The 144,179-nt window shown below is 36.5% G+C and overlaps 1 protein-coding gene across 7 annotated transcripts; it reads left to right on the top strand.

The window, feature by feature from the left end:
- The first annotated feature begins 25,771 nt into the window (after window positions 1–25,771).
- On the top strand, window positions 25,772–95,911 carry TMEM161B (transmembrane protein 161B). 7 transcript variants are annotated; one of them, XM_060091801.1, is made up of 12 exons: window positions 25,772–25,884; window positions 47,738–47,841; window positions 59,505–59,588; window positions 61,704–61,801; window positions 65,292–65,448; window positions 84,514–84,665; window positions 85,124–85,184; window positions 85,676–85,816; window positions 88,536–88,649; window positions 92,368–92,542; window positions 93,539–93,635; window positions 94,813–95,911. In XM_060091801.1, exons 1-12 carry the CDS (start codon window positions 25,882–25,884, stop codon window positions 95,088–95,090), a joined length of 1,464 nt encoding a protein of 487 aa, XP_059947784.1. In that variant the 5' UTR covers window positions 25,772–25,881; the 3' UTR covers window positions 95,091–95,911. The 7 variants fall into 7 exon arrangements, with proteins under 7 accessions (XP_059947784.1, XP_059947785.1, XP_059947787.1 ...); XM_060091802.1 differs by lacking the exon at window positions 85,676–85,816; XM_060091803.1 differs by lacking the exons at window positions 25,772–25,884; window positions 61,704–61,801 and adding an exon at window positions 56,746–56,811 and having other exon boundaries at window positions 47,753–47,841.
- Window positions 95,912–144,179: the final 48,268 nt, after the last annotated feature.

Below are 144,179 nucleotides of genomic sequence, written 5' to 3'. Positions count from 1 at the left end.
GCTATCACAGATAAAGCTGATTTGAACATTTATGTACAGATTTTTGAGTGAATGTAAGTTTTCATTTCTCTAGAGTAAATATCCAGTAGATGGATATCTGGGTTTTACGATACGTATATATTTAACTTTATAAAAAACTACCAACTGTTTTCTAGAGTGGCTGTCCCATTTTACATTTTCCTCAGCAAAGTATGAGAGATACAGCTGCTCCATATCTTGTCAGCACTTGGTATTATCAGTATTTTTTTATTTTAGCCATTCTAATAGGTGTGTAGTGGTATTTCATTGTGGTGTTAATTTGCATTTTCCTAATGGCCAATGACGTTGAACTATAACAAAGTCTTACATCGAGTTTTGCATTTTTACAAATACTTTTTTAAACATCTAAATTAATTCTCACAAGTATAGTGTGATGTATTTCAAGTGATAAGAGGCTGATATCAAGTAAATATGGAAAAATCAGCCAAATATAATTACACCAATGCAGAATCAAAACAATTTAAAACTCAAAAGAAACATGGAGGTAATTTAGTCAAACTTCCCCATTTTACAGAGAACTGTGTCCCAGAAAGGTTAAATGACTTCTCACACAGCTGGAATCATACCAAAAGTCATACTTCTGATGCTTGAATCTCTTCTATAATGTCCAGTTCAAGTAGGTGACAATTTATGCTTGAATTCTTCAAGTGACTGGAAATTCACTCATTCTTTGCCCCATTCCATTAGAAAGTATTTCCTGACATTGAGCTGAAATGGCCTATAAACAAATAAACAAGTCTGTAAATGTTTTGACATTGAACTGAAATGGCTTACTATAGCTCTGGCCAGTGGGTCTAGTTTCATCCTCTGAGACTTTCCTGAGCAAGTATGGACCCTTTTCCATGTGACAGTACTTCAGATACTTGAAGACAGCCATCATGCTCTCACACATATACTCCAGGCCAAACATTCACATTTTCCTCCAATCATTCTTAGATGAGCTTGTTTACCATACTTCTTGCTTGTATGTAAACTGGTCCTAGGTTTCTTATGGTGAAAAATACTGAACAAAATATTTTTTGTAACACAACCAGAATTATATACATTCTCCAGTTATATGAATTCACTACAGGAAATAATAAAATTTTCTTTTCCCTTAGTGTATTTCCTTACATCGTTAGACAATATTCATAAGTGTATTTAAAAAATTTTATGCTGAATACTTTTATTTTTAAATTGCGTTTCTTTTTTGGATGTATTGCATGCAAATGGCACAAAACTCAAAACATTTAAGGTTTACAGTGAAAAGTCATGATCCCTAGACTTCTAGTTGAATAATAATATAATATATATAATGCAATGTAATATAATATTGCAGATACCCTCTTTTTAAGCACATAATTCTGATTATACATTCCATCATATGGTTGTACATTTTAAAAAATTATTCATCTTAATTTTTTATTAGTATTATTAAAAATGCTGTTATGGACTGCCTTATGTATATTTTATGTATATATTTTAGATTATTTCTTAAAGTAGACTCGTAGAAGGAAATAGCTGCATTGCATAGTATGACTTGTCTTACTATAACTTTCCACAGTTACCATTTAATACACATAAAATGTTTATTAATATACACCGGCAGTTTATGCATCCATTTCACCACACCTCTGCAAGCATGGAATACTATTATTTATTGATTTTTTTTCAAATTTGTTCTCCTGATTTGCTTATAATTGAGAATGAATTTTTAAATATGTTTTTATATCTCTATTGGTTATTTGTATTTTCTCCTTAGGGTGTTTAAGTCCTTGTTAATTTTTAGAAGATCGATTTGTATGAGCTAGAATATCAGCCCACTCTCATATTCTTTTTTTTTTTTTTACATCTTTATTGGAGTATAATTGCTTTACAATCGTGTGTTAGTTTCTGCTTTATAACAAAGTGAATCAGTTATACATACACATATGTTCCCATATCTCCTCCCTCTTGCATCTCCCTCCCTCCCACCCTCCCTATCCCACCCCTCCAGGTGGTCACAAAGCACCGAGCTGATCTCCCTATGCTATGCGGCTGCTTCCCACTAGCTATCTATTTTACGTTTGGTAGTGTATATATGTCCATGCCACTCTCTCACTTTGTCACAGCTTACCCTTCCCCCTCCCCATATCATATTCTTAACAGATATTATTTTGTTGAGCTTATTAAACTCTTAAAGGCGTTTTACATATGCTAATGCCAGTCCATCCCAAACAATTAAAGGTAGTAATTAAAAATTTTTTTTGCTAAATATAAGGCCTTACAATGAACATTTATATTGTGATATATCTTATCTCTTTACAAGTTTCACCTACCATATTTTAAACTAGTGCAATTCAAGGACAATACCTTAATCATCTTTCTAAAACTTAACATAGACATTTACAGAGAATAGATATTCCCTAAATTTATGATATATAAATGAGTGAATAAACTTAAAAATCCCTATTAGTTTGTTGGATTCTGCTTGTATGGTTACAGATTCCCCCAATTTTTTGAATTCTAATTATGGCTATCTAGAATTTAGCCCAGAGTCAACATTAAGCTGTTCTAAGGTTTGTTAAACCCCCTACCCTTTCCAACTTTGAATCAGGTAAAAATTTGGTAAATATGGGTTTTCTCAAGTCAGTGAAATACAGTGTTGACCCATATAGGGACCGTTGTTCTACCCTGAAAACCTCTGGAGAGGCTGACAGCCCTCCAGGAGTCAGTACCCGTTGGGTATTAAGTCATTGCCTGAGGTACTATCATCTAGTCTTTTTTTCTCCCCAATTTACTTGTAAGTAAATGATGAAAAATGTCAATAACGCCTGTTGGGCACAGATAAATATTGTCTACTGCATTTTATTGGCATACTGGTCTAGTATCCCTGTCAGGAAGAAAATAAAATTAGACAAATTCTGGTTGGTAAACCCATATTGTATTTGATTGATTACTGCTTTCTCTTATCGTTGCTCCCAGAGCATCCTTTTAATAATTCCTTTTAGATTCTTGCCTAAGATCAAAGTAGTCCTGGTGGAGGGTTAGAGGTGTTAGGGTCTCTCAATTGAATGATTAAAGTCCCAATCAAGTAAAGATTGAAGGGAGGGTTTCCAAATGATATGGATTTCCATTCTATATCACTGGAACCCTTTCAGTTGTCCATGATCTTTTTTCTGTTTCTGAGTGTTTGAGACTGTCAGGGACTAATGAAAAAGTACCTTTTCCTATGGGTAGTTTGGATAGGATTGCAAAAAGTATTGGCATACGGACAGCTGTTACTCCTGCTACAGATCAAGGGAGTGGGGAGTGAAAAGCATTTGTCAATCAAACAGAAAGTCTTTTTTTTTTTTTTTTTTTTTGCTGTCCTCGGGCCTCTCACCGCTGTGGCCTCTCCCGTTGCGGAGCACAGGCTCCAGATGTGCAGGCTCAGCGTCCATGGCTCATGGGCCTAGCCGCTCCGCGGCCGTGGGATCTTCCCGGACCGGGGCACGAACCCGTGTCCCCTGCATCGGCAGGCGGACTCTCAACCACTGCGCCACCAGGGAAGCCCAGAAACTCTTTTTGATGATATGAAATACTCTTTGGAGGAACTCTGAATATTAGATTGGCTGCCACATGGCTTTCTGGTTCTGGCAATGTATGGTAACCCTGTCAGGTGTCTTCTAAACTCTAACAATCTCTGTCAAAACAAAGACTGTGGAGTCTGTAATTTGCTAACTCCACCCTGGTTCACATATTTCTTCCAAGGAGTCCCTCAGACCTTCTTCACCTTCCACCATCCATTTCACAATCCACCATTCCCTCCAACCCAGGGAAGTCTAATCTTGAGATTCTCTTTAAAATCTGTGTATTAACTTCATAGGGTTGCTGTAACAAATTACCACAAACTGGTGGCTTAAAACAACAGAAATGTATTCTCTTACAGTTCTGAGTCCAGAAGTCTGAAATTAAGGCATCAGCAGGGCCGCAGTTTTGGAGGACCTAGGGGAGAATCTGATTTTTGTTTCCCCCAGCGTCTGGTAGAGCTGGTCAGTATTCCTTCACTTGTGGCTGTATTACTCCAATCTTAGCCTCGTTGTCACACTGCCTCCTCTTCTCTGTCTTCTCTTCAGTCTGTCACATAAAGATACTTGTCATTGGATTTATGGCCGAGCAGACAATCCAGGGTGGTTGATCTCTTCATCTCCAGATCCTTAACTTAATTACATCTGCAAAGACCCTTTTTCCAAGTAAGGTAACATTCACACATTCCAGGGATTGAGACATAGACATATCTTTTTGGGTGCTACTATTCAACCCACTACATTTTGCTTAAGGATACCATTTTTTCCTTCTTCTTTTAAGCTTTACCTCTTCAAGCTTTGAGGAAATTCAAGAAACCTCTTCTTTCTTCATCACCTTAGCTTTCAAGACTGCGTCTTCACATTGAGCACTTTGGAAAATTCAATCTACTCCTTTGTTTCAGTTGCTTTTTTTTTTTTTTCTGGAATTTCCCCTTCCCGGGGCAAATGAATATTACACCAGTGGAAGGAAACATCCCAAATAATTCCAGGTTTTAGATTTCCACTTTTCACCTTGAAGGCAGACATTTGCCCATGTTTAGTGTTCTAGCACCTATTCTGTTTCCCATAATTCCTCAAAGATGGGAACAGCTGTTCTCAGGTCTCATTTGTACTCCCTGTCCCTCCACCCCCAAAAGCCTGTGATATAAGCCATTCATATCAGATGATGGATTCTAAATTGTAACTGTTAGGTACTTCTTAGAATTCCTTCTATTTGGGAAGAGTATTGCTCCTTGTCACTATTTATACTACTCTTTTGAGTAATATTAGTAAGTTCCTATTTACTGAGTCACTACTATGAGCCTGGCTCAGTGTTTTGAATGTATTACTTCCATTACTCAGAACAATCCTATGAGAAAGATATACTTATCTCCATTTTACAGATGGGGAAAAGGAGACCCAGGGTAATATAACTCTTAAGTGTTGAAACAGAGAATTAAATCCAAGTTTGCCTGACCCCACAAATACACATAGTTATTTCTACTATGTCAAGCTGCTTCTCAAGTTTCCTTTGTAGAGAATGAAGAAAATAATATTTAGGGACTCTGTTTTCTCTCTCAGATCTAACCTTATACCAGCAGCTGTAAGTGGGCTGTTCCCTTCCTTGATCATCTGCCTTTGAAGAGAATTTTAAAAAGCCTGTTCTTTGTCCTCTCTTAGCATTTTTTACATGTCTCACCTCATTTGGGAGCTTCAGATTTCTTGACTATGCTTTAAGGCCCATGTTACCTTCTTATAATTATCCTTGGTATGTGGTTGTTTTCTCTCAAGGTTTCTGTCACTTCCAATTAGCCAAGCAATTCCTCCTTGTTGGTTAGAATTAGGTTCCCTAGTTGCTCTGCTGGGACATCAAATCATGAGAAAGGCAAATCAAAAACTTGTCAGATGTTTTGCTTTTAGCCCAATGAAACTTTTAGGAGGTGTCCAGCTATTTGAATTTTCTTTTTTGATTGTTGCATTGCTACATGTATTGACAAATAGTATACTGTAGAGTATTGTGGTATCAATAATGAATTCTTTTTTGAATAATTGCATGTGACAGTACATGTTTGGAACCAGTTTTAAACCTCTTAAATAAAACACTCTAAAGCAATTCCAAGCTTCCCATTGTCTATGTGTACACCTAGTCATTCTAACACATTCCTGTTTCTCATCCCTCACTCAAGTTTATCACATGGAGAAATATTTTTTATTTCTAGTAAACTAGTTTGTGTATCTCATGTTGAGCATAATCCCAAACCAGAAAGTGGAAGATAGGCTGGGGAATATGACCTCTCTGAAGTAAAACATATGTTAGGAAGTCTATGAATTAAGGTCACAAAACAGAGGGCTGTGAATTTCTATGAAAAAAATATTATAACCTAATTTTTGCTAACATCTAAGCAAAATTTAGCATTTCTTTCAATTGTGAACATAGGCAACAAACCAGTATTACTGAAGTACCGCTGACTTTTTCACCAATAAAAATCACAAATATTTTCCCATCACATTACTATAGTTGTAGAAATCTCAAGATATAATTAGTGTTCACTACTTTAAAATTATAGATATTATTCGACCCTCTGCTAGATTTTGTTTTTCAACGCATTAATAAAGAAGCACATGTACAGCACACTTTTGTTGAATAACTTGATTACTGTATTTTAGTATAATTGGCTTCATTCATGATCCTATGCATATTTTATGCATTTAAAAACATGATTCTAAAAAGGGCTTTATAGGCTTCACCAGACTGTCAAAGGGATCTGTAGCACAAAAAATGATTAAGAATATCTATTATGGATTCTGGCATTGCGTTAAGAGCATGTAGTCTGGCGTCACATTGCTTAGGTTCAAATTCTTCTCTGTCATGGTATGACTTTGGCTAAGTTACACATACATTTTGTGCCTCAGATTCTTCATGTATAAAATGGAGATAATATTATAATACCTACCCAAAAATCTTGCTATGAAGATGAAGTAATATCTGTAAATGGCTTAACACAATGCCAGGCATATAGTATGTTATTTATCTCCACATATACCCAGATGATAAGGGTTTCATTCAAATCCTATTTACATTTATTCTACGTAGATTTTCTTTTTTTTAACCATGTTGTCACTGTCTAAAATTTAAAATTATATTATAAAATATTGGCTATTTTCAAATGGATATTTGTAAAATACATGTGTGATATAAGGAAGAATTATACAGTGAAGATCCATAGGCCTTCCATCCAGTTAAAGGGAAAAAAGATACTTTAAAAAGGATGAACATATAATTTACTATCCAAACTAGGACACTTTTGAGAGTGAAAGAGAGTGCTATTAGTTATTACACCAGGAATATAGGCAAACCAGGACTGTTCTGACTAAATTAACATGTATAATCACACTACTTTTATGTTTCTTGTGTTCCCCTGCCTTAGTCCATTCCCTTCTTTCTGCAGCTAGAGAAGATCACTATCTTGATTTTGTGGTTGTCATCCTGTTGCTTTATAGATTTACTTCTTATGTTTGGTCTCTTAAATAAAATATTGTTTACTTTTAATGGTTCTTTAATTTATAGAAGTGAAATCCTACCGTACTATTCTTTTGTGAATTGCTTTTCTGCTCAGTGTTATTAGAGATTCATCCATATCCATGGATTTGTGATTCATTTTTCCCACTGTTGTATTCTACTGTATGAGTATACGTAATATATTTAACCACTCTACTGTTGATAGACAGTTGGATTGTTTCCAATTTTTACTGTTATGAATAATACTATTAGGAATTTTCTTGCTCATATATCCTGATACACATTTCTCCTGGGCCATAAGAGACATGCAACTTCAATTTTACTAGATAATGCCAAATTGTTTTCCAAATGGATATATCAGTTTATACTCCAACCAGTAACGTACAAGTGTTCTGGTGATATTGTCAGACAAAAATTTTTGCTTATGTGGTGGGTGTGAAATGATATTCAGCATGTGGTTGAGCATCTCTTCGGGTTTCCTCCTTTATGAATTACCTATTTATAGTGTGGTAGTTAAGAGCATTATCTGTTTTTAAATATATTTAAATTGTAGTAATTATTTACACAATTATTATTACAAGTATTAATCCCTTTGCCAATAATATGGGTTGTAAAGATGTCCCAGTTTGTATCTTGTCTTCTACTCTCCTTATGATGTCTTCTTTTTTTTTTTTTTTTTACTTTTTATTATGGAAAATTTTAAACATACATTAAAGTATAAAAATATGCAGAATAGAATAAAGAGCTCTGATTTACCTATCACCCAGCTTCAGGATTATCAACTCATAACCAATTCAGCTTCATTTATACTACCACTCACTTTCTCCATCTCTTAGTATTTTAAAGTATATCCCAGACATTATATCATTACATCTCTAAATATTTCAATATGCATCTCTAAAAGATAGGGATCTTTAAAAATTACTATTATAAACACACAAAAAAATTTACAATACTTCCCCAATATCATCAAATATTCAATAAGCATCCAAATTTCCAATTATCTTAAGTGTGTGTGTGTGTTTTAAAGTTTGTTTGAATCATGATCCAGATAAAGTCTTGTGGTAGCAGGCCTCCAAAATGGTACCCAATGATTCCTACTCCCTGGTATTTACACGCTTGTGTAATCTCCTATGTGTGATCAACCTGTGCATCACATATCTGTGTAATGGTATGTCACCTTTTTTTTAAATGGTTTTTTGATTTTCACATCGTTGATAACAAATCATATCAAGCATTTTTTTAAACTTTTAATTTTATATTGGAGTATAGCTGACTAACAATGTAGTGATAGTTTCAGGTGCACAGCAAAGTGACTCAACCATATGTATACATGCACCCATTCTCCCCCAGACCCCCCTCCCATCCAGGCTGCCACATAACATTGAGCAGAGTTCCCTGTGCTTTACAGAAGATCCTTGTTGGTTATCCTTTAAATTTATTTTCTTTATTTTTTTTTGAAATTTTGAATTTTATTTATTTTTTTATACAGCAGTTTCTTAATAGTTATCCATTTTATACATATTAGTGTATACATGTCAATCCCATCTCCCAATTCATCACACCACCATCCCCACACCCCCGTGGCTTTCCCCGCTTGGTGTCCATATGTTTGTTCTCTACATCTGTGTCTCAACTTTTGCCCTGCAAACTGGTTCATCTGTAACATTTTTCTAGGTTCCACATACCTGTGTTAATATACGATATTTGTTTTTCTCTTTCTGACTTACTTCACTCTGTATGACAGTCTCTAGATCCATCCACGTCTCTACAAATGACCCAATTTCATTCCTTTTTATGGCTGAGTAATATTCCGTTGTATATATGTACCACAACTTCTTTATCCATTCGTCTGTTGATGGGCATTTAGGTTGCTTCCATGTCCTGGCTATTGTAAATAGTGCTGCAATGAACATTGCGGAGCATGTGTTTTTTTGAATTATGCTTTTCTCTGGGTATATGCCCAGTAGTGGGATTGCTGGGTCATAAGGTAATTCTATTTTTAGTTTTTTAAGGAACCTCCATACTGTTCTCCATAGTGGCTGCATCAATTTACATTCCCACCAACAGTGCAAGAGGGTTCCCTTTTCTCCACACCCTCTCCAGCATTTGTTGTTTGTAGACTATCTGATGATACCCATTCTAACTGGTGTGAGGTGATACCTCATTGTAGTTCTGATTTGCATTTCTCTAATAATTAGTTATGTTGAGCAGCTTTTCATGTGCTTCTTGCCCATCTGTATATCTTCTTTGGAGAAATGTCTATTAGGTCTTCTGCCCATTTTTGGATTGGGTTGTTTGTTTTTTTAGTATTGAGCTGCATGAGCTGTTTACATATTTTTCAGATTAATCCTTTGTCCACTGATTTGTTTGCAAATATTTTCTCGCATTCTGAGGGTTGTCTTTTCGTCTTGTTTGTAGTTTACTTTGCTGTGCAAAAGCTTTTAAGTTTCATTAGGTCCCATTTGTTTATTTTTGTTTTTATTTCCATTTCTCTAGGAGGTAGATCAAAAAAGATCTTGCTCTGATTTATGTCAGAGAGTTCTTCCTGTGTTTTCCTCTAAGAGTTTTATAGTGTCCGGTCTTACATTTAGGTCTCTAATCCATTTTGAGTTTATTTTTGTCTATGGTGTTAGGGAGTGTTCTAATTTCATTCTTTTACATGTAGCTGTACAGTTTTCCCAGCACCACTTATTGAAGAGACTGTCTTTTCTCCATTGTATATCCTTGACTCCTTTGTCATAGATTAGTTGACCATATGTGTGTGGGTTTATCTCTGGGCTTTCTATCCTGTTCCATTGATCTATATTTCTGTTTTTGTGCCAGTACAATATTGTCTTGACTACTGTAGCTTTGTAGTATAGTCTGAAGTCCGGGAACCTGATTCCTCCAGCTCCGTTTTTTTCCCTCAAGACTGCTTTGGCTATTCGGGGTCTTTTGTGTCTCCATACAAATTTTAAGATATTTTGTTCTAGTTCTGTAAAAAATGCCATTGGTAATTTGATAGGCATTGCATTGAATCTGTAGAGTGCTTTGGGTAGTATAATCATTTTCACAATATTGATTCTTCCAATCCAAGAACATAGTATATCTCTCCATCTGTTTGTATCATCTTTAATTTCTTTCATCAGTGTTTTAGAGTTTTCTGCATACAGGTCTTTTGTCTCCCTAGGTAGAGTTATTCCTAGGTATTTTATTCTTTTTGTTGCAATGGTAAATGGGAGTGTTTCCTTAATTTCTCTTTCAGATTTTTCATCATTAGTGTATAGGAATGGAAGAGATTTCTGTGCATTAACTTTGTATCATGCAACTTTACCCCATTCATTGATTAGCTCTAGTAGTTTTCTGGTGGCATCTTTAGGATTCTCTATGTATAGTATCATGTCATCTGCAAACAGTGACAGTTTTACTTCTTTTCCAATTTGTATTCCTTTTATTTCTTTTTCTTCTCAGATTGCCGTGGCTAGGACTTCCAAAACTATGTTCAATAATAGTGGTGAGAATGGACATTCTTGTCTTGTTCCTGATCTCAGAGGAAATGCTTTCAGTTTTTCACCATTGAGAATGATGTATGCTGTGGGTTTGTCATATATGGCCTTTAGGTAGGTTCCCTCTATGCCCACTTTCTGTAGAGTTTTTATCATAAATGGGTGTTGAATTTTGTCAAAAGCTTTTTCTGCCTCTATTGAGATGATCATATGGTTTTTATTCTTCAATTTGTTAATATGGTGTATCACATTGATTGATATGCGTATACTGAAGAATCCTTGCATCCCTGGGATAAATCCCACTTGATCATGGTGTATGATACTTTTAATGTGTTGTTGGATTCTGTTTGCTAGCATTTTGTTGAGGAATTTTTTTTTTTTTTTTTTTTTTTTGCGGTATGCGTGCTTCTCACTGTTATGGCCTCTCCCATTGCGGAGCACAGGCTCCGGACACGCAGGCTCAGCGGCCATGGCTCACGGGCCTAGCTGCTCCGCAGCATGTGGGATCTTCCCGGACCGGGGCGCAAACCCGTGTCCCCTGTATCAGCAGGTATACTTTCAACCACTGCGCCACCAGGGAAGCCCTTGTTGAGGATTTTTGCAACTATATTCATGAGTGATACTGGTCTGTAATTTTCTTTTTTTGTGATATCTTTGTCTGGTTTTGGTATCAGGGTGATGGTGGCCTCATAGAATGAGTTTGGGAGTGTTCCTTCCTCTGCAATTTTTTGGAAGAGTTTGAGAAGATGGGTGTTAGCTCTTTTCTAAATGTTTGATAGAATTCACCTGTGAAGCCACCTGGTCCTGGACTTTTGTTTGTTGGAAGATTCAAAATCCCAGTTTCAATTTCATTACTTGTGATTGGTCTGTTCTTATTTTCTATTTCTTCCTGGTTCAGTCTTGGTAAGAATTTGTCATTTTCTTCCAGGTTGTCCATTTTATTGGCATAGAGTTGCTTGTAGTAGTCTCTTAGGATGCTTTGTATTTCTGTGGTGTCTGTTGTAACTACTCCTTTTACACTTCTAATTTTAATGATTTGAGTCCTCTCCCTCTTTTCCTTGATGAGTCTGGCTAATGGTTTATCAATATTGTTTACCTTTTCATAGAACCAGCTTTTAGTTTTATTGATCTTTGCAATTGTTTTCTTTGTTTCTATTTCATTTATTTCTGCTCTGATTTTTTTTTTTTTTTTTTTTGCGGTACGCGGGCCTCTCACTGCTGTGGCCTCTCCCATTGCGGAGCACAGGCTCTGGACGCGCAGGCCCAGTGGCCATGGCTCACGGGCCCAGCTGCTCCACGGCATGTGGGATCCCCCCCGGACCGGGACACGAACCCGCGTCCCCTGCATCGGCAGGCGGACTCTCAACCACTGCGCCACCAGGGAAGCCCTGCTCTGATATTTATGATTTCTTTCCTTCTACTAACTTTGGGTTTTGTTTGTTCTTCTTTCTCTAGTTCCTTTAGGTGTAAGGTTAGATTGTTTATTTGAGATTTTTCTTGTTTCTTGAGGTAGCATTGTATTGCTATAAACTTCCCTCTTAGAACTGCTTTTGCTGCATTCCATAGATTTTTGGATTGTTGTGTTTTCATTGTCATTTGTCTCTAGGTATTTTTTGATTTCCTCCTTGATTTCTTCAGTGATCCCTTGGTTATTTAGTAACGTATTGTTTAGCCTCCATGTGTTTGTGTTTTTTACATTTTTCCCTGTAATTGATTTCTAATCTCATAGCATTGTGGTCAGAAAAGATGCTTGATATGATTTCAATTTTCTAGATTCACTGAGGCTTGATTTGTGACCCAAGATGTGATCTATCCTGGAGAGTGTTCCCTGCACACTTGAGAAGAAAGTGTAATCTACTGTTTTTGCATGGAATGTCCTATAAATATCAATTAAATCTATCTGGTCTATTGTGTCATTTAAAGCTTGTGTTTCCTTATTAATTTTCTGTTTGGATGATCTGTCCATTCGTGTAAGTGAGGTGTTAAAGTCCCCCACTATTATTGTGTTACTGTCGATTTCCTCTTTTAGAGCTGTTAGCATTTGCCTTATGTATTGAGGTGCTCCTATGTTGGGTGCATATATATTTATAATTGTTATATCTTATTCTTGGATTGATCCTTTGTTCATTATGTAGTGTCCTTCCTTGTCTCTTGTAACATTCTTTATTTCAAAGTCTATTTTATCTGATATGAGGATTGCTACTCCAGCTTTCTTTTGATTTCCATTTTCATGGTATATCTTTTTCCATCCCCTCACTTGCAGTCTGTATGTGTCCCTAGGTCTGAAGTGGGTCTCTTGTAGACAGCATATATATGGGTCTTGTTGCTGTATCCATTCAGTGAGCCTGTGTCTTTTGGTTGGAGTATTTAATCCATTCACATTTAAGGTAATTATTGATATGTATGTTCTTATTACCATTTTCTTAATTGTTTTGGGTATGTTTTTGTAGGTCCTTTTCTTCTCTTGTGTTTCCCACTTAGAGAAATTCCTTTAGCATCTGTTGTAGTGCTGGTTTGGTGGTGCTGAATTCTTTTAGCTTTTGCTTGTCTGTAAAGCTTTTGATTTCTCCATTGAATCTGAATGAGATCCTTGCCTGGTAGCATAATCTTGGTTGTAGATTCTTCCCTTTCATCACTTTAAATATGTCATGCCACTCCTTTCTGGCTTGTAGCGTTTCTGCTGAGAAATCAGCTGTTAACCTTATGGGAGTTCCCTTTTATGTTATTTGGTGTTTTTCCCTTGCTGCTTTCAATAATTTTTTCTTTACCTTTAATTTTTCCCAATTTGATTACTTGGCGTGCTTCTCCTTGGGTTTATCCTGTATGGGACTCTTTGCTCTTCCTGGAGTTGGGTGGCTATTTCCTTTACCATGTTAGGGAAGTTTTCGAGTATAATCTCTTCAAATATTCTCTCTGGTCCTTTCTCTCTCTCTTCTCCATCTGGGACCCCTATAATGCAAATATTGTTGCGTTTAATGTTGTCCCAGTGGCCTCTTAGGCTGTCTTCATTTCTTTTCTTTTTTCTTTATTCTGTTCCACAGCAGTGAATTCCACCATTCTGTCTTCCGCGTCACTTATCCATTTTTCTGCCTCAGTTATTCTGCTATTGATTCCCTCTAGTGTATTTTTCATTTCAGTTATTTTATTGTTCATCTCTGTTTGTTTTTCTTTAATTTTTCTAGGTCTTTGTTAAATATTTCTTGCATCTTCTCCATCTTTGCCTCCGTTCTTTTTCCGAGGTCCTGGATCATCTTCACTATCATTATTCTGAATTCTTTTTCTGGAAGCTTGCCTATCTCCACTTCATTTAGTTGTTTTTCTGGGGTTTTATCTTGTTCCTTCATCTGGTATATAGCCCTCTGCCTTTCATCTTGTTTATCTTTCTGTGAATGTGGTTTTTGTTCCACAGGCTGCAGGATTGTAGTTCTTCTTGCTTCTGCTGTCTGCCCTGTGGTGGATGAGGCTATCTCTGGTTATCCTTTTTAAATATAGGAGTGTGTACATGTCAATCCCAAACTTCCTAACTATCCCTTCCCTCTACCCTTCGCTCCCAGGTAACCGTAAGTTCATTCTCTAAGTCTGTGAGTCTGTTTCTGTTTTGTAAATAAGTTCATTTGTATTTCTTTTCAGATTCTGCACAGAAGTGATATCACACGATATTTCTCTTTATCTGTCTGACTTTATTCGCTCAGTATGACAATGTCTAGGTCCATCCATGTTGCTGAAAATGGCATTATTTCATTCTTTTTTATGGCTGAGTAATATCCCATTGTATATATATACCACATCTTCTTTGTCCATTCCTCTGTTGATGGACATTTAGGTTGCTTCCATGTCTTGGCTATTGTAAACAGTGCTGCAATGAACACTGGGGGTGTATGTGTCCTCTCGGACCATGCTTTTCTCTGGATATACCTGTGGTCAACCTGTGGGTCACATATCTGTGTAATGTATGTCACTTTTGAGGGTAGATCAAAAAAGACATAAAAGTCGTGGTAGCGTCTGTCTCTTTCTCTTGGATTACTTGCTTAAGGGGGAGGCAGGCAGCTCTCTGGAGAGGCATATGGTGAGAAACTGAGATATTGTGCCAGATAGCTAATGAAGAACTGAGGCATCCTGCCAATGTGAGTAAGCCATCTTGGAAGTGGATCCTCTAGCACTAGTTAAGTCATTAAATTATTGTTGCCCCAGCTGACAGCTTTGACTGTTACTTCACAGGAGACTGTGAGCCAGAACTACTCAGCTAAGCTACTTCTGTATTTCTGACCCTTAGACACTGCATGAGTTAGAAATGTTTGTTGTTTTAAAAATTATGTTTTGGGGGTAGTTAGTTATAAAGCAATATAAAACTAATAAAGATTTTGGCACCTGGAAGTGGGGTGCTGACATAACAAAAACCTAATATTTAAGAGTGGCTGGGACTTCCCTGGTGGTCCCACGGTTAAGACTCTGCGTTTCTATTGTAAGGGGTGCAGGTTCAATCCCTGGTTGGGGGAGCTAAGATCCTGCATGCTGCACAGTGCCGCCAAAAAAAAAAAAAAAAAAAAAAAGTGTAGTGGGCAGAAGCTGGAAGGACTTGGAGGAGAGTTTGTAGATGCATGATAACTTTGAGGAGGCTGCAGATGAGGTCTTACAGATTTAAAGTCTTATTGGAAATTAGAGGAAAGTGGCAATAGTTTAGCAAATTTGTCACCTGCAGTTATGTGCAAAGTAGAGAATATGCCTAATGAACTAACTGGGTGATCTAGTTAAGGCAATGTCCAGCCAGAATAATGTTAAAGATGTCACCTGGTTTCTCAGTGTTGCTTATAGTAAAATGTGAGAGGGAAGAGATAAGTTAAAGAAAGAACTGTTAAACAAAAAGGAGGCAGAGCTTTTGGGATTTGAAGATTCCTAGTCTCTCTAAATTAGTAAATGGCTCAGAACAAGAACAAATACAGGGATTTCACTGGTGGCACAGTGGTTAAGAATCCACCTGCCAATGCAGGGGACAGAGGTTCAAGCCCTGGTCTGGGAAGATCCCACATGCCACGGAGCAAGTAAGCCCATGTGCCATAACTACTGAGCCTGCGCTCTAAAGCCCACGAGCCACAACTACTGAAGCCCACACACCTAAAGCCCGTGTTCCGCAACAAGAGAAGCCACTGAAATGAGAAGCCCGTGCACCACAACAAAGAGCAGCCCCCGCTCACCGCAACTAGAGAAGGCCCGTGCACAGCAACTGACACAATGCAGCCAAAAATGAATAAATAAATTAAAAAAAACAAACAAATGCAAAGCACTAACAGGAAAATATGAAGTTGAGGATGTAGTTTTAAAGCCCTTTAAGACCTCAGAAAGATCTAGCATGGTGCTTCAGAGTATTTTTATTTAGACATAAAGGATGTGCCTGATGAAACTTCTCAAGTGACAGGTTCTAAGAATTTTAAGGGTGTGGTGCATCAAAAGCCCAAGGTAGAGAAGGGTGTATATGGAAGATATTTATGGGTATTGTTTTGTCTAATGGCGTGAACTCAAATAAAATTCAGAGGAGATCCACAAAGTTGATAAAAGAATTATATGAGCAGAATATAATGTTTTAAAAGAGACTTTTAAAAGAGGATTATATTAGTACGTTGTTTGCCCGCCAGAACTGAAAGGGACAGAGTACCAAATCAAGAGGCTTTTGGGGGCTGCCCTGGTGGCGCAGTGGTTGAGAGTCTGCCTGCTAATGCAGGGGACATGGGTTCGAGCCCTGGTCTGGGAGGATCCCACATGCCGTGGAGCAACTAGGCCCGTGAGCCACAACTGCTGAGCCTGCGCATCTGGAGCCTGTGCTCCGCAACAGGAGAGGCCGCGATAGTGAGAGGCCCGCACACCGCGATGAAGAGTGGCCCCTGCTTGCCACAACTAGAGAAAGCCCTCGCACAGAAACGAAGACCCAACACAGCAAAAATAAATAAATAAAATTAATAAACTCCTACCCCCAACATCTTCTTTGGAAAAAAAAAAAAAAGAGGCTTTTGGATATCTAAGCTTCTATAGGCAGAGACAAGTACCTAGGTGTAAATGTGGAAAACAAAGGATGACTCAGTGGGTGGATCCAAGTGACTAAAGTAGAGTTAGGAGACCTGGAGATTTACTCTCAGGCCTTGAATCTTAATGAAGAAACTGCCAACCTGTTCCCAGGTGGATTTCAGAATTTCTGTGAACCTGTGTACCTCATTTCCCTCCTTTTAAACACATATCCATAGTGGTTGCCCTATTTTATATTAAGTGTGTGGAGGCAGATACTGTGTGTCTTTAGTATACAGCTCTTCAGATCAAGAGGAACTCTATTTAAAGACCTGTGCTTAAGGAAGTACACACAGAAGTCCTCATCTACACCTAGAATTGATTTACATTTCTAGACTTTGAGTTAATGCTGTAATGGGATGAAAGTTTGGGGGTGCTCAGGTTGGGGATGGCATACTGGAAGAATGTGACTCTTTGGAGGTCAAATTGTGGTAGCCAGCTTCCTGATATTCATGCTTTTGCATAATTTCCTCCGACACTCTTATCAGGGATGATCTGTGGAATTACGAGAATACAGGACAAGTAATGCATCACTTTGAGTGATTTTAGCTTGTCTCTTTCTTGAATCACTTGCTCTGGGGAAGGCCAGGCGCCATGCTGTGAGGACATGCAGGTAGCCCTGTGAATGAACCATCTTGGAGGTGAATCCTCTCTGACCAGGTCAAGTGTTCAGCAGACTGCAGTCCAGCCAATAGCTTGACTGCAAACTCATGAGACCCTGGGCCATGAGACCTAGCTAAACCACTCCTGGATTCTGACCCTCAGGAACTGTAAGAGATAAGTATTTTTAGTTTTAAGCTGTTAAGTCTTGGGGCAATTTGTTATACAGCAATAAATAACTAATACAAGTTCACACATTGCTTCATACGTCTTTTAGGTGAGTCTCTTTTTAATCTACATTTGTTTCCATCTTCTCTCCCTCCTGCAACATATTTGTTGAAGTTAATTTGTCCCATGATTTCCATAGATGAAAATTTTCTGATTGCACAGCCACTGTGTTTAACACATTCTCTGTATTTCCTAATATCAGGTTCAGTTTTTTTGGCAAAAGTTTTTAATAGGTGATGGTGTGTTTTTCCATTAAGAGGCATATAAAGTTTCCTTATTTGTCACGGTAGCAGCTGTTGATATACAATGAATAAACCTATTTATTCATTAGGAATCTTAAAATTTTCTAATTTTATCATTCATTCATTTATTAATACATTTATATAAAAAACTTCCCCTCATTTACTTACCTGTGGTACAGTTCATATAGGAAAGGCAGGACAAATAATTACCTTTTTAAAAACTGGTTTTCAAAATAATGATTCCAGAACATCCTTCAATGTTGATCAATTAGATGCTTTTTGTTAGTTTTATTATCATTAAGAACTCATGAATATAAGGACATTTGATAATTTCAGATGTTCCAATCCATTGCATTTGGTATGTCCCAGTTTGTGCTCAAGGGGATTTCAGAATTTCTGTGAACCTGTGTGTCCTCACTGATACTCAAAGTGTTCCATCTTTGGCCAGAGGGATGCTTTTCAGCTGGCTCCTGACTCCATTTGACATGATCCTAGTAGCCTATGACAGCTTCCTTGCTAAACTGCACAACAAAATGTTCCAGGCTCATTGTGTACATTTCCTGTACCTAAATGAAATCAACTATTACTCCAAGGGCTTATGATATCTTTTGAACAGAGATTTTAAAAATGTATTTGAATGTAATTTTCTTTTTATAGGTTTTGTATTTACCTACAATAAGAGCATAAAGATATCTCACTATCTTGTCTTCTGAAGTTTTAATAGGTTTTCCTTTCACATTTAAATCTTTAATTCACCTGGAACTGACTTTTCTGTATGGTGTTAAGTAGGGAGGTCCAATTTAATTTTCTTCCATATGGATATCCAGTACCATTTATTGGAATGCTCTTGCTTTTCCCATTGGCCTACAATGTCATCTGTCTTAAATCAATATCCCTTATAAGAGTGCATCCATTTCTAAATCTGTATTTCAGTACAGACGTACTTCATTTTATTGTGCTTCACAGATATTGTGTTTTTTACAAATTGAAAGTTTGTGGCAATGCTGCATTGAGCAAGTCTATCAGCACCATTTTTCCAAAAGCATTTGCTCACTTCATGTTTCTGTGTCACATTTGGTAATTCTCAAAGTATTTCAAACCCTCCACCAGATAAAAGATGACAACTCACTGAAGGCTCAGATGAAGGTTAGCATTTTTTAGCAATAGACTATTTTTAAATTAAGGAGTGTACTTTTTTTTAGACAATGCTATTTCACACTTAATAGAATACAGTACAGTGTAAACATAACTTTTAAATCACTGGTAAACAAAAAAAATTTATGTGACTCATTGTGATATTTGCTTTCTTGCAGTGGTCTGGAACTGAACCTACAATATCTCCAAGGTATGCCTATACTCCTTCTTCTGAGAACTAGAAAAGTTAGACAAAATATAAAACAAACATCTGAAGGCATCAGAGAGAGCCAATGAGGCAGTAGAAAATCCAGAAGAAGAAAAACCCAGAGTTGTTGAACCCAGCATTTACTATAGCTTTTTTCTGGGGTTATCTGCTGATTTCTGAGAAGACAGCTGAGAAGCTGAACAGACCATCTGACTAACTCAGTGAGTCAAAAAGACAAAAACTGGAGTTCAGAGCCTGCCTTTGTTAACTCTACAGGCTTCAAGCTGAGATCTCAAAGGTCTATACCTTAGGAAAAAGTTTGAACTAGAAGTAGACCTTCCAGTCATCTCAGCCACTGACCAGATTAAGATGATTTTGGATTACTAGTGCCCAGAGCCCCTGCCAGGAGACATAAATCCTTTCTATCATCATTTTAGACCTCAAAGTATAATTTCATATACCAGTTCTGGAATTCAATCAAAAATAACATAAGATATAGGGGTAAGACAGGAATAAAGACACAGACCTACTAGAGCATGGACTTGAGGATATGGGGAGGGGGAAGGGTAAGCTGTGACAAAGTGAAAGAGCGGCATGGACATATATACACTACCAAACGTAAGGTAGATAGCTAGTGGGAAGCAGCCGCATAGCACAGGGAGATCAGCTCGGTGCTTTGTGACCGCCTGGAGGGGTGGGATAGGGAGGGTGGGAGGGAGACGCAAAAGGGAGGGAATATGGGAACATATGTATATGTATAACTGATTAAATTTGTAAAATAAAAAAAAAATAAAAAAAAAAAATAAAAAAAAAAAAAATAACATAAGATAAATTAACAAAAATTTTATCAATAAAAATAATATAAACAAAAAATTCATAAAAGTAAATAAGATAATATGATAAACAACAAACACAACAAAGAAACAGGGAAGTTTCAGACAACAGCAGACCCAACAGCTACTAGACACGAGTTTTAAAGTAGTTATGCTTAATATATTTGAGAAGATAAAAGATCAGAATGAGAGAGATAACTGGATAGCTAACTGGAAACTATAAAACAGAACCAAACAGAAATGCTTGAACTGATAACAACCAAAAACATAACTGAAATAAATGCTTCAACAGATAAGTTTCACAGGAGATTAGAGACTATTAAAGAGAAAAGAGTGAACTGAAAGGTAAGAATTATCCAGAATGAACCATACAGAGACAAATAAATGGAACATAAGGGATAAATTGAAATGACTGAATATTCATTTAAGTGGCGTACCAGGAGAGGAGAGGGCAGAGAGTGGGGCAGAAACAATAACTGATAAGAGCTGAGAACTTTCCAAAACAGAGTAAGACATGAGATCCCAGATGCAAGAAGCATTACAAACCTCAAAAAGAAAACAAATTTAAAAAAACCAAAGAAAACAACATTTAGTTACATCATAATAAAACTGCTTCAATTTTACTATGGCCATCTTATAAACAGCCAAAGGAAAAAACAGATTACTTTAAGGGGGCAAAAATAAAACCAACATTTTTTCTCAAAAAAAAATTGGAAGCCAAAAGCAATGGAATGTATCTTCAGAATGATAAAATACAATAGCTGCTAATTTAGCAAAAATGTTCTTTGAAAATGAAGGTAAAATAAGTAGTTTCAAGATACAAAAACTGAATTTGTCACCAGTAGCCATCTACAAAGGAAATACTGGAGTATGTTCTTCAGGAAGAAGAAATAAGATCCAAGATAGAAGCTTAGAAACTCAAGGAATCATAAAGTACAACAGACAAAGTAAATGTTTGAGTAAATATAAACACACATTAATTGTATAAAAATAATAATGTCTTAAGGAATTAGGAAATATATATTAAGTAAACACAATGTATATAACATGCAGTGGGGCAGTAAATTAAGTTGATGTGTTCTCAGGTCTTTACATTGTCCAGGAAGAGTATAATATAAATTTCTAAATAATACATGACTGTCAAGCTTATGGGGTAGAAGAAATGGATTAAAAATAATCAATCTAAAAGAAGGCAAAAAAGGAGAAACTGAACATAGGAGAGATGGGAAAAACAGCAAATACAGTAAGTCCCCTACATATGAACGAGTTCCGTTCTGAGAGCACATTCCTAAGTCCAATTTATTCATTAAGTCCAATAAAGTTAGCCTGGGTGCCCAACAAACACAATCGTCTATACAGTACTGTACTGTAATAATTTATAATACTTTTCACACAAATAATACATAAAAAACAAACACAAAAAATAAAACATTTTTAATCTTACAGTATAGTACCTTGAAAAGTACAGTAGTACAGTACAACAGCGGCATACAGGGGCTGGCATCGAGTGAACAGGCAAGAAGAGTTACTGACTGGAGGGAGAGGAGGTGGGAAATGGTAGAGCTAAAGGATCATTGGCAATAGGAGACAGAGGGCAAGCTGCAATTTCACTCACGCCTGATGTTGATGGCACAGTTCTGGTTCCTTGCTAGATTCAATTCTATCGTTTTTTCTCTTGAAAAAACAATCCAGTGATGTCTGGGTGGCTATATAGTACTGTACAGTAAAGTACACAAAAGCACAACCACTTGTAGAGGATGCACGCACATGACAATGTAAGCCAGACACGTGAACTGCATGTGACTGGACATGTGAATGCATGTTCGCATCTTTGAAAGTTCACAACTTGAAGGTTTGTATGTAGGGGACTTACTGTAATATGATAGATTTATGTCCATGTATATTAGTAATTGTGTTACATGTGAGTCAACTAAACACTTCAATTACAAAAATATCATTAAAGTACAGTTTAAAAATATATTCTTGCATTTAACTCCTCAGGTTAAAATGCTTTTTCCACCACACTTAGAATAAAATCTAAACCCTTTCCTGGCTTTCAATGCAACCATAATTTAGCTCTTTCCTAACCCCAAACTTTCTCTTCTTGTAGTCACTATGCTCCAACAAGGCAGGCCTTTTTTTCGTTCCCAAAATATTCCAAGATAGTTCATGCCTCAGGGTTTTGCATTTTTGTCCCCTCTGCAAGCAATGGTTTCCCCAATTTCTGCAAAGCTGGATTCTCCTGTCAAATAGCAGTTTAAATAAAAACACTCTTTTAGAAGTTTTCCTTAGTGACCTAATCTAAAATATTCATCTATGTTAATTCTCTGCCTAGCACTATTACTAACTTATATTTTTCTTGTTTATTTACTTATGGTCTCTTATCACTAAAATGTAGTAGGGACCACGTCTGCTCTATTTATCACAGTTTCCCCAAGTATAGAACAGTGAGTAGGACAGAGTAGATACTCAATAAATACTTAAAGAATGAATAAAGCTAACTTAGGTTTTAAACTTTTCTAACGGTTTTATTGCTCTCGGTGGTGGCTGTTTAAAGACCTTCCTGATACCAAAAGGTATCAAATGATATCAAGATCTCATTTATGTACTTTAGTAATCCTTGAAAATGTGCACTGTATAATTTGTGTAAAATTTGCAGGAGTTTTTCGACCAGTCAGATATGTAGTACGGTCCTAGATATAACTATAATAACAATAGAGAAAAGTTTCAGAGGGAGGCTACTGAACTATCAAAAAGTTGCAATACACTTCTGAAGAACATGTGTGTTTGTATGTTTTTCCCAAATTAGAAAGGTGAGAGTAATATAGGTCGATGTTACAAAGCATAATTTTTTGGGGGGGAAAAAATCTCCTTTCATCTACTCCTAAGTAAAAAAAAAAAAAAAAATTACTCCCTTACAGAAAGGTTGTTTTAGAGTGGTAATTCCAGTAACAATGATTGATATATTTTTGTTACTTGCTTTTTTACTCTTTGTTCTATACTTAGTTTTTTTCACGTCAAAGCAATCATACTGGTCACACATTTTCCATTAGAAAGACCAGTTTAATGGCTTTTAAAAAATACCTAGTTAATATTCCACTAAGTATACATGATAGAATTTGACCAATCTCTAATTGTTAAAGATTTTTCCTAATTTTTTATGATGATAAGTATTCCTACGGCTAACATTTTTGTCCATAAATCATTTTAAGGGCAGTTTAACTGAAGTGATTTTTGTCCACAACATTCCTTTAAATGGTATTTCTCAAGGGGAAGAGGGTGGGCAACACAAGAAGTCCAAGGCATTTATGTCTAATTAGGAAAACAATATACATTGCCAGAGGTGGGGGGATTACAAAGGCACTGCACAAGAAAGCTTAAGTTATTATATTTACTAAAGTAAGAAAAAGCAGTGGAAATTTCTTAGGGGAGCTAATCTGGAAAACATTTTGCAAAGAATATGGAGCTAGACTTCAAAAAAGTGATAGGTCTTAATGGTTGAAAACGTTCCAGATAGGTGGAGGTCCTGAAGGACGAGGTAACTATTTGTTAGTGTTCTTAAGTACTGGAGAACAGTTCTCACTTAGGGCAACTCATCACAAAGCCTGAATAGTGAGCAACCAAGATTTTTTTTAAATCAAAGATTGTACTCCTAACTCCCTTGACAAAAACAACCAAATTTCTTCTTAATCTCCATCATCCACATCCCCCCCCTTCATTATTTTCCCCTTTTTTTGTACCTTTGTCAAAGACTCTCATCTATTTTAAGTAATGGAAATAGGTAAATTCCTCTACTTCAAGGCATGTAACCTTACACAACATTATAATTACTCTGTAGGATTAAAAAAAAGACTGGGAGGTTGCAGCTTTAAAACATGCATGCATTTTAATCTTAAAAAAACCATTATAACAGATTTTTCACACTGTAACAGAAACATTAAAGGATATTAACCAAGAGTTATTTATCAACTTGCCATATACCAAATAAGGAACACAGAACCCCATGATCTATTTAAAATGATCAGCAGATAACGAATACTGTGATTTCCTTTCGTTTACTCTGGCAGGAATGGATACCAACCTAATAATTTCAGTCTTACTGCCACATAGGAGATGCTTTGTGAACCTCAATGAGGCTGCCAGGTCTAGGGCAGATGTAAGACCCACAGTGTCAGAAAGGAGAGTAAGACTTAGCAGGATGTGTTGTCACTGACAGACTTATAGCCACTTTCCTTCTCCACATTTTCTTCCTCAAGGATCGCAGCTGCTTTCCACAGACTCACCTGCCGACAGACTCCAATTCCTCTCTCCCAGTTACCATCTGCAATGCCCTGGGGCTTGTCAATTTCCAACCTTGTTCCATACAGCAGAAGTGGAACGAACTCTCAGCGAAGTTCTGGATTCAACCTCAACAGGATCTGTTTCACAAAATATTTCCCAGCCCCACTCCACCTTCAGCTGTTTCCAATGTTAGTACTTATGATTCTTACTTTTTTTTTTTTTTTTTGCGGTACGCGGGCCTCTCACTGTTGTGGCCTCTCCCGCTGCGGAGCACAGGCTCCGGACGCGCAGGCTCCGCGGCATGTGGGATCCTCCCGGACCGGGGCACGAACCCGTGTCCCCTGCATCGGCAGGCGGACTCTCAACCACTGCGCCACCAGGGAAGCCCCTTACATCTTTTTTAACTGTCACACTATTCATCTCCCAATAAAATTTAAAGTGAAAACTAATATAGAGTAACTGCCCTGTGCATGCTTCTTTTAGATGGCTGGGAACTCTGATTCTCAGGATCTTTCGACCATTTATAGCTTGGGTATTTGTGCTCTTCAGGTACTTTGGTAAGGAAGGTGAAACTTAACATCTCTAACCACCCCTGCCAACCCAATTTTCTTAAGTTCTTCTGAAGCTTCCTAGTTTCCCATCCCAATTCCAGCTTTACGACAAAACTAGACCCTATGGCAAAAAGAGATCCCACAGATGAAATTGCAGATACAGTTGGGACTTAAGCAAGGATCCCTAAATTGTGAGATGAATTTCTGGGTTAAAGGTACTCTGTATATCCACTTCAAGCCTACCATTAGTGCTATGTATCACCAAATAAAAAGACAGAGAGAGTTCATAGGTACAGAAAACAACACAACATTTTGAGGGTATATGGGAGTTGTCTTTTGGGGAAAAAAAAACCCAGCACAACATTAGAAGGTATACGGGAGTTTGACTTTTTTCCATCTGATGACATATACTTTTTAATCTAAATGGCAACCGTCCTTACTGGAATGTATTAAATAGGCAGAATTCTCTTGCCGGTTTCTCTGCTCTTGGTAGATGTCCTTCTGGCTTTAGCTGGTACCTGTAATGAAGAAACTTCTCACGAACAAATTCCACTGCCCTGAGGAAGGATAGAGCTGGAAGAGCCACTAAAGCAGGAAGCAGAGACGACAGAGGGACTGTTCTGTAAGGAAAGTCTCCAAGAAAGGGCAGCTAGAAAAACGAGAAGGTAAAAAGAGAAAGGGCGTGGCTAAGCCAGTGTTGTCTCAGCAAGAGCGGGGCTTAACTGTGGTTTTCTCCTGCAAGAAATCCGCTGGATCTGGAGTCGGCTCCCACCTCATTCACCAACCTTTATCTCTATCACCTTGTAGAGAGAGGGTGCGCTCTTGCCAACACCACCCAACCTACCGCGGGATCCTCGCTGGCGCGACAGTGGCGCGCCGCCCGCCCACCTACCTGTGTTGCGCCTGCGCCTCCCGCGTGCGCTCTCAAGGTCAGCACCTCCCCCAGCCTCTAACCTAGCGCCCACGGAAGTGGCAATGAAGGACGTCCTGCGTAGCCTCACCTCTGCGTGGCGTGGGGTCGCCGGCGTTCGGCAGAGGGGAGGGACTTCCTGTCCCGCTCAGGCTGAACTTCCGGCAGAGCCGGAAGATCTTCTCTCTCGCGGTGTCGAGTGGATCCCGGCTGTAGAGTGGTGAGGGGAGGTCCTGGACGGCCCCGGCGACTCCTGGGCGTCTGGTCCACGACCTGTCCTTGGCGCCATGGTGAGTACTCCTGTGAGGGCTGGAATAACAACAGTCGGGAGGAAGGGGCCGAGAGGTCAGTCCTGTGAAGGGAGCCGGTCGGGTGCCCAGCTGAGGAAGGAGCGGGCGAGAGCAATGGGGTGAGCGGTAGGACAGGACCTACCACCTGCCCCGGGGCGCCGGGACCCTAGAGGAAGCAGCATCTGTCCTGCCCAACCGCGAGATCTGTTCTGGAGTACGGAATAGGTAGTCAGAATGTTCATGGCCCATTTACTGTGTATGGCTGTGGGCCAGGTGGTCCCAGAGTTGACCTTGCCTGGTTGATGATCTCCTCCCTTTACTCTCAGCTGTAGGGCAGTGGCCAAGAAGTTCAGATCTTAGAAATGCCTATAGCCTTTCCAGGTGGACACAGTACATTCCCTTCTTGTAAAGGATTAACACCTGTCACTTAAAGAAAGGGCAAAGTAAAGAAACGGCAAAGTCAGTTTATCTTTCAAACTCAGCCCTTGTGGAGTTGGAAAAGGTGTCAAATAAAAAATCTGGACTTAATAAGCAGGGTCTGTATTCGAAAGGAATAGCAAGGGCGTGGGCGAGGGAACTATTGGAGTAGGGAGAGTGCCCTGACCATAAGATCTACAAGAGTCTCAGAGGTTAGGCAAAAGAGCTTCTCTTTTACGGGCAGGAGAAAACAGGCTAGAAAGAACTGGGTGTGGGGAAGTGAGATGAAAGGGTAGTACGATTGGACTGTAAATCAGAGAAAGTTTTACCCCCACGCAAACCTGTTCTGAGGAAAAACTGTTGGGGGGTTGTATCCTGTTTCAGACTGAGGGTGGGCCAAAGTTCAGGAACCTAGGGGAAGAGATCTTGGAATTTGGGTAATATTTTGTTCCGGTTGCTCTATGGGGACAAGCAGTTCAACTAGTCAGTTTTGAAGCAAAGAATGGGAATTTGTAGGTGCTATGTCTGCCCTTGTTATAGGTAAACGAGGTGGGTGGGTAATTCCTGAGTCTTGCTCACCTAAGTCCTATGGGGACTGTTGGTTCTTTGCAGTAAGCCATTTCCAGATCACAGAAGGGTGGCAATGGGAAGATTTCTTAACCTTTGCTGTTTCCCAATATCACAGGGGTTTGGTAATGTTCAAAATTGTCAGTTACGTGACTATATAAAAGATTTCAAATCCTCATCTGGAAGACATTCTGTCTTGGAATTTGGAGTTTGCCATATTTTTTCAGGATCAAATGTTGACATTGTTAGCTGCTGTGTATGATGATTGACTTTTGAATGATTTACAGAAACTTAACTGACTGTGAAACAAAAGAATTTCAAAATAATGTGGTTCCTGGTGCTCTCTACCAGCTAACCTCTGACTCTTTCGGGCACTGGTGTGTGTGTGTGTGTGTGCGTGCGTGCGTGCGTGTGTGCGCACGCGTGCGTGTTGTGCATCTGTGTTTCTTTAAACCTCAGTGAATGGTACAATTTGTAATCATTAACAGTTTTTTTTTTCCTCCTTTTGTATCAGTGAAATTAGACAAAGATATGGAGCAGTGGAACTGGAAGGAACCAAAGATAATAACTAGCATAACCACTTTCTTCCCTCCCCCCAACCCCAATTTTATCGAGGGAAGGATCTGACGTCTAGAAATAGGCAGTGATTTACCTAAAGTAGCGATAGTTTGGCACAGTCTGGACTATAACCGAAATCTCCAGCTCTTAAATTTCAGCTCAGTTTTTGATATCTTGGTCTGAAAAGTTGAAGATAGGGTGTAATTAAAAACTTTAAATTTATAATTGTCACAAAGAAGCTGAATGTGAACTTGTTGTCAGTATTCTGTAGTAATAGAAGTAGAACCTCTCTCCCCCTGCCAGCTCAAAAAAAGGTAGTTTTGTTTTAAGCTAAGGTAAACTCATGATGTTTATCAAAATGCCACTTAAGAGAATGTCACCTGGAGAATGTCACCAGGAGCCAGATAGTTTACTCTCCATTTTGTTATTGCTTATAGTTCTAAGTTAATTACTAAGCTTACAGCTTTACCTTCCCCAACTATGAAATTGATAATGTCTGTATATGCAGGTGTGGTCATTGCCTGGAATCCTTCAACGGAAAGGGTTTAGCTATTATATGAAGTGAACAAGGGTTGAATTTGTTTAGGATTCAGCTTAGTTGAATTGAGGTCTTGTGCAATGCTTGGTCCTAATGATATAATGAAAAGGGCACAGAAATCAGAAAACCCAGATTCTGCCCATTATTATATGAATTTGGCAAAATCACTCAACATAGATAAGAATTCCAATTTCCTTCTAGATAAGAGAAGTGGAACTTGATAGGAATTAAAACACCTTTTAACTCTAATATTTATGATTTTGTGACTTCACCCAGGACTTTTTTCAGAATTTTCAGAAAGTTTCTGATTAAGTAAAATTTAGTCTGATTTCCACTGTCCTGTCTCCCCATCCTCAAGTTTGATTTTTTTTTAAATCATTCACCTTTTCATTTTCTAATATATCAGGTTGGTAATACTTGGAATCTTTGTCAATATGTTTGGTCAAGTAATTTACTACTGTTTTAAATACAATTATGGAATGGAAAGCAAAGCCTTTTTTATTTTACACCTTGATTTTATTTTTGTTTTAGTCGATATAAACTCATGATCCAGACCAAAAATACTGAGTATTCACTCTTATTTTTTTTGCTTTCATGTTGTGAGAATGGATAGTCCATAGAAAATTTACTAAAGGAATAAAGCTATTTTATTATACTTTTTGAAAATTATAGACCAACTTTAATCAAATAGATCTTTACACCATTTAGGCTGATTTGTGGGAGAAACGTAGATTAGAGCTAACTCCTAGAATTGCAGGAATCGCATGGCTTATTTTATCTATGTAACATCCTCTAGTAACTTTTACTGTGGGATTGTGCTGTGGTGTGTTGGTTGTAAAAAAAAGGTTGTGAACCTCTGCTGTAATCAGAGTTAATGAGAAAGTTTTCTTTTTGGGGAATGGGGAGGGCTGTTGGGAAGAGATAATGTGGTATAAGTTGTAAGAGAAATACATGTAATGTGTGTTCAAAGAATAGTACAGAGAAAAGAAATTAATTCTAATGGGGGGGTGAGTAATGTAATAGGTGACTTCAACTGAGTTTTGAAAAGTGTATTAGAACACTAGTTCTCAACTTAAGTTCACATAGGATTCACCTGTGATGCTTGATAAAAATGCTTATCTGGTCTCCATTATTGGGGGGTGGAGTCTGAGAATTTAATTATTAATGAGTTTTACAGTTAAGTCTGAAACTCGTGGTCCTTAAAGCACTTTGAAAGAACTCTAATTCAGACATTAGAAACTTTGATGGAGATATTGAGGTTTTTGTGCTGAGTGATAATCAGATGTGTGGTTTGTTGATGTGGTGGATTACTTTAATTGATTTTTGAGTGTTGAACTAGCCTCAAATACCTGGTATAAATTCCGCTTTGTTGTGGTGTATAATTCTTCTTTTACACTGTTGAATTTGATTTGCTGGTATTTTGTTTAGGCTTTTTGCATCTATGTTCATGACAGATACTGGTCTGTAGTTTTTGTTTTTCTTGTAATGCCTTTGCCTGGTTTTGGTAGTAGGGTAATGCTGTCCTCATGGAACGAGTTAGGAAGTATTCCCTCTGCTTCTGTCCTCTGAAAGAGATTGTAGAGACTTGGTATAATTTCTTCCTTAAATGTTTGGTAGAATTCACCAGTGCACCCTACTGGGCCTGGTGCTTTTTGTTTTGGAAGGTTATTAATTATTGGCTCAATTTCTTTAGTAGATATAGGCCTATTCAGATTGTCTATTAGTTGTTTCAGTTTTGGCAAATTGTATTTTTCAGAAGTTGGTTAATTTCATCCAGGTTATAAAATTTGTGGTCATAAACTTGTTCATAGTGCTTCTTTATTATCCTTTTTTTTTTTTTTTTTTTTTTTTGCTGTACGCGGGCCTCTCACTGTTGTGGCCTCTCCCATTGCGGAGCACAGGCTCCAGACGTGCAGGCTCAGCGGCCATGGCTCACGGGCCCAGCTGCTCCGCGGCATGTGGGATCTTCCCGGACCGGGGCACAAACCCGTGTCCGCTGCATCGGCAGGCGGACTCTCAGCCACTGCGCCACCAGGGAAGCCCTTTATTTTTCTTTTAATGTCCATGGATCTGTAGTGATATCCCCTCTGACATTTCTGATATTAGTAATTTGTGTCCTCTCTTTTTTTCTTACTTGGCTTGTCTAGAGGCTTATTGATTTTACTGATCTTTTCGAAGAACCAGCTTTTGGTTTTATTGATTTTTCTCTGTTGGTTTCCTCTTTTCAGTTTCATTGAAAATAATTCACATTATTTCTTTGCTTTTGCTTACTTTGGATTTAGTTTGCTCTTTTTCTTGTTTTGTAAGGTGGAGCCTTAGGTGATTGATTTAAGATCTCTTCTAATATTTGCATTCAATGCTATAAATTTCCCTCTAATCACTGCTTTTGCTGTATCCCATAAAATTTGATTAGTTGTGTTTTCATTTTCATTTAGTTCATAGAAATTAATGTTTTTAATTTCTCGTGAGATTTCCTCTCTGACCCCTGTGTTATTTAGTCTCCATGTATTTTGGGATATTCCAGTTATTTTCTGTTACTGATTTCTAGTTTAATCCCATTGTGATCTGAGGGCAGACAATGTATGTTTTCTATCCTTTTAATTTGTTAAATGTTTTATGGCCCAGAATATGCAGTTTGAAGGATGGATTCTGGTCAGGTTTCATCAGTTTGCCACATATTGGCAGGGATTTGGGCCTCTTCTCAGTTCTCTGACTTTTCCTCCACTTCTTTACTAATTCTTTCCAAAAGAGGCTTAGTTCAAATAATCATAGAGGCTGTTCTCTTGGTTAGCATTTGGTTGATTCAAGGTTGGTTCTTTTTTTTTTTTTTTTTTTTTTTGCGGTACGCGGGCCTCTCACTGTTGTGGCCTCTCCCATTGCGGAGCACAGGCTCCGGACGCGCAGGCTCAGCGGCCATGGCTCACAGGCCCAGCCGCTCCGCGGCATGTGGGATCTTCCCGGACCGGGGCACGAACCCGCGTCCCCTGCATCGGCAGGTGGACTCTCAACCACTGTGCCACCAGGGAAGCCCCAAGGTTGATTCTTAAGACTGGTTTATACTTTGGGCTCTGTCCACTTTTTTTTTTAATTTTTTTTTTTTTTTTTTTTTTGCGGTATGCGGGCCTCTCACTGTTGTGGCCTCTCCCGTTGCGGAGCACAGGCTCCGGACGCACAGGCCCAGCGGCCATGGCTCACGGGCCCAGCCGCTCCGCGGCATATGGGATCCTCCCAGACCGGGGCACGAACCCGTATCCCCTGCATCGGCAGGCGGACTCTCAACCACTGCGCCACCAGGGAGGCCCTCTGTCCACTTTTTAGATAATTAATTCGTTTGTTTGCTCTGGAATAGAAGCTTAAAGCAAATATAGTTGATTTTAGAAAATCAGAACATATTCTAAAGTGTTCATTTTTTAAGAGAGAATTTATTATTTTCTTACTATTGTGCCATGGTTTTCCCATGTTACTAAGTCAAGAATGAACACCAACTTGCCCCAAAGGAACTTTGAAGAAATAAACCCATTTTGTACACTGCCCTCCTACTCTTTCTGTACCACCTATCCTTGAGTTACAGGAAAAAAAAAATTTTTTTGAAGTCCTGGTGAGATGAACGTTCTCTTGTTTTTAACTGAAATGATTATGTCTTTTGTTTCACCAAACACTTAAAAATCATGCTCTTACTTCAAAACTATTTGTTCAGTCATTCATTCATTGTCTGTTAAGCAGTATCTGTATGTCATGTACTGTTCTTGGCAACAGAAATATAACTTTATAAAACAGAGACATTCCTGTCTTTATGGACCTTATGTTTTATTGAGAGAGTCTAACAATAATCAAATGAGACATAATATTTTTTAGTCGTGGTAAATACAATAAGGAAAGATAGAACAGAGTTAAGGAATGATTGGGGTGGTTATTTTAGATAGGGCATTCAGGGAAAGCCACAATGAGGAGGTGACATTGAAATAGATTTGAGTTCATATATGTATTCAGCCTATATACCTGGTATCTTTGAATATGTGTTTATGAACTGCACCCTAAAAAAGTGTTATAGTGTCAGGCACAAAGCTCATAGTTTCTTTAGCTATAGTGGGAATCTTTCAATAAAGCCATGTATTATCATCTTTCCATGCAGTGAACAGAAAAATAATAGAAATGTGTGTTTTAAAATCGTATATTAGTAGGTGATATTATATTTTACTGAATACATTACATTTTTTATGCCACATATGTTTAGTCTTTTAAGTTATTACAGATCTTGGGAGAATATAACTTATTCACTCAAAATATTCTTATTTTACATTGTATCTTTACTTACATTAAACAGACTTAGTAATTCTTTTGTTAAAGTAAATTAAATATCTTTTGTGTTTTGACCATAAACAAAGATTTAGAAAAACCTGAAATAATTTCACCTTTTGATACTTTGATGTAGAAGCTCAGGATTTTAATATCTGACTATAGTGTTTTCTTTATTTTTAAAAATTGAAAAATGTTACAGAAATCAACTACTCAAACATGCATATCTTTAAAAATGACTTTGGGAAGAATACAATAAATATATGGTATTGAAAGTCTGCTTGAACCAGAACTAGATGACCTCCATAGTTTGTTTCAAGGTTCTGTGATTCTGGATGTGTGATTTTATGAATATTATTGATGTACTTCTAGTTGAATGTACATTGAGGGAACAAAGGAGGGAATATTCAATTTGTATGGAGTTTAAGAAGGATTTCACAAAGGACTAGGTCTTTAAGGGTAAGTGGAAGTATGACAGGTAGATAAGAAATTGAGTGTTACTTTTCCTCAATAGCAATAATAGCTGCATTTATTTAAAGTTAATATTTATCTACTCTACTTATATTAACTTAACTAAATACTTACAAAGTTATTCAGTCTTGGGTTTTTTTTTTAACTTACTACAATTTTTTTTTTAATCTCCGTATTTTACCTCCTTTTTTTTTTAACCTCTGTTTTACAGATGTAGAAATGGAGGCACAGCGACATTAGAGTAATTCATCCAAGATCACATCTAGTGGTGGTGGAATTTGACTTCTAAATCAGGCTGTTTGGCCACTGTACTGTTGTGCCAATCTTATTGTTTATCTTTGATAAGTTTTAACTTATGAAAGGATTGAATTTCAAAAACATTTTCCTATAGAAGTAATATTATAATTAGTGATTATATTTCTAGAAAATCCTTCCCAACTTAGTTACTACCTAGTATCACATCTCATGGTATTAGAGAAATTAATTATTACTGTCATGTGTAGCGCTAATAATTGGCATTTCTAACTCAGATGCTAAATACATCTGACACTGCTGCAGTAAGTCACAATAAGGATTCTGTCATATTCCTTTTACCTTAACTGGCACTCCTTCACGCCAAAACATTAATTTCCCTTAGGCCTGGGGTTGAACTAGTAACACTGATGAAGTGTGGAGCAATTAGAGAACTGGGGATGAGGACCTGTGGTGAATTGGAATTTCTTATCAGCGTAAGCATGTAGTGTGTCACATTTGTTCCAAGCCTGTCTCACAGCCCATTTCTTTTCCTGAGGGCTCCCAGGATTGGCTTGCTCCTTTTCTTTTCACTTGGATTACCTATTGCTTGCAACTAGAACTTTGTTCCCTCCCTGAGTTGCAAAGAAGAATGTGGTCTTGTAGAGTATTTTGCCTTCCCTCCCAGACATTCAGCACACTCTAGTAAAGGTTTTTACTGCTAGAAGAATTTGTAAAAGTTATCTCCCCATGTAACTTCTGACAGACCATGAACTAATTATCTAGCTAGCTAGCTAGATATTTATTATAAAGATCCTTTAGGGAAAAAAATAGAAGTGCTAGATGATAATGATGAATCTTTGCAATAAATTCTTGGAAGTAGAGAGGTTTGGATTGTGAAGAAGAGATGAGATGGAAATACTAAGGGGCATTGGTTAGAGAAAGGGAGACTTCTCCAACAGTAGAAATTACTTGGGAAGTAGGAACTTCAACAAGCTCCATATTATAAATATATGATAGTAGACTGCCATCAGTTAATGTCACAGATAAGGCACTGCTAAGGCTATGGCCATTTTTCTTTTTTTTTTTTTTCGGTACGTGGGCCTCTCACCGCTGTGGCCTCTCCCATTGCGGAGCACAGGCTCGGGACGCGCATGCTCAGCGTCCATGGCTCACGGGCCCAGCCGCCCCGCGGCATATGGGATCTTCCCGGACTGGGGCACGAACCCGTGTCCCCTGCATTGGCAGGCGGACTCCCAACCACTGCACCACCAGGGAAGCCCCCATTTTTCTTTTTTAAAATAAACTTAATACTTTTATCTTTGTGATAAGTAATAAAAGCCTTTTGAAACAGTAATCTTGAATTGCTTGTTTTTTATATATAGTTTTAATGTCTGCCCTTTACACAGTGCTTAGCTGATTTTTGTTATCTTCTACCTGTTGATTTCCACTGTTTGCCTCTGTGCAATGATCCACTAGAAAAAGCAGTGCCATAGGTTCCTGCTTTCTTGTCCTGAAAGAAAAAGTCATACTGGAGGGTTCTGCTCGACTAAAGCTTCATTAACTTGAGTGTTTATTAAGTATTTTTTATCATTTCTGAAGATTTTGGCTTTTTTAATGGTGAGTATAAATAATTGATTAGAAAATAGTTCCAGTTCTTTATGGTTTATGGGCATATGCATTTAAGTGTTCCATGACTAGAATCATTTATTTCTGGATACAGTCTTGCTCAAAAGAGAAGCCATGCCTTTTTTTCCTCAAAAGTTTGGTTTTATTAGTAGCTAATTCATTAGTAGAATTTTACTTCTGTTTAAGTTTATGCTTACTGACTTCCCGCTCTGTTGTCTTAATTAACGTTGAGACAATGAAGCCTTAATGTATCATTTATTCCTAGACAGTTTAGTTGTTTGGATAGGTCAGATGTTTCATGTTGATTATACTAATCTTTTCCTAGTCCAATTATTAAGCCAAAAATGAATTTGAAAAGAATCTGGATAACTGCAATTAGAATTGCCAACGAAATATATATTCCAGTCAGGAGGGACAGATAAGAAAGCTTCGGTAAAATTCGGTAATGAATTTCGGTAAATGAATGAATTTCGGTAAAATTCATTGTAGTGTAAGTAGTAACTTTAACTGAGACATTAAAACTATTTTTTAATTTGATTTCAACTAACATTTATTGAGTACTTATTCTTGACTTTAATAGAGAGTTTCTCAATCATTACTGTCAGAAGTAGTTATGGTCATCATAGTTCTTTCTCTTGATAGTCACTAAAAAATTTTTTAAATCATAAAGAAAATGAATCATTTAATAAGAGAGAATTGGCCAAGTAGCTAAGTTTAAAAAAAAAAAAAAAAAAAAAAAAAGGACTGTAGAACCTCTGGCGTTCACAAATCTCCTAAGAGAAATTCCTGCAAACCACTATTTGAGGTAAGAATGCTGGGCAGTGGGCTAGGTGTACTCCTTTACATTAACTTGGAGCTCTGATTTCTATACAGGTCTCCTATAAATATTAGCTCATTTAATTCTTATGAGGAAGTGATAATTATTCATTCCCATTAGCAATAACCACATATCACAGGCTTTGATGGTGGCTTAGAAATGGTAAATATGTGAATGCCAACAATCTATTGTTTATTTAATTAAAGTATTACAGTCATCATCAGTAAGCTTTTTTAAGATTTTGGAGATCATTTGCCAACTCCTGTCATTTTGTAGATAAGGAATGAGTCCTAAAGAGGGCTTGCTGTACTAATGCTAGTTAGTGACAGAACTACCTTGATTCTAGTGTTTAATTACTCAACATATTAAAATATTAACAGTGAATACATTTTTCTAACAGTTAATGTTAGGGGTGCACATTAAGTTTTCTTGGCTTTTGTATTTGGCTTAAAATTTAGAGATAAGTTGAAATTTTTATTTTGAATTGTTTAATAAAGCTTTATTAGCACACTTAACAAAGTTTGAAAGTATTTGCGATATATACTGCATTAAATTGAGAGGATTATCTTGTAAAAATAGCTACAACTCTTTGCGATTTTTTTTAACATCTTTATTGGAGTATAATTGCTTTACAATGGTGTGTTAATTTCTGCTTTATAACAAAGTGATTCAGCTATACATATACATATATCCCCATATCTCTTTCCTCTTGCTTCTCCCTCCCTCCGACCCTCCCTATCCCACCCCCAAAATAGCTACAGCTCTTAACTCTGAGGTATGCAGAGTGCATGATATATTGTCTTTCAGTCTTAAAATGAATAATTTTCTTCTTTATTGTGAATAAAGTTCAGTGTTTGACATGTATAAGAAACTGAATATAGTGAAGAACAGTGGGCAAATTTATGCTTTATCCTTTTATTTCATCTAAAAAGTAAATATTCGACTTGTAATGAAAGCCTGCCTTGCAAGGCACTTTCCTGGGAATGGAGTTGGGGCTGAAGAAATGAGTTAAGTACAGTTCTAGTTGGGGAGAGACCCTTAAATTACAGCTCAGCATGATAAAGTCTGTTTTGGAGTTATGCATATGTTTTTTAGTAGCCAGGAAGGTTTTATAGAGGAAATGAATGTTGAGGAATGAGGAGGAATTGGTTAGAACAAGCAAGATGATTTGTAAATGTCAAATATAAATTTATTAGTTTTGACTAATAGCCTTTTTGAGTATAGATCTGTAGGGAAATTTTTTATATTGTCAGAAAATACTCTTACAGTTAAGGAAGAGTCGCAGAATTTAGGGATGTCTTACATTAAACGTTTTGTTTGTTACTTATCAGTATTATAATAAAACATTTATGCCTGTTTTGCTTAGAGGTAAAGCAGCTTGTTAACATCTTTAAAAATATTTAAGTTTTCATCAACATTTTAATGACTGTATGGTATCGCTTTACATGAGATATTGCATAAATTTATTCAACCTACTGTAACTGGAAAATTATCTTTTAAAATAAACAACTAGGGACTTTCCTGGTGCTGCAGTGGCTAAGAATCTGCCTGCCAATGCAGGGGACATGGATTCGAACCCTGGTCTGGGAAGATCCCACGTGCCGTGGAGGAACTAAGCCTGTGAGCCACAACTACTGAGCCTACGCTCTAGAGCCCACGAGCCACAACTACTGAGCCCACGTGCCACAAGTACTGAAGCCGGCGTGCCTAGAGCCCGTGCTCCGCAACAAGAGAAGCCACCACAATGAAAAGCCTGCATGCCGCAACGAAGAGTAGCCCCTGCTCGCTGCAACTAGAGAAAGCCACATGCAGCAATGAAGACCCAATGCAGCCCAAAATAAATAAGTAAAATAAATAAATTTATAAAAAATAAAATAAACAACTTAATTTCAACACATTTGGTGTTGAAATTAATAAAATGGTTTATAAATTATATTTAATTAGAATGTCCCGTATTCGTGGAAAAAAGCATCTTGATCCTTGCACTCTATTTCTTTCTTTTTTTTTTTTTTTTTGCCGTACGTGGGCCTCTCACTGTTGTGGCCTCTCCCGTTGCAGAGCACAGGCTCCGGACGCGCAGGCTCAGTGGCCATGGCTCACGGGCCTAGCCGCTCCGTGGCACATGGGATCTAACCAGACCGAGGCACGGACCCACGTCCCCTGCATCGGCAGGCTGACTCTCAACCACTGCGCCACCAGGGAAGCCCCTTTGCACTCTATTTCTTGTTGGTCTTCCACTTTGCCTTATCAATTTATATCATAAGAAAAATATCTAAAGTTTTTTTCTAAGTTTAATCAAATTCTGAAAAACGGCTTTCTATCATCATCTTCAGCAGAAAATCTGGAGCTGCTGTTACTGAATATAGTTATGTCAAATTCATGCATTCTACTATGTTGTAGGTCTAATTAAGATATTTAGGGTGAACCAAGGCATTTTATTGAAGGTTTGTGGTTTTGGACCTTAGTTTTAAAGTACATTAAATTTCTTATTCTTAATTCGGAAACAATAAAAATTTCTGCTTGTACTTTTTACTCTAAAGAAATTAAATTCTGTGGTGCAAAACATCGATGTTGGCAAACCGGACTAATTCTGTAAACATTTAAATTTGAAAACCCATGTCGTTTGAGTTCAAATCATAGTTGTTAATAATTGTGTTTTCCAATTCCCTTTCTGTCATTTTACCTTCTATGTATTATGTGTATATAATTCTATTTGTAGTAACAATTTGGACCATATGAAATTGCTGTTTTGTAGGTCAAAACAAATATCTGATTTCATATGATTCAATCAATACGTCTGTTAAATACAATAGGTGACTTTATTCATATTCTTTAACTGCTTTCCTACCAAAACCTTTATTTTCATTTCATTTGTTTAGCAAAGGCCTCCTTATTTTCAGTTCTGTTTACTGTGTCTGTAAGGGCTGGAGCTATGATATAAAACCAGATAAAGGCCATGATAGCCTGTATAATCAACCCTGGGATTCTAGGGATGGTCTGTGGGGAGGAATTCTCCCTGCCTATTCATGATTGTTTTATGCTTTTATCCGCTTTGGCATTATGTGGAAGAATTTCTCTTGGTGAAATTTAGATAGCCCTCAATTCTATTAAAGAACTTACTGGAAGTAATTGTTTTAAAAAATGCAGTTTGGGTTTTTCAGTCATCTACATGTATAAGTTCATCAGACCTTTCTTAAGTTTTTGGACATCCTCTCAGTCACATTGCCAAGATCTTGACCTTGATGTGGTTATTTTTCAAGATCTCTCAAACTTTGTCCACTTTGGTCATTTCTTTGGCTCTTTTGACCAGCTACTTAATTATCCTGCAGATTTAACCTTTAACTCCACATCTTTCATTTCTCTGATGTTGGACCTGAGCTACTGAGTCATGCAGACTTGTAGTTGCTTGGCAATTATTCATTCAATTCTTCCTTAACTTTTATGTCAAAATTCTCACAACTTGCTGCCCCTCCCCTCTTTTGTTTTACAGATCAACTCCCCACCCCATCATGGTTTTTAGGAAATGATCTGAGGACTTTGAAATGATATGTAATGAGTTTTCCAAAATGACTATATCCAGTGGAAAGCAGGACATCAAAAATCTTGACCTAGTTTTTCCTTATCCCACCCCACCAAGTTATGTAACCTTTGAAGACCTCAGTTTTTCAATTTAATACGTCTCTATACCTTCTGTGCTTCCGTTCAGTAGAGCAAGGTCTCATAAAGTTTTACTTTCAACTTAGGCCTTTTTTCTCATCTATTTCTGATTCATAAGCAATACCCACAGTTAACTCCTTTTTAGAATATTTAGCAGCCCCCTTATATTGTTTCCTTCCCTTTTGCCTTAAGTATGTATATTTTCCCCCTTACAAATGCATATTTTTATATGTGAACCTTTCTAGTAACTGTCAGATTTTCCTCTTACTGCTTAATTTTTCCAAGGAATAATTATGGCCATTATTCTCATTCTATCTTTACATAATCGCTTAAGTTTAATCTTTACCTATTGATACTTTTCTTGCAGAGATAATTATTAACCTCATGCCTAATTCCTTTTTTTTCCTCTAAAAAATGTTCTTAATTTTGCTTTTGTTTTTGAAGCTGTTTTAGTTTAGGCTTGTATGGTGTTGGTCGGACTATTTCAGCAGATATCTGATCTAGCTCTTTGCTTCCAATTACTTTTCCCCCCCCTCCACTTTATTTTTCCACTGTAGTGGCAGAGTTATCCTTCCAAAATATATTTGGTTTAGTTACTTCCAGGCTTAGGATCCTGGACTTATTTCTAAGTACCTGCAGAAGAGTCCATTTTGGGCAGCCCGTACCAAAATCTAGCTGTGTGGAACTGCTCATTATTTCAGCTCATGCCATTTACATTCTTGGTACAAATAGGTGTATCTGTCTAAACTTGTATTCCTTTCCTGTCTGACAATGGGATACTACTTTAACCTTGTGACATTGGTTTAGATGTCACCTCTGTGAACAAGTCTTTCCCAGTTCTCTAATGTAGATTTAATCACTCCCTTTCCTGGAATGCTCCCATGACCCTGGGCACTGACCTCTACCATACCACTTATCACATATTATTTGTAGGTGGCATGAGGGGTGGTTAACATTTTAAGAGTTTGATAAAATCAACACGTGATGGAAGAAATAAGTTGTCCTCTCACCTTGATCTTAGATGTGGATTGTTTGCAAGACCTAAGGTAGACTAGATTGTAGCCAAATCAATGGTATTTACATGTCAAAAGATAGAGCAAATTTTAGATAGGTTTTCTCTAAAGAAATAGGATTGGAAAGTAGTTTTGTCGTTTGAAAGTCTAGAAAAACAGTTTAAATAGCCAGAATTGGACATACTTATCCAGAACTATTTAGTGTTGGAGTATTTTATACTCTAGAGGGCTGTTTTGTGTATTTCTTCAGACTTCATCGCTACCTACGTGAATGAAATATTCCTCAATGATGCCTTTTGCTCTGAATCACTACATACCAAGCAGCCTGTTTATAATTTGACTTCCAGTGTATCATTAAGACAGTAATGGAGTGGGGCACTTAGTGAACTCGAGCATCTGATTCACTTGATAGCTTATGTTTCGCTGTATATTAGTTGTTAGAACTCTTACAAATCTGATTATTGCCAGTCTGTCTGATGTAGAATTGGTTGGACCAGAGAAACGTGTTCTGTGTATGTTCTGAATGGCTGAGGATACAGCCAAGGCGGGAGGCCTGTGGTAGGGTTGTTAGTCCACTTCCTTGAGCTCCCTTCAGCCTACAACTTTTCTGTCAGTGGCTTTAGGCTTCTGCCAGTCACTGAAACTAAAACATTCTGAAATAACCTTTGAGACATTTCTGTTTTATTCTATAGTTGTTTCCTTCATGGTCAGTCACACTCAAAAGTCTGATTGGTTTTCTACTGACCAAGTTTTAGTTTTGTTCTTTCCTTCCTAGTTTCAACTGTTTCTACCTTAGTCTTAGGTTTTCTCTTTAATTGCTCAATATATTGCTGTGTCTAATTTTCCTTATATGTTACTTGCATTATTTTATTCTCCTACCCCTGACTGTTTAAAAAGCCTTCCAAGGTGATCCTTATAGACACCTCAGCTTGATGCCTCCTCTTGGTTTTAAAGACTCTTAACAATCTGAAATTCTGTCTTCATCTGATTTCTCACAGTTCTTTGTCATATATTAAAGTCTGCTTTGGTTGAGTTAAGCTTTTTGCTGTCCCATGGTTACTCTGTTCACATTTGTCATTTAGCCTGGAAGCCCCTTCCTTGATTTCAGTTTACTTATCCACTCTATGAAACTTTTGTATTCAATTTTTTGAATTTCTGTAACTGTTGTTCATAGTACTATGCAGTTTTGTGCTCCAACATTGTCTTAATAATATTTGTTGTTACCTAATATGATAATCTTGGATTTTAAGTTCTGTTAAGACAGATTGTTTTGTAGTAGTGTCATTCATTCTTTCAACCCTACTATGTATGTTGAATTATTCTAAATGTCATTGCTCTGAGTATTTGGGTTATAATAGTCAGTGAAACACAAAAGTCCTTTGCCAAGTTTCTAATAATAGCCAGTAAGATATTGGATGTATGTTAGGCAGACAGCCTATATTTGTTAATTAAATTTTTGTTTGCTTTTCTCATTTATAGATATAAATAAATAATTTCTGTAGTGACATAATTTGAATTTATAGATTTCTAACATTGGCCAAGACCCTAACTCATTTGTCGCTATAATATATAGTGATTCTATATAGTTCTTATCACCAGCGTAAGAGAGGCTGCACCTCTCCTTCTTGCAGTACTGCTACTACCTTTAGTGCAGTTCCTCCTTTCATATCTGGGCAGTTGTCTTAGTGCTGCTGGGTTATCCCTCATCCAATCTTTACATGGTATCCAGAGCAACTTTTCTTAAATACTGATCTGGTCATATTACTTTTCATGGGTTTCCTTATTGTTTTCAGGCTAAATTCTAAACCTGTAAGTTTTGTGCTTTAGTATCTGGTTTTGGACTACTGTCATCCTATGTGAAGCAGATATCACTGATGGTTCATCAAGCTGATTCCACTGTCTTGACTCATGCTTTACTTTCCATAATCCCCTTTCACAGCTTTTTGCCCTTAGTACTCTCTCTCTCTCTTCTCTCTTGCTGTGTTCTCATAGAATCCTCTGCCTGTCCTCTCATAACTTTGTATTGTAAGGGTCCATTTACTCTGTTAGTGGACTGGTTGCTCATTGATGGCAGGGACTGTGCTGTTTCTCCCTATTGTGTGCAGGTGGTTCAGTGCCTGTAGTTTGTTACTTGATAATGTTCATTGAATGCACTGAAACGACTTAGTGCATTTGGTTGGAAATTAGGGGTCTGGGTTCTGGATAAGTCTGTGACTGAGTAGTTCTATGGTCTTTGCTGTTTGGACCCTGATTTCTTCATTTGTAAATTGTTCAGAGATGGTTTGCTTAAATGCTCAGTGTGTGAATTCTAAGTTTTATGTGAATCTAGATTGAAATAACAAAGTTCACCCCTTCTTTTGTAGTATAAATCATTTGAGCATCTCTAAGAACTCTGTTTCAACATGTCTAGCTATCACTAAAATATGTAAAAAGTTAAGAAACCGAAAATAGCAACGTCATTGGGTAACAGCCTCTCTTTTTTTTCCCTTCTTACTTATTCAAGCGGGGTGATAATTAAAACCCTTTGGGTGGTGTGAGTCCCAAGTATGTATGCTGATTTGCCTTCTGATGCTAAACAGTGTATACTTTGTTTCAGTCTGTTGTCAGCAGCAGAGCTAGTTTAATGAAACAAAACAAAATGTCAACTCCACTGAGGTTGACATAATATTGTTCCAAGTTTGAATTTTAAAATTGCTGGGACTTCTGTGTTTGATCCCTGGTCGGGGAGCTAAGATCCCACATACCTTGCGGCTGAAAAACCAAAACATAAAACAGAAGCAATATTGTAACAAATTCAATAAAGACTTTAAAAATGGTCCACATCAAAAAAAATCTTAAAAAAAAATTGCAAGATGTTTGTTTTTAAGTTTGGGGAGTTTTATTGTCAGTATTGTCAAGCAAGGTAAAATACTGCTGTTTGATATATTTTATTCCTTGGAGAATTGTTTAATTTTCCTTGGTAAGAATTTTTTTAACCTACCCAGAAACGATTACTAACAAAAATTGAAATGATCATTCTTCTGTAGACTAAAGGCAAATAACTTTTTCTTGCTCTTCATGGCCTCAGGTTAATAGATGTGGAAAGGTTGAAACCTAAGTTGCCCCAGTGTTTCACCCTTCTTGGGTGCTTATGAGCTATTTCATAATTGACTTTCCCCAGTTCCAGTTATCAAGAGAATTGGGGCCTAGGGGCAATGAATCCAGACAGAAACCATCTCTTTGGTCAAGTTATTGTTTTGAGGCCCTGATAAAGCCATTAAGGCCACTTGGGTCAATGACCCATATGGTTGTGTGTTTGAGAGTTAAGCCATGATGGACTTTATCGTTTCAGTGCATATCTACCCAGTTTAATAGTTTTTCTTGTGAAATTTATGTTTGTTTATGCTTAAATTTACTTAAGCATTATCTTTTAATTAAAAATAATGAAAAATATTCAGGAAATTTGGTTTTTAAACATTTCAAAAATTCTGTTTTGTATAAACTTAGACATACATAGACATTTAAGTTGGTGAGTGAAGGCAGGTTATTTAAATGGCTTGTTTTTAAATTTCAAATGATTGTATCTCTTAGTTAATGAATTGAGTACTTTATATTTTAATATGTTAATCCCTGGCGTGAACACTGTAATTGTCAATTGTATAGTAATGTCTCAAAAGTTGATCTAAATTTAGTATTAATAATATATTAAATTGATAGCATATAATTCTATAAAATGGTTGCCATTTTGAAAATATATTCCGAGGACTCTTTTCTAAATATGTATGAAAAGGAATAACTTTGGGGACATATATTCCATATAATTTAAAAATTATTTCTCCAAAAAATTAGGTAGATTCTTGTATTGGGAAAAAAACAACATATTTTCTTTCAGTACCACATATATAGTCATCTAACAGCTGATTCATTCTCAGAAAGATTTATTGACTTCTATTAGAAAGTTGGAAGAAAACTTCTATTATATAATATATTTAACCCAGTATATAGATGAGGTTTTGAGAAAGTATTTTCAACTGCATTTAAAAAGATGGAAATGGCATAGTAAGGTAAATGAATGAAGTGAAGTTACACTTTTCCATTGAATGTTTTTTAGTCAAACAAAATACAACATTGAGAAAGACGTTTGCCTTTCTTGGGGTTGATCTCTTTAGTTCCTCCTTTGCCTCAATATACCATCAGTCTCTGAATTCTTCAACAATATCCTTAGAATGCATTTTTCTTCTGAGTACCAGAGATAACCACAGTGATTTAAAGCATCATCATTTCTGGTCTGGATCATTGCAGAAGCCTAGTTGCTATTCTTAATTCTAGTCAGTCCAATTTGCTGATTTTTGTTTGTTTTTGCCTTCACATGGTTTACATTCTTCAGTAGTGGGTTTATCAGCAGTTTGTGCTTAGTGATTTGGAGTAAGAGGAGAGAGTTTGGCAAGATGCCTCTTTTTCCCATTTCCTCACAGTCCATGATATATATATCTTCCAGATCAGTCTTTCTGAAATGCCATTTAATACCTGTAACATTTATTAGGTGTGACTAAGATATGATTTCTGCTATTAAGGAGCTTACACTTTAATAAATTGTTATATATGTTTATGAGAGATTGTACTAGATGACCTTGAATATACTGTGATACTATCACATTGCTTTCAAGGCTAGATTGAGGTTGACTTTGTCCACAAAACTTTCCCTGGCTAAAAAAATTATCTTTTGCTTTTAAGTCTATAATCTCAAATAGACTAACCTTCTGACCTACTTGATAATATATTTCTTGGCCTTGTTCTGCCTGAAAGAGTTCTTTGTAGCGGCATTCATTGTATGGAGATTGCAGAACTTCTATCACAATCTACATAGAAAATAGGATAGTAAATTCAAGTGATAGGAAATGTGAAAGAAAAAAGGTAAAAATGTAACCTTTGATGTTAGGTGAATGTAAAAGTGGTCTGAATCTTAACCCAATTGGTAGAATTTAAGGCATTAAAATATCCACAGTGAAACCAGAGTTGAGGCAGGTTTCAAAGGCATTTTAAAAACAGTCCTGTTGGGCCTCCCTGGTGGCGCAGTGGTTGAGAGTCCGCCTGCCGATGCAGGGGATACGGGTTCGTGCCCCGGTCTGGGAGGATCCCATATGCCGCGGAGCGGCTGGGCCCGTGAGCCATGGCCGCTGGGCCTGCGCATCCGGAGCCTGTGCTCCGCAACGGGAGAGGCCACAACAGTGAGAGGCCCGCATACCGCAAAAAGAAAAAAAAAAAAAAAAAAACAGTCCTGTTTAAGAGCCATTTTACTTTTTTAAAGAACAGTAAGTACATTTTTGTTCTCTTTTTAAATTAGGCATTTGTTCTTTTACTAGTTGATTTATAAGAACTCTATATAATATCTAACAAGTGAATTTTCCCTTTGTGATATGAGTTACATATACTTTTTCCAGTTAGTCTTTTGACACTGTTTATATTGTTTCTCTGTGAATAAATTTGATTTGATTTTTCTTAAAATCTCATATTGTTGGAGCAGTTTTAGGTTCATAGCAGAACTGATCAGAAGGTATAGAGGGTTCCGTATCCCCTGTCCTGGCATGTGCGCAACCTCCCCCACTATCGACGTCCCACATCATGATAGTGCATTTGTAACAGTGGTGTACAACCGATTGAACAGTTTGTTACAGTTGATGAAACCTGATTTTTTCAAAATTTTTTTGTGTTCTTTTATCACTTAGGAGACATCATTTTTTATGGTATGATTCCATTTATTTTGTTTTTTAAATTTATTTTTTATAGAAGTAACATTGGTTATTTTTTGCAAAGTCTCTTCTATTCTTGAAATTAAAAACAAAGTTATCCCATAATAGTAGTGATAATAATGACAATAACAACAAATAGTACTAATTCATATTGACTGCTTACTCTGTAACAGGCACAATTACTAACCACAGCTTGATTAGTAGGTAGGTTGAATTATTAGCTTCATTTTATAGAAGAGGAAATAGAGGTACAGAATGTTTGAATAACCTGTCCAGAAGGCATGCAGCTAGTAGATGGCAGATTCTATCCCAGGCAGTTTGGGTCCAGAGTCCATGCTCTTAAACCAGATAAACTATACTACTTTTTAAAAAACATTTTAACATTTTTTTTCATGCACTTGTTTGGCATTGAGGTAGGAATTCAACTTTATTTTTGGACTGCTTAGATAGAGGAAGAGCCAACAAAGAGGAGTATAAAGAAATGGTCATCTAGGTGGGAGTAAAGCAAGGGATTTGGTAGACCTTGTTGGGATTCTGCTGAGATTTAAGATAAGGAAGGATAATTTGGCAAGATGAAGTGATTGTGACTGTAGGTGTTTTAATGGAATGGGCCGAAGCAGAAGTCAGATGGGAATTGTGTGGGCATATGAGAACATAGAAACAGTGAAAACAAGTCTTTTGCAAAGTGGCTACGTATTTGAAGAAGGGGGGCGCTGTAGAATAAGAGAAAATTATTAGCATTTTTTAGAAAGGTGAAAAGTGTTAAAATGCTGATAGGAAGGATATAAATAGAGAAGAGATTAAGGAAGATACAGGAGGGAAGCTATTCATTGGTTAAGTTTCCTGAAAATCAATGAGAGGATTTGCTGTGAAGCATAGATAGAGGGATTTGCTTTATACTGAAGATGCTCTGTTATTTCTAGAGGGTGTGGAAGAAGAAGGGTGAAGATGCAAGTGATTGTGAGCTTGTCGGTGGCAAGTGAGAGTTCTCATTTGATGCTGTTGTTTTTCTCTCTGGGAACTGGAAGATGTTCTGTACTGAGTAGAGAGTTAGAAGTTTGGGGTGGGGGATAAATTAGGAGTTAGGGATTAGCAGATACAAGTTACTATATATAAAATAGGTAAGTAACAAGGTCCTATTGTATAGCACAGGGAACTATATTCAATATCTTGAAATAACCTATAATGGAAAAGAATATGAAAAAGAATATATGTGTGTGTATATATGTATGTATGTGTAACTGAATCACTTTGCTGTGATTGTAAATCAACTATACTTCAATAAAAAGAATTTTTAAAAAAAGTTTGAGGGAAGTTGGAGGTGTGAGGAGATGGGAGAAGGTTTGAATTAGGTATTACGGAGAACAAGAGAGGGATTGATGCGAGCAAACTACGGGCATTTTTGGACCTTGTTGAAGGCCCACCCACTGGAAGTTGGTGATGACAGCATTAATTAAAATTTTTTTTCTAGTGACTTTCAGGCCAGTTCTGCCATCACACTTACTATAGTTAATGCTCTTTAGTCATTCACTACCACCCTAGAATTTAAAAAAACGCATACTGCTTTTAGACCTAGCCAAGGTAGTGTTTTAAGTGTGTTGAAAAGAGTAACTTTGGAGTAGGATGAAAAAAACAAAATCACCATTTTTCACTTCATTTTGGTACACTTAAGTAATGGAGAACGTTTCTTGGGAATAGATTTTGAATGTGTATGCTACTTTAACTTGTAGAGGATTATGAGAGGAGATCACATATTTTAAGTTTAAACATACGTGGTCTTGAATACCTAAATGGCAGAATAATATGTATTTTGGTAGTAAATCCATCTTTCTTAAAGTATAATTTTCAAAATGTATAGAAAACTTTTCAGCAATGTCCTCAAATCTAAATTCGTTCATTGTTAAACTTGTTTGTTTGTTTCTTTACACAGGGTGTGATAGGTATACAGCTGGTTGTTACCATGGTGATGGCCAGTGTCATGCAGAAGATTATACCTCACTATTCTCTTGCTCGATGGCTACTCTGTAATGGCAGGTAAGGCAAGGATAGGCTGATTCTGACTGGCACTTTCAAATCTTTGTTTAGTTTACCAGGCTGATTAACTTCCTAGAAGTTAAGTGCTAATTCCAATTTTCTAAAAACATGAAAAAAGAAAATAATGAGGAAAATCTAACTTCCTTATTTCTCTTACTTGAGATATTAGTAGTTTATCTGTTTAGTACAAAGGTAATAGGGTCATGGTCAAGAATTTAGTCCCTTCCTTCTTTATCCCTATCCCTTTCTGTCCATGGCCACTGGAACTATCACATGACTTTTCTAGTTACCTTTAATAAAAGTTGGTCAACAAGAGGAAGAGACTATAAATCGAAGTGCTTAAATATTTTTACCATTGTTGGAAAAAGTGACTCAAAGCACATATCCTATTATTGGTGACTTACTTGAGAGTTTATTATGAGAATTAGGGGCCCTTTTTTTTACTGCAAATAATTTTAAACTTTAATTTAGTAAGGAGGCGATGAAGTTGTTTTGTAGGATTTTAATTTTGTTTACTGCACTTTAAGCTTACTACTGTCCCCTCCTTCTGCAGAGGAGGTAAGTTACCTTGCTGAAATTTGTACAATAAAAGAATAAAATCAAAAGTAAAGAAGTTAAATATAGGAAGTATAGTGAGGCAAAAGCAGTGAAACTCTGCATACAGAAATACATGCCACAATCTTGTATAATTATGAAATGTAAATTATAGATTTGGTACCATGACTATTGTTTTACTCCAATTATTTGTCTCTAATAAATAACCAAATTCTATTATTGATTTGTATATCAGTTTTCTTTTGTTTAGACTGTTTGAAGTTAGAAAGCAATGGATAGCTATTATCCTCGTAATGATTTCATATACTGTAAGACCAATGATAAGCAATTCTATCTATAAAGGTTAAATTTATTTTCTAGTTTTAAGTATATTCTTCTTCTCTAATGCTTTATACTTTTTCCATATCAGTGTTTAAATATAGGAAAATATTATTTAGACTGCTTAAAAAGTTTTTTTTGAACACTGATAGGCACACACGTGTGTGGAATGTGTGAGAGAACAGCAGTTTAAAAATGTGTATTTTATTAGCAGAGTAAATAATGACTAAAGTTTTAGTAAAGTTAAATAAATCTTCATCAAAGCTATTTATAAGTGAAAAAAGTAAATCATCTGTGACTGGTTTTTAACTATGTACGTTTATGCCCTGTGCAATCTTCCTTCCTTTTTTTGCTTAGCAAAAACCCTTTTTCATAGATTGTGAAAGGGTGAATATCTGCTGGGCAAATACCATTAATTCTAAATAAAAGGAATCTGAACTAATAAACTAAGTAAAGTACATATTAAGGTAGCTTGTTTTCTACTAAGAATTGCACATTTCTAGATTTTGTTTATGATGAGTCTCCAGGGAGACTTCCATGTCTCTTGGCTTTAAAGATCTTTGCAGTCATGTCCCTTTTTAGTCTATAGGCAACTTCTACTTTCTTACATAATCTGCATCGCATTTGTTTCTATAAAACTAAAACTTCAGAGCTTGAAAACTGATTCTCTTTGTTAATATTGGAACAATATATTTAAAATCTTTACTCATTTGACAAGTATGTGTCATAAGTATATATATTGCTAATTTGAAGAGGAGCTCAACCTTCAAAAATAAACGTGAAGTTGATGTTTTTCGTGATCTTGATTTGCTTTTATAAATAGATGAACTTTAGTGGCAATTAATGCTGTCTCTAATTCCAAATCAGGTTCCAAGGATACCAATCAGGATTTTCTAGTAATAGTTACTCTTCTGCTGTAGTCTCATTTCCTTTCTGTTTTTGTTTGTTTTGCTCTGTGTTCTTAAGATCATCTATTTTTCTTTAATATTAATTCTGAAATTTTTAGGTCATGAAGCTATATTGCTCAATGTTGTTGCCTAACTCTGTTGAATAAGAATATTGATTTTATCATTTTGGGATAATTATTGTTTTGCCAACCTTTTGTGATATGAAATGATACTGTTTTAATATTAAGAAAATCTAAAATCTCTTCTAAATTGCTCATGTAAAAATATTATTGATCGGAAATGACAGTTTGCATTTTAAACCATATGGTGTTGCTGAGTTGAAGGAGAAAGATCTGAGGGCCTTCTTAGATTATCGGCTCTAAAATACTTGAAATTTAAAGGGAGAAGCTTATGAAGACTTTTAAAATTATGAATAGTGTAGAATGGTTTGGGAGTGACTATATTGAATAGCTATTTAATGGAACTATTCAAGTGAATAGATGTGTAGATACCACGATAGGTTAATCATGGGTACGACAGAAGAAATTTCTTTTTAGTTTCGGTATCTGTCGACTTAATATTTATTCCACTAGTATATCTTCAAATTGTAAGTATTCATATTTTTCTTAAAAGTTATGGCTTCTCTTTTTATCATGTAAATTAGTTTCTGTCCATATCTCTCATCAACCTCTGTCTCTTTTAGAATGGAAGGTGTGAAGTGGCACCTGTTTGACTTATGTTGACTTAATGAGTAAGCCTGCCAATTTCCTGAAGAAGTCAGTACCTTGAAGGAATTAGCAGTTTTTGCTTATACATTAACCTGCTGATTTTTTATATTAAAAATTGACTAGTTTTCTAGCTCTTGTTAAATAACATTTATACATTATAATTAGTATTGTAGATACCAGGTTTTCAAAAAAATAATGTATAGTCTTTAGCCTGGTTTAATTCCATTAATATTACCTTTACAGTGTTACAGAACTTTGTACTGATAAAATTTTTATTTCTGTTATCTCATTTGGATCTCTACACTCTGAATTTGGAAGAAGGAGATGTATTGGGATATGTTATGAGATCTTGGTGTCTGAACTTAATACAAGTTTGTCACTCAGTTCCTCAGACAGAAATCAGGGTCAAATGGGGGTACCTGAGAGGGGTCAGGCAGCTTTCTGTGTAGATCCTTCACAAAATAATGATTCAAGGATTCAGCTGTCCTTCAGGTGGTTACTTAGGGATTCTAGGCTTCTTCTGTCTTGTGGCTCCTCTGTTACTTCTGCTGCTTTGGAGTCCTTCTATTAGATGCTGTGCTGGTTGGCAAGTAGAGAGAGAGTGGGCTGTGGATTTTTCAGGAGATTTTAGGGGCCAAGCTTAGAAGTAGATATATCATTTTTGCCCACATTACATAGTCTGGAGCCCTATGACTGGTTCATGCCAAAGTGCACAGCAGGCTGGGAAATACACTTTTCATTGTACCTAGGAAGTAAAAGCAGGATTGGTAAGTGCCTAGTCCTTCCTTGCTGTAGGTGATATTGTCTCCATTTTTTTTTTTTGCGGTATGCGGTCCTCTCACTGTTGTGGCCTCTCCCATTGCGGAGCACAGGCTCCGGACACGCAGGCTCAGCGGCCATGGCTCACGGGACCAGCCGCTCCGCGGCATGTGGGATCTTCCCGGACCCGGGCACGAACCCGTGTCCCCTGCATCGGCAGGCGGACTCTCAACCACTGTGCCACCAGGGAAGCCCATGTCTCCATTTTTACAGATGAGAAGATTTTAGCTTTACTCCTGTTTACATACTGAAAAATGAAACAGATCCAGGCCTTTTACCCTGAAGTCTGATTCATAGTCTAGTAATTATTTGATTTATGGCTGCTCATCAAATTCTAGACCCTTGTCCTGGAACAAACATACTTGAACCAAGGTTTGAATTTGGTGGAGGTGAACTTTTCTACAACCATTGTGACTTCTGCTGGCAGTTTATAGAGTAATTTATTGAAGGGTTTCTTTTTTCCACCTTTTTTCCCTAGCTGTGCTTAGCCTTGTAGAAGATATCCTCAGGTTATAAGCAGTATATGGTTTCTCTTTACTTACTTACTCTTTACTTATTCATCTGGCTTCTCTAGGATTACAGTCACCTTTTATTCTAAGTTAAAAGGCACATCAGCATTTTTCTGATTACCAAAATCATGCTAAGTGTGAAGAAGAGTTTAAGAAATATCATCTGTTAAAATTATACCTCTCCTCACCATTTGAGATTAAATTTATTCCACATTACTAAATTATAATTATTTTGTATCGCATTCTTCCAGTTTTTTAAATAGATAAATGTTTTTCTTCTAGAAAATGTTGTTAGTTCTCCTTTTTTTATATGCCTTTTAATATAACTATCAGACTATTGAGGCATTCCTGCTTTTTTTTTTTTTTTTTTTTTTTCTTTCTTTTTTGCGGTATGCGGGCCTCTCACTGTTGTGGCCTCTCCCGTTGCGGAGCACAGGCTCCGGACGCGCAGGCCCAGCGGCCATGGCTCACGGGCCCAGCCGCTCCGCGGCACATGGGATCCTCCCAGACCGGGGCACGAACCCGTATCCCCTGCATCGGCAGGCGGACTCTCAACCACTGCGCCACCAGGGAGGCCCGGCATTCCTGCTTTAACAAGAATTTAAGGAGCAAAATTTTTTTTTTTTTTCTTGCCATAACCTTTGAGCAAGTATTACTGACCTTGAAAAACTCAGGTGTGAAGAGTCTAGTGCTCTTAGGTTGCTCTACTCTCTCCTTCCTCCCCAAAGGAAAGAAAAATTGTGGAAAGTTGGTTTCTCTTTACCTTTACTGTGAATTGCTTTCCCTAACGCAAGGAACATTTGTTCTAACCATTGCTCAGGTTGCCTAAAGATGTTAGTTCTTTATCATGTCCAGTATACCACTGATTTGTAGCCAAAGTATTCTCTACTTTCTAATGTAATTAAAGTTCATTTTTGTTTTGAAGTTTGCTTGGCCCCTCTTTTCATGGAGAGGTAAGTGATAGGTTACATTCTTTGTACATTTGAATAGTGGGTTTTGCATGAGGAGTAGGATTTTGCTTTTTCTCCTTTATAGCTCCCTTGCTGAACCTGCTTTCCACTTTCCTGATTGTTCAGCTCAAACCTTATGCATTTTTCTCTACCCCTTTATTCCCCTAGGCTCTCACTTTGGTCAGCTACTTCCCTTCATATGTCCCTGACTCAAAATATATTACGGTTGGATTTATTCTGATTTTGTCTCATCCTATATTGGGTAAAGAAGGTGTGAAAACACCCTATTCAATTGCTCTTAACTATTTTTGCCTATTGCCTGATCCAAGAATTTACAAATTCCCTTTGGTGAGAGAAACCTACTATTCAAATGCACAGTAGGTGGGACCTATGACCTAAGGGAAAGTTTTAAACCTTAAGCTACTACCCTTATGGAATGCCTGAGTCCTTGCTTTCCTCCCTTAGCTGTCTTAACTTCCAGTTCCAGAATGTCATGATATTCTAGTAAAGTTTCCAATAAATAACAAGAGAATGTTTATGTATAATAAATGATATTTTAGTTACTTGTACTGAAAGGTTTTCTAGGTTTTAGGTGGTGTTTGTTTTCCCTTAAGGTTTTTTTTTTTTTCACTTCTAAATTATTATTTAGAGATTTAGAATGGAGACTAAAACTATGTTGTGGCCTATGTTGTGAAAGAGTTTTGTATGATTATGTTTAAAGCTTTTTTTTTAGCTTTCTCTCAATACTAAGCTTTTCCATATTTGTTCAAGTTCAGATTTTCATTTTAAATTTCTGAAATTTTTACTTCTGAAAAATTCTTAAGTAGTTTGCTTTAAATGGCATCGCTGCTTAAATTTTTTTTAAAAGAATCTAAGTCAGTACATTCTGTATTTTCTGGTATATGTTTTTTCAGTGCTCTTGAACTGCCTTAGTAAGAAAGGTTGTAGCCTGATATTACTTTATGTAAGAGGTTTATGCAAGAAAATTATTGAAAAATTATTTCAGTGATTTAGTAGAGTATAACACCAAGTTGGCTTTGTTATCTGAGACACTGCTGACAGTCTGAATATAAGTGAAAATAGCCAAAGTAAATGTCATAAAATACAATTTAACTTAAATGTAAGAGGTTCAGTTTTGTAGTGAGATTCTATTAATACTTACTGTTTTTAATTTTTTTCTATTACTAACACAATACATGCCTATGAGGTAGAAAAAGATGGTAAATTGATAAAAAGGAAAAATAAGAGGTAGCAAACTATATTCCTCTCAGCTAAAGACAATCTCTGTGTAAATTTTGTTGTATTTCCTTCTAATTTTTTCTATTCATATTTTCCCCCCATGGATGTGATTATTTCATGTGTAATTTTACATCATGTTTCTTTTGCTTAACATAAAGCATTTTTCTCTAATTGTGTTTTTGTAACCGTTATTTAACATCGAATCTAAGGCTGATAAACTTTTATATCTGTCTTCTAAGCCCATATTTGAAAGGCTAGTGTATCAGGGGCAAGTAAATTGCAAGTCATTTTGCAAAGGAAAAGACCAAAAATTGAGACCAGAACTTAAAGTATAGTAGATGGGAATCATATGATATGAAATCAAACTGTGTATGAAGCATTGACTGTTGAAGAAAATTGTGCAACTGTACCTTTAGGTTTTACTTTGAATTCATGTCCTTAGATGGCTACTACATGCTACCTGGCAGTCTTTGTGTGTTCCACTTCTCAGACAGCTTTTTCAACCCAAATCCTCTCTTCATTTATACATGCCTGCCTCAGCCTCACTCTAAGCTCTTGAAACCAGAGCCTGTCACTCTCATCTTCATGCCATCAAACCCACAACCCTAGTTACACGTGCAGCCTCTCTTTGTTTTTGTTTTTGTTTTTTTTAATGTTTATATATTTCAATTTTGGCCTATGGAGGAGGTATTCCGCTATCAAGACCTAACTCCAGCATTTGTGATCTGTATCCCATTCCCTCTAACCTTCACCCTGACTTTTTTTCTTGGCCTTTTCCTCTCTTCTTTGCCATTAATTGCTTCCTTTCTGTTGGATTATTCCTGTTAGCACACTTTTTTTTTTTAAGGTCTCCCATTAAAAATAATAGCAACAACAAATAAGAGTCACAACTCTGCCTCCCTTCCTTCTTAAAAAACAAAGCCCCTCCCATATCTGTTCCTTAGTTTTGGGCCTGTTTTCCATCAACGCTGAATTTGTTACATACTTGTCCTCATGAACTCGATTTTCCCACTTCCTTATTAACTATTTAGCCTTCTACCATGTTTTATTTTCCCCTTAGGTGATCTTATTCATGCCTATGGATTTAAATACCACAATTATGTAATAGCCCCAGGTTATCTGTGAGCTCTTGATTCTAATATACAGTAGCCCTCTTGATATTTTCATTTCATGTCTCATAGGTACTTAAAAACTCAGCATGTTTAAATTCTTGATTTCTTCCTGCTCTACTCCATGTCAGAAAATGTACCACCATCTTCCTCAAATCAGAAGTGTAAATATCATCCTTCATTCCATCCTTTCTTTCCATTCCTTACCTTACAAGAACCGTTGATTCTGAAATATATTTCCATGCTATTCTTGCCTTGTTCTAATTCACAGAGCAGTAAAAGAAATCTTAAAATGTAAATCAAGTTATTTCTCTTGCTTTGAAACCATTATTTTAGCATAAAATCTACACTCCGTATGGACCCAAGAGGCTTTGTACGACCTGTTCCCTGTTATCTCTTCAGCCTCCCTCATGTGTTTCTCCTTGTACATGGTGCTACTGCCTCCTTGCCCTTTTGGTTACTGCATTGTTCTGAGTTGTTTCATGCTTTTGTGCTTTTGGACATACTCTTCTCTGCCTGGAATGCTCTCGCACTCCATTCTTATTCTTTAGTTTGCTGGGCAAATGTCATCTCAGAGAGGTTTTGTAACCTAATACCTTAAGGCTTGTCTCTCATTCTCACTAAGTATTTGATTCTTTTGCCTAATATCCAATATATGATGTTTGTCTTTTTAAATATTGGTTAAATTCTGCCCCAACTGAAATATAAACATCAAGAAATCAGGGACTTTGGCTTTGTTATGGGTGATTATATCTCCGTTGCCTGGCAGTGTACTTGACTGTAGTGGGCTCCATAGATGTCTGATAGATCAGTGGGTGGATGGATGAATCGGTAGATGAATAGATAGATGAGTAACAGACTGGAAGTGTCCCTGAGAGCACTCAGTACTTTTAGATTCTAGCTCTGAACAGTGATTGTTACTAATGAAGATGACCTGAATGTAATAAATGCAATTCATTTTAGAAAAATGGATTCACAAAATAAGATTAAACAAGTTTGAGAATATTTTAAAAGAAAGTGGGTCCTAGAGAAAGTAAGGGTCTTACAATATTTTATTATTACAGGACTCTAAATGTAACTTAAGTTTTCCTATAGTACTAAGAGTCTTTCACTGATAATTATTTCTCAAAGAAATAAACAACTGATTTTAGTCTTTATAAATGAGTTATTGCTTATGTGTTCTCCTAAATGTTATACAGTCAATCCTCATTATTTGTAGATTCTCGACTTGCTAAAATTTATTTGTAACCCCAAAACCCATACTTGTGGTGCTTTCAAGGTCATTTATAGACATATGCAGAGTGGTAAAAAATTTGAGTGGCCTGTTCCCAGCTGAGGCCCAGGTTCCTAGCTGAGGCCTTCTTGTTGTACCTCTCATATTGTAAAAGTATCCTTTTTGTGGTCTGTTTAGTGCCATGTTTTTCATCTTTTTGCTTTTTGTTGGTGACTTCACTATTTAAAATGGCCCCCACATGTAGTGCTGAAGTGCTTGATACCTAGTGTTCCTAAGCGCAAGAAGGCTGTGATGTGCCTTATAGAGAAAATTCACTAGAAATATTCACAGAAATCAGGAAAATACTATACTTATGATTACAGTTATTAGAAAAGCTTTGCTCACGCATGAGTTTTATTACTGTTGGCCATGAATTTAATATTAGTGAATCAACAGTATATATTAAGTAAGGTACTTTATAAACAGAAACACACATAAAACAAGGGTATGTATTGATTGATTGATGAAGATGTTGTGACCAGAGGCTCGTGGGAACCTAACCCTGTATTTCCCCTAGGAACAATGGTTCAGTGTTCGCGGCGACTTTATAGAACATAACTACCGCGAATAACAAGAATCGACTGTAAGTTAAAATTCTGGACTTCAATCGAAATTTCAGGAAGTGCCTCCTTACCCGTATTAAGTATAGTTTAGGGAATTTTGGGTTGGGATATATATATTTTATTTTAAAACCCTTAAACTAAGAGGAGAACTGAATTCATTCATTGATCCTTTTTGAGCACTTACTATATGCCAGTCACTGTACTAGTTTTGAAGTATACAAAAACAAGTAAGTCATAAAATCTTCACTCCAAGGATCTGTCAGCTAGGGGAATATTCCATTTTAACCTAACCGGTCTGATACCAACTGCAAATCAATTTTGACACTAACTACCTGGAGTTAGCACAGATCCCACAGGTTAAAGGCAAAGTCCTCCATAAGAATGCCCAGGCTTCAGATGCCAGCTGCAAGTTCTTTGGATCCCTGGGCCATACTCTGACAACCAGCTACTGGCTACCAATTAGGGCGTTCCCATGACCACCTCAGGTTCAATAATTCTGTATAACAACTAGAACTCAGGAAAGTGCAGTGATTACAGTTTTATTATAAAGATTACACATCAGATGGCATTTGGGAAGGAGCAGTTTCCATGTCCTGTCCCTGTGGAATCGGGACATGTCACCCTTCAGGCACTTTAGTGTGTTTAACAGCTAGGAAGCTCCTCTGAGCTTCAGTGTCCAGAGATTTTATGGAGTTTCATTACATAGGCATGATTTTTAATCAATGGCCACGTGATTGAACTTAACCTTCAACCCCCTTCCTCTTCTTGGAGGTCAGCTGGCTGAGAGTTCCAACTCTAATCATGAGGTTGGTATTTCTGGTGACCTGCCTCCCTTCCCGAAGCTCTCTAGAGGTCCCCCCTGAGTCCCCACATTAGCATAACAGACTCCTTTATCACTCAGAAAATTTCAAGGGCTTTTGAAACTCTGTGCCAAGAAATGGGGACAATGACCAGGTATATTCTTTATTATACCACAGAGAGACTGCCTTATAAACCATCAAAGGTAAATTAGGAGTTTGCCAGTAGTAGCATAGGTGTTTACAAACAGAGAGAAGAATATATGCAGAAATGCCAAGGGATGAAAGAATTTGTGGAATAAAGGTCATTTAGTCTAGGTAGAATGTCATGTACAAAAGGAGAATTCTTGAAGGTGAGTCTGGTGAAGCAGACAGTAGTCAGATTGTGAAAGGCTGTGAAAATAGGAGGTCACAAACTCTATATTTGGCCTTGTAATGTGTGTTTTAGCTTTAATGCAAACATTTGAACGTATACAACGAATATAGGCAGAATAATATCATGAATATATAACAAATATAATAAGCTCCTGTGTATTCATCACAATAACTGGTAGCCAGTTTGTTTCATCTGTGCTCCCCTTCATCTCTCCTTCCCCCCAACAGTATTTTGTAGCAAATATTATTATTATTTCATTTGTAGATATTTCAGTGTATATCTCTAAAATATATGAGCTTTTTAAAAATTAGTATAATCCCATTATTACAGCAAAAATTTTTTAACAATAATTTCTTCACATCATTAAATATCCAGTTATTACTCAAATTGCCAGTTCAGCAGTGTTTTTAAAACAGCAAATCAGCAGTAGCATTTTTTAAAAATCGGGGTATTTCACTTTAAAAATCTAGATGTTTGTGGTTGAAAACTTGAAAGATCTATCAATACTAGGTGTCTGTTTCTTTTTCATAACAGCAGGACCTTGGTCAGAGTCCTTGCCTAACTGCCTTACTCACTGCTTTACTCTGTGAGGAGTCTTGGAAAGGATTTACGCAGGCATATATACCTTGATAGGATTTGCATTATGAAAAAATAAATAAAGGTGGGATCAGAATGCATTTAGTCCAGGGGAAAGGAAGGGGAGGTTTGCCATAGTCAGAGCTAGAGAAGAAGATACACTGAACTAAGGTCCTTTCAGGGAAGTAGGCAAGTTTAGAATTTTAAGACTTAAAGAACCAAATTAATGATAATATGTGGAAAGGGCATATTGAAGGTAAAACCAAATATCAAATTTAGGTGGCCGGCAGATAGAAACTTCAGGCGAGACAGGAAATTGAGAATGAGCAGGTAGGGGCTTGGGAAGGAATAACAATGACTTGTTTGGCAGTTTTGACTGGCTGGTGGGGGTAATAAATACAGTCAGTTGTTTTTGGAGCCCTAACTGAAGAGGGTTAGCTATAGCCAAGAGTAAAGGGTTTTGTAAATACAGCAATTCACTTGAATCCTTATACACATAAAGTTCGCGAATTCTCCAACTAAATTAAAGGGAGGAAAGAAAGAAAAGGAAAGCAAAGACTACTTGTAGTTTTGAGGGCATTCAAAGGACTCTCTTTTTAAGACAAGTAACAATTCCTTCCGTGTAATGGGTGGATAATTCTAGTGTGCTTCTGTCAGCTTGCCTGCAGGGTTTGTTAAAGTAAGCCAATATGATCTTAATATATATTAATACACTGTCAGTTGTAAGAAAAATACCTACAAACAACATTGCAGGGTCTGGCATCTAGTAAGTGCTGGTAAGTGGTTGCTGGATTTGAATCTAAACCTTTTAAGACTTAAACAGTAGTATCTGTTTCAGATTAGAGTTTTTCACCTGATATTTCCCTGCAGTGTCTTCACAATTAGGAAACTCAAATATTTGTAGAATAAGTGAATAATTTTGGTGATCTTAATTCTTTATTTAAAAGAATTACTTTTTTCTTAGTTTGCGATGGTATCAACATCCTACAGAAGAAGAATTAAGAATTCTTGCAGGAAAGCAGCAAAAAGGGAAAAGCAGAAAAGATAGGTAAGTTATATTGTCAAGCTTGTAAGGTGTCAAATATTTAATAGAATTTATGTAAATATATTTTGATACTTTAGTTAAAGGAACATTTACTGATTATGCTATAAACAGTTGGTAAATCTGAGATCAAAATCCATGATCTAAAATAATATTGAATCACCCTTTAAGAGCACCCAATGTGTAGTAATCTAATATATAAGCACAAAAGTGATTATTTTACTTAAGAATTGTTAGTGGGGGATTGAATAGGGGAGACCCGTAACCCACGTCTTTACAACTCATTTAAAGATACCAGTTGGTCTGGGTTCTTTTCCAGATTTTGCTACCACTCAGATACTGGGCAAATTCATTTGCTTTTTACCTCTGTTTTCTCATTTTTTAAATAAAAGGGGTGGACAGTATTAACTTCTTAGGTCCCGTTAGGCTCTTGAATATTATACTTAAAGTTTCTGAAGAAAACTGCCTGCTAATAAACCTCACTGAATAGACCACAGCAGCCTCTTCTGTGAAGTAGAAGGACCAAACATAGTAACTGTGAAAGATTCTTCCAGCTTTAAAATTTTGTATCCCTATTTATATTGAATTTTCAAGGAAAGTGCATGTTAGTTAGCCTCTCTAAATGGGCCTTAGTTTCCTTAGCTGGGGAGGACTTCTTAGGCTCTGATTCTGTGATTCTAATATATTATAAAATGTCAGTGACAACTTATTGTCACCAAAATTCCTCATGTATATCATAAAAATTCTGTTAATGTGGGCTAATGGACTTATGGATGCTAAAAAAAATTCTTTGAAGATTAATGATTATTTGACATGAAATTGGAAGTTTGAAAAGACTGTCTTTTCTGATCTTGCTAACATTTTCTTTTTCACTTATTACAAATACACCTTGAAGCTCATTGGAATATTAAGTGCAAATCCTCCTTCTCTGTATTCCAGTGGTTATGTTCTTTAATAAAATATTTCTGCCTAATATTATAATTTTCAAAACACTTTTACACAGTCTTATTTAATCCACACAGTAACCCTAAATAGTCACTGTAATTTAATTTATGTTTTACTAATGAGGAAGCTGTTGATCAAAGAAGTTAAATGAGTTGTTCAAGGTCACATAACTATTAGGAGTCAGGATTTTAATCCAGGTCAGTTTTTAGTTTCTGTGTTTCTTTTAAACTATTCCACATTTGCCTTTTCACAGCTACCATAGTCAACATTTGTAAAACTTAGTTATGTAGTACAGTATTTATTCTATAAACATTTGAATTCTTATTATATGCCTTGTCAATAATTTTGTTATTTTTACAATAATTTTTATATGTTGAAAATGCTTTACGTTTACAGAAAGCTGCACTAACAACACTCTTCTGTTTTAGTAGCAATAATTATTATTTGATTTATTGATGTGAATTAAAATTTTTACTGAGGTTTTCCCAGTTTATACTTATTCAAGAACAAATGAGAAATTGTTTCTTGTTATTATAATTATTGTTACTGAAAGTTTATTGCTTTTGATTTATGTTTGATTGTGTTTAAAAATTAAATTTGGAAATAATACACATGCACCTGAAGAATTCTGTTGTTTTCCTCCATCCATGATTCTTAGTAAAAGCAACTCTGAGCTAGCCTTTCACATTTCAGAATTTCTCATGCACATAAATCTTAATATATTTTTTCAGCTCTGACTTGTTTATACCTACAGGTCTGTTCATGTGTATGTGTGTGTGTACGTGTATAATTTCGAAGTGAAATGCATTTGTCTTCATTTCCTTTTACTCTTGTGCCTAAGGAAAGAGATGTTAGGGTTGTCTTTAAATCTACAGAAGAGACAGCAGAAAAAATGGGGTGCAGTGCTAAGCTAGCAATCAAGGTTTTGTTTCTGTCACTAGTTTAGGTAACTCTTGCCTTGGTAATCTATATATTCTCATAATAATTTACATCCATATTTTGTAGTTCCCCCTTTAAAAACTACTTTTGAGTGCCTTACTTCCTTTTTGATGAAATATTAGAAGTTCTTCTTTTTCACTGTGAAATTTATAACCTCATTTGTAGTTAGTTTGATACAAACACTTGAATAACAGTGAGGGTAACTTGTTTTCTGTGTCACTTGTCTGATTTTTATAGGAAATATAATGGTCACATTGAAAGTAAGCCACTAACCATTCCAAAGGATATTGATCTCCATCTAGAAACAAAGTCAGTTACAGAAGTGGATACTTTAGGTAAGGGAAATCTGGGTAAAGTGTTCTGTAAATCTCAGTTTTATATTATGCTAGTGAAAGTACTTTATCTATTGTTGTTAGATTTTTTTGTTTGTTTTCCTAATCATTAAGTCCATTATATAGACTGAAATCTTTCTCAGAGCTTTAGAAGCTCAGAATAACTTCATCTGAATTGAATTTGTCTTTCTATCCACCTAACTTGTAGTAAGCCTTATTTTTCCCATTTTTTAGAAGAGGCTGTCTTACACAAGTTTGTTACACAGTTTTTGTTTATGTTGAAATTACAGTCAGTTTTCAGTATCTCAAGTTCTATTCTAAATTGTTATCTACACCAGTTTACTCGTTTTATAGTGTTGCTTGCAGAAATGCATTTGTATGTTTGTATTAAACTACCTGTATTTACAACAGTTCAACTTTATGCTGCATTTAGTGGAAAGGAAAGTGGTTTTAGTATGATGAATTAGATTAGGAATAGAAAACTTTATTCAAGATTTATTTTTACCCATTGGATACCTCTGAATAAGTCATTCAGTTTTTTCCCCTGTATATCGGTGTTTATAATTGTATAATAACTATGATGACTTTAAATTTAAAATGAAATTTATATGAAATTATCCAGATCCTAGAAGAGAAAGGCATCTAAGGTGATACTGTTTAGAACACTAGTTTTCAAACCTGGCTGAATGTCAGAATCACCTAAGCAGTTCTTTAAAAATAAAGATACCCCCATACCTACCCTTGGAGATTCAGTAAATCTAGACTGGCTTCTGGGAATTTGTATTTTTTAAAATGTTGCACGTGGTTCTGATGTTTTTTGACCAGGTTTGAGAACTAATGGTTTACATGATAAGTGAGGAATTAAAATAACACATTTAAAAAAGTAATTTTTTAAATTTAAAAAAATTTTTAAATAGGGTAATGTTGTGTCATGTATCATTATGTAATTTGGTCCTTCTTGGGTTAAATGATAGCACCTCAGAAAAACCTTAACATATTCATTTAAGCATCTCATAAAGAATTATTTTGTGATACAAGGTGGCTTCAATACATTTGAAAGTCGATTCTACATTTACAAAGATTGTATGTATATATATGGAAAGGTTGTCCTAGAAGATGTCAGTGAGGAGCAATATAAATCAGTTGTCTGGTGTCATTCAGACTGTTGAGACTGGTTATGTCATCCTCTTTTTTCTTTTAAACTATTTTTCATGCAAAATTTAAAACATGTAAAAGCACTTGAACTTTCTGATTAGTTGTCCCATTTGTTTTATTAATCCTATATGTGTGCTTACTTGTATAAGAATATTTATACACGTTTCCTGATTTCTAAGACAGTTTTTTGTTATTTTTACTAATTAATGTTTATTGAATAGTTATCAGCTAATTAACCTTAATAATAGTTTAAATTGAGTACTTACCAGAAATTGTTATAAGTACTTTATTTGTATAAACTTGCCCTCACAGTTCTATGAGGTAGGTAACTGTTACTGACTTTTTTTTTTTAGCTCATTAGATAGAGGAGTTAAATAACTTGACCAGGGTTACACACTGAATGTGGTAGAGCCATTTAGTGGGAATTAGGCTATTTAAATAAACTTAAAAAATTGAAGTTAGGGGTAATGTGGCTTCAGCTTATTCAGTATTTTGTTTTACTTTTACAGTTTTGAGAACTAACTGCAAATGATACTAGTTAAACAACTGGTCACATAACATTAAGATCATTGTAGTTAATCAGAATAACAGAGAGAGATTTTATTTATATTTATGTAATCATCCATGATTGCATGCTCTGTGTCTGTGTTTAGGTAAAAGTAGAAGGTTTTCTGCCTGAACTTTAGGGACTCTCAGAAGGTTAATGCAAACCACTGGGATTGATGAACTCTCAGTTTTCTTTCTATTCCAATATTCTATGAGAGGCATGCATATAATTACATTATTGAATACAGAAAGAAGAATATAATACTTGAGTTAAATGTATAGCCAAGAATGTATAATTTGTTCTTTTGTTGAATGTATATATTATTGATATCCCAATAACTATCTTATAGTCTCTCAATTTGTATTAGCTCTCTATTACAAGAACCTCTTAAAGAATGTAAGAACATTTGAATGTCACTTGGCTGTTTGCTGTGAATGAGTTCCCTGAGGGAAGCCTGTGTGACTGTGGGCAGGCATGGAGAGTTAGAACATTTACTTTAACTTTTGTTAATAAAAACTGAAAACTTTTAGTTAAACAGATATTTGTCTGTCTTTCCATCCATTTCTCCGCTATCCTTCCAGAAAGTTATTTAAAAAGCTCCACTGAGTGACTTTAGAGGGGAGGAGGGAGGTCTACAGAGTAGGAATTCTGCAACCACTTTAGGGTAAATCTTTCAGAGTGATGTTCAGAAGCTATTAGGTCTAATACAGCAAAAAAGCTAAAGCAGTTAAAATAACTTGAAGGCAAATTAAGTGTTGTTAAATTAAGTTGAAGCAAATAAATAATTTACCCAATTATAAAAGGATTTGGAATTTTTGCTGTCACCTCATAGAAATATAAGTTTGGTTAGTTTGTTTTGATATTTTAAATAAGTCTTATTTTGAGTGGTATTTTATTTTTAAAACATTTTTTCTGTAAATTCTGATTTCAAAATATCCTCAGGTGTTACATTTTACAACTAAAATTTTCCCAAAGCAATGTAGATCATTTTATTATGTGCCAGTGAGAATGTAGGAAATGCTGTTTTAGTATGTGATATATTTCCACATTTTTAGGAGGCCTTCTACAAAATGATGTTGATATTTTAGACTGCTCCCTGGCAGAAGTAAACCAGCATATCTGAGAAGAAAAGGGATGGAATTATACTTACTTTCAGACAATGCTAATTTTAATGTCAGTGAATAGTTTGTTGAAGTAGTATGGCTATATGGAAAATTGACAGGCATTTCATCAGCTTTTCTTGCAGGAGTAGAAGAGAGAATAAAAAGTACATTTATTTAATTTATTATTTTAATTTGCAGTAACTCACAAAATTACTAATCCTCCGTTAGTATGGTTAATAAATGTGACATAATGTTCAACTCTCCTGCTTCACAGAAATGAATATAAATAAACCTGTAGTACTCTACATCAAGTTGTATTCTAAAGCTAAAATATTATAGCTCAGATTCTTTTTAAAAAAATCATGATTTATAATTTCTGTAGAAGCTGAGTAGTTAAAAAATACCAACTCATTTTTCAATCATATATTTTTAACAACAATTTAAATAATTTTTGGTAATCATTTCAGGTTTATTTTAATTATTTAATTTATGAGGTATTAACATTTAGTTTTGGATTCCAACATTCTTGATCTATTTCCTGCATTTTTAGATTCTCATATTTGCAAACCTTACATTGCAAATTATCAGAGTAAAATCTAGCATGTTTGAAGTTAATTATAGATAAATCCTCCTAATCTGTTTATGAAAGGTTAAGTAAAGCTTTCTTTCTTACATCTTTATTTTTCAGCATTGCATTACTTTCCAGAATATCAGTGGCTGGTGGATTTCACAGTGGCTGCTACAGTTGTGTATCTAGTAACTGAAGTCTACTACAATTTTATGAAGCCCACACAGGAAATGAATATCAGCTTAGTCTGGTGCCTGCTTGTTTTGTCTTTTGCAATGTATCCTTCAAAACATCATTAATATTAATTTATGAATTTGTTTTCCTTTTACAGCTAACACCATTAGATCTCGTCTCTGATTTAAAAAGGATTTTAGATCATTAGAGAATTTTTCTTTGTTGAAATCCTCTTTATTTAGTTGAAAAAAAATTTCAAAATAGAGGTAAATAGTTTAAAAAAGTGAAATACAAGGAAAGATACCAGTTCCCTGCCTTCCCTTTCCTGTCTGACTCATGTCACAGAGGAGCCACTTTTACCTCTTAGGTATTTCTTTTGAGATTTCCTTCCATATGTTTAAATCTTATGTGATAATGGTATTTCTTTAATTTTAGGTATTATTGCATCTTTCTCCCCCTTCCTTTTCCTTCCCTTCTTTTCTTTCCAAATACTAAGGAGACAGCTTTTTACTTAAATCAGTAGTTGGTTTTAGTTACACCTATGAAAATATTATTGATAGTTAAGCATTGTAGTATCGTTACCCTCCTTGAACAATTTTCTATTCTTGTTGTATCGAAGCTAAACTCTCCTACAGAATTCTAAACCTCAGTAGTTCAGATACATCATTTCTTTCTTTTTTTTAAAATTGAGGTATAGTAGATCTACAATATTCTATTAGTTTCAGATGTACAGCATTTTTTACAGGTTATACTCCATTCCTGTACTCTACAATATATCCTTATTGCTTATCTATTTTATACATAGTAGTTTGTATTTCTTAATCCCATACCTGTAATTTGCTCCTCCTCCCTTCCTTCTCCCCTTTGGTAACCACTAGTTTTCTATATGTGTGAGTCTGTTTCTGTTTTACATAATATATTCATTGGGTTTTGTTTTTGTTTTTGTTTTTTTTGGTTGTGCCGCTCGACATGCAGGATCTTAGTTCCCCAACCAGGGATTGAACCCACGCCCCCCTGCAGTGGAAACTCGGAGTCCTAACCACTGGACCACCAGGGAATTCCCTTTTTGTATTATTTTTTAGATTCCACATATAAGTGATATCATACAGTATTTGTTTTTCTCTGTCTAACTCATTTCACTAAGCATAATATTCTTTAGGTCTATCCACAGTGCTGCAAATGTCAGTTTCATTCTTTTTTTGACCAAGTAGTACTCCATTTTGTGTGTGTGTATGTATATGTATGTATATATACATACTACATCTTTATCCATTTGTCTGTTGATAGGCATTTGGATTGCTTCCATATCTCGACGACTGTAGATAGTGCTGCTATGAACAGTGGGATGTACTTATCTTTTTGAATTAGTGTCTTTATTTTTTCTGGATGTATATCCAGGAGTGGAATTGTGGTTCATATGGTAGTTCTAGTTTTAGTTTTTTGAGGAACCTCCATACTGTTTTCCATAGTGGCTGCCAGATAACATCATTTCTATTCTGTGTTTCCATGGAAATATCCTCCTAGAGCCCTCAGTTCTCTGAACTTCCTGTGTATCTGTTATCCTGGGATTTCCTTCACTATCTTCCCAAGAATTCCCTGTGCCCCTTTTTGGATAACATCATCTCCTCTTCTTTGGTTTACTCTCTTGTTTTGGCAGAGTGCATTCTCCTATAGTGTCTTTAGAAAGTGTGGTACATTTTTTATTTTTTGAAATCTTGCATGCATGAGTTATCTTTATTTTTTTCCCCATATTCAGTTTATATTTTGGCTCAGTACAAATTCTAAGAAAGAAATAGTTTTTCCTCAGAGTCTTGAGCAATTGGATGCCCTCTTACTCTTGGCATATGCCTCCCCTCCCCCACTCACATTCACCCTCCAGAAGCTTTTTCCCTTTCACTGGAATCCTTACGGTATTCTGAAACTTCATCATTAACTGTGTTAAGTTCTAGGTTTAGCTTTTAAACTGGAAACTCATTTCCTTTAATACTGGGCAATATTTTTGTTATATTTAAAAAATTTTTTTATTGAAATTAAACATTCTCTCTTAAATTTCCTCCTGTCTGGAGGCAACTTTTTCTAGCTCCTTTCTGTTTGATGTTTATATCCATATTTCCATATGCATACAAGGCCACTGCCTGATTTTAATTTTAGGCTTTAACTATTGTCATTTCACTCTGGAAATGAGGACTTAGCACATCTGCCTGGGTTGTCACCTACCATTGATCATTTCCCATTCACCTTATCTTCTGACTATAGTAATGTCATATTTTAAGGAAATATTCATTATTTATGTTATGATCATGTAAATGCTATTCACAGATAAATACTTGCCTTTTCATTTGCATTGTTTTCTTTGTACATACTGTTAATTCAACTGCAAACTCAGTATGTTCAGAAGCATCAGGTGGTATGTCAGTTTCATCTTCCTGGAGAGAGTTCTTCGGGAGCCCTCAGATAGGCCCTATTCTGGATTGGTTAGGCTTCCCAACTGATGCACAGCTATTCCCCTGGAAGCACCAGTTATTATCTTCTTAGGGATTCTCTTTACATGTCTCAAAATGGGACTCTTTTTCTTAGATTCCATGTCTGCCCCTTACTTGGTTTACTTTCTCATTTTGGTGGAACGTATCCTTCAGTATTATCTTCAGAAAGGTTGTGTGGGAAATGCATTTTTTGTGACTTCACGCACCTGAAAATATTTTTACCCTGCCTGAAAATTAATTGATCCTTTGATTGAGAATGGAATCCCAGGTTTTACATCATTCTCTTTATAGTTTTGAAGGCATTATTTTTCTGTCTTTGAAGTTCCATTCTTGCTCTTCAAGGATTCCAGTTGCCTTTCTGATTTTTCATATGTCCAGTATTTTCCCCCTGTATGGAATCTTTACTGTTTTTTCTTTGGCTACCTGGTATGTTGAAATTTTATGAAGATATGCCTTCTGTTGAGGATCTGTTTTCATCCATTGTGCTGGGACTTCACCAATCTGGAAACTCATATTCTTGACTTCTAGAAATTTTTCTTGAATTATTTTATTTGTGATTTCCTTTTCTTCGTTTTCTCTGTTTCTGAATGCTTATTGTACAGATATTAGATTTCCTAGACTGGTTCTCTAAGGTGCTTATCTTCTGTCTCCCAAAAAATGTTTATATATTTTTGTTGTTGTTGTTTGTTTGTTATATTTATTTTTGGCTGTGTTGGGTCTTCGTTTCTGTGCGAGGTATATTTTTATATTTTAATTTTCTAGGAGTTTTTTCCAACCTTTCCAACCCTTTAATTGAATTTTTGTTTTTAATTTCTGCTATAATTTTTAATTTTCAAGTCTTCTTTTTCTTCTGTTTCTATCCCCCACCCCTCACGGGATCATACTTGTTTTTTTTTTTTTTTTAATAAATTTATTTATTTATTTATTTTTGGTTGTGTTGGGTCTTCATTGCTGCGTGTGGGCTTTCTCTAGTAGCGGTGAGCAGGGGCTACTCTTCATTGTGGTGAACAGACTTCTCATTGCAGTGGCTTCTCTTGTGGAGCACAGGCTCTAGGTGCGCAGGCTTCAGTAGTTGTGGCATGTGGGCTCAGTAGTTGTGGCTCACGGGCTCTAGAGTGCAGGCTCAGTAGTTGTAGCACATGGGCTTCGTTGCTCCACGGCATGTGGGATGTTCCCGGACCAGGGCTTGAACCCGTGTCCCCTGCATTGGCAGGCGAATTCTTAACCACTGCACCATCAGGGAAGTCCCATACTTGTTTTAAGATTACATTATCTTCTCATGTATATTTGAGATATTGATAGATTTTGTAAAAGTTTTCCTTCCACCAAGTATCTTTTTACTCTGAGTTGATTTGGTTTCTTTGGTTTGGTTGCTGTCTTTCATGTTAAAGACTTAGAGAGATCTGGTGATCAATATTTGCCTGTTTATATTTAAGTGTGAGGCACTAAAAGGCTGAATGGAAGCTCTGAGCATATGGTGAGGCAAGTTGTTGAATAATCTTGATGGGCCAGAGATCATCTTTTTTAACCTCTCCAAAGCATAAATCTCAAGACTTCTTTAAGGAGGGGACAGTTTGAACTGGTTACTTTTTAAAAGTACTTCCGTTTAGTAAGTACTTAGTTTTACTATCTCCTGTTCCAACACACATATTCGCACTTTGACCCCAATGTAGATAATTACTTGGTATCTGACCAATTCTTTATCCTTTCTGAGAGTTCTGCAGGTTGCATCTTGACTTTCTGATTGAGCTTCCTAATTCTCTTTAGTCATTTACCACTTATCTGCCTTTTGCTTATCTGCTTTTTGCTTCAGATTTTTACTGCTTTTTCTCTTCCTATTCACTGTATTTCTATACTTAAAAACAAATTTCTTTACTGCCATTTTGGTGGGAATTAGGGAGAGGCAAAAAGTAAGTGGATATGCTCAATATGCTATTTCTATCCAGAAGTATTATATTATCTCTTTGGTAAGATTCTCTGTTTTTTATCTTCATTTTTAGGAACTCTGGTTAGTGAGATGTTGGATATCTTTGAATGATTCTTTAATTTTTATCTCCCCTTTCCATTTATTTTGCACTATTTTCTTGATTTTTCTCAGTTTTCTCTTTTCAGCCTTCTGTTGAATTTTTATGTCATTTTTTAAAAGACTTTTTCTTTTAAAGTTCCATTTTCATAGCACTCTTGTATCATGGATATGTAATATCTTTATTTTTAAGAATATTAATGGCTTTTAAGTTTAAATTTGTACCTTGCATTGTTTATTTTCTGAGTCTCCCTCCTCCTCCTTTTTTGTTTCAGTCTCTACTGTGTTAAAGATTGTTCTTGAATGTCTTGTGGTCTTTGAGTATCTGTTTATATTCAAGAAGGAGAGGTTAAAAACTGGAAGTTTTGTGCACGTGACTGGAGCTTGTTGATTGGTAGACTTTTTAGTGGATGATTGAATAGAGACCTGGAAGTATTCTTCGGGAACCTCTAAATATCAGTGTCCGCTGGTTGTTGGGCCTATCGTTTTCTCCAGAGGAGAATTGTCCATTCTCCCATCTGTGGGATCTAAGTCTGACAACCAGTGTTAAGAGAGCTGACTGGGGAAGAAGGCTCAGAGACTCAACATTCATTTTGCAGGCGTTAATTTAACTGCATGTCTGAGTCCTCCCCCTACCCTTTGTTTTCAGCTCTTCATTGTCACCCTAAGTTTTACATAATACCCCCCAGCCCAATCTTCTCTGGTTTAATATCTTTAAAAATTAATTCTTCTGGGTTTTGCCAGAATTGGGGAAAAGCCATCATCAAATCTCTATAATGAGGCAAGACAGAACATCTGGGAAGTCTAATCACACTAATACAGATATTCAGCCAATCATCTTGTTTTCATACCTTTTGCAACCCTACCTTCAGAGATACCTGCTGTCTCCAATTCCTGACTTTTGTTTGTATCATGTGTTATGAATTAATTGGCTTTCTTCTCACTGGGTTCCTCACCTTGTAGATCCAGCATAGTAGAGGAAACTGAAACCTAAATCAGTTACTGCTTGTCCATCTATTTCATGTCTTCCAAAATTTGTTGAAAATTTTTTTCTATTGTCATCTCTTTTCCTATTCTTTGTTTTGAGGAGTTTTACTTTACTTCCTGTGTAGTTTATTTAGTCAGATTTTGGGAGTAAGCAGAGTTAATACACATCTTATATCTTTTATTTTCAACCAGAGACTGCTGAACTGTCTTTTAACACTGTTAGTGGATACCATTTAAAATACATGATATGATTTGACATACGACACCACTGTGCTATCTCTCTACTGACTTTTTTGGATTGATTTAGGTATAATTTAGAGTAGAAGAGCCAGAACAAAGCCTTAAGAGTTGATGTCTTCACAAGTTTATGTTGTACTGGGTAGAAATACTGATCATGCGTGTCAGTTGAGAAATATCCCCAGATATTCAGTGTTGTACTTATTCAAGAGCAGATTAAAGAACAGATTAAATTCAAGGATTTAAAATATTACTATTTAGTTCTATAGTATTAAGTATATGAAAATATCATTTAGTCAGAATAAAGACCATCCCTAGACATTGTCATATGAAACACACTAAAAATATTTTAACTTGATAATTAGCACTAGCTGAATGTATGTCTTGCTACTTTTTCATACTTTGAGTTTTTATGTTCTCTGAAATATTGTTTATTATGGAATATTCTCATTTTTGCTTCATTCTCTTCATGGTTTGTAGCTATGATGTATTTGTGTAGAAACATGTATCTTGATACCCAGTTTTATTTAATGTGATACAGCCCTTAATACCTACTTACCAGAGAAATTAGAAAAACGTACTTCTTAATAACTACTCAAATTATTGTTTATGTGAATAAATTTTTATCTTTCACTTCACTCAGTAATGCCTAATAATATGAGAGCAGAGGTCCCAAACAGTCTTCAGCACTGAACTGGCTCTGCTTAGTTTTAAGTAGCACGCTCGTGAAAGGCACCAAACAATAGCATCCCTGTGGGAATCTAGTAGCTGGCTGTCTCTCCATCCCAGAGAAGACAGAAACTGGTGAAGGGCTTTATAATCCAAGCTATTTTCTGCCAACTTTGACCCTCCACAAAGGGGGTAGAGAAGAAGAAGGAAAGTAGAATTGTGTGTATGATTTTCTTTCGAACTTGTAGCATGTGAGAAAATGACCTGCTGCCTTCAATGGCATGCAGGAAACCAGAATTAAATGCCAGATATCCAGATTAACACCAAGGAAGAGTCTGTTAATAGCCTATCTTTTATCTTAGTTATAACATATCTGGTATGCCTTTCACATCCTATGAACAGTCTAGGTGCAGTGACCTCTGTCTGGCTTCTCTTTATTTTCTTATTGTATGTGCCTACTTATTAGTCAAACACATGTCTCCATTGATTACATAGGACAATGGCTCCACTTAATTCCAGAGTCACACATACATCAGTTGATTCAGAAATTCTCTGCAGTTGTTACTGATGAAATGTCCTTTGTTAAAGTGGTTCCCAAATTAGACACATATAACGTAAATAATTGGTTCACTTCAAAGTGAGGAAGAAAATGGTTTTATTTTTGTGGTCATTTCCCCCCCATCAGTTTTATTTGACATTCTTGTGTCGGACAACAGTTATAATTTTTACATAATCTTGAAAGTTTTAAAAGCACAAGAATGATTTTTTAAAACATGTGACACTAAAATCTTGAACCCTGGAACCTAAAACTGACCCATCCCTTGTCATCAGCTCTGCTTTCTGCTTCAACTGAGTTGTACACGCATCTAAGCTATGACACCTGCTTCCAGTCTTACTCCTAAACCCATACAAATTCTCAACTCTGCTCTCTTGCCCATTTGTCATTCTAACCACCTATTTGTCCAAGTCTGTGTGTTCCAGCTCCACTTATGCCAAGTTACATAGTAGGTAGAAGGTAAGGGATAAAGAAAGCCTTATATTGAGGATGGAGCAGTTGTAGTAATTGTCTTTCCTGTATGATGGCCCATAACATCTTAGAGTCACTGGAAAAATGTCTACTGATTTCATAATATGAAGCATGTAATTTTCATTTATGAATAAAGAAACGTAAAAAGGTAAAAACGGTGCTTGCAAAAAATCCAGAGATCCTTTGGTGGAAGTAAAACTTTTAAAAATTAAAATATTCTACAATTGATGGATTTCTTTTTAAAAAGAACCTTTTCTTATGAATAAGCTGTATCGCAGAGTAATATTGAGTCAATTACGTGAATTTGAGTGAGAAGAAAGCTATTCTACAAAGAATGATAAAGCTTCTCAGTAGTCCTATTATATTTGGTTAAAGGACTGGATCATTAGTCACATTTCCACAGTGCTTGTATTTTACAATGTGGATGGTTTAAGGTACAAAACCCTATTATGTATGTTTTTAAGGCTGTGTTTTAAAATTTTAATTTGTCTTGGTTGCCAGACATGCAAATTTTATACAAAGCAGAAAGTTGTGAATGGTTTAAATTGAAATAAATTCTAAGGTTTTCTGTGTTAAATATTCAGTTCTATATGTAGATTTGTAAATTAAAGGTCTACAAATTAAATGCTGTATTTGTTTGTTCTAAGAAATAGACGACTACAGCAAAGTAGTGCAACTTAGTCACCTCTTCTGAATTCCTTAAACGATTCTAAATTACTGTATTCTTTACAAAAATGTTCTGCTTTAGATTAATAAGAAAAACGAAACACTAAACCCTGAAGTGAACTGCATAAAATATCATGTTTCCTAGTGAGAAAGGAACAGAGTCAAAGCTATTGAATTTGAGCCAAGGTACTTTTTTTGTCTTGAAAATTTGTACATAGCGTGTTGTGTCAAAACTTGATTCTTTAACAAACTTTTGGAGATCTTCTGTGACATTAGTGCTGTCAGATTATTCACCTTTCAGGTCAGAAACCTAGCGTTACATAGAGAACTTACATGGGAGATAGGACTTTTTCTGTTTATTGATATATAAGTTAAGTATGACTTTTTTTTTCTTTTAGCTAGGAAATGATAATTTTCCTTCTGAATCTAAAAATGTAAGTGTGATTGTTTTGCTCTATTTTAATCAAGATTAATTAATAGTTTTTTGTTTGTTTGCTTTTATTTTTTAATAAAGCCTTGTTTTTATGCTTTCAAAAATCTTTGGCCATCATTTCTTTCCATTATCTGGTTAGGTTGAGGCTGGCTGTAAGCTGCTTTGTGGGATGGATTTTAAAGTTGCATAGTAGTTTCTGGCTTATATCTGGGAGAATTTTAACTAAAATAAAGTAATTGAACCTTCACCTCCAAGAAAACATGAAAAAATGTTTTAGTTAAAAATTACCCAAATTTTATTTTGTTTTTTTAACATTTGAAGACAGGATCAGATTATTTTGACAAGGATTTTATTTGGTAACTCATAAGAATTACTTTATTGTTAGTTTTTAATGTCCATTATGTAGCAGATTCTTGGTATAGTTTCTAGGTTTCTCTTCAGCAAAGTTTAAGAATGCAAAGTGTAATATTTTGAGTATTTCACTTGCCTTTTCTTATGGAAAACTAGATATGTTAGGTTTAATTGTTTGAATAGGAAAAAAGTTAGGGTTTTATTTATTTTTTGTTAGTGGTCACAAAAGCAATATAATTTTTCACATATTAGAAAATTTGCACTTTACATGGAAATTGCTTAGTTGAGTGGAAACGTGATCTATTTTAAAAAGGTAATTATACATTTTGTGAAAAATTTTTGAAAAACGTCTGTGAAACCTCTGTGTTTATTCCTTAGGTTACTATACACTAGATATGTATATTGGCAAAAAAATGGGCAACATTGCTTATCAGAATATGATTTCTTTGTATTTCTTTCCTTCTCAAAAGAGCATTTATAAAATATCTTTGAATAATTTCAAGATGTTACAGTGTAGAAGACATTTTCTTAATATGAGAATTGGGTCTTTAAAGCAATGTAAGTTTAAATTATGTTAAAACATCATAGTGCTTTGACACGGATATGTTATTAAAGTTGTTATCCTAGATGAGGGAAATTTGCCGTTTTTAGAACTAAAAATTAAGCCTGTTCACTATTTCAAAGCTCTTATCTCCAGCTCAAAGATAAATATATTTAAAATACTTCCTACCATGTAAATCTTCCTACCTGCCCTTGATTTTTCTTTTCTGTTGTAATTTTTGTATCTATAAATTTTGGCCTAATTCCAGTTGTGAAATACATTGACATTAAATTAGAACTTTAAAAATGTCAGCCACATGGCAGAAAAAAATATATTCCATCACTAACATTCTCTTTATTTCAGGGGTTGAGATTTTATAATATAAAGCAAAATAAGCTAGCACCCAAAGTAGGTGGCCCGTTTAGCTAGGACTGAGGGGTTAATTAACATGGGGGAAAATTATTAAAGAAAAAGAAAATGACTTTGCGTCAATGGTTTTGCATTTATAGTTTTGAATATTTACTAATATAATATTCTTTATGAAAGTCTAATGTACAGGATGATCTATGAAAGTAATAATAGCAAGATAAAGGTAAGGAGAAGCATTTACTCAAGTGAAGGTACTTGGCCATTATTTCCATTAAGTCATAAGTAAATAAATGTTATATTTTTACCTAGTAAGTGTTTTTTGTTATACATGTACTGATAGAAGCCTAATTTTGGTATTATAATGTTAGTTACATTATTGAGTTGTATTTGTGTACAAAAGGGTTAAAAATAACTATAATTTACTTGGAAATTGTGGACAATTAGTGAAGAAAGATCAGATCAAAGGAAATAGCTCTTAGAGAAATTTTATTTTGAAAGCCATTTCTATAGTATTTCATGTGTAGTTTATTATTTATTTTTCTATATGAATAACTTATTGTTAATAAGCATATTCATGGGATTAGAGAATAAAAGGATGTTTCTTCCTCATTTAGAAACAATCTGTTATATATAAGTATTCGAGAAATTTGATAAGTATCTCAACCAGAAACTTTGTTAATCTCTTAGCTAGTACAGAAAGTCTCTATAAGTGATCTCAAAAGAAAGTTAGCACAGTTGTTAGTGAGGAAGTAAATGTGGTACCATAATGTAGTTATTTCTCCTGTCTCTTTAAAAAAAAAGCCAGATTTATATTCTGATATGTCTAATGCTAACAAAAGTCTGTCTTCTTTTTAGGAGATTTTTGTTTAGTCTACTACCATGTACTACTGTTTGGGTCTGTTATATATTAATTGAATAAAATACACGTTGCTCTAAAAATTTGGTAGGATAAGCAGTTGAGTTTTGAGTTGAAACATAATGAAGCACCTACAAAATAAAATCCGAGAATAGACTTCAGTTGGTTCAGCAAATCTTTGTGTAACTCTTGGCCAGTGTCTTCTTGACCAGGAATGAACTGTTAAGGGTTGTTGCTGGAAAATACTCAGATTTTATTCTTATTTTGTAGGGAATGTATAGCTGTTAGAAAAGCTGCCTATTTACTTCTCTATAAAATAGGTCAAATACTTGTTGTATTCTGTCCTGGGTGTATGTATGTCACATCTTTGCCAGTGAAAGACTTAGACTGTATTGAAATCTTAAGGTTTTTATGATCATAGTGTTTAACAAGCATGGGAAGCTTTTCTAATAGTTGGTTAATGTTAATCATCATTAACATTTTACTATTTTAATTCATAGGACATGGAAATAATCTCAGTGCATATGTGTTTTACACTGTGAATTTGTGTGTAGTTTAGGTTCTGTTAAACACTAGGACATAATGTACTTTTTTCCAGAGTGGGGGTACATTGTAGATCAAGATTTTATTAAAATCTAGATTGAATCTTCCAAAATGTTAACTTTTATTAAATACTATATATACATTGTTTATATAGACAAAAAGTTCTACAAGTGTTGTATTAAAAACCAAGAGTCCCCTTACCTTCTTGCCACTTCTCCTGGTCCTGTTTTAGCTGTTTATTCTGGCTTTAAAATTTTTTTCATATTTCTACGTATAATGCTTATACTACTGACACTTAATTCATCACTTGTAATAGTTGAGGATTTTTCTTAAGCTGTCATCCTCTGTTTTCTCTTTTTTATGTTCTTAATATAGTTACTTTACAATTTTTGCTGAAATCAGTTCAGTGATTTTTAAAAATTTATTTATTTTATTTTATTTATTTTGGCTGCATTGGATCTACGTTGCTGTGTGCGAGCTTTCTCTAGTTGCGGCAAGCGGGGGCTACTCTTCGTTGCGGTGCACAGGCTTCTCATTGCGGTGGCTTCTCTTATTGCGGAGCACGGGCTCTAGGCGCTTGGGCTTCAGCATTTGTGGTGCACAGGTTCTAGAGCGCAGGCTCAGTAGTTGTGGCGCACAGGCTTAGTTGCTCCGTGCCATGTGGGATCTTCCCGGGCCAGGGCTCGAACCCGTGTCCCCTGCATTGGCAGGCAGATTCTTAACCACTGCGCCACCAGGGAAACCCTCTGATTATTATACCTATATAAGTACTGTTCACATATGTGAGCATTATAAGGTATTATATCTTCTTCTGCAGTTTTTTCATTAATTAATAATTTTTTAAAATTTACTTTTCTGTGTGTTTATTATTAATTCCACTAGCTTTTCAATATAGTTATTTCACAGCATCACTTATAATTTGTATTAGTTCCTCTTCTGTCCCACCCCCACCCCCATAGAGATACCCTTCCCAGAGACCTCTGTTCTCTGGCTTTTATCTGGACTGGTTGACCTTTTGGCTTGCTACACAACTGTCATCCTGGGACTTATTTTTGTTGTCATCCTAGGAATTCCCTTTGCCTTTCTCCCAAGTTTAATTTCCCATTTCTAGGAATCAGTGTTTTTCTCTTTCTTGGTTTGTTCAAATGTTTTGGTGGAGCTTTTTGCACGTGTGAGGTAACCAGTTTTAGACTTTGCAGTTTTGAAAGTGTCTTAATTCTCTGCTCTCATTTATTTAATTGATATTTTGGTTGAATAGTGAATTCTGGGTTGTCAGTATTTTTCTTTGTAATTTTGCAGACATTGCTCCATTGTCCTCAGTGTCAAAAGTTGCTGTTAGGAAGTACAGTGTCATGATGTTTAATCTTTTGCATATGACTTGTTTTGCTTTATTTTTCTTTTCGGAAGGTTTTTACAGTCTTCTCTTTATTTGTCTGGTTTTTGAAGGTTTATGATCATGTGCCTTGTTGAGAATCTTTTTTTCATTCTTTGTGCTGGGCTTTTGGTAGGTTCTTTTAATTTGGAAACTTCAAGTTTGGAAATTATCTTGTACTATGTCTCTGATAGTTTATTCCCTTCTGTAATCCTCCCATCCCCTGTTCTCTTTCTCCCTCTCACTTTTGTTAGTTGGATATTGTGCCTCCTGGATTGATCATTTCATCACCTTTTCTACTTTCTTATATCTGTGTCACACTACAGTTCAAGGTAGCTTGTATACTCGGCAAGTGAGTTATAGTAGTAAGTGCTACGAGTTCAAAAGGGGAAGGGAATGGTCTGGGCAGAAGAGGTAAATGGTAAGCTTCGTGAAGGATGTGGAGCTTGAGCTGAGCCTTTGATTAGCTAGAGGGAAGGGAAGAGGGTAGTTCAGGTAATAAGTTATGATCCAAGACAGTATAACTGTTACATTTAGGCAATGGTAAATACACTGTTCTGATTTAAGTGGAGGTTTGGGGACTATTGAATGAAAGCTTGAACATATGGGCGTAGCTAGATCATAGTATTACATATCAGAATATTGTTTGTGTGTTTACAATGTGGGTTATGGGAAGGTTTTGTTCCAACATAGCTCAATAAGTAGTTGGTTTTAAGATTTATCTACTCTTCAGTATGAATTCAAGATGTAGGCATTATAACCTGGGTTTGGTTGCATCTAATTTTGTTTTTTTTTCCCTTTAGTGTTGACATATTTTGTAATTTATTTAATAAATCTGTGGTAACAAAATTTGGCAGTAGGTATAATCTTTGAGAAATTTCATTTTGGTCATTTGATATCACTTTTGGCTAAAGGTGTTATTTTGCTTTTTAGTGTAAGTGAAGAAGTTGGAAATTGTATCTTTATAGACTGTAGTATCCATTTGCAGTAAAAATGAAGCAGTGTTTTTCCAACCTGGGCTTGGGGCCCTCAGGCAATGAGAGAGATCATAGCTAAATCTCAAAAGCATTTCATTTGTGGTTTTGGAGTTTTTATGTTTTGTTTTTAAATCTTTTTCCTTTTCCCCTGTTATCTCCTAATATGTAAGCTCTTCGTTAGAATGCCAAGAAAGAGAGATGGACCTGTAATGTTTGATAGTAGTAAAATGAACCACTAGCTTTGTTTCTTTTATTTTTAAGTTTCAGAGAAGAGATAGATGAGTAAGGAGCATGGGATTCAGAATATCTTGGAGAGAAAAGTTTGAGCATCTGTATTCTAGAATCTCATCACCACTCTTAAAACAGTGTTTCGTGTTTCATAAAACTGCATCTTGAATGTTGAAAGTTAGATGAAGTTTCTTTTAAGACTTGTAAAATTGTTCTTAACTTGCTGTCTTAGAGAACTTGGTACTCTACTTCATTATAAGAAAAGCTATTTGCACGGGGAAAAGCTCCAGTAGTCCTATTTATTTAAAAATCAGATTTTTTCCTTTGTTACTTGCTTTTGTATTGTCTACACTTAACCTGGCTTAACTCTTACTGAAGTGATTAATATCACATTAATCATAAATATAATTAGGTTATGCTTTTTAAATTACATAATTTTAAAAATAATTGTATTATAGACTCTTATAATGCTGTTCTTTCCTATAAGGAGAAGTTCAGAAGATTAACCAGGGAAGTCTTAACTTTGTAGTTTTTCTTTATTAATTGAACTACTAAAAAAAATCATTCGTAATGTAAATTTAAACTACAATGTGTTTATTACTTTGGTTAGTTAGAAAACTCTTCCAAGAGCTTAGTTTATGCAAGATGGTTTAGAGTTATGCTTTGTAACCTTTTTTTTTTTTTTTTTTTTTTTCCTGCCTGCACACACAGCTGACTTCTCTCAGAGGCATCTTTCATTACAAACAATTTATCTTCACCCAGGTTAATGGGATGGGTGTGCCGCTGATGGTGGGGCAGGTCCTGCCTTTATCTCCCCTAGCTGGAGCCTGTTGATTACTGTCAGAGTTCTGACCTGAATACAGTCTTCCTAATTTTTTTTCCCTGTAAAGTCTTTTCACTTTAAGCAACTGTAGACTACCAGTGTCTTTGATGTGAGAGCATAAATGCAAAAAGTCTGAAATAAATGATATTCTTACAGAAAAGGAGGAGAAAATAGTGGTAGGATATATGCAATGATTAAGTTATAGAAAAGTTTAAAAATTTCACATCACATCTTAAAATGACATGGAAACTAAATGTGCTTTGTTAAACCCCCATCAATCATTTTAATTGAAATTGACATCCTATCAATTTGACAGCCCTACTTAAGCTTAATATAACAAAATCATGCCAGCTTCTGCAGTGATGTAGTATAGTCTTATTGCTTATAAATGATTTAGTAGTTGTTAGCCAAAATAGGAAGAGGATTGACAACTATGTTTAGGGAAAACTTGAACAATAATGTTAGGTGATTTTAGAAAGAATTTTGAAGGAATAAGAGATGGAAATACCACAAAATTCTTCATTACAAAGTAAGAACTGGAGTGTAAATATCACTCTTTAAATTCTTACTATAATTTGCAAAGATTGTTGGTTTTACAGATATATAAGACTTGAAGATTTATTTCCCTTGTTGTAAAATAATTTAGCTTCCCTTTTCCCCCGATGTTCAATATCATAGAAAAACTGACATCTATTATTATGTGGATTAGCTCTTTTACTTCAGTAGAGTTTCAGATATCTGTGTATTGCAGTACTCTAAATAACCAGAGTACTGCAGAGTTAAATTGAGCAAGATAACCTTGTGTCAGGTGCTGAATACTTGGTGGAGGAAATAATGTAAACCAGCGGCATTTCCATGTTTATTAGTTTTAATTTTTACATTAGAGCAGTAATTTGTTAATAAGAACCTACTGTATAGCACAGGGAACTCTATTCAGTACTCTGTAATGACCTATATGGGAATAGAATCTAAAAAAGAGTGGATATATGTATATGTATAACTGACTCACTTTGCTGTACAGCAGAAAGTCACACAACATTGTAAATCAACTATACTCCAATAAAAAAATGAATTAAGGGGATTCCCTGGTGGCGCAGTGGTTGGGAGTCTGCCTGCCGATGCAGGGGACATGGGTTCGTGCCCCGGTCCGGGAGGATCCCACGTGCCACGGAGCGGCTGGGCCCGTGAGCCATGGCTGCTGAGCCTGCGCGTCCGGAGCCTGTGCTCCGCAACGGGAGAGGCCACAGCAGTGAGAGCCCCGCGTACTGCAAAAAAAAAAAAAAAAAAAAAAAAAAAAAAAAAAATTAAAAAAGAAGTAATTTGTTCAAATACTTGACCATTATATATATATATATATATATATATATATATATATTATACGTAACCTGAGTTATGGTGAATATAAGAAGACATTCATTTTAATTTTTTTAACTATATGGATTTTTTAAAAATTTACTTTTGGCTGTGTTGGGTCTTCATTGCTGTGCGTGGGCTTTCTCTGGTCGCAGCGAGCGGGGGCTACTATTCGTTGTGGTGCGCAGGCTTCTCACTGCGGTGGCTTCTCTTGTTGCGGAACACGGGCTCTAGGCTCGTGGGCTCAGCGGTTGTGGCTTGTGGGCTCTAGAGCACAGGCTCAGTAGTTGTGGTGCATGGGCTTAGTTGCTCCGTGGCATGTGGGATCTTCCCGGGCCAGGGCTCGAACCCGTGTCCCCTGCATTGGCAGGCAGATTCTTAACTACTGTGTCACCAGGGAAGCCCCAACTATATGGATTTTTAATTTCCAAATCTCTTTGAAAAGATAGTTCTCTCTAAACATAATAACAAAGGTATTAATTTTTAAAAATTTTTCATTGGAGTATAGTTGATTTAAGAAGACATTTAGAATGAAAGTAACATACCTGGTAAATGTCTTCAGAAGGTGTATGCCTAAGTTCTATAGTATTTCTGGTTATATGGATCCTAAAGCATGTATTTGTTATAGCAAATATGAAAACATGCAGAGGTCCTTTTAATCAGAAAGTTAATAGGGTATCATCTAGCTTTTCATGATCTGTTTTTGTTTGTCTTAAAAGGAAATCAGTTACTTAATTTATAGAATGTAGCATTATAAGTAATATTATAGTAGTCTGTAAAGAAATATATTAAGAAGTTGAAATAAATTCCTAGTACAGCAATTTTTAGATTGTACCTGCACCTTGCATGTAGATTGTATTCTGAAATGCTTGAAAATAAAATAATCTTCTTTTTAGAGAAATAATGCTATAAATGGCATTTCCTTTCAGATTAGCCCATGAAAGTTCATTTGATCTATAATTAGCACACAAGACCACATCTTTTTCCAAAGAAAATAATTCTATTGCTAGTAAGTAATTAGGAAAATAAATTTTAGCAAATATTAATCTTGAATCATGGAAGTTGAGAAAGAGCAGAGAGTTTTGTGTGAAAGGGAGATTAGCTAGAGTGGGATTAACTGAGGTGAGAACAGTGAAAGTCAGGAAGGGGGATGATACTCACTGAAAAATGAGGTGCTTGACTAAAGGAGGTTAATAAAGACACTTCCCTTCACACACTTCTGAGGGCCTCGTTGCCCCAGGAATAGGTGGATAAAAATGAGCTATTCTTATACTTCATTTTTTTTGACATGTAAAAGAGGGAACTATCTTCTAAATAAGCCTTAAGAAAACAAAGCCTAAGCCTTTATAAAACTTAGAACATCCTTTAAATTTATAATCCTGAGTGGTAAATAATTTGTATTTTGGTTATTACCACTGATAAAAACAGATCTTAGATTAAAACTTTTTCTGTATTATTTTTTTACTTTGAGTATATTATCCCAGAGAAAGAATTGTTTTTATCTCATTCTTCAAAAGGTCTATTTACCGTTAAAGCATAGAGTTAATAGTTTCAGCTTACCTAAACTACCATGTAAAACATTATTTCTATGGCAAAATTTGTTCACTGATTGTTTGAGTACCTACTATGTGCCAGGCAGTTCTTTTGGTCCTCTAACTAAGCAGTGCTCAAGAGACAAGAATCCTTGATACGGAGTTTACATTCTAGTAGAGATTTATTTCAAGTTGCATTTGAAACATGCAAGAAAGTCATCTGTCTTTATTACCTTCATGTTGGCTTACTTAGGGTAGGTGCCCGTAAGCTTTAGAGCAGCTGGGACTCTACATTTATATCCAGTATCCTAGGTAGGATCTTAATAGAGACTGGGTAATAACTATATTAGCATATTTTAAATAGGCAGCAAAGGACATCTTCCTTGTAAAGAGCAAGGACGAGCGTCCTTATCCTTGCCCATCCATTCCTTAATACGAATACTTCTGATTGTGAGGATGTCTGAATGAACTATTTACTTCCGTCAAGGCAGCTCTATTTTTAAAATGATTTTATGTGTTGCTGCTAACTACCACGTAGCTTAGGTGCTGTATACAGTATCTTAGAGGCAGTATACTAAGTTGTTAGCTGAACATACTCTGGATCCAGACTGCCTAGATTTAAATCCCAACTGCCTCTGATCTAGCTGTGTGATCTTGAGCAAGCTATTTAACCTATCTGTGCCATAGTTTTTTAAAATCTGGAAAAGTAATGATAATGGTTGGCTAATGTAAGGATGAAATTAGTTAATTGGTAATGCTTAGCACTTGGCAAGTACCAAATGACAGCTGCTATTATTTCCTATGCTTGACATATAATTAATGTAAAAGTTGCTTTTCTAGATTTTTTTTGGCCAAGCACCTTATTTTGTTTGGTGGGTTTATGCTTTCAAGGAGAACAATTTGGTATAATGGAAATCTGGATTCTAGCTATGGATCATCCACTGATTTGCTCTTGGTTTGATTAATTACTAAGGGGGGGAGGGCTCAGGTAAAATAGTCTCTTTAGTATTTTCATATAAAATTTAAATATTTAAAAATAGGTGAGCATGTTGAGCCTTCGGTTGTTTTTGAGTACTCAACAGGAACTTGTTTAAAGTATTTTGTTTTATCTTACTGTGAAATGCTGATCCCAAATGCTTATTTAGTTTTTGTGCCACAGCTTACACATTGGCTATTAGTAATTCTCAAATTTTGAATTAGTGGATGATATAGAGATGATTCCTATGATGTGTGTTTATTTCTAAATATAAACTACTTGACAAATATGCCCAATAAAAGGTAGTTCCCTAAGATAACTGGTACCTTGGCTTTTCTGAGAACTATTTCATAATAGTTTCACTGAGAACCTATTTCATAAAATTATTGTAATAACCTCCTAGTAAATTTGAGTTAGATAAAGTAGAAATACATTCTTTCCCTAATTACAGCTTAGTATGTGTATGTACACTTTTTATTAATTTAAAAATGTTATAAACTTCACTTAGATTTGCTTTGTTTTTATGTCCTATTTTCTGGAAGACTATTCAGATTTTCATTAGTTTTTCACTTACTTCCAGACGGCACTTTGTAGATAAGCATGTTGTAGCATCAAAATGAATGTTGTAGTCAAATTTTATTGGAGTTCAGGCCCTGTAAAGATGGTTGTGTTTAACTTCCACAAAGTTATTTGTGGTTTTTCCTGAACTTTTCCTTCTGCAGCAAAGTTCTATTTTCATTAACTACACACTATTTTAAAGTAGAAGATGGTGGTGAAAGATCAGTCTGTGTTACCTTTGGATTTTTTTTCTTTGTGAAAGCAATGGCAGTCTTGATTGTAACCGAAAACTATCTGGAATTTGGACTCGAAACAGGTAATAATTTCATATCTGTTAAGTTTTTAAAATTAGGTTTGAGGCGTATGTTCTGTAATGTTCTAAATAATTAATCTTTATTATTCTTAAGATCTTCTTTTTTTTGTTTCTTTTTTAGCTAAGCTTTTGCTACCTTTTTCCAAAAATGCTGTTCCCACCCCATTTTTTCCTTAAAGTTAAATAAGTTTCACCAATGCTAAAGTTGACTCACATAGATAAAGATGCAAATTTTAATGCAAATTTTATGCATACTCATGGAATGTACAAATATCAAAGGGATGTTTTCAAAGACTATTTCTCCTAATAACTAAATTTTACTGCATTATGACATACTAATTAGCACATGAAAGAGCCATGCTCATCACTTCAAAATTTAAGATGTTCTGTTTTCTAGCACTTTATTTCCAAAGATTCTGTATTTTACCCCTATGATAAGAGTAAATTTTTTCCCCCTACAGGGTTTACAAATTTTTCAGACAGTGCGATGCAGTTTCTCGAAAAGCAAGGTTTAGAATCTCAGTAAGTTTTTTAAAATTATTATTCGGATTTAATTTTTTCCATTTTTGGTAAAATAGCATTTACTATAAGTGGTTCTTTGTTTTTAATCAGTGAAAAGAGTTCTTTTTTAAGTAGGACTGTCTCTTTTTTAGCAATATTCTTACTCATGTTTTTTACATTTGTATAAAGTATCTTTTATAGAATTCTCATTTGAATTTGCTCTAATTTAACTTAATTCCTCTTCTACTAGAGATTAAATGAAATTTATGAATCACGTTATTTTCTATGTTGAACATGTAGGTTGGATTGTTAAAACTGTGGCTTAAGAGATGTCTGATTTACTTTATACTTCATCAGAATCCTTTATGGATGATTGAATAAGAGCAGTCTTTTTGTAGGAGTTTACTTTGTATTACTGTTATTATTGTGGTTTGTAAAGTGATTAGAAGAATGGAATTTCTAGAAAGTTAACTTCAAAAGTTTATCAGCTTTTTAAAAAATTTTATTTTTAGGGGACCTGTTTCAAAACTTACTTTCAAATTTTTCCTGGCTATTTTCTGTTCACTCATTGGGGCTTTTTTGACATTTCCTGGATTACGGCTGGCTCAAATGCATCTGGATGCCCTGAATTTGGCAACAGAAAAAATTACACAGTAAGCGGAAAATGTACATAAGCACATGCAGATAAATATATGTTTTTCATCTTAATGAAGGTATATTATTGTAATGAAATCATAAATTATTGTATTGAAAATTAATAATCATTTGATGTCACTCTTCTTCCTCTTTCTACTATAAGAAGCTTCTTTCATTCACTTCTAAATTTTAAGTCCTATGTAAAAAAACCCCCACTAAATTATTAAATTTCTCTTTTATCTGTTAAAATGGAAATATCAATATTTATGTTAGTTCTTTTGAACTCAGAGATGAATGTTTATGATATTGGAATCTCTGCCACTGATCTAAGGATCTATGGAAATTTCTTTAAATCAGAATTTTTAAGTTAAAAATACTTATTTAAATTTCATATAAATTTTATTTAAATAATGTAATATTTTTTATTTAAAGTATTTTATTCAAAAATGTTTTGAAAGTAAGTCTGTATACATAAGAAATGTTTGTTTTCCTTATATTATTGATCTGTTTGCAAGATTATTTTAGTTCGGGATTGCTAATACCGTACAGTGTTAAATATCATAGATTACTATTTTAGTTTTCAAATGGAGAAATCGTATTCGAATCTCTGCATATTGTTCAGAGCCCATTTACTATATTATTTGTGGTTGTCACAGATGTTTTGTTGTTGGTGTGGACACCTTGGCCAGAGTGACAGATTTTTATCTTCATTTCATATCCAGATCCAAATTTCCAAGTCCTCTTTTTGTTTTTCAGTAGAAGCCTAAGTTGAGAATATTCCATTTTGATATATGTATTTATAGTCATTAAGTTTCTCTGAGTAATCATATTTCCTAACATTTCTGCTCTTTAAAAGCCTATATTTAATGATGCTGATTCTCTAGTCTTTTCACATTCTTATCTCTTACCTGTGTCATTTTCCTTTATTTTAATTTTGGAAGTTTTTTTGTGTTTTTCCTTACCTCCATTTTTCTGTATTTGCTTTGTGTGTGTATTTACTTATTCTCACCTCCCAGTACACACTCCTTCATCCCTCTTTTTTCCTCCCCTTTTACTCAGCATGCTGTTGGCTACATCCTGCCTTTCTCCCACCATCCGTCTCTCTAATGGCTCCTTTTAAAACAAAACCTGATTCCCCCCCTCCTCTCTACACACACACTTCAGTCCACTAACCCCAGTGTTATGATTTAAATAAGCTGAAAGAGTGGGTGGAGGGGAGCCCTTCACCAGCTACTGAAACCGCTGTGGGCTGCTCCTTGATACTAGAGTGTTCCCTAGCAACACTGCATACCTAATACTGCTTCTTTCTTCCCCTGCACCCGATGGTTTACCCAGGCTGTGGGATGAAAGAATCACTTTATAAAAACATTTAAAGCATTTAGTGGTGGTTTGGGGTTGGGGATGGGGGCACATTTTAATTTCCTTCTCAGTAAAATGTGGCTTCTTAAGATTTTTCCCTTTGGGAATTTCGAGTTTTATTTTCAGTGTATTGCAAACTCCCCAACCCCACGCCCCCCTGCCCCCCCCCCACTGTTGTAGCACTCTGCCCGGATACAGGGTGTGTGAAGCTAGTTTTGTTATGAGAGCAGCATGACTGGCACAAAGAGCAGCATTCTCCTTACCCCCATGGCCAGGCAGTAGTACTTGTTTTAGTGCCAGAGCTTAGAACCAGAGTTCCACCTCTTCCTGTCAGGTGTTCTTGGTTTCCTGATCTGGCCATTTGCTCACATATATCACTATCACTTGCACTGTAGTGGTATTTTAAATGTGTGTGTGTGTGTGTGTGTGTGTGTGTGTGTGTGTGTATGTATTTTAAACCCTCCAGTTTAGCTCCCCCAGCATGGTTGGTAATAAAAGCAGTACATGGTAATAAAATAATCTGAAGAATTTTGTCTTTCTGAAATAAGGACAGTCTTTACCAGTCATCTATCTCTGTAGGATACAAACTTGGGACAACAATTAACAATGACATTACATCTCACACCTGAAACCTTTTGCTGTATTGGGTATTTTGCCTTGTAGGAGTAATATAAATTTCCTTGGTTTTTATAGGTTAGGGAAATTAATTTCAGGTATGTTCATAATGCTTCAAGAAGAAATAAAAATGTGAGTCATTTATGATTTTAACAATGTAATTAAAACATTATACATGTTCATTACATATTGAAAGTTTCCTCACTTATAAGTAAGTTGCTGCAGTAGCTTCCGTCTGCCATATGCCTTCTAGTGTTATGGACCTTGCTAATCACTGTATCTTACTTGTAAATAATGAGAAGGCACTTTGTTTTAGCTGGACTGAAAAGTATCAAAAGATGACTCCTATACTGAAAATCCATTGGATTCATTGATTGTGCAAAGTTAGAGAATCATTTAAGTATCAGTGTATTAAATCAGGGATACAGTAGGAGATTGTTAAAGAACACTAGAATAGGAGTGAACAGATTTAGATTTTAGTTCTAGATCTCCTTCTAACCTGTAATATTGCCATGAGCAAGTCATTTAACTTTCCTCAATCTGAATGTTCTCATCTGAACAATTAAAATAATGAGGTATTTTTGCAAGGGCTCAAATCAGTGTTAAGTAGTAGTGATAAATATAAAATAATGGTGACAATAGTACCTTAATATAGAGTACTGAATATAAGTTCCTACTTTCATTTTTTAAGTCCCAAGGTTCTGTAGTTTATTAGTGTATTTTGTTTCTGGATTTTTATGTTTATTTCTTACATACTTTCAGAACATTACTTCATATCAACTTCTTGGCACCTTTATTTATGGTTCTGCTCTGGGTAAAACCAATCACCAAAGACTACATTATGAACCCACCATTGGGTAAAGAAAGTGTCCCTTTGTAAGTATGGGTATTTGGGGGCTAATTTTTATTTCATTATATAGTCAAAACTTTTCTAAAATGTTATTTACTGTGTTCACATTTTTTAATGATAACATTAGGACACTGTATTTTTAAAACATTAATAGAAATGTTTAAAAATATATTATAAAATAGAAGCTATAGGTCATCATTTTACCTTTTTGTGATCTTCATTAATGGTTTTGGGTGATTATTACTCTGCACTAATATTATCTTATACAGTTGTAAGTTTTTCTGCTTTTTTAAAGACACTACATTTCTCTTATTTTTTTCTTAATTGTGAAAATTATGGAGGAAAAAATGAGTAGTATAAATGGAAAATCATATGTTTAGCCCCTTAAGAGTTGTTAACATTTTCCATATTTGCTTCACTGTTTTTTGTTTTGTTTTTTGATGAAGTAGTTTTTCAAGTAAATTAGAGGCATAACATTTTTATCCCTAAGAACTTCAGTATGCATCTCTAAAAAATAAGGATATTTTTTTTCTACATGACAATATTATCATCATAGCTATCAAAATTAAAAATAAAACCTTAACGTTGTTATCTAATGTTAGGTCGTATTTCCCCAATTAGACAACTGTATTTTAACAGAAGAAGGTAACATAGAAACAGTTTATTAAAAGGCATTAATAACTATACTTGATATGTTAACTCATTAGCCTTATGGAACTATATTAGAGTAATAAAAAGATTCAGGCAGAGCTGGTTCAAACCCCAGTTCTGATCCTCACTAAAACTGTCACTTGAGGGAGATTATTTTACTTCACTGAACCTCTGTTTCCCCATCTGGAAAATGAAGATAATAGTATCCACCTCACAAGGTTATCATTGGAATTAAATGAAAGAACACATGTAATGCAACCAGCTGGAAGTAAGTGCTTAATAAATGTTCCTTTCACTGCTTTGCCTCATCAAAATTAAAATAGAAAATCTTGACTAGTCAATGATTCCACAGTATGCATTTTATATTATGTATTTCTTTTAGATCCTGGTACAAATTTGTCTTGAAGTGTAGAATCGGTGATGACCATGATTTTTTTTTAAATACCTAATCTTATTGAACTAAGAAAGTATACATTGAAGTCATAACATTTTTTCCCACACACAAGTAAGCTTTAATGGTAATTTTAACTTGACAGGTTCACTGAGTATTTAAAAGTAATCCTAAGGATCGTAGGGTTCCAGACCAAATCTCAGATAAACTTTTAACCCACATCTTTGATGCTGAAAGCATTCCTAGTCCTTCGTTGAAGTTTGGTCATGGAAGTTGGATTTTATACTTCTGTAATTATGTTTTCTGATTTTATATTTGCCTTAGTTTAATTAAGAAAACAAGGAAACTAGCATTTGTGACATACACCAGTTATTATGATGGGTATTGATATTTTACATATTTTATCTCATTCATTCTTATAGTAATTCTCTATTTATGATTGCTGTTCTCATTCCATTTTATAGATGAAATAACAGACTCAGAGGTTAAATAATTTGGCTAAGGTTATTCAGCCAGATCTGGTGTATGTAAAGCATTTAGTAGTTATACCAACATTCATTTCCCCACTTGTAGCCTACAAAACTATGTACAGATTAGTAGTGAATACTATGCTTAAAGGAAGTAGGAAGAAGGAATTTTCCCCTTGGTATATTAAATTACAGGAAAAATTTTGTTGCATATGAAGACCTAGATTCCTCTTCCTATAGCTTTATTTCCTTTGTCCCATTCCCTTTCCTGACCTTCATAAATGAAACAGAATTACAGTCATATCTCTGCTCCATTTTATTATTTTTTTATTTGTCAGATCATTACATTAAGTGATTAGACAGGTGATTTTTAATTTTTGTTTAAACTCCAAAGTCCATGTTGTAGATTGAGAAAAAATGGCTGCCCGTCAACACAGGTTCTTCGTCTGTCACGTGGATTAAATGGTTTGTCGAAGGCCTTTATTTGTAGTCAGAAGCAAAAATGGATAGAATGCAGTTTCAATCTGGAAATGTATTTAAACTCATCCAACCATGTGTTCTGCTTGGGCATCAAAAAAATAAAATGTGAGCAAGCAGAGTCCATATGTGTGTAACCTTGTGAGAAGAAAACCAGAAGAGAACATATATGGTGAACCCTAGAATGGCTTCAGGAATTTGGAGAAGTTTCTTCTGCCTGTTCTTTACCTGTATATTTTGTCCCAGCTCAGACTCTTTCTTGAGATACCCCATCATATCAACTTACCAAATCCTTATGAAGTTGGTTAAATAATCTGAGTTAGCGGCACTTTTTAATTAGGGATTGTTATCTAAATCCTGAACTCCTCATAAACAGAGCAGATATGTTTTGATTCACTGCCTTATACCATTCGCTTCATTTCTGTTACGTGTCTCCCTCAAAGCATGCGTAATAGCTGTCTTCAGAATACTGCCAGCCTCCTGGTTGCACCACACCAGGGAGCACGATATTGTCTGTAAGCCCCTGGAAAGGTTCAAGGCTGTGTATGGTCTTGACTTTTGTGTACTGTCAGTCTCACATGACTGATACCTTAATCTCGTTGTTCATTACAGTGTAAATGTATTGATAAAAAGTTATGCCTTTATGATTCCTAACCAACAGTACATCTCTATTGGAGCTTTATATCCATGTTCACTCATGACCTTATAAAAAGGAAACCAAAAGGGAACATACATAATAAAGCCTTTGTTCCATCCCTATTTTCCCTCCACTTCATAAATAGTTCAAACCAAACTGTACACTTTCACATCTTCTCTGCCTTTTCTGTTTCCTGTACTGTTCTTCAACTCTATTTCTGCAGGCAACTTCCATATTGTAGTTTTAGTCCCTTTCCTAGGTGCTTACACTGGACAGAAGGAAGGGGTCATAATGGAGCCTATTTTGGAGCAAAGTGTTGTAAGGTTTTTTTATCTTTTCCCACTTGGTGTTCTTTATAGCCATCCATACTACCCTCATGGTCTTAAGAATTTGGGGGAGACCCCTATAAATTCCAGATCCTGTCTGGCAGATCACTCCACACATTTCAACAGTCACATATTAAGCGCCTGATGTGTGCTAGAGCTTTGAATAGAGTCAGGCATGGGGTAGGCATTATTTTCAAATTACAATGTTATCTTTTGTCAAAGCAGAAACCGTGGACCCCAAAAGGACATCAGAATTTACCTCTTCTTTCTAAAGTCCTTTAGGGAACATCTGATTTTGTCAGTATATCAGAATTCTTGATCCCAATCAGGAATTCAGCAGAGTGAAAGATCCTACTCAGGTATTTATATAATCAAACAAAACTGTAGCCAGAAATAGATGGGTTGATAACTTGATAGTTCCACAGGCAAGCTCCTCTGGTTTCCTTCCTTCTTTCTCATAGTCTCCAGTTTAAGAGCACCCAACTTCCCTTTTCGTTTTATAGCCGTTTTTCCCTCCATGGAGGAGGGTAGATAGAGAAAAGAATCTCCAAGTGTTGCTCTACTTTTTTCTGCTAGATTTATCTCATACTGTTTTATTTCATGATACATTTATCTGTTAAGCAAGTGAAAGTATCATGTAGGTAAGTCTGTGGTAGAGTGGGATACTTTTTATATCTCCATCTGTAGCTAAGCCTAGATTTCCCTATATCTTAAATGATGAACGTTAACACATATAACTAGCATGCTAGCATATTTTGGTCTTTGAGAGCACCATATCAACTTTTTGATCTGTAGAATGACAGAAGCTACATTCGATACTCTGCGACTCTGGTTAATAATCCTGCTGTGTGCTTTGCGGTTGGCCATGATGCGTAGTCACCTGCAAGCTTACTTAAACTTAGCCCAGAAATGTGTGGATCAGATGAAGAAAGAAGCAGGGCGAATAAGCACGGTTGAGCTTCAGAAAATGGTAAGTTTTATACTGCAGTCAAAATGAAAAATAGCAAATACTGAGTTGTAAATGACTATAAATAGATGGGAAAATCTTAAACTGACATGTCAGAGACTTTGATCTGATTTTGGTGCTAGGTGAAGAAAGGGTCTCAATTCCCCTTCTTGCCTTAAGTACATTAAGTATCATACAGTTCAGGTTGCAAAGCTGTGGTATATCTACTTTTGGTAAATGGGACTCCCCTAATTGATTTGAAAGACATCACAATTTACTGTATAGCCTTTACGACTTAAAGAGTAGGAAATACTAGTTTTAGTGACTAAATGTATTCCTTTTAACATTATTCCAAGTACTTGAACATGAAACATAAAATTTAACTTAATGGGGATTCCAGAGAAGGAAGGTGCTAAGAATCCATCCACCATTATAATGGACTGGACCTATAACCTGATCGTGTCTTTTTGAAGAAATGTGGTGTTGGGTCCTCTGTTTTTTACTCTCAAAATTTCATTGTAAGAAGTGTCTATCAAGATTCAAACAACTTTTTTATGTTTTACCTTTCATGTATTTTCATACTTTGTAGTTTTACCTCAGTCAAATATAAATGGGAATTAATGTTTTTATTTATGCTCATATATGACTTATTATTATTTAGTTTGATATTTTAGGTTCTGTCTTTAGAGATTTTAGCATTTTGTTTTATATGTGAAATAGTAAGTGAATATAAGCAATTTGAATTTTAGTGGTTTTGTTTCTCCAATTTGTATTAATCACTTAAATATTTTTAAGGAATTTATTTTAATATTTTCACATTTTAAAGAACCTTCGAACTGAGCCTTTCTGAAGTCAGTCTGGTGGCATTTATAATGAAGTACAAATATATTACCATTTAGCTTTCTTCCCATGAAAGGATTATTCATCTGTTAAACAATTCAGTTTGACAATTATATGAAAGTTTAATTCATTCATAACATGTCAACCGTGTTAGAAACTTAAGAATGTTGTTGGTTGCAGGTCGCTCGAGTCTTTTATTACCTTTGTGTCATTGCACTGCAGTATGTGGCTCCTCTGGTCATGCTGCTTCACACAACCCTGCTTTTGAAAACTCTAGGTAGGCATACCCTGACAACTGGGAAACATGTTGCTTTACTTTCTACCTATAGTTAATAATGCTTTTTGTTACCTACAAAGAAATAATCCTCTTAAAATTGTTTTTCTCTTTAAAAGTTTTAAGAGGAAACATACGAAACTTTAAGCTGTGGAAGTTGATTCATTGATTTATCATCTTGATTTTGAAAATTCAGGCCCATATCATTTTATAATGTTAAAAGACTTGTTTGCTAAAGGTTAATTCTGAGTAACTGGAATGATCACTTTTCGTTTTAATATTTTGTGTTGTAAGAGAGTGATTTAAAATTTTGTTAGTGCATAACATTTAAATTATTACAAGGTACTTGTAAACTTATGAATTACAGAACTCTTTGGTGAGTTCTGCTTCAGATAACTTACGTTGATAGAGTAAAGATTTCTCAGTGGCAGAACAAAGTGTTTCTGTAAGTCTGTTCACTAAGCAATCCAGCCCATCTGTGGTGTTACTCAAGAATCTATTGTTGTATTGATCATTTCTTTGCTTAGGTCAGGCAGTCTGCCAGTGTTGGGATTTTAGAAGCCAAAGGAACTAAGAGCATTATTGGGTGGGCTTATAGATGCTTTAGAGCTGTGATAGATGTAAATGTCCTTCAGGAATCTATGGAACATAAAAGAGTAGCTCAGTTGTAAATTATGTGACTCATATTCTATCCAAAATAGGAAAGTATATGATAAAAATATTTCTGGAAGCTATTAATAATCTCTCATATTGACATCAGAGAGAGTTTCTGAGAAAGAATTTATTCTGATATTCTAGAGGTAGAAAAGATTCTAAGAAGTTATAGAGTCTGTCCCTGTCACCCCATTAGAGGTAGCTGATTCATGGATTATACAAGAAAAAAAATGTTTTTGTTATTTTACCAGATTTTAGTGCAGTTAATTAAAAGTAAATTAGATTTTAGCTTTTATGTGCCCCTCTACTGATAAGGTTAGATTATAGTCTGGTCAAGTTAAGTAAATTTTCCCCAGGTGTGTAGAAAGATTATTATTTTACTTTATTTTCAACATTGAATAATTTGTTGTGCCACTAAACTTTTTGTTCTTAATTTCAAATATAAGTTAAAGAATTTATTTATTTTTTCTAAATAAGGAGCTTTGGAATTACTTTTCACGTTTTATTTGCGTCTTGAATTTTCTAGGTAATCATTCCTGGGGGATTTATCCAGAATCTATCTCTACCTTGCCAGTGGATAATAGTCCGCCCTCCAATTCTGTTTACTCTGAATTACCATCTGCTGATGGGAAGATGAAGGTAACTGTTACACAAATAACAGTGGCACTGAGCAGCTTAAAAAACATTTTCACTCCTCTGCTTTTTCGAGGACTTCTGTCTTTTCTGACCTGGTGGATTGCTGCTTGTCTCTTTTCTACAAGCCTTTTTGGGCTTTTCTATCACCAGTATCTCACTGTGGCGTGAATCTCAGTTAACAAAAAAGGATATCGAAGTCACACTCTGAATTCAGATACTCGTACCCTTGAAGGTCTGACAAAAACCAGAAGAAAGCAAATACAAAGGAAGGAAAACCATATCAGAATATCTTGTTTTAAATACTTCCTCTGTATTCTCAGGGTGGATTAATGGTATTAATATTTAAAATTATAGAATAGATTGTTAACTGCTCTACTGTGGCATTGGAATTTTAACTCCTTGTATTAATGGATGTGAGAGAGCTATCTACAAGTGTAATACTTCTGATGACCTTGGTTTACAGAAACCTCCATCAGCCTTTGAAACTTCTCATATGACTCCAGTTATTGATTGGTTGCTCTTAATGGTATTAAGGTACTGTTAATATTCATAATGGCTGCCTATAGAACAATCTTCAAACTGAGCCATGCTTTAGAGGAGGGAAAGGAGCTAAAGTCACTTCTGTTGGTACTATGCGAGTCACTCTTCAAACAGCAACAACAGCAAAATCCAACAGAAAGGAATAGCTACTGTATATTACAGTAAAGAAAGCTGCATAGTAATTTTAAATTTAATGGAGTTGTACATGCTTAATATCTACAAGTACTGCTGCTTGAGAGTAGCAAGAATATTGTTTTAAAATGCATTCTAGCTAACTTGAGGGATCTTTTAAAATAATTGGCTACATGAACATTTGCAGTCTTGCTATTAGGTTTGGACTGCCCATATTTTATTTTATTCTATGATCCTAAATATAGTTCTTTTTATTAGTCTAAAGATATTTATCAATATTGATCAAACTTTTAAAAAATTACTTTGTAATCCTGCTGACTACCTGTATGTATTGTACATATATATTATATATTAAATATATAATATATTGAGATTATAAAAGATGAAAATATTGGGTTCTTATAATATTTTAAGTTGCTGAATGTATTTTAAAATGTGACTGAATGAGATGTATTTGTATCTAGAAATTTTCTTTCTTTCTGGAACAAGATTAAAATACATTTTGAAAATTCATCTGAGCAAGAGATTTATTTGTATTGCCTATGTGTGAGAGTACTTCCGATTTTATAAATACTTAGGTGGTTCCTGGCAAATTAAAATTCTTTTTCTGTCATTTAAAAATAATTAGAACCTTTTGACAGATTTACCAGTATTATTTAAACCTATGTTAAATAGGACTCATTTTAATTTGTAGTGTTTGTATTTTATTTTTTATTTATTTTATTTGTAGTGTTTTTACTTTATAGGGCAGAAATTGAAGTAATTCGAATGAAAAATTCAAATGAAATGGGGAAAAAAGTAAATTTTGGGGGATGCTTTTTTCTATAGGGAATGAATATAAGAGATAAACAGTTTTGTTTTGTTGAGTTTTGTTCCAAATGAATAGAATTTACTGGTAAATATTCTTTCATATAACTGTCTTGAGAGGCTATGTATTATGTTTCAGCGCTATTGTCACTATTGAAAACAATTTTGAAACTCTTCTTTTGGAATTACTTTGAAGGCTTGTGGTTCATATTCATTTAAATAATCTCAGTACAGCAAGTTCCTGTCTTTTGGTGTAGGTTAAATATTTTGAAAATAAATGATATTTTAAATAAGACTGAGTGATAAAGTAAATGCTTAAGTTGGATAAAACTCTTTGGTTGAAATGAATTGTGAATATAGTCTAATGATAGTTCATGTGTATTTCCAAAAGCAGCATTCCAAATATATCTTGAGATATCAGCATCACTAAAATAAGTATCTTATTAACAAGATTATATGAAGTATGACATGTATTTTGTTTATGAAAGTTCTTACATGTTGGAGTTGCAAAATATCTCACCTGGTATTTATAACCATTCTTATTAAAAAGCTATACTGTGAAAGTTATAATTAAAGTTATTATTTTGCTTTTCAAGGATCGTATAGTGGAGTAATACGGAGGTAAAGGAATAGAATTCATTATTGGATGGAATAACGTATTTTTGAAATACTATTGATTGACTCTTTTTAAACTTGAATTCTCCCTAAGTATATTATGAACTTACACAAACTGCTTGTTAACTGAAGTGATGAGTTGGTTTAGGTTTTTTTAGCCTTTTAAAGCAAATTTTGAGAGAATGATAGTTACAGCTACTAACTGGTTTATTTAAGCATGTTGTCTTTGTATCAATAATTATGTTAAGTGCAAAAGGGTTTGTACTTTCTGTAAACCAAGTAATATTTTTTAAATTGAGATATAATTGATATATAATGTTGTATTAGTTTTAGGTGTACAACATAATGATTTTTGATACATGTATATGTTGCAAAATGATTGCAAATAATATTTTTGAATACCCCAAATTAGGCCAGTAGAAATCTTTTATTTTTTATATTGGGCTTTAGTCAGTATAAATGCTTCAGAAGTCAGTTATTTTTATTTTATATTTTTGCCAAGTCAACTAGGAACCCGTAAAATCTTGCTTTTATTATGATCTGTAGAATGTTGCTTGACAACTTGTTGGTTCCAGCCCTCCTCCCCACCATTGCACTATAAAAATTAGAGCTTATTCTCCTTCCTACTCCCATTGATTTGTCTGAAATGAAAAGCATATAATTTTATCTTAATACCGCATGCATTTTGATTGTCTTTGGTATTTTCCCCAGAATTTCAGTTGTTATGCATAAATGACCAGTGCATCCATGCAGTGTGGGCTCATTGTCTTACTGTTTCTAATATAAATATCATTGGTAAAATAGTGACATTTCTTCTTGAGTTTTGATTCAGAAGAGATATTCATCTATTAATGGAATTGATAGGTCCAGGAAGCAATAAGTAGAATTCATTATGAAATCTGTAATTGGAACTTCACTGGATAGATTTATTCTTTCAAATGAAAGATTAACTTCTCAGTATTGTAAAGCATGGGGTCTCAACATTCTCTGAATTCATACACACTTTCTGAGCCATCACATAATTGAAAATGGTCTGTCGTGGTATATGGCTCTATTCAGCAAAATAAAACTAAGTGATTTTTGAATGTGGATCATCCTTTGTCTTCACAGAGCTTTAGGTGGCTTAAAGAATCAGATTATGATCCTAGAGCTTGAACTCAGTGTCTCAAATAGTCATACAATCTCATCTTTTAATTCCCATTTGTCCCGTCATGTCTATACCTTGAGTTTATAGATGAGCTGGTTATACGCCCTGAAAACTCTGACATGGGCATTAAGGATGATCAAAGAGCTAATGTCAACATTTCCCTTCTTTTTTTAAATTTTCATTGGAGTATAGTTGATTTACAATGTTGTGTTAGTAACCTTTCCCTTCTTTAAAATGGTAAACACTTTACTTATTTCGTACCTAAGCAAAAAGAAAACCAGATATAGCCTGTTCATATGATCCTCTTTTGTTACCATTGAACTCCTTTTTAGCTACAGAAGATTACATTGGAAGGGCCTATCTTTAATGATTCAGAGAGTTTGTATTTTTCTATCCTGTTGTTGTTTTTTTTTTTGTTTTTGTGTTTGTCTTTTTTCCTTTTCCTGATAACTCCCTGTACGTAGCTACACCCCTCCTTTCCCCCATTTGGCAAAAGGCTACCCATTTTATAAATGAAGTAGCAGCACAATTTTCTGGCAAGAATGTTGATCTAAGAATTAGGAAGCATTTCTTCTCATCCCATTTCTTCCTGCAATTAGCTGTTTTTTTGCACTTATTAGGCGTTAACTGATACTAATTAAACAAAACTGAATTACCATCACTATTGACCTCAGGTTTATCACATGTAAAATAAAATAAATAGTTTACATTAAATGTATGGCTATACATTTCCAAGTCTGATATTTATTTCTGTTTATGTTAGCATGAGAAAAATGAATAGCTATTTTTGGCTTCAGGAATGGTTACAGATCATGTTAGTTAGAGGACATTTATTTATTGTTAGTTGAGAATGACTTTACAAAGAACATTTTCTCCGGGAGTATTTTCGTTTGTACTCAATTATTTGTTTAATAAATATGTATTGAGTGCCTATAATATTCCAGAAACTGCCCTACATACAGCAGTAAACAACATATCAAAATCCCTGCCCTCCAGGAGCTTAGAGTCTAGTGGGCAAGTGCAGGCACTAAACAGTGAATATGAATCACATGTGGGATAGGTTAGATAGTGATAAGATCTAATAAGCAGGGGATGGGGGTGCATCAGGGAAGGGGGAAATGAAGTTGGAGGGTAGGGATAAAATTTTAAATGGAGCATTGAGGGAAAGCCTCACTGAGAAGATGATTTCTGAATAATGCTTTGAAGAAAATGAATACCATCATAGGGTTTCTTCTTATATCACTGTGGTTCATTGGTCAGCAAAACACCCTGATTACTTGGACTTTGCTAAGTGTGAGGTCACTAAAGAAATGTTTTAAGAAATGGACAATATTGTATATTCCCCTTTTCAGTTGGTGCATTGTATGGGAAGGATAGCCATTGAATTAAATGCTGCTTATTTACTAATGAACTAAAATATGCAATAAGTATAATCTCTTGAGTCTACTTTTTATAGTTTTTCTGTCAAGTGCTTTTTAACTTAATTTGGACATTTTTACATTTTATTTCAGTAGAACTTTTAAAGACTCAAAGGGTTGCAAAAGAGTTGAAGATATGTCCATTTGGCAGACAATATGATATGTATATGGCAGACAGATTTTACCCATAGTTCTTTATCTGTCAGATAATCTGTTACACAAATGTAATTATGCAAAGGGTAGCATAGCTGAGGACAAATTTGGATTAGTAACATCTTATCAAAAATTTAAATATATATATAGCACAGTTTGAATATATTAAGTACCCATTGCTGAAGTATTAAATATGAGGGAGATATATATTTCTAAAATAGTGTTCTATACAAAAATTAGCTTTAAAATCTATTTAGTTTGTTTGGAATGTATTTTCTTTCTGTAATTCTACAGTGAAACAATTTGTACTTATGAATAGGAAATTCCAAAAGACTAAACAAATGAAACTGTGTTAGTAGGGCTACTTTGAATAAGTAGCAATGATAAGATATAGGAATTATTGTAATTGTGTTTTGTTTACCCTATATGTGTAAGCTCATTCTGTCTTTTCTATTTTTAACAATTCCTTAGAGCATGAAATGTAATTTTTTTCCACGTATTTAAATTTCCATCATTATAGTAGATGGTCTGTGTACCTGTTTTGGATAAGCGGCTGATGTCTAAAGTTGGTAGTTTGTCAACTTAATAGTCTGTTGAAACGGAACAGCTACATCAGAGAAAGAATTGAATTATAGAAAAAAACAAAATTTTATTTAAAAAATTTTAATAACAATTTTTTAAATTTAATAGTAAAATCTTAAGAGAGCAACATTGCAACAATGGGGAAAACAGTCATTTCAACTATTGGCACTAGAGTAATTGGGTATCCACATTTAAAAAAATGAACCTCAATCCCTATCTCATACTACACACAAAAATTAATTCAAGAGGGACCATATTTTTCATTGTAAAAGCTAAAACTATAAAGTTTTTAGAGGAAGTCATAAGAGAATAGTTTGATAATTTTAGGGGGTAGGCAAAAGTTTCTTAGGACACAAACAATTTTAACCAGAAAGTTAATTTTAATGCTATTGGGGCTGGCCAAAAAGTTTGTTCGGGTTTTCTGTAAGATGTTAATGGGAAAACCGAAACAAATTTTTGGCCAGCCCAAATAAAATTTCAAAGAAATTAAAAGTTTCTGCTCATCAAAAAACCTGTTAAGAAAATAGACATGTCATAGTTTGATAAAATATTTGCAAAATGTGAGACAATGGACTAATGTTCAGGATAAATGAAGAACGACTAAAAAAAAACAAAGAATGGGCAAGAAATATAGATACTTCACAGTTAACAAAAAAACACATGGAAAAGTGCTTAATCTCTAGCAATTTTAATATGATAGTCCTTATTACAGTTTCTTATATTTATTGCACTGAGTTCATTGAGGTTCTTAGATCACTAGGTTTTTACCTCAGGTCAAGTTAAAGACTGACTAATTTTTCCATCCTGGGGAAAGAACTAGAAACACAGTTGCAATGCACTGTTGGATTTTACAATAATTTTTTTGATAGCTCTTTCTGCAGAAGAAAGTGTTGAAAGAAAAGAGTGTTAGATCTTTAGAAGTTAGGATGGTTACATAAAATATTAATAGTACTACCTGGGTCAGCCACAGAAGGCTTTTCAATTATATGATCAAACATATGCAGTAAATTTGATAATAGTTTTCTTTACCTTTTTAAGTATTGATTCTGCTTGAGAATATGAAAGTTCTTCACAGAAGTAGTAGATTTCAGTTTTAGCATTTTAATGGAAGACCACTCTCTGGTCTTGTCACTTTACTTGAGAATTTGGAAGTATGGTGTTTGTACTTACTTAACTGGCTTGCAGAACAATAAAAAAATTTTTGTCTCATTAAAAAAAAGTTGAATTTGTCCCACAACTCATTGATACCCTGTTCATTTTTTTCTAGTTCTTTTTCCCCCCTCTGTTTCATTTTGGATAGTTTTTATTGCTATGTCTTGAAGTTCACTACTTCTTTTTTTTCTTTTCTTTTTTTTTCAGTGTCTAATATGGTATTTAACTTATCCAGTGTATTTTTTATCTCTAAAGGTTCAATTTGGTCATTTTTATTTTCTCCATGTCTCTCCTTAACATGTTTATACTGTACTTTCTTGAACATATAGAATATATTTATAACAGTTAATTCAGTGTCTGTCTACTGATGTTATCTTCTGTGTCACTTTGGAACTTGTGCCTGTTGATTGGTTTTTCTTCTCATTGTGGTTCATATTTTCTTGCTTGTTTGCATTCCTGAAAATCTTGGACTAGAAGCCAGACACTGAAATTTGCCTTGTTGGGTACTGGATATTTTTGTATTTCTTTAAATATTTCTGAGCTTTGTTCTGGAATGTGGCTAAGTTACTTGGAAACCTAGGAGACAGTTTTGACTCTTTGAGGCTTGCTTTTAAAATGAGAGCAGCTTTTAATTTAGTGTTAATTTTTACCCATTACTGAGGAAATACTCTTCTGAGCATTCTACCAATTCCCCATGTGTTACAAAGTTTTCTCACTTTGGCTGGTGGGAACAGGAACTATCCCTACCCCTCTTTGAGTCCTAAGGATTTTTGTGCCTGTTCCTTTCTGGTGATTCTTCCCCCAACATTGCGTGATTTCCTCAAATGCATCTATTGATCAGAGCTCAGCTGAAGATGTAAAGGAACTCTGCCAATCTCTAGAGCTCACTCTCTTTGCAGCTCTCCTTTCTGATACTCTTCTATGATTTCTAGTTGCCTCACGGGGTTCTCACAACTCAGGGAGACAACTGGGCTTAGTTTAAGGTTTTGGTTTTTTTGGGTTTTTTTTGTTTTCTTCCCCCCAGAGGTGTGGCTTGAACGCTTCAGTCAGTAAGCTGGAGCAGAATTTACCTCGTAATTTTTTTTTTCTCTCAGGAATCACTGTCCTGTGCTCCCTGTTCAGTATCTGAAAACTGTTGTTTCATGTATTTTGTTCAGTTTTTTAGTTCTGTAAAATTAAAAAGTGCATCTGCTCTCTAGTAACTTCACCTTGGCTGGAAGTGAAAGGCCCCAGCTTCTAAGTTTTAGTTTTTTACTGGGGACTTTTTCTACCCCACCAAGAGTCTGTTCAGAGACAGCCTTCCATTCATATGTTATTTTAAAAGATGTGTCACTCAACATCACCTGTCATTAGGGAAATGCTAATTAAAACCACGAGATCCCAGAATGTATCCACTGAAATGATTAAAATTTAAAACTCTGACACCACTAAATGGTGACAAGAATATGAAGCAACTGGAACTTTCATATTGATACTTTGTGGTGCAGCCACATTGGAAATGATACAACCACTTTATAAAAAGTTCTGGCAACGTTTTATAAAACTAAAAACACAGCTACCCAGCAGCCCAGCAATTCTACACTTAAGTGTTTACCGAAGAGAAATAAAAACACACACAAATAGACTTGATAAGAAAATTCATAGCGACTTTAATCGTAATAGCCCCAACTAGAAACAGCCCAGGTATCCATCAATAGTAGAATAGATAAACACATTGGTATATTTGTACAATGCAATACTACTCAGCAGAGTAATGAGTAGTAATACATGCATAGTGATTTCCTTACAAAGACTACTGTATGGAAAGGGGAAAAAAGCTAACTTGTCAGTGGAGAAACCAGATAAATAACATCACCTTAGCCTAGGCTGAGTAGTACCCCATATTTATATACCACATCTTCTTTATTCACCCATCAATGGGCACTTAGGCTTGTCCATATTTTAGCTGTTGTAAATAACACTGTGATGATGATAAGGGTGTATATATTTTTCAAATTAGTGTTTTTATATTCTTTGTTTAAAAACCGAGAAGTGGAATAGCTGGATTATACGGTAGTTATATTCTTAATTTCTTGAGGAATCTCCATACTGTTTTCCATAGTAGCTGCACCAATTTACATTCCCACCAACAGTGTATGTTGGTTTCCTCTTCTCCATATCCTCTCCAACACTTGTTATTTCTTGCCTTTTTGATAATAGTCATTCTAACTGGTGTGAGGTGATATCTCCTTGTGGTTTTGATTTTCATTTCTCTGATGATGTTGAGCATGTTTTCATTTATGTGTTTGGCCATTTGTATGTCTTCTCTGGAAAAATGTCTCTTCAGGCCCTCTGGCCATTTTTTAATAGGGTTGTTTGTTTTTTGTTGTTGTTGAGTTATATCAGTTCTTTATATATTTTGGATATTAAGCTCTTATCAGATACATGATTTGCAAGTATCTTCTCATTCAGTAGGTTGTTTTTTACTTTGTTCATGGTTTCCTTTGCTGTGCCGAACCTTTTTAATTTGATGTAGTCCCATATGTTTATTTTTGCTTTTGTTTCCCTTGCCTGAGGAGACATATCCAAATAGATATTGCTGAGACTGATATCAAAGAGCATACTGCCTATGTTTTATTCTAGTATTTTTATGGTTTCAGGTCTTAGACCATTTTGAGTTAATTTTAGTGTGTGGTGTAAGATAGTGGTGTAGTTTCATTCTTTTTTATGTGGCTGTCCAGTTTTTCCATTACCATTTATTGAAGAGACTATCCTTTCTCCATTGTATCTTCTTTGCTCCTTTGTCCTAAATTAATGGACTGTATATGTGTGGGTTTATTTCTGGGCTCTCGATTTTGTTCCATTGATCTGTGTGTCCATCTTTCTGCCAATACCATGCTGTTTTGAATAATACAACTTTGTAATATAATTTGAAATCAAGGAGTATGATACCTCCAGCTTTGTTCTTTTTTTTTTTTTTTTTTTTTTCTCAGAAAAGGGGGCTTTCAGGGACTTCCCTAGTGGTCCAGTGGTTAAGACTCCACACTTCCACTGCAGGGGACGCAGGTTCCATCCCAGGTCGGGGAAGTAAGATTCCCCCGCATGCTGTGCCATATAGCCAAAAAGAAAAAAAAAAAAAAAAAGGAAAGAAAAGGAGTCTTGTGGTTCCATATAAATTTTAGGATTTTTGGTTCTATTTCCATGAAAAAAGTCAATAAATCTCTTTATCTTTGTAGTTGCTAATGAAAAAGCAGAAAACACTAAATGTGTAGGGCATACATTTGTCCAGAGACAAAGATAATGGAGCCTAGGTTTGGGATTCAGATTAGGGACAGTAGGGAAAGGGATGAGTTCTGTCCTGCAGAGGAGAGAGGGGCAATCTAACAGCAGAGTGTCTTTCTACATTCATTGCCAAGGCAAAGGTCATGTGATGGTCTGAGATGAAGACAATTATTTTCTAATAGACAAAATGCAAGTTGTAGCAGCTTGTTTTCCTGTATTTCTTCCAAAGTTAACATTTTCTGCAAAATGTGGTTTAAGATGGTTGGCTCAAACTCAGACTTCCCCTTGTTACACTGTTCCTGAGGTTGGATGGTGTTGGAGTGTGTGGGACATCCATTAAAGGGGGAGCTGAATTATAGATAAACGTGTCCTTCAGGTTTAGTGGGGTATGTTTATGTGGCTTTCCGTCACTTCCATGTATAATTATTGCTGGCCATCGAAGTATAGGGCTGACTTCTAGAATATGCCTAACTCTCACTATGCTGACTCATCCAGCATCATGTCATGAGATGGGCCAGAGGTATGTCACCTAATAAAAATATTATGTTATTTTTCTGGATTTTTTGACATTTGTGTTATTTTCAAGGTTGTAATACTTGTGATTTGATGTGATTTTTCATTCCCAGTAACTTCACTTTTTAACCTAATTTTTAATACATAATTATGTATTTGTCTTAAAGAGAGTCCCCCAAATTGTTTATGTTTCAGGATCCACAAAACCTGAATCTACCCATGTTAAATTCATCTATGGGACTTCAGCTCATTCACTCTTCTGCTCTAGTAGTCAATCAATCAAACAACAATAATTTGTCTCTCTGCCTGTTAAAGCACAGAAGTACAAGAAGGTAACATTTTTATTTCACATTTAGACATACAGATTTTTAAAAAGTAACTGCCTGGTTGAAGTAATGTTTTCACCTACTTGAGTTTCAGTTAGGTGTAGCCAGTTATTCCAAAATGCTACCTGACTGCCATATAGTTCCTTCTTTGTTTAATACTGAGAGAGGGTGAGAGGTGCAGGAATGGTTCTAGAGATGAGGGCACTTTGTCACCAAGGAGATTAACAGGTCAGAAGGAGGCTGAGTACTTAGAAAGCCAAGCCAAGCCATATCCCTAGTTATCGTCAGAGTGGTAGTTATAATTGGAAGCTGTGGACAAAGGAACCAGTCCTCACTGGGCAGCTTTTAAAACTAGCTTCCCGGGACCCTAGAAATTAGACTGGTTTTTAGGAAGCAGCCTCCAGAGACCACGTAGCATGAGGATAACCATTAAAATAATAATTCTGTAAACCTCTTGAGAGGTTTAGCAGCTTTCCTAGACTTGATTTTTCTCAGATGAGTGGCAAAATGGTTAAAATACTTGGCATGTGGAGGAAGCTCATTGGATGGGTGAAGGCTGAGTGTAAGACTTTAGATTTAGTTGGGTGAGTTTTGAGGCCTATTTTGTAGGTAAGAATATGTAGGTGAAAGGACCTAGGGAAGGAAAGACATCGATTCCAGTTCCAGCTATACCACTTCATATGGCCCAGTTTCCTCTTCTGTATTATGAGGATAACAATACCTTCCTTGCAGGGTTGTCACGAAAATAAAGTTGAAATAATCAGTGACTGACACATGATCTGAGGTACATGAATGACCTTGGGAAGGGAGAGTGCTCAGCAAACTCCTTAAAATTTCGTGCAAATGTTTCTGTGTGTGAACATTTTGAGGATAAAGTAGTTCATAACTTTTGTCAAATTCTCAGAGATCTGTAGCTAAAAATAGGTTAAGAATCATTGAAGAAGAAGCTCATTTCTGTTTGACAATGAGTTGCAAAGGGAAAAGTCTGAAATTCTCTAGAATAGTCATCAAAAAGAAAAGAGCTGGGACAGAAGAGAGTGAGGCTTATAGTGGAGAAAATAATCAAGTTGACATTGATTAAAGTAATTCTATATTTGTACTGAGTACTGAGCACTATTCTTAGTTTGTAAATATATTTGGTTCTATGATGAAAAGAGTATAAAATACTTTCTTTTTCATGCCATGATAACATGGCTGATATATTTTCAATGCAAGTAATTTAAAAAAACATTAGAGTGGGAGTTTAAAAATTAAGGACATAGTCCTGGCCCTACAACTGATAAATGATATGAGTTTGAAGAAGTCATTTGCCTCAGTTTCCCCAAGTGTAAAATAGTATAGATAAACCACTCCCTAATAATAATGCTTAAAATTTGACTAATAAGTGAAGATATGTTGAATTCCTTTGAGGGCAGGAGCTATTTAAAATCAAGATGTTATAGCATATTTTTCTTTTAAAATTTAATCTACTCTTTACACATTATTGTTACATTATTGTTAAACAATAATATCTCAAATTCATTTTAATCATTTATTGAAGAGCTTAAATTATTGGTATCCACAATTTAAAGTCCTTTGGTATTGATGGTGAACATTGTAAATAATCAGTTTCACTGCATGTCTGGTGATTTTTACACAGCTATATCATACCAGTGATACCTGTTGCCAAAGTCCAAAATTTTCATGCCCCACAGTACACATTTCACCCATCACCCAGCTCATCCTGTACATCATTATATTCTTAGCATAAAGATCACCTTCTTAGGGGGGAACTTCCTTCAGTCTCTACAGTTGAACAGCTTCCTCTCTTGCACTTATAATTACTTGTTCAACTCTTGCTTCCCCTGCCAGACTATAAGCACTAAGTGGCGGGAACTGAGGTTTTTTTTCCTGCTCCTGTATTCCTAGGACTTAGCAAATAGCCTGATTTATAACAAACCCTTTAAAAAAGAAAGGTTATTATTACTGTTAGTTATTTTGAGACTCTTAAATTTACATCACAGTTTTGAGTACAGAACAAAGGGCATGTTTTGTTTTGTTTTTTAAATTTGCTAAACTATTTCGTAGTAAATTGCTCACAAAATGCCCCTTCACTCACTAATACTTTAGTGTGTTTCTTTGCCAAAGACATTCTCCTATATAATAATAATACAACCATCAAAATCAGGAATTTGATACTGATATGTGACTTCTGTCTAAACTTTAGACCACAGTCAGTTTTGCCCCTTGTCCCAATGATGTCCTGTATGTAATCCAGTGCAGAATCATCCACTGAGGTTAGTTGTCATGCCCTTTAGTCTGAAATAGCTCCTTAATCTTTTCTTAGCTTTCATGGCCTTAACCATTTTGAAGATTATTCGCCAGTTAGGTTATATAAGGACCTTCAGTTTGGATTTGTCTGATGTTTCCTTATGAGTAAATTCAGGTTATTCAACTTTGGCAGGATTATTAGAACAGTGGAGTCTTGCCTATCAGCTGACACACAGTTCCTGATGATCTTCACTGTAATCCCTTAAGGTGGTGTCTGCCACTGTAAAGATGTTTTTATCCTTTTGTAATTAATAAGTATTTTATGGAGAGGTACCTTGAAGCATTGTAAATATCCTGGTCCTCACCAAACTTATAATTCATTAATTACTTAAATCATATGGACTCATGTTTATTAAGTGAGCCACTATCTGTTACATATTTTGATACTCATTGTCCCAGATGTTGCCAGTGAAAGTTTCTTCAAGCTGGCTTCTCTGACCTTTGACACGTTCCCATCATTCTTTGAGCTCCCTTACACTCTGGCACAGCAAGATATACCAGACTCATACTTTCCCTACTCTGGTATCAATCATTTCTCTACAAAATCCTGGTTTATTTTGGTGGAGAATGGTATTTAGAAACCATGAGATGAGCATTTAGTTCTGTTTATTGCTTTTGGATTGTTGTCATTCCCAAGCCCTCTCAGTGGACAGTGGATAGAGCTATGGAATATAGGAGTGTGAGTGCGCACACACAGACACGAAAACATACATATACACAAATGCAATTATATTTATTTTCATTTATTTTTGATATATACTGACAATGGCAGAGCCCCCTCTTCCCAGCATGGATGTCTATCTTGCTCAGCCCACCTAATGCCTCACATTCGAGAAGAGGAAGGGATCAAAGATTACTTTTTAAATGTCTGAATAAAAACTAACTTAAGATGTTATTAACTTTTGTCTCAAATTTCTCCAATCTCTTGATGTGTTTTATCTTTTTCGAGACTAATCTGCATTTCTCTGGGTATGTGATAGGGAGAGTTCTGCTTCATTGGAAGAAGAATATAAAAGAGTCCATGCTTGATTTCTTTTATCCTAAGTTTTTGCATTTGTTTAGCTCAGTATTTTTGGCAGGAAATGCTTTATTGTAGGACTGTCCACACACTGCAAGATATTTGGTATCCCTGACTCCCCACTCACTATTGCCACTGAAGGTCCCCTGCTAAAAAAAAAAACTTGAGATAACTGAAGAGCAAAAAACAAAGAACTCCTATACATTTCTAGCTGCCTCCTAGGAAGGCACCCTTCCTGTAGTTGAGAACCCCTGGAGCTCTTTGCAACTTGTATAGTAGCTGTTTCCCACTACATTCTTAGATTCACACTAATTCACATGAAAACTCACTTACATGGAACAGTTTTAGTACATCAGTCAGTTCTACTCAAGTATGTTAGCCTTGTCAAATCAATGTTATTTTTTGATCAAGAAGAAGTACCTGCTTTTGGGTTGGTAAATGTCTGCTGTTGATTTTTTGGGGGGTTCGGAGGCCCAAATCCAAATGCTGCTTTGAAAAGAGGTTTTCTTCTGTTGTTGAAATGTCTCTTAAATTAATTGAAATATGTCAAGTCATAAATACAAAGCTGTCTGAAGCAACTGGGTTATTAGTTTAAATTAAGGCCCCAATACTGTATATATAATGTGTGTTATTGGCTTGTTAGCTATATATTTTCATAGCAGTGGTAGATTACTTGGGTTTGGGCAAATCAACTTCTAGTTAAGAGCCAGAGCTACACTCAGCAGGCTTGTAAATAGAGGAGGTTTGAGGGCCCTCTTTCCTTGGTGGCCCAAGCCTGTCATACCTGCTGATGTGCTGAAGGCAGTACTCTTTCCCTGATTAGACAAGGAAGCGTCATGTTCTCTCAGGCTCCACAGGCTGTGGAACAAGTTCATCCCCCTTTCTTACCACTGGCGTGAACACCAGCTGACCTGCAGTGAGAAGAAGCCAGACCCTTCAGCTAGAGATCTGTTTCTTTCCCACTGTGTCTTAGTTTGTTTGGGCTGCTATAACAGAATGCCATAGACTGGGTGGCCATATATAAACAACAGAAATTTATTTCTCATGGTTCTGGAGGCTGGTAGTCTGAGATCAGAATGCCCACATTGTGTTGCAAACAGCTGTCTTCGAGTTGTGTCCTAGCACACACTTGGGAGGAAAGGGACAAGAGAGCTCTCTGGGATCTTTTTTATAAGGGCACTAATCCCATTCATGAGGGTTCCACTCTCAGTACCTAATCACCACCTCACGAAAGCCCCACCTCCTATCACATTGGGGGTTAGGATTTCTACATAAAATTGGGGAAGGACATAGTTAGTCCATTGCACATTGGGACTCAAAAGAATAAAAGCTTGCTTGTGTTTTGCCCTTATGAATTTGAGCTCTTGTTTAGATGAGAAAAAATCTGCTCCTAGTTCCACCAACTATATAAATAAAGGAAGGAAAAATAAGGTTCAACAAATGTTATGTTTGGAAAAAAAAAAAAAGGTCATCTTAGACTTGAGCGTAAGCTCTGTATAAAAACTTGGTATGATTTAAAAAATTAGTAGGGTACATCTGCTCTGTTTTGGGTAGAACCCATGGCAGAGATATTTACTGCTTCTCAAATATGTAAGTGCTCTCCCACACTTCCCAGCTCTCTGGCAGTTACGCAGGGCCATGTGACTAGTTCTGTCAACTAGGGTGAGCAGAAGTGATGTGTGTCACTGCAACCTCAACTTTGTAACGATATGTTCATTTTAATGCATGCTTTCAAGTGAACTAAATTTGAGTTGTGCTGAAACTGGACATAGAACGTTTCTAAGATAATTTCTAGCTGTCCCAGGAAATGGAAGACATTATTACAGTCGTCTGGTGCAACACCTTCACTTAGAAAGTAATGTGTGGATTTACTTGGTTTGGTAGTGAACAAGTTTGAACCAGGGCTGATATAATCCATTATCTAGAAGGACGTAATCTGAATGGCATCAACTCAATAATTTAAAGACAAAAGCAAACTAGAAAATTGCGTCAACATGAGTTTTAGTGTTCTTCAGTTGGTGGTTTAAGCCATAGGACATTTATTTTAACTCAAAAAGAAACTCATACACTATAAAGTGCGTAATCCATTTCCTTTGTCATCCCACCTCTTACTTTCCCTGACAAATTGAGCATGTTATTTCAAGGGCATTCCCCAAAACTTGCATCAACAGTCTTCTTTGTACCTGTGAATTGCCTCTTTCTGTTCATTTAGGATCCTGGACAGATATAATTCTCTCTGTCTCTCTCTTTCTCCCCCCTTAGGGGATCTTACCTAAAATCGAATATTTCTTAATCTGAGAACTTCTTAGAATTTTGTTTACTTGGTGCTGTTGAAAAATGGAGATTTTTTACATTGTGTCCTTATGACCATTTTTTTTTTCTTTTGGCACTTGGTGAACAACAAAAACAAGGAGAAAAAACATAGAACAATTTCACACCTGAAATTGAAGGAGTTGATTACTGTCATTTTGATGATGTGCCTTTCATAAGCTTGCAGTGGTTAAGAAAGACTTTATGGTTTGGAGCATGAGCACTTTAAAGTGATTCAAAATTATTGAAGAGCTACAAATTTTATAAAGTGCTTCAATTTGTTACTGACTACAGCTGCAGTGGAACAATTCGGCAGAGCTTTTAGTACTATGCACAGCCTCCAAATGCTCTCATAATCTTCCCAGGTGTAGCTCCTTTACACTTGGGGGCTCTGAACGTTCCCCCCAGAGATACTGCATTGCTAACAGCAGCAGAGCCTCTGTTCTGGAGACTTGCATGCCACAAAAGAAGAGCTCACACATGGGTGTCATTTTGGCAATGCTGCAAACTCCAGAGCAGCCTTCTGTTGTTTTATGGCTTTGCCAGAATTATAAACTGTTGGTCTAAAAAACTACTGGAATACTAGTGTCTGAATGGGTATAGGTATATGTGGAGTGGAAAATAAATGGGATAAGAGTGGGCAAGGTGGCTGAGACACTGAAAAATGAGAAGATGACCTTTTAGTCCCTTTGAGATGCATGGAGACTAATGTTTAAATAGTTGGTACTTTTGAGAGAGTCAGTAACTTTGTAATAGGTTTTTTTTTTTTTTTTTTTTTTTGTGGTATGTGGGCCTCTCACTGTTGGGGCCTCTCCTGTTGCGGAGCACAGGCTCTGGACGCACAGGCTCAGTGGCCATGGCTCACGGGCCCAGCCACTCCACGGCATGTGGGATCCTCCCGGACCGGGGCACAAACCCGTGTACCCTGCATCGGCAGACGGACTCTCAACCACTGCGCCACCAGAGAAGCCCTGTAATAGCAGGTTTTAATGATACTTTTCTGCTTTGCCATTAGTTTACACTATTTTGCTGGACTTTGATTTACATGTTTAGAGCAACAGTAAGCCCTGCTTATGTAAAATAGGAAAAATAAGGCATAATCTTTGAAATTTAAAATGACCAGGTGGTTTAGATATTGACTTGTAATGTGGGGTTCCACTAAAGCACATGTATAATTCTGCCTTTTAAAATGGATTTACACAGCTGAGATGTCCTGAAAAGTACATGACTTCTCCATGTGATGGCTGTAAATGGGACAACATTTAATCTCTTTAGAGCTAGAGTTGTATTGATAGAACTGAGCTAGTTCATTAAGAAGAAGGTAATCTTAAATCGGGACAAAACTAAATACAGAGAAGTCAGTTCCAAGGCATAACCAGTTCAGCAGTGGGATGGGGGGAGGGTGGCCTTTAGTAGCTCTCTAGTATGTGAGTAGTTGGTAACATTAAGAGTGCTTGGAAAAACCTTGGTCCATGTGGTTACCTCACATAGGTGATTCTTGCCAGAGCTGAGGTTAGAGTCCACATTTTCAAGACTTATCTCACCAGTGTGCTATTTACCACCACGCTGTTGATCATTCATTCTACTTAAGAGCATGATGTACCCCTTTTAGGAGAGGACTTAACATGTTAGAATATAGCTTTTTGAGATGTGCTTTCTCTTATCAGAAAATCGAAATTGATGGTGACTCTCAACTCTGCTCCAAAGGGGCCCCAGATAATAAATACTGTTGCAAGTGTGTGCATCCACCCACTTGAACATCACAGTCTGTTGTGGGCAGTGCTTAGTTGATGAATTTCAGCCAGATTCATTTAGTTCTGCCTGATCCACTCTGTTTTATATGATTAACGTGCAAGCACCTGGATATTTGTAAACAAATATTAAAATATCCAGGCATTCTGTTTTCATTAAGAAAATGTAAGAGCTACGCATTGAAACTGCCAAAACTTAGTAAAATAATCAGGAATGAGAGATTTTGTCCTTCTTTCAAAAGCAGACAAAAAAACTATAAGGGACATTTGCATATTGAATTAGTAGTATATTTTAATTCAGCCCCAAAGCCAAGCAGATGTGGTATGAAGCTCTTTAACCTTGCCTCAAGAATGTGGTTTTATATACCAAGATGATTATGTCTAAATGTCAATTCAGTAGCTTTGATCTAAGAAAGAAAATCTGATCTGCATTCAGTGCTTCTTTATGAAACTATTACTTTTGAATTCTGTAAGTCAGGCTTTTGTTTTTTAAGTTAAATATATTGAATGACTACAAACATTTTGTAAAATAGATATTATTTTGACTTAAACCTTTTATTCCATGTAAAGCTCTTCCCTTCTTATTTCTACCGATCAAAATCCTATCCCTCATTTTCTGCTTGATATTGCAATCATCCTGGCTTAAAGCAATCTTTCCCTCCTTTGAATGCCTATTATTGCACTTGCTCAGGTGACCCCTATAACATATATCACACACTGCAGACTCTTATTCCTAATACATCTTAATGCATCTAATTTCTCAAACCGGATTGTGACTTTTAGGATCTCGTCTGGACACATAGTTCATTCAGCGTTTACTTGATGCATGTTTATCAATTGACCACAATGTGCAAGAGCTATGCTAGGCACTGGCGATGCACAAGTGAAAAATAGATGTGACCACAATCCCTGTGGAGCTGATCTATAAAGTGAATAAGTGAATGAGGGTCAAAGAATGTGTGTCATTTGTAATATCAAGTAAACTGTTGTGACCATTGTCATGGTACTGAAGGTACTTTTGAGGAAGGATCCAGTGTTCTCTTTTTGTTGATAAGCAAACTTACATCTGTCTAGTAATGGAATGCCAACTGTTGGTGTGTATGCTTTTGCTACAAGTAGGATTTTCTAGTTTCTTTAAGTAGCTTTTGAAATATGTGTGGTATAAATAAATTTCAATAAATCCAACATTGTCTTTTCTAGGCTCTTAACACTAACATAGGACCCCCTAGAAATAAACATTTCATATCCATTTTATATTATGAAGCATAAATTTGAAAAAGAGTTATGTTTGGTCATTTAAATCATCAGAGCTTGTGTCTTAGAACTAACTTTCCAATTTATACTGTAAATTAAACTCAGATTCATGATTAATTAGAAACTGCCAATGAAAAGCAATAAATCAGGTGTAGTATGAAATAAGTATAAACAATATAAAAAAGCTTTTAAATTTTTAAACATAAGCTTCTGACTCAATATGGCAGTCTGACCCTCCTAAAACATTAATAAATTATAGAAAACCATCTTTAAAAGTATAAACTAAAGAACATAAGAGTCTAATAGCAAAAGAGAGATTTTGAAACGTTCTAGAATCTGAAAAACAGATTCAGGAGTGGCAACTGATGTACCAGGAAAGAAGCATCCACTACCTAGAATATATGCTGAAGTGAATCAGGCAAAGATGGGGCCAGTCTGCCCTGTGGAATCCTGGAAGGCTCATAACTCAGAAATTGCAGGTGTGAGGGAGGATGGGGGTGAGATGTGTGAGTAAAAACAGGCATTTAACTGATTATATATACCATCAAAGCCCCCACCCCAGTGTATAGAGTACAGGAAATTATACCTTTCTCATGCAAATACAATGAAGAGCCTCCACAAGAGAAATTGTCAAAGTGCAGGCAGTGCCACCCCAGAACAAGGCCTTTGAATTATGGCAAGAGTGTGTTCTTCAGCAAAATGGCCAGCTGCCCAATCACATTTCATTTATTGAACTGCTAGTAAAAAGGATTCTACCAGTGTTCAGAGAGCTACCAGTGAGCCATTTTACTATTTCCTAGTAATAAACAGAAACAAGTATCTCTGATCATTTGAGAAAAGCCAGCAAAATAAGTGACAAAGGCCAAGAAAACCAGTCGTTAAAGAGAAACAGTCAGGGAGATGGCAACACTCTGAAGGAAACAGGTAATTCAGGATGAACAGCCACAAAAAAACCCTTAAATATTCTAATTCATACCATGGAAAGTTTAGAAAACATAATGCATCCATAAAATAAGAACAGGATGCTATAAAAAAGAATAGGATGCTATGAAAAAGAAATTATAGATCAAGTTAGTGCTCTTGCTATTTAAAAATGTGATTATCAGGCGTCCCTGGTGGCGCAGTGGTTGAGAATCCGCCTGTCAATGCAGGGGACACGGGTTCGAGCCCTGGTCTGGGAAGATCCCACATGCCGTGGAACAACTAAGCCCGTGAGCCACAACTACTGAGCCTGTGCTCCAGATCCCGCGAGCCACAACTCCTGAAGCCCGGTGCCTAGAGCCCATGCTCTGCAACAAGAGAAACCACTGCAATGAGAAGCCCGTGCACCGCAACTAGAGAAAGCCCACGCACAGCAACGAAGACCCAACGCAGCCAAAAATAAATACATAAAATAAATAATAAAAATTTTTAAAAATTCTAAAAATGTGATTATCAGACTAAAAAAATCAATTGGTTGAATAATAAAATTAAGTTAATTTAAAAGAAAGTAAAACAAGTAGAAAAATAAATGGAAAAAACAATGGAAATGTGAGGGAGAAAGAATCTCAAAAACCAACTCCCAACAAATAGGAATTTCAGAAACAAAAAAAGACAACTAAAGACAGGAGCTAGAGTTGAAGGCCATGAGTAATTAGCATGAAAGTATCCATTAAATGTTCAGAACAATGAATAAATGCAAACTCACATTTGATACATTATTTAAATTTACAGAGCACTAAGGAGAAAGAGAAGACTCTAAAAGCTTCCAGAGGGGCAAAAAGCTTTAGTTTTTACAGAGGAATGAAAATCAGATTGGCTCAGTCTTCACATCAGCCACAGCAAAAGACAGTGAATCATGCCTTAAAATTTCTGAGGGAAAATATTTTAAACCGAGAATTCTACACCCAGCCAAATTATCAATAATGTGTGAAAACTGAATGAAGAACATTTTTAGACAAAAAAGAACTCAGAAAAAATTGTCTCCTATGTGCTCAACGTTAGGAGGTTACTTGAGCAAAAAAGGGGGAAGTGGAAGGAGTGATACGAAAAGAATGATGTGAGATCCAACGCAGAAAACTGGCTACAGCCTGGAAAGTAATGAAGGGATGTCTCAGCCTGGCAGTTGTGAGATAACTTGGAGAGAAATTTGTCAATATTGGAGCAGAAAAGGAGAGGCGTATGGAGGGAGATTTTAGACAAAGAATAGATTCCAAAGATTTGATACCATGTTAGAGACCCTGCAAAACTTATGGAGGCAACAAAGACAGATAATTAAATAAAAAAAGAAAGACAATAGGAAACTCCAAGAAAAACAAAAAGGCATATAAGACGAAATATAATTATGGTTGTACAATAAATAATATTTACATTGTCACAACAAATTAAAAACTTTATTGATTTTGAATTTTATATTCAACTTATAAGAATGTTCATAAACTTAATTTTATGAATTAAAAAAGCAGAATGTAATGTCATCAATTTTGTTAAGGTAAGTACAAAATACAAAGAATGCTAATTGGGTGGTGAAAGATGGGAGGAGAGCTAAAGTGTGAAATCAGAGGATATCATCTGAGGTTGTTGTATCAAGAAATACATGTGAAAATGCATTATTTAGAATTTAAAAGGCAAACAATATAGAAACTAAAAAATACTGATGAAACTATATTGGGAAAAGGTGTGGGATGTGGTATAGTAACCTATATCTGCATTTCCCATGGTAGATGTATAAACATTTAACAATATGGTGGTAATCACCAGAAAAAGAACAACCAGAAAGAGCTTAAAATATTTAAAGTTATTCTTTATGAGGAACTATAATGGAAGTAGAGAAAGTGCAGGAGACTGTGGCTTTTCATTTTAAGTCATTCTATACTATTTTTTAAAACCATGCATATGCTTTACTTTGATTAAAAATTTAAAATATTGGGCTTCCCTGGTGACACAGTGGTTGAGAGTCCACCTGCTGATGCAGGGGACACGGGTTCGTGCCCCGTCTGGGAAGATCCCACATGCCGCGGAGCGGCTGGGCCCGTGAGCCATGGCCGCTGAGCCTGGGCGTCCGGAGCCTGTGCTCCGCAACGGGAGAGGCCACAACAGTGAGAGGCCCGCGTACCGCAAAATAAATAAATAAATAAAAATTTTAAAAAATAAAATATTACGGGAATTCCCTGGTGGTCCAGTAGTGAGAACTCGGCACTTTCACTGTGAAGGGCCCGGGTTCAATCCCTGGTCAGAGAACTAAGATCCCACGAGCCCTGCCATATGGCAAATAAATAAATAATAAAATAAGTAAGTATTGTATAATTAAATAAATATAATAAAAAATAAATAAGGGGCAGAGAGAGCTCTTCTTACAGGAAAATTAATGACCAGATTAAGAAGACTGTCTACTTTCCTTTCAAGCTCCTTCATGCCCTTGCCCAAATCTTCCTCATATTTCAGGCCTCTTCCAGATGAGATATTCTTAACACTTCCAAGATAGTACTTTTAGTAGGGGGCAGGGAGATTGTTTGCAAATTTATCTCTGACATACAAAGAACATAACTGTTTGGTTTCATATTAAGTGTAAGAACATATTAAGTGTAACATTCTATGAAAATATCAGAATGTAAAAAAAATGGGATATTGTAGAAGTAGCTAGGGGAGCCTAACCTAACTGAATATTGTCATTTCAATTTTCAAAATAGAGCTGCAATTAGGATACAATTCAGTCTTTTATGTCTACATAATAATAACTGACATTTATTATATACTCATTTTATATCAGGTACTTTGTATCCATTATGTTTATTCGTTACAATTCCGTGGGCTTAGTATTTTTAATGCCAATTTACAATTGAAGAAGTGAGGCTCAGAGAAGTTAGGTAACTGGCCGAAAGTCTCACAGTCAAAAAATGGGGAGTTAAGGATGTGAATCCAGGGAATTCCCTGGTGGTCCAATGGTTAGGACTCTGAACTTCCACTGCAGGGGGCATGGTTCAGTCACTGGGGGTAACTAAGGTCCCGCATGCTGTGGGGAGGATGGGGAGTATAGGATGTGAACCCAGCTCACCTGACTCTCCAGTCCATGCTATGCTGCGTATCTATCTACCTACCTACCTACCTACCTATCCATTTGCCATTAGCAATGTAAGTGTAATCCTTAGATTCTTGGAAGCAAGTACCTGCTATTTTTCTGAGTATTTATTTAGTTCTCATGTTTGTATATTTCTTTCAACAAATTATATGAGCATCAGTTTAACACTGTTTTGTGTTAGGTACCATCTAATGGCTAAGAGCTCTGTCTCTGTGATCAAACTGCCTCTATTTGAATCTTGGCTCCAGCATAGACCAGTCATCAGCATCATACGATGCTGAGCGGTAAGTTAACCGCTCTGGGCTTCAATTTCCTCACCTGTAAAATGGTCATAATAGTCCATATCTCAGAGGTTTTCCTGGGAGATTGAATGAGATAATCCACACAAAGCTCTAAGAACAATGCCTGACACTGTAACCTGCTGATCTTCTCAAGGAAGTTTAGATTTTACTTACCCCATTTCCATCAGTTGGAAGACTTAAAAAGAATTTTATGATAATGAACAGCTTAACAATTTTATTTCAGATTTATGATATGTATTTAGTATTTTATTGTGTTCGTTTTGTATTTTTCATGTAAGAGCATTTATAATAAAGGACCCATTATAGGAATCACTAAAAAAACTGCCACTTCTATGGTTCCAAGTAGTCAAATAGACATTGAGTATCCTGTATTTTTTTTTTTTTTTTTTTGGCTGCGTTGGGTCTTTGTTGCTGCACACGGGCTTTCTCTAGTTGCAGCCAGTGGGGGCTACTCTGTTGCTGTGCGTGGGCTTCTCATTGCGGTGGCTTCTCGTTGCAGAGCATGGGCTCTGGGCTTGATGGCTTCAGTAGTTGTGGCACATGGGCTCAGTAGTTGTGGCACACGGGCTTAGTTGCTCTGCAGCATGAGGGATCTTCCCTGACCAGGGCTTGAACCCGTGTCCCCTGCAATGGCAGGCAGATTCTTAACCACTGCACCACCAGGGAAGTCCGTAGCCTGCATATTTATTCATTCATTTACTAATTCACTTATTCTCTGAGCCATGTGCCAGGTATGCTGATGGGGATAAGGTGAAGACATACCAGCATTCTACCTCTGTCAACAAAAGGGCAGGCAAAATATGGTGCCCAAATTGGTATTTAATCTTCTGTCTTGTGTGAATCTGGTTGTGGTAGGAATTAAGATAATGATGTCTGGAATTCTGAATGTGCCTCTGTTAAGTCACTTGTAATCTGTTAACATTTAACAATTAAATGGTTGTGAACTAGTGCAGCAGAATGGTGCCAAAAATCCTGTCAATGAATAAGAGGATCTTAAGCAGCTTATTGAAATTAAAAAAAAAAAAAGGTAAAGTTTCAAAAATGGTATTCAGCTTTTATTCTGTGATGAGGAGAAAAATGCCTGTGCTTTAATTGCAAACATGATTTCCTGAAGCATTCCAAGTTTTCCTTGGAGACTTTCAGGGCCAGAGATTGACTATCCCTGTGCCTGCTTGGAAAGAAAAGGGCTTGATAAAAGTGCTATGTCTGCTGGCACAGTTTAATCACTTAATACCTTGTTCCAATTGAAAACATAACCCAACCCCATTCAGATGATGGAGCACCTACACTTGATCTGTCTGTGGCTTGTGCAGTCACTGATATTTCCAAGGGAAGTGTTGTAATGGTAGACATAGAAATTAATTTCATAGACTTGGGGCCAAACTGAAAAAAAAAAATTTCGTTGGTGTAATTTGCTGCTGATGAGCCCTGAAAATGTTGCTCAGACTAAATAAGCTCATGTCAGTCTGGAAAAATGGTCCTAAGTGTGGACTGGATATTGGGAATAGAGGAGGGATGGGGGGAGTGGAGGAAAAGAACTGAGAAAAAATTCTTTATTATTGGACAAAAAGACAATTTCAAGGACAGTCTCAGAGACCACATTCTCTGCATAGTTTCTGATTCTCATAATTGCTGAAATTAACTAGCTGTCTTCCAGAGAAAGTTATAACATTATAAAAGGTATTAATTCACTAACTTCAATAGCTGGAGGAAAAATTTAAGCTCTTTTTAGGGGCATACAATTCTTATAGATAACACCATTCCTGAGATCTTCATTTCCACAACTAGATCAGGTGCTGTTGTAGAAGTTCACATAACATTTGGTGCCCTTAAATTACTTTAAGAACCAACCCTTTCATACATGCAAAGGAAGGCAAATGCAAGGATTGCTGGGGTGGTGGTTGTGTTTTTGTTCATAAATGCTTCCAGTATAGATCACTTGTTCTTAAACTTTTTAGAATCATGAATCACTTTGGGAATTTAATGAAAGTTATGACCTCATTTACAGAAGTGTAGATATATGCATAAAGATACAAAATTCTTTATGATCCTTCCTGTACATTCATGGACCCTTAGACTGTTAGGGGTGATGGATCAGGTTAGAAAGTTCTCTTAGACAGTTAAAACATAGAGTATTACATAGAGTAGACAGTTTAAATATAGACTATTTGTATAAAATAGGAAAATATTTATTTTGATATTAATATTGTCCTATAATTTTATATAACTGCAAAATATATTGAAGTAAAATATTTCATAAACTCTACAGTTTTTGAACTGTAGATTATTTAGTTCAATCTCCCCAAATTAACAAAGCCAAGACCCAGTAAGGACAAAAGACTTCATCAAGTTCACCCAGCTAGTTTATAGCAGAGAAAATGCTATATTATATTTTATGCATGTAAGTGTATGTGTGTACTAAACTTTCAATCTGGTATATGAAAAGAGTAGATTTAAAGGACAAATTTAACTTTTAAAAGGGTACCATTACTTGTCAATAATATCTGTTCTGATTTCTACCCTAACATATTAGGGCATTAGGTAGCAAAAGGAAGAATTAAATGAAGAAATGCTTGTAACTATATTTATGAAATCAGAAAACCTCATTAGCATAAATATTCTTAATATCTGTACATTTTTAAATGTCACCTATTTCTAATTCAATTATGTAGAAATAGAGTATATTTATTTTTTCAAAGAAACTTTCATGAAGCTTTAAATTCAAGAAAAAATTTCATCATTACTTTCCAGGGAAGATTATTTGAAAATAGAAATAATTTCTGAATTATTAAATTGATCACTTTGCTAAAAATCAAATGGTTTCAGTTCATGAAACAGATACCAACAAGCAGAACAAATAGGAAATAAATTAGGTGCTATTAGGAAGGATTTTAATATTGCAGTAGTTTCATAGCTGTGTGTGAGAACCTTCTGTGAAGAATCGCCCGCGGGTGGAGAGGGGCCCTGGCGTCTGCCTCTGCTTTTGTGGCAGTTGGTCTGTGGCTCACACTCCGACAAACCCAGACCTTGATCCTCAGCTTGTCCTGTTGAGGCATCGCTGCCTCCTCTGGAACTTCTATTGTTTTGGAAAACAGTGGCACCTCTGAGACAAGAGCCGTCCGCATTTCACTCATGTTCTACCCTTAGAAGTTTTGGAAAGGGAATGTTGTTTTGACCTTGAGCTCCTTCCAGAAGACTGGGTTCTGAAGGGTGTTACTACCACGTGATTAATTCCCCCTCTGGAGGCCTTCAGCCCCCTGGAGACAGCTGTTGTCCGCTCGTGAGTGCAGGGGCGACCTCCTGCCACTCTGGGCCCAGAGCTAGGCGCAGGGTGCTACTCCTCTCCGCCCCCCACACCCTGCCAGGGCTTTCAGGGTTCAGGTCCTAGACGTTTGGCTTTGAGCACAACTCACTGCAGAGAACTAGGGCCCGCGTGGCCAAAGGTATCAAAAACTCCGGACCCGTCGCCTGCAGGAAGCACGGGGACTGGCCCTTCGCTTCCTGGAAGTTCTGACAGCTTCGCTTCTGTCCGTTTCCTGACCCGCTCTCTCTGGCTCGCTAAATCTCTCTGGGGAGAGCTGGGGAGGATAAAATTGCCTCTCAAATCGCAGTGCCGGGAGGGCCAGGTTCGGCGGGGGTGGGGAAGAGGCGCGAGAGTCAGCCACTCCCGCACCTGCCCCTGGTCCGGGACCTCCTCCTCCCGCGCAGGCCCGGTGGGAACGTGGGAAATGGGTGGGAAGTGGCACCCCCTAGTTCTGCATTCTTGCTTCTGCTAGAGGACATTGCTTTGCGGTTTATCTTCTGTTTTGATTTACTTTTTTGATTTCTACTTTTCCCGTTCTGTTTGGAAACATGTACCTGTTTTATTTACTTTCTTTATCCCAACACACCCTCTTTGCCCCTTTTCTGCACCCCTAACGCCCAAGATGTACGCGTGTGTCAGCATCTATCCTGATTTGCCTCGAGTGACCAGAGCGCACCGTCTCCGTCGGCCAGCCCTTGACCCCCGGGAGCCCTGGGGTCATATAGCTCGATTCCAGGAGTGGGGTCCCTCCGCTCTGGGCATTACTTCTGGGATTTTTCCGCTCACCACGGATTGGAAGTCAGAGAGCAACCACTACCAAGGGCGCTACAACAGCGAGGAGCCCGGGGAAAGGCTGGGCCAAGACCCAACCAGATCCTCTCTTTTGGTCTCAGAAAGACTTTTTAGGAGCCCTAGTCCCTTTTCTTCATCGGAGCTTTACATTTCGCTTCTGTTATGAATTTCCAAAAGGAAGGCAGGCAATGGGGGAGGGACCATGGAGGAAAAAAGAGCGAACAGGAGACACTGGAATTATAGATTTATTTCATATAAAGAAATGATACATATGTAATTTTAGATTTTCTTACGAATTAGAGTGCTGAGGCTATAGAAAACCTATTTTTAACACCCCCTTCTCTCATAACGGCCTTGATTGCTTAAATTGCTTCTAATTGGATGGCACACGTTACTGGAGACGAAGGACGCATAACAAGCAGCCCTCATTCTTTCGCAGATTTAGATAATGTCTCTGGATGAATATCTTTTCCAATCAGGGTAAAACTAGAAAACTCTTAAACTGCCCACAGTTTTCCTAAGGGGTTTGTGCAATAGGGGAGAAATGTCCTGACCATCTCATGATCATGCAAATAGATGGCATTTTACAGAATACACAGCATAATAATGCAGTGCCAACGTTTTCCTCCGGGTTTGGCATGGCACAAAGAGTAAGCATACTTTTCAGAAACAAAACAAAACAAAACAAAAAAAGCAAAACTCAGCCTTCTCCTTCTCTTATTTAGCATTTGTAAAAAATTTCAGCAAACTTCTTTAAAACAAAAGTACACCTTAGTTTCTCCCTCCCTCCGCCTTCCCCTTGCCAAAGCCTTGGGCGGCCCTGAGTGCCCCTGGCTCGGCGTGCCAGCCGCGACAGCAGCGAGCAAAGGTCATTACCGCACAGGCAGGCGCGTTTCAGCTTTTTGGGAGAGTCAGCGACTGGCAGATACCCGGGGCAAGGAGTTTTGGGACCGCTCAGAGGTGTATCCCCAACTTGAGTCCGCTGAGGGCTAGGGTCCGAGGTGAAGGCTGGTTTGTCTAAGGTGCTCTCTGGCCACTGGTGGGTAGGGCGCCTCAGAGGTGAACAGACGTCTGAAGATGGTGAAGTTGAAATATGGTCAACCGAACAAATCTGACATGGAAACATAAATCTCATTATCTCGCCAAACTGCACTTTCACTCTTTGCATTATCCCCAAACAAAATACATAAAAAAGTTATCTGAGGCCAGAGGAAACGTGCCCAGAGGAAGTGTTCCTTTTGGTGTCAACTTTAAAAGTACTGGATTTTCCTTGCAATTCTTTGTTTTTACGAAAAGAAAACCCCAGAATGGCGCGGAGAAGCTCCCTTAGGGCACTTTAAATTGTGTCACAGCAGGGTCCTGGATGAAGCCGGAACACTCCAGAGTAAGGATACTTGTGGGTACTTCAAAGGCAAGTCTACCCAGGTCACCTGCCTGGAGGGTAGGGCGTGAGCAGCGTCCCTGCCCCAGCGGGTCGCCTGCTCCTTTCCCGCTGAGCTCACACACAACTTTTCTTTTCCCTTTATGCATCAAAGTGAGAACACCTGGATTTTGGTTTAATCTAAGGTTTATGCTGCATTAAAGGCCCACTACTGTACAACTTTACATTCTACATTGGCCCTTAGAGTGAGTTTATCAGCCCCATGAAGAAAGATTTGGGCAGTAAGAAATTCTCAACGGTGGCATTCCAGTTTGGTTCCTGCAAGAGGCATGTGCCTAAACCCTGGCCTTGGTTGGGTCACCAAATACTGTTGAAACTCCCTGGCTGTCTTCAGAAGGTTCTGGATTATATAAGTTGCCCCTCTACTAACCAGTTCCTCGATGGGTTTGAGGTACAGTGTAGAGGAAAACTTCCCAGATTGGAGGCACTGGCAATTCTAAAGGGTCAGGAAAATCCCTCCTATTTAGGAGATGCCTTTTGGCGGCAGTTTAAAAACTGAGAGGCAACATCAAAACTTGTCCTTTAAAAAAGGGTAGCTCTGGTGGTTCGAACCCGATCTTTTGGCAGGCAAAGGAGCAATTTCCTGGAAACGAAATAGGCATTCATAGAGGGTCAGGTAAAGCCCAGCACCCCTGGCCACATTTTGGACCCCAGAAGGGCGCTTCCCCGTCTCCAGCCTGTTTAGAAAGAGAAAGGAAAAGGAAGAGAGAGAGAGTGGGGAGAGCGCAAGAGAGAAAGGGAGAAGAGGGGATATTTAGCAAGTTAAGAGGTTAAATATTTGAACAGATTTGTAAATATATAGACAGCTCTTGTTATTTGGAATGTGTAATAATGCCTTTTGTGGTGCTGTCTGGCTGGGAGGCTGCGGAGAGGACAGCTCCCTAGTACCCTCCTCCCAGGGAAATCAACGGCAGAGCTCAGGAGCTCGCAAAACAAAAACAGGGGCTATCCTCCTTTGCGGAAGGGGGACTCTCCTATTCTGTCTTAAAAATAAGAAGGAAAGGAGAAAAAAAGAAAGGAAAAGCAGAATAAATGAAAATATTTGATTTTTCTTAGGTATGATTTTTCAGGAGCATCCCAGAAAGCCATCTCAGGCTGAAGTAATTTCAAAGTATTGTTTAACCTGATGACATGCTCTAGCTCTGTTATCTATTGTGCATCCATTATTTCTTTGAACCCAACTCTCGTCTGACAAGCGTGTGTGTGTGTGTGTGTGTGTGTGTGTGTGTGTGTATTTAGAAAACCTGGGTTCACTAATGGTGCTTCTGTGGCTGAGCAGGGTGGGTTTCTTACGTTTTTCTCGCGTTACTGTTTTCTGGAAAACTGTACTGAGCGCTGTTGATGGCATCTATCTTCTGCTTGTGCCCGTGGGCGGAGGACACAGGCTGTGGGTGTGTCCCGCCCACAGTTGCGCGGGCGTGTGCGTGCGCGCGCGCGTGTGTACACGCATTCTCCGGTGTGTGCCTCAAATGGAGCTTTTTTTTTTGTTGCCTGTGTCTCCGTCCTGTGTATATTAGTATTATGCAAATAGAATCATTCCGCTTGAGTATTTTTTGGAGGGGGAGGGGATGAGCCATTTAAATTCTTCTCATATTTTGTCCGCAGTCTTTCCACTGCATGTGAATTCACTTGGATGCCTTTTCTGAGGTCCGTGTCTGTGTGTGTGTATGTGTGTGTGTGTGTGTGTGTGTGTGGTGTGCTGGTCAGTGGGTGTATGGGAGAGTGTGTACAACCTGTGAGCACCTTGTGAGCGATGTGTGTTCTCTCCTGTATGTCTCTGCCCCCCTCCATGTTTTGAGTTCTGAGGGTGATTATGTGCATATTTACATACATGTGCCTATTCCCCTGCCTACATGAATTGTCTGTCTCTATAATCCACCCGTTTCATATATATTCTCTTATCTTTTGGCAAAGTGCCTTTTTTATTCCTTGAGGAATATTTATTGCTGTGATAGTCTGAAATGAAAAGTGGTCTCCCATGAAGGAGATGGAAGAGAAAGGAGTTTTCATCTTTCTTAATAGACGGGGCAGAGCCAGTTGACTGGATCACAGGATTTCTCTGCACTTTCTGCGTGTCTGTGTGTGGGGGGGGTGGGGACACGGATGGGCGGAGGGCTTGTGGGGAGGAGAGAAAAGGAGCCTTTAACTAGAACAAAGATGGGACATTGCGCCCCCTCGCGGCCAGGCTTCATATTGCGCAGACCTGGCCCTCTCCGGCTTTTCTGTAACCAAATGAATCCTGTAATTTGTCCGTTAAACCATTCAGGAGCCGCCTCTCAGGCCCAGCCTCCAGCCCTCAGCCAATCACCAGGCTCCATGCAAATCACCTCTTCCGTTCTCCAAACCTGAGTCCGCCTCAGCCACTACTCTTGCCGCCCCGCCCCCTCCTCATTCTTCCCTTCTCCACCCCCTCCCTCCTCCGCTCCCGCCCCGAGCAGCTGCTGGGGAAGAGGGCAGTGCTGGGTGCCTCATGCATATGCAGATGATCTTCTTCCTCCCTCCATCTTCTGCCCCCCCACGCCCTCCTCCCCCAACTCAGTCCCCTCCCCACCTCCCGCCCACCCCTCTTCTGGTTTCCCCCGCCGTGACCCAGCGCCTAGACGGGCGATTCTCAGAGCTCTGGTCCCGGGCAGCTGTTTCCCAGAAGGAGGCCTACGAGGGAAAGGGAGGAAGGCACTACCCTTGAAATCCTCTCGAAGGTCAAGTTTGAGACTTGCTGAGCCGAGGCGGGGCGAAAGGCGTTGAAAATGCCTCTGCAGGGTCTGCAGGAAGGTTCTGCACGCAGACTGATTTTGAAATGCCTTTCTCCTCCTAAGCACCAGATTAATTTCTGTGAAACACACAATGTACTGGTCACATCCCAAGGCAGAATGATAGATGATTCTGTAAGTCCAGAGCTACAGTGCGTATTTGTCTTGTGCATCAAGGCTACACAGCTCCTTAAACCGCAAAGAATTGGAGGTGAGATCAAACAGCGTTAGATCTGCTTAGTAGAATCAGGGAGAGTGAGAAGCGGGCGCCTGGAGGAGAGGGCTTGGGGGCACAAGGCCTGCTGAGGTGTGCCATTTAAAGTCAGCGCCTCCAGTGGCACAGCTGAGCGCTTAGAGCGCAAACAAGACCCATGAAAAGAAAAACCAAATCTTCGAAGAAAAAACAAGACCTGGGAGTAGTAGGTTGTTACTGTTAACTTACATCCAGACTCTGATTTACCGGTCTTTTACAGCCAGCCAGCCAGCCACCGGTAAAGGGTATTCAGGCTTTGAATACTGCTCTGAACTGACCTTGAGGCACATAGAAGGGAAAAGTGTCACTGGAGAAAATCGCGGTTCGTATAGTGCTTTGAGATCCTCTAATGCGAAAGCAGGATAATTGTGAAGTGACTTTGTTTCATAGATGTCTACTTTGACACGAATTTCTAGTGAAAACTGAGTCAGTTCCCCCTCAAATCTTACACTGTGGAGAGGTAAGTACAGAGCACAAGATGAAATAATATCTTGTCAGCATTTATTCATTGAACACATTTTTACGGAGTGCTTATTCCATGCCAGGTACACAGCATCGTCTTACATGCAAAGCACATTATGTGCACCATGATTCTCAGGTGTACTGGAAGTTAGGGAGAGGAACAGGAATTCTGGAAGTTTTCTGTCCTAGAGTTGCTCATGGTCTTGCAGGAAGAAGAGATATAACAGATAAATGTGGTACAGTGTAACATGGACTGTGGAAGCAACATAAATATCTGTCTGGACTACAATGAATATACTGGCATATTCCTACAAGGAAATACTCTACAACAGTTAAAAATGAATGGACTGTTTTGAAAGCAATGTTGGATGAAAAAACAAATTGCAAATGAAATGTGATATTAATGTAATATTAATCTCTTTTAAAAAGCTCTGCAAACACAAAAGTTGTTGGTACATAACTACATAGTAAAAGTATAAAAACATGTCAGGGAAGGATGCATGCCAATTTCGGGATGGAGGTTACCCCTGGGGGGAGAGGGATCCTTTAACCATAAGGGTTTTTCCTCTATGAGTAATGTTATTTCCCTTAAAAAAAAAAAAAAGAAGAAGAATTAGAAGGATGAGGGGACATAGAGAAGTATGGGAAGGCTTTTTAACAGGACTATTCAAAAGACAATTCTCTCTGAATACATGAAAAGTACTGAAGCTTTTACACATTTTATATAATTAAAAAATTTTTAATTTTTATACAATTTTTAAAGATTACTTTCCATTTACAGTTATTACAAAATATTGGCTATATTCCCCATGTTGTACAATAGACATCCTTGAGCCTATCTTACACTCAATAGTTTGTACCTCCCACTCCCCCATCCCTATATTGTCCCCCCTCTATGGTAACCACTAGTTTGTTCTCTTTATCTGTGAGTCTGCTTTTTTGTTATATTCACTAGTTTGTTATATTTTTTTAGATTCCACATATGTGATGTCATACAGTATTTGTCATTCTCTGTCTGACTTATTTCACTTAGCATAGTGCCCTCCAAGTCCGTCCATGTTGCTGCAAATGGCAAAATTTTCTTCTTTTTAATGGCTAAGTAGTATTCCATTATATACATATACCACATCTTCTTAATCCACTCATCTGTTGATGGACACTTAGGTTGTTTCCATATCTTTGCTATTGTAAATAATGCTGCTCTGAACGTTGGGGTGCATGCATCTTTTCAAATTAGTGTTTTTTGTTTTTGTTTTTTTATTTCAGATCTATACCCAGGAGTGGAATTGCTGGGTCATATGGTAGTTCTATTTTTAGTTTTTTGAGAAACCTCCATACTGTTTTCCATAGTGGCTGTACCAATTTACATTCCCATCAACAGTGTACAAGGGTTCCATTTTCTCCCCATCCTTGCCAACATTTGTTACTTCTGTTCTTTTTGATGATAGCCACTTTGATAGGCATGAGGTGATATCTCATGGTGTTTTGTTTTTTTAAAATTTTGGTCCCTGATGAAGTTTTAACTCCCAGACTTAAAAAAAATTAATTAATTAGTTTGTATAATTATTTTTGGCTGTGTTGGGTCTTCGTTGCTGTGCACAGGCTTTCTCTAGTTGCAGTGAGTAGGGGCTACTCTTTGTTGCAGTGTGTGGGCTTCTCACTGTGGTGGCTTCTCTTGTTGCAGAGCATGGGCTCTAGGTGCATGGGCATCTAGTTGTGGCACACGGGCTTAGTTGCGCCACAGCATGTGGGATCTTCCTGGACCAGGGCTTGAACCTGTGTCCCCTGCATTGGCAGGTGGATTCTTAACCACTGTGCCACCAGTGAAGTCCCTCTTGTGGTTGTTTTGATTTGCATTCCTTGATGATTAGTGATGTTGAGCATCTTTTCATGTGCCTGTTGATCATCTGCATTTCCTCTCTGGAAAAATATCTCTATTCAATTCTTCTGCCCATTTTTAAATTGGGTTGTTTGTTTTTTTGATGTTGAGTTGTATGACCTGTTTATATATGTTGGATATTAATCCCTTATTGGTCATATCATTTGCAAATGTTGTCTCCCATTCAGTAGGTTGTCTTTTCGTTTTGTTAATGGTTTCCTTTGCTGTGCAAAAGCTTTTAAGTTTAATTAAGTGCTGTTCATTTATTTTTGCTTTTGTTTACTTTAGGAGACAGATCCAAAAAGATATTGCTGTGATTGTCAAAGGGTGTTCTGCCTATGTTTTCCTCTAGGAGTTTTATAGTATCTGGTCTTACATTTAGGTCTTTAATCCATTTTGAGTTTATTTTTGTATATGATATTAGAGAATATTCTAATTTCATTCTTTTATGTGTACTGTAGCTGTCCAGTTTTCCCAGAACCACTTATTGAGCAGACTGCCTTTCCTCCATTGTTTATTCTTCCTTCCTTTGTCATAGATTAATTGACCATAAGTGTGTGGGTGTATTTCTGGGCTTTTTATCCTGTTCCATTGATCTATGTGTCTGTTTTTGTCACAGTACCATGCTGATTTGATTACTGTAGCTTTGTAGTATAGTCTGAAGTCAGGAACTGTGATTCCTCCAGCTCTGTTCTTCTTTCTTATGATTGTTTTGGCCATTCAGGGTCTTTTGTGTTTCCTTATTTTCAATCACTACAAGAAAAAACTGCAATGAACACAAACACGTGGAGGCTAAACAATATGCTACTAAACAACCAATGGATCACTGAAGTAATCAAAGGGGAAATAAAAAAATACCTAGAGACAAATGACGACAAAAACACAATGATCCAAAACCTATGGGACACAGCAAAAGCAGTTCTAAGAGGGAAGTTTATAGTGATACAAGCTTACCTCAGGACACAAGAAAAATATCAAATAAACAACCTAACCTCACACCTAAAGAACTAGAGAAGGAAGAACAAACAAAACCCATAGTTAGAAGAAGGAAAGAAACCATAAAGATCAGAGCAGAAAAAATGAAATAGAGACTAAAAAAAAAAAATCAATGAAACTAAAGGCTGGTTGTTTGAAAAGATAAACAAAATTGATAAACCATTAACCAGACTCATCAAGGAAAAAAAGAGAGAGGACCCAAATCAATAAAATCAGAAATGAAAAAGAAGTTACAGCTGACACCACAGAAATACAAAGGATCATAAGAGACTACTACAAACAACTATATGCCAATAAAATGGACAACCTAGAAGAAATGGACAAATCCTTAGAAAGGTACAATCCTCCAAGACTGAACCAGGAAGAAATAGAAAATATTTCTTCTATTTTATTACTTTTCTTCTATTTTATTACAGATCAATTACCAGTAATAAAATTGAATCAATAATTTAAAAACTTCCAACAAGCAAAAGTCCAGGACCATATGGCTTCACGAGTGAATTCTATCAAACATTTAATGAAGAGATAACACCTACCCTTCTCACACTATTTCAAAAAATTGCAGAGGAAGGAACACTTACAAACTCTTTTTTCTTTAACTTTTAATTTTTTATTATTTTTTTAACAACTTGATTTGAGTATAATTGCTTTACAATGGTGTGTTAGTTTCTGCTTTATAACAAAGTGAATCAGCTATACATATACATATATCCTCATATCTCCTCCCTCTTGCATCCCTCCCACCCTTCCTACCCCACCCCTCTAGGTGGTCACAAAGCACCAAGCTGATCTCCCTGTGCTATGTGGCTGCTTCCCACTAGCTATCTATATTACATTTGGTAGTGTATATATACATATATCCATGCCATGCTCTTACTTCATTCCCGCTTAGCCTTCTCCCTCCCTGTGTCCTCAAGACCATTCTCTACGTCTGCATCTTTATTCCTGTCCTGCCCTAGGTTCTTCAGAACCTTTTTTTTTTTTTTTAGATTCCATATATATATGTGTTAGCATATGGTATTTGTTTTTCTCTTTCTGACTTACTTCACTCTGTATGACAGACTCTAGGTCCATCCACCTCACTACAAATAACTCAATTTTGTTTCTTTTTATGGCTGAGTAATATTCCATTGTATATATGTGCCACATCTTCTTTATCCATTATCTGTCGATGGACACTTAGGTTGCTTCCATGTCCTGGCTATTGTAAACAGAGCTGCAGTGAACATTGTGCTACATGACACTTTTTGAATTTTGGTTTTCTCAGGCCCAGTAGTGGGATTGCTGCGTTGTATGGTAGTTCTATTTTTCGTTTTTTAAGGAACCTCCATACTGTTCTCCATAGTAGCTGTATCAATTTACATTCCCACCAACAGTGCAATATGGTTCCCTTTTCTTCACACCCTCTGCAGCATTTCTTGTTTGTAGATTTTTTGATGATGGCCATTCTGACTGGTGTGAGGTGATACCTCACTGTAGTTTTGATCTGCATTTCTCTAATGATTAGTGATGTTGAACATCCTTTCACATGTTTGTTGGCAATCTGTATATCTTCTTTGGAGAAATGTCTATTTAGGTCTTCTGCCCATTTTTGGATTGGTTTGTTTGGTTTTTTTTTGCTATTGAGCTACATGAGTTGCTTGTAAATTTTGGAGATTAATCCTTTGTCAGTTGCTTCATTTGCAAATATTTCTCCCATTCTGAGGGTGGTCTTTTCATCTTGTTTATGGTTTCTTTTGCTGTGCAAAAGCTTTTAAGTTTCATTAGGTCCCATTTGTTTATTTTTGTTTTTATTTCCATTTCTCTAGGAGGTGAGTGAAAAGATCTTGCTGTGATTTATGTCATAGAGTGTTCTGCCTATGTTTTCCTCTAAGAGTTTGATAGTGTCTGGCCTTACATTTAGGTCTTTAATCCATCTGGAGTTATTTTTGTGTCTGGTGTTAGGGAGTGTTCTAATTTCATTCTTTTACATGTATCTGTCCAGTTTTCCCAGCACCACTTATTGAAGAGACTGTCTTTTCTCCATTGTATATCCTTGACTCCTTTGTCATAGATTAGTTGACCATATGTGTGTGGGTTTATCTCTGGGCTTTCTATCCTGTTCCATTGATCTATATTTCTGTTTTTGTGCCAGTACAATATTGTCTTGATTACTGTAGCTTTGTAGTATAGTCTGAAGTCCGGGAACCTGATTCCTCCAGCTCCGTTTTTTTCCCTCAAGACCGCTTTGGCTATTCGGGGTCTTTTGTGTCTCCATACAAATTTTACGATATTTTGTTCTAGTTCTGTAAAAAATGCCATTGGTAATTTGATAGGCATTGCATTGAATCTGTAGATTGCTTTGGGTAGTATAATCATTTTCACAATGTTGATTCTTCCAATCCAAGAACATGGTATATCTCTCCATCTGTTTGTATCATCTTTAATTTATTTCATCAGTGCCTTACAGTTTTCTGCATACGGGTCTTTTGTCTCCTCAGGTAGCAAACTCACTCTTTAAGGCCAGCATCACCCTGATACCAAACCAGACAAAGATATCACAAAAAAAGAAAATTACAGGCCAATATCACTGGTGAACATAGATGCAAAGATCCTCAACAAAATACTAGCAAACTGAATCCAACAATACATTAAAAGGATCATACATCATGATCAAGTGGGATTTATCCCAGGTATGCAAGGATTTTTCAATATCCACAAATCAATCAATGTGATATACCACATTAACAAATAGAAGATTAAAAACCATATGATCATCTCAATAGATGTAGAAGAAACTTTTGATAAAATTCAGCATCCAGAAGGACGTGCTGTCACTCCCTCTTGGGAGAGCACCAGGATCACAACTAACTGCTGGACAGTCATCGACAGGAGGACACTGGAACTCACCAAAAAAGATGCCCCACGTCCAAGGACAAAGGAGAAGCCACAGTGAGATGGTAGGAGGGGTGCAATCACAGTAAAATCAACTCCCATAACTGCAGGGTGGGGACTCACAGACTGGAGAACACTTATACCACAGAAGTTCATCCACTGGAGTGAAGGTTCTGAGCCCCACGTCAGGCTTCCCAACCTGGGGGTCCGGCAACGGGAGAAGGAATTCCTAGATAATCAGACTTTGAAGACTACTGGGATTTGATTGCAGGACTTTGACAGAACTGGGGGGACAGAGACTCCACTTTTGGAGGGCACACATAAAGTGGTGTGTGCATCGGGACCCAGGGGAAGGAGACTCCCCAGGGGAGACTGAACCAGACCTACCTGCTAGTGTTGGGGGGTCTCTTGCAGAGGCGGGGGGTGGCTGTGGCCCACTGTGGGGACAAGGACACTGGTAGCAGAAGTTCTCGAAAATACTCCTTGGCGTGAGCCCTCCCAGAGTCCACCATTAGCTCCACCAAAGAGCCCAGGTAGGCTCCAGTGTTGGGTTGCCTCAGGCCAAACAGCTAACAGGGAGGGAACCCAGCCCCACCCATCAGCAGTCAAGTGGATTAAAGTTTTACTGAGCTCCGCCCACCAGAGCAACAGTCAGCTCCACCCACCACCAGTCCCTCCCATCAGGAAACTTGCATACGCCTCTTAGATAGCCTCATCCACCAGAGGGCAGACAGCAGAAGCAAGGAGAACTACAATCCTGCAGCCTGTGGAACAAAACCCACATTCACAGAAAGACAGACAAGATGAAAGGGCAGAGGGCTATGTACCAGATGAAGGAACAAGATAAAACCCCAGAAAAACAACTAAATGAAGTGGAGATAGGCAACCTTCCAGAAAAAGAATTCAGAATAATGATAGTGAAGATCATCCAGGACCTTGGAAAAAGAATGGAGGCAAAGATGGGGAAGATGCAAGAAATGTTTAACAAAGACCTAGAAGAAATAAAGAACAAACAAGCAGAGATGAACAATAAAATAACTGAAATGAAAACTACACTAGAAGGAATCAATAGCAGAACAACTGAGGCAGAAGAACGGATAAGTGACCTGGAAGACAGAATGGTGGAATTCACTGCTGTGGAACAAAATAAAGAAAAAAGAATGAAAAGAAATGAAGACAGCCTAAGAGACCTCTGAGACAACATTGAATGCAACAGCATTCACATTATAGGGGTCCCAGAAGGAGAAGAGAGAGAGAAAGGGCCAGAGAAAATATTTGAAGAGATTATAGTCGAAAACTTCCCTAACATTGGAAAGGAAATAGCCACCCAAGTCCAGGAAATGCAGAGAGTCACATACAGGATAAACCCAAGGAGAAACATGCCGAGACACATAGTAATCAAATTGGCAAAAATTAGAGACAAAGAAAAATTATTAAAAGCAGCAAGGGAAAAATGACAAATAATATACACGGGAACTCCCATAAGGTTAACAGCTGATTTCTCAGCAGAAACTCTACAAGCCAGAAGGGAGTGGCATGATATACTTCAGGTGATGAAAGGGAAGCACCTACAACCAAGATTACTCTACACAGCAAGGATCTCATTCAGATTCGATGGAGAAATCAAAAGCTTTACAGACAAGCAAAAGCTAAGAGAATTCAGCACCACCAAACCAGCTCTACAACAAATGCTAAAGGAACTGAACTAGAACAAAAAATCTTAAAATTTGTATGGAGACACAAAAGGCCTCGAATAGCCAAAGCAGTCTTGAGGAAAAAAACGGAGCTGGAGGAATCAGACTCCCTGACTTCAGACTATAAAGCTACAGTAATCAAGACAATATGGTAGTGGCACAAAAACAGAAACATAGATCAATGGAACAAGATAGAAAGCCCAGAGATAAACCCATGCACCTATGGTCAACAAATCTATGACAAAGAGGCAAATATATACAATGGAGAAAAGACAGTCTCTTCAATAAGTGGTGCTGGGAAAACTGGACAGCTACATGTAAAAGAATGAAATTAGAACACTCCCTAATACCATACACAAAAATAAACTCAAAATGGATTAGAGACCTAAATGTAAGGCCAGAAACTATAAAACTCTTAGAGGAAAACATAGGCAGAACACTCTTTGATATAAATCACAGCAAGATCTTTTTTGATCCACCTCCTAGAGTAATGGAAATAAAAACAAAAATAAACAGATGAGACCTAATGAAACTTCAAAGCTTTTACACAGCAAAGGAAACCATAAACAAGACTAAAAGACAACCCTCAGAATGGGAGAAAATATTTGCAAACGAATCAACAGACAAAGGATTAATCTCCAAAATATATAAACAGCTCATGCAGCTCAATATTAAAAAAACAAACAACCCAATCCTAAAATGGGCAGAAGACCTAAATAGACATTTCTCCAAAGAAGACATACAGATGGCCAAGAAGCACATGAAAAGCTGCTCAACATCACTAATTATTAGAGAAATGCAAATCAAAACTAAAATGAGGTATCACTTCACACCAGTTAGAATGGGAATCATCAGAAAATCTACAAACAACAAATGCTGGAGAGGGTGTGGAGAAAAGCGAACCCTCTTGCACTGTTGGTGGGAATGTAAATTGATACAGCCACTATGGAGAACAGTATGGAGCTTCCTTTAAAAGCTAAAAATAGAATTACCATACGACCCAGCAATCCCACTACTGGGCATATACCCAGAGAAAACCATAATTCAAAAAGACACATGCACCCCAATCTTCATTGCAGCACTGTTTACAATAGCCAGGTCGTGGAAGCAACCTAAATGCCCATTGACAGACAAATGGATAAAGAAGATGTACATATATACAATGGAATATTACTCAGCCATAAAAAGGAACGAAATTGGGTCATTTGTAGAGACGTGAATGGATCTAGAGACTGTCATACAGAGTGAAGTAAATCAGAAAGAGAAAAACAAATATCGTATATTAACGCAGGTATGTGGAACCTAGAAAAATGTTACAGATGAACCGGTTTGCAGGGCAAAAGTTGAGACACAGATGTAGAGAACAAACATATGGACACCAAGTGGGGAAAGCCACGGGGGTGTGGGGATGGTGGTGTGATGAATTGGGCGATTGGGATTGACATGTATACAGTGATGTGTATAAAATTGTTGACTAATAAGAACCTGCTGTATAAAATATATATATATATATATATATATATATATTATTCAAGTCAAAAAAAAAATAACTAAGCTGAGTGAAAGAAGCCAGGCAAAAACAAAGAGTTCATGCTGTATAATCCCATTTATATAAAATTCTAGAAAAAGCAAATTATCGTATAGTGACCAAAAAAAATTCAGCATCCATTTATGATAAAATCTCTCCACAAAGCAGGAATAGAGGAATACACCTCAACATAATAACGGCCATATATGACAAAGCCACAACTAACATTATATTCAATGGTGAAAAGTTGAAAGCATTTCCTTTAAGATCAGGAACAAGACAAGGATGTCCACTCTCACCACTCTTATTCAATGTAGGTTTGGAAGTCCTAGCCACAGCAATCAAAGAAGAAAAAGAAATAAAAGGAATCCAAATTGGAAAGGATGAAGTAAAACTGTTACTGTTTGCAGATGACATGATACTATACATAGAAAATCTTAAAGACACCACCAGAAAACTACTAGAACTCATCAATGAATTCAGTAAAATTGCAGGATAGAAAATTAATATACAGAACTCTGTTGTATTTCTATACACTAACAATGATATATCAGAAAGAGAAATTAAGGAAACAATCCTGTTTACCATCGCATCAAAAAGAATAAAATACCTAGGAATAAACCTCCCTAAGAAGGCAAAAAACCTGTACTCTGAAAACTATAAGATGCTGATGAAAGAAATTGAAGAATGCACAAACAGATGGAAAGATATACCATGTTCTCGGATTGGAAGAATCATGTTAAAATGCCCATACTACTGAAGGCAATCTACGATTCAATACAATCCATATCAAACTACCAATTGCATTTTTCACAGAACTAGAACAAATAATTTTAAAATTTGTACACTTTTTATATAATTTTAAATTTACATATAGGAAAATTCACTTTTTGGGGGGTTATAAAATTCTATGAGGTTTACAAATGCATAGAGTCCTGTAATCACCATTACTAGTAGGAAACAGAACACTCATCACCCCACTCCCCAAATTCCTTTGTGCTATCTTTTGCTTTTGTAGTCAACCTTTGCCCTTTGTAGTCAACTCCCTCATAAATGTAAACTCTGGAAACTACTTATGTGTTCTCCATCCCTATAGTTTTGCCTTTTCCAGAGCAGCATATAAATGGAATCATACAGTAGGTAGCTTTTGTGTGTGTGTGCCTGGCTTCTTTCACTTAGCATAGTGAATTTGATCTTCATCTATGTTGTTGGGTGTATCAAAAGTTTATTCCTTTTGACTGCTAAGCAGTATTTCATTGGACATACTACATTCATTGGACATAACACATTCATGTGGACACACTATAGAATGTTTATTCTTTTACCAGTTGAAGGCTGTTTGAGTCGTTTTGGTGTATTGTTTCTTGATTCCAGGGACTGGAACCACAGTTGTCCAGGGTGTTGTCATGTATAATGTGGATTGTTTGTAAATGGTTATTGTATTATCTTGGTAAATGTGTTCAGTTATTTGCCCCCAGAGGCTAAATGTGTAACCTGATGTTAAATACTGTGTGGCATTAAACTAGGTAAAACCTACTTAGCTAAATGTATAGAAGAACACACACGTTCACAGTCATTTGGGAGTTGCCCTTCAACTAATTTAGTTTTAGTGACTGCAATAGGAGAGACTAACTAGAGCTGCTGATGATTAGCATGTGTGAATTTACATGTGTGCCGCTGATTACCCAGATTTCTAACTCTTTGAGCGTCTATGTACTTCTGAGTATAGAACTATGACTTGTTTCTAAATATTTCCTCCATCCTTGTTGAGAGATTGCCCTTAGCTCTGCGAGGTCCAGGTGAGCTTTACTGGTAGGCTGAATCCCCACATATTGGATACAGGATGACTACTTGACACCACCAGTCTAGGGGTTCTAAACACTTGTGAGGATTCAGTCATTCCAGATCCGGGTCTCTCCTGTCAACCCTCAAGGGTTTAGTTTCTTCTTGTTCGTCTCTTGCTGGTATCGTGAAAAGCTGACAGCTGTGCAAAATAGGTGCTGAGTTCAGGCACAGTGTGTGAGCCTGTGGGCATATAGGCCTATCTTAATGCATGCCTCAGAATTCCACAGTCAAATATCAATTGTTTGTGAATTACCTACGTAAAGCCTTATTTCTTTATTTAAAAATTTTCTAGCCCTCTCATGGCTATTTGAAAGCTGCCTCGTCAAGGGCAGCCATGGCAGTAATAAGATGGGAAGGAGAGTGGTAAACAAATGTTCAGAGACTGACTGCTTTCTGGGTGTGGTTTAGAGCGGAGAAGAGGACAATCTCAGCTGTACAAAGTGATAACAGCATTGCGATTGAGAAGGAGTGCTGTTTCTAATCCTCGTTCTCTTGATAAAGCAAGCTGTTTTTCCAACTTAAAATTGTATCTAGTTGCTACCTATGAGACTTTGCATGTCATTTTTAGTTTCAGTTCTCATAATCAGCATCACCCCCTGGCAAATGACTCTAGAAACAAAAGTTCCATTTATGTAGTCAAACAAAAGAAATATTTAGTAAAGTAGGCACTCGGAATTTACTTTGGATAAATTCTTAAGTAAAGGTTATAGAGGTTATAAATCAAGGGGTGAAGATGCCACATTTTAGCTTTGTTAAAGCCCTGTGATACCTTGGGAAAAAGTATTTGTACCATAATTTTCTTATAAAAGGGCAAAAAAGTAAACATGTTACTATTTATGATTTTAAGATTCCCCCAGCAGGAAGCACTTTATGAGCCATAGGCTTTGCTGTTATAGATTTCTCTCATTAATCATGCCAAATTGCATTGATGGAGGCACCTACCATCTACATTTTCCTGCTTAAGTTAATTATAATACACCAAAGCTTCATGTTTTCTAGTGCACTTTGAAGATTTTGAGAAAGTGTCCATTTCCCCCAAATAAGCTAATTTGCAGCCATTTATTCAAATAAGATAATTTAGAAGCATGCACTCATACCTTTTGTCATCACTGCTGCAATTGTATTTAGTAAACATGTCCAAGCTACGAGGTACTGGACTGTGAAGATTATCACTCTGGTGACTTACAGTAGTTTTCCCGTTAAGGGAAGATTGTCTTCATGCTTTGTGCTACAAATAAATTGGTGCTGCCTTAGTACCAAGACTGTGGTATCCAGTGAAAATGAAGCTCCTGATGGTAAAAAGAGAAAAGAAACACCTTTGAAATGGCGACCAATTCTATGATTGTGGATTAAGCCAGTAAAGCTTTTTCTCTTCCAGGTCCTGTCTTTTAAAATGAGATTCTATTTAAGAGTGTTACAGTAGTATAATATAAATCAGTGGCTCTGGCTTTTTAAACTTTGGTTCTCTCTCCTGTAAAGCAGCATAAGTGAGTGCCTTATCATAACGTTGGAATAATGACATCTCAAGGCCTGTGTGCTGCATTCACAAACAAGGAAAGTCCCAGAACAGGGTTGACTCAGCAGTACCTGACCAGGCTGCTAAATGCACCAATGAATACCATTGCCCCTAGGAATTAAATACAGAGGTGCCTGGAGCTTGTGTAAAGTTCTCTGTGCTATTTGAAAAAGGAACTCTGAGAAAAGATAGGCTGATTTTTAATTTTAATGTTTTACTCATCGGTTTAAGTACATTTATAGTTTGCTTTGCAAAATGTCAACAGACATCCCAAGTGGATAACATTTAAAAAAGATTGAACTTCCTGTATTTACTCTAATATCATCTCAAAAATATGGTCATCAATGCCTATAGGTTCATTGGTTAAGACAACCCATTCAAATGATTATTACAAAAATCCAACAATACTTTTTGTCATTTTCCACATTGTTGCAAATTCTCATTGAATAGAATTCCAGCAAGAGAGATCTAAAGATTTCATTCCAGTTCTGATGCATTTAGGAAGGGTTCCAAATGGAATTCAGGTTACAAGGTGGCCAAAGGACACTCTGAAAAGGAATTATCTGTTACCTAATGGTATTAATGTTCATTTTGTATTACAAATAACATTATACATTTGTATATTATACACTCAATCGACAAAAAACTTTCCCATAAATTATCTCGTTTCATGTAAGTTATTTCACAGCAACTTCATAAGATAGGTTGGTGATGACAATTATTCTTATTTTATAGGAAAGGATACTGAGGTTCAGAAATATTGAAAATAGATCCCTTTTTTTTTTTTTTTTTTTTTTTTTTTTTGCTGTACGCGGGCCTCTCACTGCTGTGGCCTCTCCCGTTGCGGAGCACAGGCTCCGGACACACAGGCTCCGCAGCCATGGCTCGCGGGCCCAGCCGCTCCGCGGCATGTGGGATCCTCCGGGATCGGGGCATGAACCCGTGTCCCCTGCATCGGCAGGCGGACTCTCAACCACTGCGCCACCAGGGAGGCCCATAGATCACTTTTTTATGGAGTGCTTTCTTTGTGTGAGGCAGTCTTCTAAGAACTTCACATGTTTTAATTCATTTGATCTAGATAGCAGCTGCAGGAAGTAGAAATTATTATTGTCGTTTCATTTTACAGATTGAACCACAGAGGTGCAGAGAGGTTAAGTAACCTCTGAAGCTACACAGTGAGTAAGTAGTGGAGTCAGATGAGAACTCATCTAGTCTAGTTCTAGACACAAGTGCTTAACCATCTCACCTCTCTGCCTAGCCAAGCTTTTGCAACTTGTCCCAGGCAACTTGGCCACTAGGTATTGGATCCTTCATGGGTCTTCTCACTCCCATCAAAGTGCTTTTCCATTTTGCATTTGGTTGTAACTTATCTCATTATCTTTTGCTTTATAACACACTACATTTTACTTACTACCTTATGGACTTCTCATTTTCCCTGACTGGAATGTGAGCTCTCTTAGTGCAGGGAGAAGAAAATGATTCCTTTTATTATTCCCTACCTTGTCTGGAACTTCTTCTAAGTTAAGAGGGAGCCAGTTAAAATGTATTGAATTGAATCAAAGTTATGGAACTCCTTGAATATTTTAGGCCTAAAAACTTACGAGTGGAATTTTGGTGATGTGAAAGTAATTGACAATGGGAAGGGGACAGTGATTAAACCAGGGAAAAATGGAAAGTGTTGATATGATTAGGAAGACATGAGATAGTAACAGTGTTTATACAGCCCTTACTATGGGCCTGACACTTTTCACGTATCAGCCCATTTAATCTTTAGAACATTCTATTATTATTATTTTTTTATGAATGGGAAGACTGAGACATGGAGGTTGTATGACCAACCCATAAATACATGTGTCTGAGGGTGCGTTTGTATGTAAATGAGGGAGAAGGAAAGCAGTACAGATTGTTTGGCCTCCCGATCTCCCACACCAACAGCTCCCAAAGGTTTTCTGGGGAATATTTATTTGATTTCATCAGATATTTCCTATCCTAGATGCCCTGGCCTACTGACTTTTTCTCCTCCTGTCCAGTCTCTACCTGGCACCACAATTATCTTTCTAAAATATGCATCTGATTCTCCTCTCCCTTACTTACAGGTTATATGGCCTGCTGCATGACAGCCCTCTTTTACATTTTCATCATCATTTCTGCCTCCTTCTCCAGACTTTTTATTACCGTTGTATTTTTAAATGCTCTTTTGTCCCTGGATGGACCATGTACTTGAATGTTCTTGTGACTTTATCCACGTTGTCCTCTCTGCCTGGAATACCATTCCCTTACTTTTTACCTGTAGAATTATACTCATCCTATAGGGTAAAATTCAAATGTATTTTCTGATGAAGCCTTTTAATCCTACAGGTAGAATTAATATATCACTCCATTAAGATATACTTTAATTTAATAAAAAACAATAATAGCTAACATCTACTGAATTCTCAAGTGCTACAATTTTATTATTGATGGAGAAAAACAAGAATCAGAGGCTCTATATAACCTGCCTAAGATCACTTGGGTAGTAAGTTTTCAGACAGATGTGTCTGAGCCCAAAACCCACGAACTTAACCACTTTGCTTTGCTCCATTGATAGCACATATCAGTTGCATGTTTACGTATCTCTTTCTTTTCATCAACATGAACCCCAGAAAAGTGGTTGTTTGCTTTGTATCCTTTCTGCCTAGCACAATGACTGTAATAGAGAAAGAGCTCTGTGCACACAGTTAGAAGACTGAATGGATATTGCACGTTTCCTAGGCCCTGGGCTACATTTCCATCACCTGGCCCATCATATCCCACTCCACAGATCTGGATCATGCTACCTCACTGTTCTCCCATGTTACTTCTAAAGTGGCTCTTCACAGAATTGACCATTTTAACAGCTGTTGCCTGTGAGAATCTTTATTTAATATCCTTGGTTGGTATGGCCAGAAAATAGTGGTATAGGTAGGATTTGCTCTCTAACACTTGGGTTGCAGGAACTGTTGTTCTGTTATATATTTCTGCGTTGAATTGGAATTAGCTTGCATCTGATCTTTTTGATAGGCATAAACATCAATATTGTACCCTTGGAGCACCTCTTCCCCTCTCCTGGTTTATCCAAGAGCTCTTTGGGTTTACAGAGTCTCCAAAGAAGATATCTGGCCACTGTGGGCCCAGAGCCTCTGGGACCAAGGCAGCATTGCTTCCTGTCACCACACTGTGCTCCACAAAGCTCTGAGCTAGGACCATCCTTTGAATAAGGGGATTTTCCCCAGGATTCTGATCTTGGTGCCCATCCTTTGAGTTCATGCACCATCCAAGGACCCCCTGTAGATGTGCTCCCCATTCTCCCCCCCCCACTGTATTCCCCATCTCAGAATCCACTGTCCCACATTCAACCTCTGAGGGTTCACCCCCAGATATCAGCAGTCTTCCCTTTCCCGGGCCCCAAACAAAGGATCTATTCCCCTCCTTTCTCTGACAATAGAGCTAATTTGTTAATAGAATGGTCCAGACCATAAAAATGCAAATGTCTGTTTAGATTTCGGAAATCTCAAGGTATGTTCTTGCTAAAGAGGCGACAGCACAGCACGACTTAAGGTTTTCATCAGGTCATCCTGTTAGTCAGTTAGTCTTCAGTGGGGTGCCCAGTTTAAAGCACAGAAAAGCCAGAGCTTACACATAGTGAGAGTTGCCCTTTTTAAAGGAGTCACTTGCTATGCGTTTTTACACTTACGCTGCCATCATTCAAATATTAAAAAAATAATTCTTCTTCTGCTTTTCAGAGCCTGCAGCCCAATCTTTTTACTCCCAAAGAGAGTAAATATTTATATTTGAAAATGGTTTTGATTTTGGAAAGAGCCCAAAGTTATTTGGCTTGGTTTTATGAATAAAATCAGTGTGAAAAGCTGCTTTTGGTCCCAAAGAAGGTGAAGCTATAAAGTAATGACACTGATTTTGTGAGTCTTACCAAATTCCAAAAGGAATTTCCAAATACAGTGTGAAGAATGGAATATCAGGGAAATAAGTATGTGGTTTCCAAATGTAACTATGGTAAGAATGACACAAATCTGAATGCAAATACAAATATTCTGGTATATTTGTGATTAACTATTCTCATTACTGTCTCTGAAGGTACAGCTTGCACATTATGTCCAACATTCTTGCTGAAAACTTCTCTCAGTAGACTGGTGCTTCTCAAATTCAATGTGGACATGAATTCTCTAAGGTTAAAATGCAGATTCAAGAGCTCTGGCTGGGGCCTGGGACTGAGCATTTCTAAGCAGTTCCCATGTGGTG

This window comes from Mesoplodon densirostris, chromosome 3 (genome assembly GCF_025265405.1).
Source record: "Mesoplodon densirostris isolate mMesDen1 chromosome 3, mMesDen1 primary haplotype, whole genome shotgun sequence".
Lineage (NCBI taxonomy): Eukaryota > Metazoa > Chordata > Mammalia > Artiodactyla > Ziphiidae > Mesoplodon > Mesoplodon densirostris.
The sequence above is the reverse complement of the archived record's forward strand: the minus strand, read 5'-3'. Positions and strand labels throughout refer to the sequence as shown.

Bases quoted from the DNA above. Each gene is read 5' to 3' on its own strand.
- TMEM161B (XM_060091801.1), top strand. The intron at 47,842-59,504 runs GTAAGGCAAGGA...CTTTTTTCTTAG, and splicing joins TGGCTACTCTGTAATGGCAG to TTTGCGATGGTATCAACATC. The intron at 85,817-88,535 runs GTAAGCGGAAAA...ACATACTTTCAG, and splicing joins GCAACAGAAAAAATTACACA to AACATTACTTCATATCAACT.